The sequence below is a fragment of the Kogia breviceps genome, chromosome 14, assembly GCF_026419965.1.
Source record: "Kogia breviceps isolate mKogBre1 chromosome 14, mKogBre1 haplotype 1, whole genome shotgun sequence".
Taxonomy (NCBI): Eukaryota; Metazoa; Chordata; class Mammalia; order Artiodactyla; family Physeteridae; genus Kogia; species Kogia breviceps.
Genome location: NC_081323.1, coordinates 74,252,167 through 74,391,912, shown reverse-complemented (window position 1 = coordinate 74,391,912; position 139,746 = coordinate 74,252,167). Strand labels below are relative to the sequence as shown.

Genomic DNA, 139,746 nt, shown 5'->3' with positions numbered 1-139,746 from the left:
CAGGCATTCCTGATTCTCATCTCAGTGCTCTGTCTTCCTAGGCTGCTTGCCTTGGAGACTTGATGTTTCTTTGAGGAGAGGACAGGAAACAAGAGGGGATAGGAGGACTAGCAGAGATTCATGGAGGAGGTGGAGGGGAGGGGAGGGGAGGGCAGGCCAGGTTAGGACTCCCTGGGGTGGGAGTCATAGGGGGTCAGGTGCCCTAGGCCTCCAGGCACCCCTTCCCCCTCCCCTGGGCCCCCTGGGTTTGTCATTTGTGGATGTTAATTATTCATGATGCTGGTGCTTTGCCTGGTTTTAATGCACTCTGATGGTGTTCTCTAGCTAATGGGGAAAATCAATAGGTTTTAATTCTCAGTGGCTGTGAAGCTCTGTCTACTGTTTGGGTGGCTGGGTCTGCTCTTGTGCTGGGGATGGGGGTGGAGGATCAGACCCAGTTCCCACAGGAGCCTGAGACTCTGCCTTTCCTTCTCTCAGCCCCACCCCCTTCTGACCCCTGCCTGGGGAGGGAAGATTAGAGTCACCAGGTGGCTCCAAACTTCTCCAAGCATCTCGGGAAAGTCTGAGCACTACACCTCGGCCATTTGACCCCCCCTCCAAGAGGGATGGCCCCCGCACCAGACTTATGGGCCAGAAACACGTCAGCAGGGGCAGCCCCACCGGCTCTGGGGGGCTGGAGTCAGGTCTGCAGCCCTTGGCACTCAGGGTCAGCCCCAGCCATCCTCCTGGGCTCAGGCTCGGCTCACAGACCTGTCTCAGGCATGGGGGGAATCTCACATTCCTGAAGAGACTTAAATGTAAGCTTCTGATAGGATTTCTACGTGCAGTTATACATTCAGGCATGACAATTTCTCTGATGGGATTGAGAACCGAGAACAGTTATGGGACATTAAGAACTCGTCCCGTCTCAGACCACATCCTCCCCTGACCCCTCCATGGGGTATCCCTGAGTCACTGTCCTTTATGAACCCTGTCATTATCTTGTGAACCGAACAACTATCTTGCACTGTATTTGCATGTATGTTAATTAGGCAAGTATAAACATTTAAGATACACCATGGCGTTCATAATGCTGTTTTTGGCACTTCTTAATGTTTCCAGAACACAGTGAGCCTCTGAAAAAGGAAGAGGCCTGAGATGTGTTGACCTTGGAGAGGTCCACCCACCTCCTTACCTGAGAGCCTAGGCCTTTCCTGGCGGACCCTGGACCCACGCCGTCGCTGGCTGGAAACACTCAGGCCATCCGCAGGGGCTGTCTGCCGGGTTCCTAGCCTAGCACCCTGGCCTTCGTGAACCAGGAACCGGGATGTGAACAGTGACTGCCAGGCCTCACCTGTCCTGTCCACCCAGGCCCCAGCGAACACTCCCCCATGCCCCTTATTTTCCGTTTTGGACTCAGGTGTGTAGAAGGCAGGGTTCATCTTTCCCTTCAGTTCATGGCACGTTGTCATTCTTGGTCCACACAGGACCCTTTCTTGTTTTGATTCATTTCTCATTCCCTCTCACCGTCGTGGACGGTAGGCAGGAAAAATCTACTGAGGTTTACTCCAAATACCTACCTCGGGGGATGGTGGAGAGAACTATGTGAACCAGGGCATGTGAAATGCCAGGTACACAGTAACTGGATGGGCTCTCTCGCCCAGGGGCCTCTGAAGCTTGGACAAAGCACCTTCCCCTTTGGCACACCTGAGCATGGCTGGTGCTTTTCAAAGTCCTTCATTGGAGACCTGAATGATAGAACCTAAATTGCTCATAATCTGAGGGGGAAGCAAATACAGACACAAATAGCTCCCATTTCAAAGTCAAATTCAGTAGTCACTGGGTGCACACTCTAGGCCAGGCCCCCCATGCTGGGCAGTGCACGTGGGGGCCCAGACAGGTCCAGAGGGGAAACACTCCCACCAGTGGGGGGTGGTTCCCTGTCCAGTAGGGGATGGGTGAGAGATGGCCTTTCGTTCTCTATTAATTAGGGTGCAGCTAAGCTGCTGTAACAAAGAGGCCTTCAATTACAGTGGCTCAAACAAACCTTCTGACAAATTAAGAGCATATGCCAGGGACTTCCCTGGTGGTCCAGCGGCTAAGACTCCACGCTCCCAATGCAGGGGGCCCAGGTTCGATCCCTGATCAGGGAACTAGATCCCACTTGCCACAACGAAGAGTTCGCATGCTTCAACTAAGACCCAGCACAGCCAGATAAATAAATAAATATTTTTAAAAATAATAATAAGGAAATGCAGAATCTCGGAACCCACCTCAGACCTGCTGAATCAGAACCTGTATTTTAACAAAATCCCAGGTGATTCACGTGCTCCTTGAAGTTTGAGAAACCCTGACTTAAAAAGAGAATGGAAAAAAAAAGAAGAAAAGAAAGAGAATGGCAAACAGACAAAAAAGCTGAAAGAGTTGAATTTCGTTGCCTTTAGAAAGAGACCTGGAGTACAAGAGAGGTGGGGTAGGGGACTGCTAATTTTTGATATAAGCTCTGTAGGGTTTTTTTAAAAATTTATTTCTTATTTTATTTATTTATTTATTTTTTTGTGGTATGCGGGCCTCTCACTGCTGTGGCCTCTCCCGTTGAGGAGTATAGGCTCCGGACGCGCAGGCTCAGCGGCCATGGCTCACGGGCCCAGCTGCTCCGTGGCATGTGGGATCTTCCCTGACTGGGGCACGAACCCGTATCCCCTGCATCGGCAGGCGGACTCTCAACCACTGCGCCACCAGGGGAGCCCTTAAATTTATTTTTAAAATTTTTGGCTGCATTGGGTCTTCGTTGCTGCATGCAGGCTCTCTCCAGTTGTGGCGAGCTGGGGCTACTCTTCATTGCAGTGCGTGGGCTTCTCATTGCAGTGGCTTCTCTTGTTGCGGACCACAGGCTCTAGGCATTCAGGCTTCAGTAGTTGTGGCACACGGGCTCAGTAGTTGTGGCTTGCGGGCTCTAGAGCGCAGGCTCAGTAGTTGTGGCGCACGGGCTTAGCTGCTCTGCGGCATGTGGGATCTTCCCCACCCAGAGCTCAAACCCGTGTCCCCTGCTTTGGCAGGTGGATTCTTAACCACTGTGCCACCAGAGAAGTCCCTAAGCCCTGTAGTTTTATTTGAGTTTTAAACCATGTGGAAGATTTATGTTGTTGAAAAAAAGTAAATCATGTGCGTGATTTAAAATCCCCGAAGGGGGGCTTCCCTGGTGGCGCAGTGGTTAAGAATCCACCTGCTGATGCAGGGGACACGGGTTCGAGCCTTGGTCCGGGAGGATCCCACATGCTGCGGAGCGTGGGCCGTGCGCCACAGCTGCTGAGCCTGCACTCTAGAGCCCGCGAGCCACAACTACCGAAGCCCACACGCTAGAGCCCATGCTCCACAATAAGAGAAGCCAGCGCAATGAGAAGCTTGCGCACGGGAACGAAGAGTAGCCCCCGCTCGCCGCAACTAGAGAAAGCCCACGCGCAGCAATGAAGACCCAACACAGCCATAAATAAATAAATAAATTTTAAAATAAAATAAAATTAAATCCCCAAAATACCAAATGGAATGCAAAGGATTTCTCCCTCTAGGGACCTTCACCTTGTCAACAGTTTCTAGTGTATCCATTCAGAACATTTCTCTGCACATCCAACCTATCTGTTTCTGATTATGTTTTTTTTTTTACAGATAACAGCCCATGCAATGCACTGTTCTGCATCTTGCTATTTTCACTCAACAATAACTTGGAGGTCACGCCAGATAAGTGCATATAGATCTGCTTAATTCGTTTATAGGTTGCTTTTTTTTTTTTTTTTTTTTTTTTTTTTTTTTTTTTTTTTTTTTTTGCGGTACGCAGGCCTCTCACTGTTGTGGCCTCTCCCGCTGCGGAGCGCAGGCTCCGGACACGCAGGCTCAGCGGCCATGGCTCACGGGCCCAGCCGCTCCGTGGCATGTGGGATCTTCCTGGACTGGGGCATGAACCCGTGTCCCCTGCATCGGCAGGTGGACTCTCAACCACTGTGCCACCAGGGAAGCCGTATAGGTTGCTTTTATAGGCTATTACAGGATGCCTAGTATTGTAATTTATTTAACTGCTCCCCTACTGATGGGAAATTAGGTTGTTTCTAGCCTTCTTCTGTTACAGACAATGTTGGAATATAAGCATTTTGTAACTGCAATACAGTGTGGAGTTAAGGGCACATGTCCTAGACATAGAATGCCTGGGAATGGAGACCCGGGCTGCTGCTAAGTCCGGTTATTTCATCTTTATATGCCTCCGTTTCTGTAGCTGTGAAATGGGGATAAAAATAGTACTTACTGGAAATCCCCTGGAGGACCAGTGATTAGGACTCCGAGCTTTCACTGCCAAGGACCCGGGTTGTATCCCTGGTCAGGGAACAAAGATCCCACAAGCTGCACAGCGTATCCAAAAATAAAAAATAAAAGTACTACTTACTTCTGAAGGTGGTTGGGAGGAATCTGGTCCACAGATATTTATTGAGCACTTACTTGTGCCGAGTACTGTTCTAGACACAAAGGATTCAGTAATGAACAAAACAGATAAAAACCCCTGCCTTTGTGGAGCTTATATTCTAGTGGTGGAAGACAGATACTAAACAAGATCAATTAAGAAAATATATGATGATAAGCTCTAGGGAAGTGGAGCAAGGAAGAGGGATGGAGAGGGAGGTTTGCAATTTTAGATAAGGTGGTCGCAGATGGCCTCACTGGTAAAGTGACACTTGAGTGATACAGCTGAAGGAGGTAAGTGATGAGTTATGTTAATACTTGGGAGAAAACCATTCCAGACAAAGGATCACGGATGGGGAGCTCACTGCCTTCCAAGACGGCTACTAGCAATAGGAAGGGCCCCTGTGCCTTCCACCCACCAGCCTTATGTCTACCCTTGGGGACCCATACGAAGGAAGTAGAATCCCTCCCTTCCCTACAGCAACCCTTCCGTCAGATGCCAGCTAGAGAGCGGCTGCCTCGTGGCCCTGTGTTGTGATGGAGCTGCCCAAAGAACTACGGTGGCACCAGCCACAGCTGGAGAAGCCTGGTGGCCTCAGAGATGCGACTGGATTCCCATCCCAGCAGGGTCAGTCCCTGGCACTGGGGGACTCTGCCTTCAGGTCTGCTTCCCCCTTCCGGAGTGGTATGTGGTGGGGAGGAGGAACCAGAGAGTGTGATGCAAGGAATGCTGTCTTTGGGTCAATATACCTGGGTGGGTTCAGCTTTGCAAAGAGAAGTTTCTTGGGCTGGGTGACCTGTGTGCAGATCTCAGCAAGGTGCGTCTTGGACCTGGGACACCAGCCCCTTTGGACCTTGATGATCTCTCCTTCTGAACCCAAGTAAGGTCAGTTCCAGAGTTTCTCCGTAGACATCTTCGGGAAGGCAATCTGATTAGAAGAGGAAGAGGAGCTTGTTTTGAGGCAGCAGTGGAGACCCAGGGTGCTGTTGAACTTAGAATGCTTATTTGGGATGACTTTGTGGGGGGAACTGATGAAGTGGTGGGAGGGTTTAAGCCGCTCCGTCACCCCTAAGCATCACCATTGCCCCAGGGCCAATGTGCATCCTCAGTCCTCCATCCTCGAAGTCTACCTCTAGCTCCCCCTATGGACAGAGACGACCGCAGAGCTCTGACCCAGCAGAAAGGTGGTTTGCACAGCCCCAGCCTCTGCATTACGAGGCCAAGTATAGAAGGGGTAGGTTTGCGCCTAATACCTGGCACCGGGGCATTTCAGATTAGTGAGAAAGAGATGGGCTACTTGATAGTCTTTGAAAAATATATATCTGGATCCTCACTCACTGGATACCTCACTCGTTAAAGCATAGGAAACAACAGATGGATCAGAGATTTCAAAGTTAAAAATAAAACTATAGGGCTTCCCTGGTGGCGCAGTGGTTGAGAGTCCGCCTGCCAAGGCAGGGGACACGGGTTCATGCCCCGGTCTGGGAAGATCCCACATGCCGCGGAGCGGCTGGGCCCGTGAGCCATGGCCGCTGAGCCTGCGCGTCCGGAGCCTGTGCTCCGCGACGGGAGAGGCCACAACAGTGAGAGGCCCGCATACCGCAAAAAAAACAAAAAAAAAACTATAAAAGAATTAGAAGAAAATATGAATAAATTAAAGAAATAATCTCAATGAGAAAGTGTTCTCCCGGTGAAAAACCAAGTTCAGAAATTATAAATCTGACTATAAAAAATTTAAAAGTTTCTACACAGCAAAAACTACTACAAACCAAATAAACACAAATGGCCAACTATTTTTAAAGTGTGTAGTACAAATGGTAGATAAAAGCTAGTGTCCTTAATACAAAATTAGCTCTTTCAAATCAGAAGGAAAAGGACCGTGAACCCAATAGGACAAATAGCAGACACTGTGAACTGGCAGTTCCAAAATAAAGAAATAGAAACAGCCAATAAGTATACGGGGAAGATATTCAACTCCTCTCATCCCTGGAGGGTCTTTGCATTTCCCGTTCATTTGTTTGGAACACTCCTCCCCCAGGGAGCAACATCACTTGCCACAGGTTCCTTCAGGTCTGTGTCACTCAAGTGTCACTGTATAGTCTAAGGGCTATAAATGACCAGGGGCCTGAATTTCACAATATCTAAGGTGGGAAGGCCCCTGGAAGGTCATCTGTGTGAGATAAGGCCAGCAGGGACCAGGCCATGCCAGCAGGTTAAGGGTTTTGAGTTGATCCTAAGAGTAAACAGAGGCTAATCAGGAGGAAAAGACATGATCAGATTTGTGACTTGAAAAGTCCCCTCTGGGGCTTCCCTGGTGGCGCAGTGGTTGAGAGTCCGCCTGCCGATGCAGGGGACACGGGTTCGTGCCCCGGTCCAAAAGGATCCCACGTGCCGCGGAGCGGCTGGGCCTGTGAGCCATGGCCACTGGGCCTGCGCGGCCGGAGCCTGTGCTCCGCGACGGGAGGGGCCACAACAGTGAGAGGCCCGCATACAGCAAAAAAAAAAAAAAGTCCTCTCTGGCTGCTGAGGGCAGGATCGGGGTGGGGAACCCATGCGGAAGATGGTGCAGTGGTCCAGGCTGGTCCAGGCTAAAGGTGACGGTGGCCTGGAGCCAACTGGAGGAAGTGGGAATGGAAGAAGCGGATGAACTAGAAAGATATGTAGAGGGTAAATCTCAGGCCTTGGTGAGGTTGTAGGAAGAGGGGGACTTCTAGGCTCCTGGCTCACGTATCTAGACCGACAGTTTTGTCAGTCACTGAGATAAGGAACGACGAAAGAGAATTGGTCTGGAGCATCGTGAGGGCAAGCTTAGCCTGATGGGTCCCACGGGCGTAGGAAACATCCAGATGCAATCGGGGAGCAGCAAGTCAGACACGCAGAACTGAACGTCCAGGGTTGGTTTGGGCAGATGGTGCTTAAACTCAAGGGAGTACGTGACAACAAGGAGGGTTAGTGTGGAGTGAGAGGAAAAGAGGGGCTAGGACCCCCCCTTGAGGAACCTCAAAATTTAATTGTCACATAGCCGGGGATGAGCCAGGAAAGGGGATGAAGAAAGGAAAGCTGGGTCAGAGAAGTCAGCTTTTTAAGAGGGAGGGAGTGTGAGCAGTGCTGTACGCTGCCGAGGGGCCAAGAGAGATGAAGACTTCGAAAAAGCCCACTGGATTTAACGTTTATGGCAGAGGCAGCCTGAATGCCGGGATTCTCAGCCTGGGCACTGTGGACATTTGGGCTGGATAATTCTGTGTTGTGGGCTGTCCTGTGCCTTGGAGGATGTTTAGCAGCAGCCCGGGCCTTTACCCACTAGATGCTCGTAGCACCCCACTCCCCAGCTGTGGTAACCAAAATTGTTTCCAGATGTTGTCTAATGTCCCCTGGAAGGCAGAGTTGCCCCCAGTTGAGAACCCCTGCCTTGGCAGCGTGATTTGAGTAGGCATGCAAATGGCCACAGTGACATTAAGTAGTTGTTTCTAGAAGATTGCTCGTAGAGAAGAGAAATAGTGCCAGAGAGGGCAACTCTGAAAATGTATAAATAACTATGAAGTGGCAAACTTTTGAATTTTCTTCTCTTTTTTTAAATTAATTTTTATTGGAGTATAGTTGATTTACAATGCTGCATTAGTTTGTTATACGTATACATATATCCACTCTTAGATTCTTTTCTCATGTAGGTCATTACAGAGTATTGAGTAGAGTTCCCAGTTCTATACAGTAGCTTCTTTTTTTTTTTTTTTTTTTTTTTTTTTTTTGCGGTACGCGGGCCTCTCACTGTTGTGGCCTCTCCCCTCTCCCGTTGCGGAGCACAGGCTCCGGACGCGCAGGCGCAGCGGCCATGGCTCACGGGCCCAGCCACTCCGCGGCATGTGGGATCTTCCCGGGCCGGGGCACGAACCGGCGTCCCCTGCATCGGCAGGCGGACTCTCAACCACTGCACCACCAGGGAAGCCCAGGTTCTTATTAGTTATCTATTTTGTATATGTTAGTGTGAAAACTTTTGAATTTTCTTTGCCACTCGTTGATAGGTGAGAAATAGCCTCTCAGTATGGTTTCACTGTATATTTCTCCTATTGTGAGTGAATTTGGCATCTTTTCAAAGGTCTAGGGGAAATTTTTCTAGGGAAAACTGTCTTTTTCATGTTTTTACCCATTTTTCCTATTGGTTCATTGGTCTTTTTCGTGTTGACTTTAAGAATTCTATATATTAGGCAAAGAGTCCTTCATTTGTGATATGAGCTGCAAATATTTTTTCCTAGCTTGTCATTTTTTAAAAAATAAATTTTATTTATTTATGTATATATGTATGTATTGGCTGTGTCGGGTCTTCCTTGCTGCGCGCGGGCTTTCTCTATTTGCGGTGAGTGGAGGCTACTCTTCATTGTGGCGTGCAGGCTTCTCACTGCGGTGGCTTCTTTTGTTGCGGAGCACACGTTCTAGGCGCGCAGTCTTCAGTAGTTGTGGCACGCGGGCTCAGTAGTTGTGGCTCGTGGGCTCTAGAGCACAGGCTCAGTAGTTGTGGCACACAGGCTTTGTTGCTCCACGGCCTGTGGGATCTTCCCAGACCAGGGCTTGCACCCGTGTCTCCTGCATTGGCAGGCGGATTCTTAACCACTGCGCCATCAGGGAAGCCCTGTCATTTTTCTTCTGACTCTTGTGAGGCAAAAGAGACATAGGCCCTTGTGTATATTTCTGATGGGTTGTGCAAATTTGTACAATTCTTGTGAATGGCAATTTGTCATTATCTATCAAAATTACAAATGCCTTGGGTGGGGAAGGGAAGGATTGGGAGTTTGGGATTAGAAGATTATTATATATAGAATGGATAAAAACAAGGACCTACTGTATAGCATAGCGAACTATATTCAATATCCTGTGGTAAACCATAATGGAAAAGAATATGAAAGAGAATATATATATGTATAACCAAATCACTTAGATGTACAGGAGAAATTAACACAACATTGTAAATCAACTATAATTAAATAAAATTTTTAAAAATTACAAATGCTTTTACCTTTGACTCAGCAGTCTCACCTCCAGGAATTTATGCTATAGAGCAACTTGACATGGATGAAAATGTGTGTGTGTGTGTGTGTATGTTGGTTATTGTTTCTGTTGACTTTTTTTCTTACAAGACTGGAAATAGCCCAAGAAGCCATCAATAGGGGACTAATTTGCTGCATAAGAATTTTTGATAAGAAATAGAAAGAATTATCAAGCTTTTAGAAACTAGAGCAGAGAAAGAATAAGATTATATGAAATTTGAAAAGGTAAATAGTATCAATTTTAAGGAATTTAAAGATTGTTGGATTGAAATTATTAGCCATTCATTCAGGTAATAAACATTTAATGAATACTTGCTATAAATTTTTAAAAAGACTGATTCACTGCTATAAAAAAATGAAAGTTTCTATGTGCTGTAGTGGAAAAATCGCTAGGACACTGTTAAGCCAAAAAATAGCAAGAAAAGGAAGAGTATATTTAGAATGCCATCTTTTGTGTAAGACATGGGGGAAATGGGAAATATGAAAATACATTTTATTTACATAAAAAAACACTGAGGGGGAAGAAGTAATAAAAGGTTATCACAAAAGGTTGGGACATAGGGAGGATGGGGAACAGGAATGACAAATATAACTTTATTTTTGTTCTTAGTTTTTCTTTTAAACCGGTAAATTATTTGCTCTTTAAAAAGTTAATGGGGGACTTCCCTGGTGGTCCAGTGGTTAAGAATCTGCCTTCCAATGCAGGGGATGCAGGTTCGATCCCTGGTCGGGGAAATAAGAGCCCACATGCCGCAGGGCAAGTAAGCCTGCACGCTCCACAACTAAGGCCCAATGCAGCCCAATAAATAAATAAATGAATATCTAAAAAAAAATTAATGGGATGGATTCCAGTTGAGAGAAAGTGGTTGAAAATATAGAAGAGAGAGGTTCGCAAGAGGGTAGGATGGTTGGAATTCAAGGCCCAGGTGTAAGTGTTGGGATTTGCCTCAGTTTTGCCATCTGTAAAATGAGCTAACAATGAAAAGCACTTAGCACTGACTTATCAAATGTAACTCTCACTTCTCTGAGGCCTTGAGTAGGCTGGGTGCAGATGCCAGCTTCGGGAAAAGACCTTGTCCATAACTTCTCTAAGTGCATCCTGGGAGGATAGTCAATGGTCAGTGGAGGGCCTGAGCCAGTCCTGAGCCTCACTGCTTGCGAGGGAGGGAGACCGCAAGTGAGGCTGAGGGGCAGGGAGGCTGCAGGCTGGCAGCCATCACTTCACAAGTCCACCCACACCCTTCTCCAGCTCCACAAGCCCACGGCGGGGACAGATTGGCCCTAAATTTAGCTGAAAAGCAGCCCCATAGTGAGCTTGAGAAGCAAAATGCACAACAGCAGCCATCAGCATGTTAAACCCCTTGCTTCACAACAGAAGAAACTGAGGCTCGGAAAGGTCAGGGGGGCTAATTATCCAGAGCTGCACAGCAAGGTGGGCCTGGCCCCTGCTAGCAAGTCCCTGTTCTGGAGTGTTGTCCCCCTCCCCCAATTCATATGTTCAAGTCCTAACCCCAGTACCTTAGAATGTTACTGTGCCCGAGGTGCAGTGATGCTAAATAAATTGAAATGTCAGAGTTTGGAGCAGAGAAAGGTTTATTGCAGGGCCATATAAGAAGAATGGGTGGCTCAGCCTCCAAAACCCGAATTTCCTGAAGGCTTTCAGCAAAGCATTTTTAAAAGCAAGGAAGGGGAGTGGTTAGTTGTTGCAAACTTCTTGGTGTTGGAATCCTTTGTTCTTGCAGCAGTCCACATAGGTCAGGTCACAATGTTCCTATAAACCTCCAATGAGTCAAATGTTATTCTCTGTTCAGCAACTTTTTATCTCTATATGAATGGAAAAGTGTTATACTCTTAAATCAGAGCCTTGAGAATGGGCTACCCTGTATATTTCAGGATACAGGCAACGTTCTTAACTGGAAGCAAAGGCAATAGAACATAAAGGTTAAAGTAAAAGAAACAGATCTAATACAGAGTCAGATTTGTTCTTCCCTATTACAACTGAATTTGGAGATGGTGTCTTTAAAGAGGTAATTAAGGTAAAATGAGGTCATTAGAGTGGGCACTAATCCAATGACTGGTGTCCTTATAAGAAGAGGAGATTAGGACACAGGGACACCCAGAGGGAAGACCATGTAAAAACAGGGAGAAGGTAGCCATTTATAAACCAATGAGAGAAGCCTATCGACAATTTTGGATTTCTAGCCTCCAGAAGTGTAAGAAAATACATTTTGTTGTTTAAGCCACCCAGCCTATGGCACTTTGTTATGGCAGCCCGAGCAGACTAATATAGTTCATTTCCCATTCATGTCAAATAAGTCTGGAGGCAGGCAGTCCAAGATGGTATGGCCATGTCACAGAGATTCAGGCTCCACTTTCTCTCCCACCTTTTATTTTCAAGGTCACCTCTTAGACCAAGATGGCTGCTGGAGTTGCCTTATTCCAGGCAGCATCAAGGAAGAAGGGACAAAGAGTGGGTCCCTCCTTTTTAAGGCAACTTCCTGCAAGTCACATGGAGCAGTTTTGCTTACATCTTATTGGCTATGGCTTAGTCACATGATCAAACCTTGCTGCAAGAGAGTCTGGGAAATGTGCCCAGCTAAAAGCAAGGGTTTATTCCTAAGGAGCAAGGGGAGAATGGATGCTGGGGGAGGCAACCACAGACCGTGGCCTCCGTCCAGGTACTCAAGGTACATGAAGAACTTTCGTTGCGTTTTCCGCAACTTAGCATAATTTCTATCGCAAGCCAGGATGGCACTGCCACCTCACTGTGTGAATGTGTCTAATTCCTGGGTGGCTTTTGAAATGCCCAGCTGTGGTGGGCGATGTCTGTCCTAAAGTCCTCTGTCCATGCAGGTGTACCCAAAACATCAGTCCTCAGCCACTGACCTTTAGCTTGTACAGTCCCCCTCGTTTCTGTCTCTGCAGCTCCTTTGGCCTCTTCTGGACCATCCTCAAGGCTCATGTATCGTTCTGCTGTTCCCATGCCCGCATTTTTTCCATCTGCCCTTGGGCTTCTCAAACCTCTTTCTGGGGTCTTGTTCCTTTCCCCACAAGAAGTTGAGTCCAGGGCCTCACCCTCAGAGACTTCCCAAACTCTCTTTTTTTCATTACCTCTCCTCTGCCTCTCTCTTTTGTCCCATACCTCAGGGGAATATTTCTGATCTGAAGTTGGCAAGCCTCTATGTTTCTCCAATTACGACTTAAGCTATTGGGACACAAAAGCCAGACTCATGGCTTTTTACCCACTCACATTCCTCTCTTGCGGTGACAAGCCCAGGTTTTGGCTTGACAGCAGGAAAGAAAAAAGAAAATATCAGGAAATTGAAAAAAAATAGGTTAATATCCCCAGAATATTGTCCTGCCGTATTTTCAATAAACTTCCCTGTGGTTGACACTATCTGGCATTCCTTACCTCCTTCTCTCTTGCTGTTGCCACTGTACAGCCTGGAAAAGCTAAAGATTTTCTTTCCCAGACTCTCTTGCAGCTTAGGGAAGCTGTATTTCTCAGTTCTGGTCAATAAGATGGGAGCAGAAGACTGCTCAAGGTTTATGGGAAGGCTTTTACTTTATCCAAAAAAAGAGGCCAGGTGTGGCTGCCACCATCTCTTTCCCTCTGCTTCCTACTTAGAATGTGAACACAATGCCTGGAGCTGCAGCAGCCATCTTGCCACCATGAAGGTAAAGCTAAGAGAATCAGAGATGCCACTGACCAGTTGAGCAGTTGAGTTTACACAGCATCACTTATTTACTATTAAGCAAGAAAAATAAATCCTCATTTGTATGTCTTTGTTTCTGGCTGCTGAAACCATTCCTAATGTATATACTATAACTTTATTTAAGTTAGCACAAACGGGTTTCTCTTTATTGTCATGACTGGTGCCCAGACAGTGACAGTGTCTTGGATTCTGGGCCATGTGGATGCAAGAGTATTCCTAACCACCCTCCATCACACTCAGCCCAGACCCAGCCAGCAGTTCTGTCCTGGTGGTCCCCATGCCAGGCTCTATGTTTCAAAGTGAGTCACATAGGTAAGTAAATTTTGCTGAGGGGTGCTGAGTGGAAAAATCTTGGTTCTTCAAGCAGGCTGAAGGATGGAGATAGTCCACCAACTATTGTCAACCTTGGGACCCACCACTCTTCCTTGGCCCCATTTTTGGGCAGCAGAGGCCATTATTCACTGAGTGTTTGAGGAAAATCCAGACTTGTCTACTAGAGGGCTTCTACAGGTGTGTCATGGTACGTTGGACAGGTTTGTGACTGCTCCAGTGGAAGGTGCCAGGCTGAGGTCTTCGTTTATGCAAGGGGAAATCCCTTCACTAGTCCTTTCATTCTGCATCCTTCTTTAACTGAAGTCATCAAGGCCTGAAAATGGACGGTTGACAGAGTACAGATATGGTTGGTGTTTGGAGAATGTGTACTATCCAGAACTTCAAATCTGACTCCATCCAGCTCAAAAGTGATGGCCAAAGCCAATCCAACTTAGAATAAGCCCTAGGACTCTTCCCAGAGCAATTCAAGAAGAAAACCTTTCTTTCCTTTAGAATTATTCCTGAGAGGATGATAGTACGGAGGAACCACGGTCCACCACTAGGGGAGAGCCTGTCCAAGAGCAAAGCAAAACCAAAGAGATAGAGACCAAGGAAATGGTAGGAGCTCCTGGATCAGGCTATGCCTGAAGACCACCCACACAGAAACTTTTAAGAATATATGTGAGGCTTCCCTGGTGGTGCAGTGATTAAGAATCCGCCTGCCAATGCAGGGGACATGGGTTTGAGCCCTGGTCCGGGAAGATCCCACATGCCACAGAGCAACTGAACCCGTGCACCACAACTACTGAGCCTGCGCTCTAGAGCCCGCGAGCCACAACTACTGAGCCCGTGTGCCACAACTACTGAAGCCCGTGCCTAGAGCCCGTGCTCCACAATAAGAGAAGCCCACACACCGCAACAAAGAGTAGTCCCTGCTTGCTGCAACTAGAGAAAGCCCATGTGCAGCAATGAAGACCCAAAACGCAGCCAATAAATAAATTAATTAAAAGAAAAAAAGAATTATAAAAGGATATATGTGAATCAGAATATATCACTGTTTTCTTAAAGCCAATTGGAATTGCTTTCTTTCATACAAAGTAAAAATGTCTTGAGAATTTCAGCTCATGAAGAACAGTGTGGCCGCTAGGCAGCTAGGCTGAGACTTAAGGCCCACATCGTCTGTTGTCAGATCCATTGCAATGCACTGATGACCAGAGCCTGATTCCAAAGTTTCCCTGGGAGAATTTGGGTGCGTATAGCTTGTCTTGATGTTTCAGCTTTGCCTTGTCCCTGAGGATTTCCCAGACCATTGGTTCCAGCCCAAAGTGCATCTCTCTGCTCTCCACATTTGTCTGTGCAGTGCATTTGGCACTAAATTATGTGCCATCTCATCTGTTGTCCTTAGCTGGTCTTTAAATCTTGGCAAACTTGGGCTGCTTTTCAACTTTTCTCTTTTTATGCGAACTCCTCCAGGCCAGGGGCTGGTTCTTATTGATTTCATTTTTCTACACAGCTTAGGGCTCTGCTCACAGATGAAACTTTTGGGTGGCAGCATGGGACAATGGAAGATACACTGGCTTTGAATCCTATAGCTCTGCCACTTACTATCTGGGTGAACTTCAGCAAGTTACTTAACTGTTCTGAGCCTCGTCAGGGTTATTGTGAACACTAAACAGTATAAAATGTCATTCATTTATTTCTTCATTCAATAAATACTTTTTTATAGAATTTATTTATTTATTTATTTTTGGCTGCATTGGGTCTTTGCTGCTGCGCGCGGGCTTTCTCTAGTTGCGGTGAGTGGGGGGCTACTCTTCATTGTGGTGCATGGCTTCTCATTGTGGTGGCTTCTCTTGCCGCAGAGCATGGGCTCTAGGTGTGTGGGCTCAGTAGTTGTGGCTCCCTGGCTCTAGAGCACAGCCTCAGTAGTTGTGGTGCACGGGTTCAGTTGCTCCGCAGCACGTGGGATCTTCCTGGACAAGGGCTCGAACCCGTGTCCCCTGCATTGGCAGGCGGATTCTTAACCACTGCATCATCAGGGAAATCCCAATAAATACTTATTGCGTGCACACTCTGTGTCAGGTATGGGGCTAGAAGCTAAAAATACAATGGAGAGTATATCAGTCAAGATATAATTTGGTTGGTAGTAAGCAATGATGACAAACACTGTTTCTTTGTTCATTCTGGCACACAGCTAGACTACATTTCTTAGTTTCTCTTGCATTTGGGTGGGGCCGTTTGGCTAAGTTCTGGCCAAAGGATTTTGGGGCGGAAGTGATATATGACACTCCCAGGCCTTTCTCCTAAAGCAACTCCAGTGGAATCCTCCACACTCTCTCTTTTTCTTTTTGCCAGCAGATGCAGAAGATCCGATGAAGGACTCCAAGGTCCTAAAGGTGGGTTGAGTCCCAAGATGGAAAAGGTGTGGGACCCCAAATGACTGTGTGGAGCAAAGCCCTCCTGCCAAGCCACTGTGACTGTGACATGAACAAGAAATAACCTTCTGGGCTTCCCTGGTGGCGCAGTGGTTGAGAGTCCGCCTGCCGATGCAGGGGACACAGGTTCGTGCCCCGGTCCAGGAAGATCCCACATGTCACGGAGCGGCTGGGCCCGTGAGCCACGGCCGCTGAGCCTGCGTGTCCGGAGCCTGTGCTCCGCAACGGGAGAGGCCACAACAGTGAGAGACCTACATACCACAAATAAATAAATAAATAAATAAATAAATAAATAAATAAATAAATAAATAAATAAAAAGAAGAAATAACCTTCTACTGTGATAAGCTACTGAGAATTTGGATTGTTTGTTACAGCAGCATAGCCTACCCTGACATCACCTGTGGCCAACTTAAGCAAAAGTGAATTTCTTGGAAGGAAATGGACTGCTCATGGAGTCAACAGGAGGCTTGGACATGGGCAGTTCCAGAGGCCAGGAAGGGGAAATAGTCACATGGAGCAGGCACTGCATCTGGAATCACAGTCTAATCATTTCGATCTCTTTGTCTCAGTATTCAAATTCCTAGGAGGAGGGCTCCATGTGACCTAGTTTTGGTTGTATGCTAAACTAACTTTCTTGGTCACCCAGGATTAAGGGATCACTGAATAATTTCCTTCCTTCATTACACCGAGGCTTTCTTATTCAGTGTCAATCCTCTCACGTCCAACAAGTGTTGACTACATGAGTAATGGGGTTCACACATTCCCCTTTGCTAGAGGAGAGAAAATCTTTGATTTCAATCCCTGCTAATTGTATGTTACTGAGCAAGGGCTCAGGTACCCTCAACAGAGAAAGCCAAATTCTGACAGTGGGTGTTTGCAGCAAAGTAAGGGTTTATTTGCAGGGTGCCAAGGAAGGAGAAGGGGCAGCTCGCGTTCAAAAGACCTGAATTCCCCAATGGATTTCAGGCAAGGGTTTTAAAAACAGTGTTAGTAGAGAGGGTCATAGGATGCTTGATCAGCTTGTGGACCTTCTTCTGATTGGTTGGTAGTAAGGTAACGGTGATGTTTCAGGAATCTCAACGTTCTGGTTCCAATCAGCCTGGAGTCTGCTGTAAAGCAGCATGAAGTCACCATCCTCCATCTGGGTGGGGGTCTTAGTTTCTGCAGAACAACTCAAAGGTAAGCATCAGATTGTTATCTATTTCCCTTTAGGAGGAACTAGAGTCCTGTGGCTCTTGCCCTAATCATCAATTACCCGAACCTGCTCTTTAGAACTCAGGGAAGCCCTTGGAGACTAAAGCCTTTTTTTCTACAAGGAACAAATGGGGGACATGGAGGGACTTTTGGACCTGGGAAGGCCCCTCAGGGTCCTGCTCAGTTTTAATCCCCCCTTTTCTTTGATATTCCTCGACCCTGAGGGGAACAGGGGCGGGACAAGAAAGGGAATAAAGTTTTGGATAGAGAGCTTAATCGTAAACTCAGCAGGAGAACTCAGTTTTGGGGGGGCTTGGTTTCCTATTTAATAAGAGGAAGAAAACGTCAAAAGGGAACTGAGGGGGAGATGGATGTCGGGCAGATTGAAAACAAGTGCTCCCCCAATGAGCACACTCCCTTGTCTCTCAGAGTTCCAGCCTGCAGGAGGCCCAGGCTAATCACATACTCTCACAAGGCAGTACAATGGACTGGCGTGACCTCCATGATGGAGAAGTACAAGCCAACCAGACTTGGGCCAAGTGGTCAGGGAGAGTTTCCCAGAGGAAGCAACATTTGATCTCGGGCTCTAAGAGTGATGGTGCTGCAAGAAAAAATGGAGCGCGAGAGGATGGTCACTTCCCGGGTATCAGGTGAGTCCCTGGGACTGGCTGCCAAGTGAGGGTCCTTGGCTTCACTCAGGAAAGAATTTAAGAGTGAGCCACAGTGAAGTGAAAGCAAGTTTATTTAGAGATACACATTCCGCAGACAGAATGTAGTCCATCTCAGAAGGGACAGCAGCGCTGAAATATGGGGTGGTTAGTTTTTATGGACTGGGTAGTTTCAAAGGCTAATAATTAGTGGGAGGATTATTCCAACTATTTGGGGGAAGGGGCGGAGATTTCCAGGAATTGGGTCACCACCCACTTTTTGGCCTTTTATGGTTAGCCTCAGAACCTTCCTGGCACCCGTGGGTGTGTCATTGAGCATGGTAATGCATTATTATGCGTGTATAATGAGGCTCAAAGTCTACTGGAAGTCAAATCTTCCGCCATCTTGGACCTAGTTGGTTCTAACAAGTTTTTGTCGGATCCTCAACAGCTATGTCATTCTTTTAATGGTTGTGCCCTGCCCTCTTCCCTCCTGTCTCAATGGGGATCTCTTATGTAAAGGAAGAGCTAGTGTCAAAGGAAAGAACATATGTAAAGACCATGAGGTACTATAGTAGATGCAAATTTCTCTCCTTTTTCTCCCAGGTAGGGTTTGAAATCAGGAGGAATGCCCTCCTTGATTTTCCGTCATCTCTAGAAAATAGATAAAGGGAAGTAAAATGAAAATGATTTGCAGGTGATATAGTTTTATATATGGAAAACCCAGGTCTGGGGCTTCCCTGGTGGTGCAGTGGTTAAGAATCGCCTGCCAGTGCAGTGGACGTGGGTTCAAGCCCTGGTCCGGGAAGATCCCACATTCTGCGGAGCAACTAAGCCCCTGCGCCACAACTGCTGTGGCTGCACTCTAGAGCCCATAAGCCACAACTACTGAGCCTGCGTGCCACAACTGCTGAAGCCCACGCACCTAGAGCCCGTGCTCTGCAGCAAAAAGTAGCCCCTGCTCACTGCAACAAGAGAAAGCCCACGCGCAGCAACGAAGACCGACGCAGCCAAAAATAAAAATAAATAAATAAATTTATAAAAAGAAAAATGAAAAATGTATATGAAGGAAACTTTAAAGTGCTGCTGAATGATGCAAAAGAAGACTGAACTCATGGAATGACAGACTTATTCTTGAAAGAAAAGTCAACAGCATAAAGATGTCGCTTCTTCCCAAGATGATCTATATAATATATGCTATTGCAATTTAAAAAAAACTCCATCTGTTCAGAGCTCACTAATTCTTTAAGACTCAGCACAAATGCCATCGTCTCTTCAGGCTTCCCTGAAGCCCCTCAGTCAGAATGTATTGCTCAGTGTTCCTTGACCTTTATTCTGCTTTCAATCTTTTATTAGAATTGGTGGCAGATAGCTGTGACTCTCCCTTGTGGTTTGTTTGGTTTTGGTTTTTTTTTTTTGGCCGCGCCAGGCAGCTTCTGGAACCTTAGTTCCCCGACCAGGGATTAAACCTGGGCCCCCTGCAGTGGAACCATGGAGCCCTAACCACTGGACAGCCAGGGAATTCCCTGTGGCTCTCCCTTAAGAATGAGAACTTGAGGGCAAGGACTCTCTCCCACTTCTCTCCATGTATCAGGTTAGTAGGGTTAAAGGTAACGTTGACCATGAGGCTTGGCAGGCCTGGAGCCACAGACTTTACCAGAGGTCAGGCACGTGCAGGCTTGGTCTGGAGTGCTGGAAGCAGCTTCTCAGGCCCTCTCCTGGTCTCCTTGTCCCTCTGCTGCCTGGGACCTTGGGCTTGCCATCTGATTCTGCTTCGTGCTATCATTCTACTGGGACCTGTTGTTCGTTCCTGCTGTCCTGGAGTCTAAACTTGGCCAGTTCTGGGAACTTTTTTTCATTCTGTGTATCAGGTCCTAGCAACTAGCCTGGCCTCTTTCTGGGGACTAAGTCACCTTAGTCTGTGCCTGCTTTGGGTTTGGAGTCTTCTCTCTCAAACAACGGTTTGGGTTCATACCTCACACTGTACACCAAAATAAACTTTTAAGTAGATCAGAGATTTACCTGTTGTTGTTGAGTGTTCTTTTTTTTTTTTTTTTTTTTTTTTTGGTATGCGGGCCTCTCACTGTTGTGGCCTCTCCCGTTGCGGAGCACAGGCTCCGGACGCGCAGGCCTAGCGGCCATGGCTCACGGGCTTAGTTGCTCCGCGGCATGTGGGATCTTCCCGGACCAGGGCACGAACCCGTGTCTCCTGCATCGGCAGGCGGATTTTCAACCACTGCGCCACCAGGGAAGCCCGAGTGTTCTTTTTAAAGCTATAAAAGTACTTGAAGAAAGCATGGACAGAGGCTTCCCTGGTGGTCCAGTGGCTAAGATTCCATGTTCCCAATGCAGGGGGCGGAGGTTCAATCCCTGGTCAGGGAACTAGATCCCACATGGCGCAGCTAAGAGTTCGCCTGCCACAACTAAAGATCCCGCACGCAGCAACGGAGATCTTGTGTGCCACAACTAAGACCCAGCACAGCCAAACAAACAAATAAATAAATAAATATTTTTTTTAAAAAAAGAAAGCATGGACAAATTCCTTCAAACATTGGCATGGGAGTATCTTTGTGAAGTATGACTCAAAATACAGAAATAGTAAAAGACTGATTAATTCAAGTATAAAAAACAAATTTGAAACTTCTTGGAAAAGTAAAACCATAAGCAAAATCAAAAGACAAATGACAATCTGGGGAAAGTACCTGCAAGTCAGTATCTCAAATAGTTTATCTCCTAATTACATAAAGAACTCCTAGAAGTGTAGGCAAGAGTCCAACAATTCAATACCAAAGAGGGGCAAAGTACATAAATTGACAGTTCACAAAAAAAATTGTGATGGCACCTCTCAGTTTGGCAAAAAAATTCAGAAGTTTGACAATATATCCTGCTGGCCAGTCTGTGTGGAAATAGATACTCTCTGTGTAGCTTAGAGCAGTACACACCTCCTCTGGAGAGTGATTTGGCACAGTCCATCAAGAACACCTTTTGACCCAGCAATTCTACTTCTGTGAATTTATTCTACGGACAGTCTGGCACACTTATGTATGTAGATGCACAAGATTTTTATTATTTAGTTATTTATTTATTTTGGCTGTGTCGAGTCTTAGTTGTGGCACACGGGATCTTTTGTTGCAGTGCGTGCGGGCTCTTGGTTTCGGCTCGCGGGCATCTCTCTAGTTGCGGCGCACGGGCTTAGTTGCCCCGTGGCATGGGGGATCTTAGTTCCGAGACCGGGGATCTAACCCGTGTGCCCTGCGTTGGAAGGCTGATTCTTAACCACTGGACCACCAGGGAAGTCCTCAAGATTATTTTTTACAGTATTGATTTTGTTAGTTCCCAATGCAGGGAACATGAGTTCGAGCCCTGGTCTGGGACGATCCCACATGCTGCAGAGCAACTAAGCACATGTGCCACAACTACTGAGCCTGCACTCTACAGCCCGCGAGCCACAACTGCGGAGCCCGCCTGCCACTACTACGGAAGCCCACGTGCTACAACCACCGAAGCTCACGTGCCTAAAGCTTGTGCTCCGCAACAAGAGAAGCCACCGCTATGAGAAGCCCGTGCACCACAACGAAGAGTAGCCCCTGCTCACCACAACTTAGAGAAAGCCCGCGCGTAGCAACAAAGACCTAATGCAGCCAAAAATAAATCTAAAAAATAAATTTATTTTAAAAAGACTTTTGATTATATTGTAGCTACATCACTTAATTTCTCTTTTTATATCTTCCTTCATTACAGCCCTAGATTTATTTCCTCTTTGTTGTCTGCTTCATAATAAATCTCCCTTTTCTTTTTTAAATTAAAAAAAACCTTTTTTCTTTTTCTGGCCAGAGCACTGCACAGCTTATGGGATCTTAGTTCTCTGACCAGCAATCAAACCCATGCCATCAACAGTGAAAGCCTGGAGTCCTAACCACTGGACCGCCAGGGAATTCCCATCAGGTGTCCTTTTAATTTTCTGCATTTTACATTTTTTCCCATTAGGTCTAATCTGCATATAAAATAGAGGTATTTTGCACTCAATTTGTATTTATTTGTCCACAGACCAGGGCTTATCTTCTCTTTTGTCGGCACTATATTTTTGGAAACATTTATGATCTTTTATTACCCTCACCATTTCTGTTAGCCATTAAAAAAGTAATTATTTATGGATTTCCTAAATTTAGATGTTGTTTGGGAAATAATTTAGGTAAAAATAACTCTTACACACACTGTTCAGAATTGAGGTATTGCAACTTCGCAGATGTTTTTTTATTAATAATACATATGCCTTGCTTCATTCTCCCAAAGTTTGCCAGGTCAACAGAAATCCATTTCAACAACTGGCTAACGGTGAAGGAGGAGGTGGGGGTTGGGCTTGAGATGGAGGGTCTCTGATCTGAAGGTTGCCGGGCACGCTCAGTGAAGCTGTAGGAGGCCTGGGTGTGTCCTGAGTTTGGATGGTCTTGATCTTGCATGATGTGAGCCTCAGGCACTTTCTGTCTTTTTTTTTTTTTTTTTTTTTTTTTTTTTTTTTTTTTTTGTGGTACGCGGGCCTCTCAATGTTGTGGCCTCCTCTCCCGTTGCGGAGCATAGGCTCCCAACGCGTAGGCTCAGCGGCCATGGCTCATGGGCCCAGCCGCTCTGCGGCATGTGGGATCTTCCCAGACCTGGGCACGAACCTGTGTCTCCTGCATTGGCAGGCGGATTCTCAACCACTGCGCCACCAGGGAAGCCCCACTTTCTGTCTTTTAAGGACACAGTCAACAGACAACTAGCCAGGTCTCCTGTCAAGGGATTGCCCAGTGGTTGATTGGGGTTGTGTACAACTGGTTTTTCATAGTCCTACAAGAAAGGAGCTGTGATGGCTCCTTATGGGTTCCCTTAAAGGGCAGACCCTTACTATAGTGTTCTGGTTATGGATTGTTGCAGGTTCTGGGTATGTATTGTTGTCTCCCAAAACCTAATGACTTAAAATGACAACTTATTATCTGTCACAGTTCTGCAGATTGACTGGGCCTAGGTGGGTGGTTCTCATTTGGGGTCTTTCATGCAGTCGTAGTCAGACAGGTGCTGGGCCTGGAGTCTTCCCAAGTCATGACTGGGCTCAACCATCCAAGACGGCCTCTTTCCTCACATGGCTGGTGCCTCCACTGGGCCAGCTGTGAGGGATGAAAGCTGGTCAGGCAACACTCTCTTTCTTCCCACCGTCTTTCCACGTGGCTAGCCAGAATTTCCTCACAGCACGGCATTCTTACATGATTGGACTTCTTACATGGTGGCTGACTTGCCCCAGAGGGAATATTCCATGAAACCTGGGCAAAAGCTATAAGCTTTCTAAGATCTGACTTTGGAAGTCATGCTCCCTTCCACTCCAATTCATTGGTCAGAATTGAATTCCCAGGGCCAGTCCAGGTTCAAGGGCAGGGGACTACATAAGCCTGAGAATACTGACAGATATGATTCTTTGCACACATGGTCATGTGTACCAGTCAGGAAAGGCCAGGTTATGCTGCAGTAACAAACTACCTCAAAATCTCAGTGCCTCAAAACACAAACTTTATTTATTCCTTGTTCTGCTGGTCTGCTGTGGGTCTGGAAGGGGTTCTGCCCCATGTAGTCACTCATTTCATGGTACCACAATTTCAACATGGTGCCTCAGGGGTTACTATGGCAGGGGAGAGCAGAATGGAAGGGAATTGCCCAGGCAAGGAAATGCTCTGGCCAAGAAGTGACATGGGTCACTTCCACTCAGTTGGCATCATCCTACCCAACTGCAAGGAATAGGGTCATGTAATCCTCCCCTGTACTTGGAAGAGAACAGGGGCAGATATTGCTGGACACTAGGGGTCTGTCTCCCATGATGCTGTACCCATGGATGATTCCCGTTGGATATTTCTGGTGGATGTTACAACTAGTTAAGTCTTCAGACAATATTTCTCTAATATCATATTAATGACTGTTTATTAACTGCCCTTTATTCCACAGGAGGAAGACACTTGGTAGGAGACATGTGAGTTTGGTCTTTGGGTTGAGTAGGATTTTGAAAGGAAGAAAACGGGATTAGGAAAGTGTCATTCTAAAAGGTTGAACAACCTCAGCATAGGCTCAGAGACATGAAAGAGGCTGCTGTTTTCCAGGAGCCATGAGGATTCTAGCTAGGTGAGAGAGAGGAGATTGAAAGGAGGACTGGAACTAGGATGGAGATAGTAATAAATAACTAAAATGATTGAAAATCTTTTAATATGCCAGACATAGTTCTAAATACTTCATGGTGCTCTTCTGGGTCTCTTCCCTTTCCCCTTCTCTACCTAACCCTGGGCCCAGGAGGTTGGCCTCTATGAACTGTATCACCAGCCTCCCTTAGTCCCTGGCTTCTAGTTGGATTTATGCAATGGGGAGCCCCAGCAGGAGAGAGAGGGAGGGAAGAGAGTGAGGTCAGTGTATTTATTCCACTGGCTTCCTCCCTGCAGGATCACCTTGGCTTGATGCTTCCTTCAGCTGCTCTCACATGATTCTCCCTTGCCAGATTCTGGCAACCATTCCTCCTCTAGCCCCTTTAGGCCTAGGGTACTAGTAGTCCTGCTGTCACTAGACCTAGGGTATTGCATTATCCTTTGTAGGGTTTCCTTAAACCCCTTTTGAAACACCCTTTTGTCAATTCTTCAAATCTGAGTTAGGGTTTCTTGATAGAACCTGACTGACACAGGTACCTACCCGGCCAGTTAAGTACTGGTATTGTTCCCATTTGATGGATGAGGAAACTGAGGTACAGAGAGTTTAAGTGACTTGTTCAAGGCCACACAGCTAGTAAGAGCAGAGTAAAGACTCAACCCAGAGACTCTGGTTACAGAGTTTCAAAGAACTGTCAAAGGCCTTGAATGACAGGTTAAAGAGAGTGTGTTCCCATCACCTATAGAGGGTGCCAGACACTCACCCTTTTTTCCCTTCTTTCATTAAGTCCATATTGAGTGCTACTGTTAACACCTATGTCTTTTGAGAAACTAACATGTTTCTTCATCTGCAAAATGGGAGAATTCTCCAGGTTCTAACAGCCTGGCAGAATTTGGTGGGGCTCAGAGAGATCTTGGCCATTGAAAGAGCCATTGTGGAGCTTGGGATGGAGCATGTGACCAAGGTCCAGCCAATCAGAGCATCATATTCCCCCTGGTTGCAGTGATTGGTTCAGGAGCGATCCAATAAAAGCCAATGGGATTATATTCCTGGAACATTTGTAGGAGAGGTATATTCTCTTCTCTACCAGGCTTCAACCTGGGAGAAGATAAAGCCTGGGTAGGTAGGGCCCACCATGTGGACCGCCAGAACCAAGGACGCAGAACCAAGAAATGGAGAAAAACTGAGTTCTATGACATCACTTCAGATCCAGAATCCAGCCATGTCTAAAATCAATGCAACCATTTGGATCTCTCCCAGAGACAATATAGTCCCTTTTTTCCATATGATAGTTAGAATTCCAACTCTAGAGTCCCAAGTTTGTCACTTGCAGTGGAAAGAGTCTTGGCACAGTACAAAACAGCTTGGAGTGGGAAGACGAGTTGGGGACACTGCAGCAGTCAGGTGAACTATTTATCCAGCAAGACCCAACTAAAATGTTACAATTTCTGTTTAGCCTCCCAACTACTCCCCCTGCCATAGCTAGAAGGCTTGTACACACCTCTGTTATAGCATCTCTCACACTATACTGTAATTTGGGGTGGCTGTTTCCACCACAGGGCAGTGAACAATTTGCCTGAATCTTATTCATTTTGGAACTCTTAGGTTTTGCAAAAGGTCTGGCAGAAAGTTAATACTAACTCATTGAATGTTGAACAAATAACTGAATGAATGAGACCAAGGCAGTAGCAATAGGAATGGGCAGGAGGAGATGGATGGGGGCCATCCCTGCAGTGCCAACAAAAAGTAATAGCAGCCTTGAATCTTTTTTTGGAATAGACAGGCCTGAGATTAATATTAATAACAGAATGTTATTTAGTTGACTTGGATAAAATCCCTGGAGTAAAATTAATAATAGCTGTGATTTAGTGCATGCCTTATGTGCTAGATGTTTTGTGTACATTAAATTTGATCTTCACTCTAGCCTGGCAATGGAGGTATGATGGACGTGTGGTGACTGCAACAAATCCACTTTATTCTGGGGAATTGAAATCAGCCCAGGGGGAGGATTCTTTAAGTCAATTATAGCAATTCCATCTTCCTCCACATGGCTAGTTCAGGGATGGGCAGGCCTGGGTCAATTAGGACCGGTAGGATAAAGCTTACTGCCATGAGATAGGACATGATAAAAGGTGCTCTCTCTTGCTGCATGTGAACAGGGAATTTTGTGGCCCTGGCTGGCCCTGGCAGCCATCTTGAGGACAAGGCTGATACATGGAGGATCGCAGAGCCAGGAAAATCCTAGAGGAATGGATCCAGGGCTCCCATCACTCCCAGCCTGAAGCTGACTTATTTCTGGTTGTCCAGTCATGGGAGTTGTGCGAGCCAAAGGCATACCTCTTATTGAGGGTGAGTTGACTTTCTGTTATTTCATCCAATTACACGGTGAGAAAATTAAGACTTCTATAGTCCCTTGTTCAATATATCTCAGCTAGCGGTAAGAGCTGGGTTTCCCACTTCAAATCTGTCTCATCCTAAAGCCTTTGCTCATCTCACTAAACTGAGCCAAGAAAGGACAAGTCACTTGGCATCGATCCTGATTCATCTGTTTATCTTCTTTAAAAAAATATATATATTTATTTGGCTGCACCCGTTCTTAGTTGTGGCACTCTCCGGAGTCTTAACCACTGGGCAACCAGGGAAGTGCCTGTTTATCTTCTGAGATGGCTTCTCTTGTACATGCAGTTTATGCTGCCTAGGAGATTCTATGTCCCCTCTCTTTGCCTAGGAAACTACAACATGTCCTACAGGCCACAGCTAAATAAAAGTCACTTCCTAACTGCCTCTCCATCCCAACCCCCAAGATTAGCTTAGATCCCTTGGCTATTAACTCTCAAGTGGTTTGTATTTTACTTTAATGCTCTTATCACAATTGTAAGTGATGACTTATTATTTTTTTAATTAATTAATTAATTTTATTTATTTATTTTTGGCTGTGCTGGGTCTTCCTTGCTGCGTGCGTGCTTTCTCTAGTTGCAGAGAGCGGGGGCTACTCTTCGTTGTGGTGCGTGGGCTTCTCATTGCGGTGGCTTCTCTTGTTGTGGAGCACGCGTTCTAGGCACGTGGGCTTCTGTAGTTGTGGCTCGCGGGCTGTAGAGTGCAGGCTCAGTAGTTGTGGTGCAGGGGCTTCGTTGCTCCGCGGCATGTAGGAACTTCCCGGACCAGGGCTTGAACCCTTGTCCCCTGCATTGGCAGGCGGATTCTTAACCACTGCGTCACCAGGGAAGCCCAACTTATTTTGTAAAACTTTTAAAATAATTTGTTTCTCTATTCCATGAGGGCCCCAGTGTGTCTGTTTTGCTCAGCACTGAATCTTTGGAACAGTGGTTGTCACTTAGTGGGCAACAATATTTGATGAAAGAGTAAAGGAAAGCGGTTGCTTTCTGTAGCCATGAGTTATATCAGCAGTTCTCCACGGGTGATCCTGCAGCATAAGCATCATCTGGGAACTTGTTAGAAATGTAAATGAGCTTCTACTGATTAGAAGCTCTAGGAGTGGGGAACAGCAATCAGTGTTTTCACAGGCCCTCCAGGTGATTCTGGTTCATGCTGGAGTTTGAAAGCCACTATACAGATTTACTATCCAGTCTATGGACACTAGCAGCACCTCTGCTGCCTGGGATTGTTTCTTGTTTCTGTTTCTTAAACTCAGCACTTTCATAAGTAAAGTGGTTGGAGGAAAGGAACAGGAACCCAACACACCTTTGCCCTCTGAGATCCTCTGACGTTGCTGTTCCTTCGACTTTGATCACGCTTCCCGCTACTGACTTTATCCTTCAGGCCTCAGTTTACATTTCCGTCCCTCCCTTCCATTTTCTATCTCGGGACCCTGCGTGTTTGTTGCGTTCATTTCACTCACAGCACTCCTCGTTTCTTACAATTAATTTATTCACTTGCTCTCTACTTGCTGTTTATTTGCCTCCTTGAGGGCAGAGACTACAGTAGTCTTGTTTACTACCCTAGTCCTAGCACCCACATTGGCGCCAGGTCCACGACAGGGTTAAAATGTGTGGGCTGAAAGGATGTAAGTTCCACAAGGGCAGAGGCTGCGTGCCGCCGACTTCTAGACGGGTGCTGGGCACGCAGAAGGCGCTCCATGAAGATATGGGGAATGAATGAGCTCAGGAAACGAAAGAGAAATCGCCACTTTACCAAGGTGGCAGGTCCGGTTTCCTTTACCAACATGGCCGCCGGCCCGCGTGGACTGGCGGAGGGCGCCGGGCGCGGGGCGGGGCAGAATGGGGGCGGGGCCAGAGGGAGCCGTCAGGTGCGGCCCCGCCCCGCGCCCCCCCCGGCCTCCGCCCGCTCGATTCCGGATTGGTCCGGTTCCAGAGCCGCAGCCCGGCGGCCGCGCCGTGGGGCCGCGCCGGGCACTCGCCACTTCCGGCGCGTTGGGGCTGTTGGTTGGGGGTGGCCGCGGCGAGCGGGCAGCTCTAGAGCGGGCGTGCGCAGGGATGCTCCGGGGGGCGGTGGCGGCGGCCGTGTGGGCTGAGGCGGCAAGGATAGCTTGGGCCCTCGGGCCTTTCCCCTGAGCCGGCCGCTCGGGCTGCGCCGCCAAGGCCCCTTCAGCGTCCGCCCCTTTAGCCTCGGGGTCGGGCCCACCGCCACTTCTGAACGCTGGGGCCGGGGAGCCCCTGCCTGGGCCCAGAGCCTCCCATTGGGGGTCGGGCCCGGGCGGGGGGCCCCGAGCCGTTGCTCTCCTCGCCGGCCTCCGAGCCCCATTTCCTGCTTTTTCAGTTTCCTTGCGGAGGGGCGGGTGGGTCTGGATGAATTGTTCCGGGGGTCCCCGATGAGGCGGGCCGGGGGGCCGCGCTCTTTATAGAGGGTCCCCGCGGGGCCCGGGTGGGGAGGCGGTTGTCTTTGCATGGGTGGGGGACTTCCCGAGTCTGCCGGGACCATGACCTGAACTGTGCGAGCGGGACGTGTCCGAAGCCCGAGAGCTAGCTCACCTGAGCAGCCCTCTCCCCCGGCCAGCATGGTAAGTGGGGTCGGAGCCCCTTCTCTCCCGGGTGTCGGGTCTGAGCGGTGGGAGCGGGCCCGGGACTGCTGAGCCATCGCTTCTCCCCGGGGCGGGGAGAGGCGCGTGCCGAGCCCGACAGTGACACATGCGTGCAGGGTTTGCAGCCGGGCTCTGAGCTCCCATCCCCCCCCTCCCCCTCGGGATCGCTCAGAACTGGGAGGGACCTGGACGCGGAGCGGACACAACCCTTGCATCTGGTGTTTGCCTTTCTTGCATTGTAGCAGCTTATCATGATGGTAGCTATCATTTATTTATTGAGGGCTTACTATGTGCCAGGCCTGTGCTAAAGTGATTGACATGTGTTATTTAATTAGCACAGCAGCCCCGTGTTCTGAAGTGGGGACACTGAGGCACAGAGCAACTAATTACCCAGCTCAAGGTCACTCTTAAGTAACAGTGTCAAGATTTGAACCCAGGCAGTCTGATTTCAGAGCTCCTATTTGATAGAACACACTAAACAGAGCTGGAGGAGGTCTTGCTGTAGATTTATATACGGGGCAGCTGAGAGGGTTTGTGGTTTTCAGAGGTCGCTTACCTAGATCATAGGAACTAGGAATCAAAGTCAGGAACTGTCCTATTCTTTTGACACCCGTTCTGCCTTTCTTTCTGCTACATGCTCTGGCCTTTTCCCTGGTAGTGCCTGGAGAACTCTTCATCTTTCTAGATCTAGTTCAGAAACCACTTCTGAAGGTAACATTCCACATTTTCCAGACCCAAAGGCACTGTCAGTACTCCCTTAGGTTTGTGCAGTCACATCTGTTTTTAAGCATTTGTTTTATTGTTATTGTAATAGTCTATTGCAGTAGACTCAGTTCACTCAAAGATGAAATTGTCTGAGCTTTTATCTGCCCCAGCTTTTGGTACATAGTAAGCCCACAGGGGGTGGTTGCCTGCCCTGTGTTTGACCACCTCCAGTTACAGAAGTGTTCTTAAGGTTGCCCATTTTACATCTTCCACACTAGTGGTTTAGTAGAGAAGGGGATGCAGTAACATCTGTAATGTAGCTGTTCAGGCCAGTGGGGTTTTCAGAAGTTTCAAGGGGCCTGTGGGTTATGTGTTAGGTTCTGGGCAGGGAAAGAAGACCTAAGGTGTAGTCCTTGCCTTCGTGGGGCTTACAAGCAGTCAGATAAAATGCACCATTAATGCCATGCAGCACTGTATAATAGATACTGTATGTAGGATAGTGGCAGATCAGTTAAGCTCTCTGAGTCCCAGTTTCCTCAGCTATAAAATGTGGAGACGGGGATTTTCTAATGAATAATCTAAAGGTATGAGGTGTAATATTTAGTGAATGATGAAAGTAGTATTCAGTAATCCTTCATTGATTCTTTCAATGAATTTTTTAAAATGGTGGTAAAATATACATAACATAATATTTACCATTTTAACCATTTTTAAGTGTATAGTTCAGTAGCATTAAGTACATTCACATTGTGTGCGTCCATCCCCAGAACTATTTTCATCTTGTAAAACTGAAACTGTACCCATTAAACAGTAACTCTCATTCCCTTCCCTGTCCCCTAGTGACCACTATTCTACTTTCTGTCTCTATGAATTTAACTACTCTAGGTCCCTCATATAAATGGAATTGTACAGTTTTTGTCTTTTTGTGACTGCCTTATTTCACTTAGCATAATGTCTGCGAGGGTCTTCCGTGTTGTAGCATCTGTCAGGATTTCCTTCCTTTTTAAGACTGAATAATATTCCACTGTGTGTGTAGACCACATTTTGTTTATCCGATCATCTGTTGATGGACACTTGGATTACTTCCACCTTTTGGCTGCTGTGAGTAATGCTGCTGTGAACAGGGGTGTACAAATCTTTTAATGAATTTTAAGTAGCCACTACATTCGAGGCTCTAGCGAATGTCAGGTAAACAAGACAGACACGTACCTCCCCTCGGGTAGCTGACAACGTTGCTTTAGGACCTTTGGACAGAATTTTATTGTTTATCGACTTAAGCTGGCCAAGCACTCTTGTATTCAGGTTTCATTTTAATTGGCAGTCAGGAGAGCATTATGAAAATGACCACCTTTGAGCAATTAATTGTAAAGTATTAGTAGTTGACTTCACGATTACCGTTTACAATTTTTTCTGAGGTGAGTTTTGAGTCAAGTTTTCTGTAACCTACCCCTCACTTATTTTAGCACGCAGTGGGTGACCACAGCAGATGTAAGGTGAATAGGACTCAAATTACATCCGTTTTGCAGTGCTGACACCAGGGGTTTATCTCCTGTAGGTGTCCCAGGTTCAGGGGTGTGGATGGGGCAGGCCTTGTCCCTGAATGCAAGGAAGCCATTGTCTGATTTGTGTCTTCCCGGAGGAGGGTCTTTTGCCTGGGATCACAGTTCTTTATTCCAGGAACTTTTTTCCATTTCTTAATGACTTGACACTTTTACTTTAAAGAGACTTTAAAGAGTTGGCAAGTAAGTTTGGGCCTTTGTAATATCTTCTTTTTAAAACTTCAACTTGCGGGGCTTCCCTGGTGGCGCAGTGGTTGAGAATCCGCCTGCTGATGCAGGGGACACGGGTTCGTGCCCCGGTCCGAGAAGATCCCACATGCCGCGGAGCGGCTGGGCCCGTGAGCCATGGCCGCTGAGCCTGCGCGTCCGGAGCCTGTGCTCCGCAGCGGGAGAGGCCACAACAGTGAGAGGCCCACGTACCGCAAAAAAAAAAAAAAACCTTCAACTCGCTAGTAAGATGAAAATGGTGTAATATGATAGAACTACCATTTATTAAGTATCTACACTAAGCTAGCTGTTTTTCATTTATTTGGTTTTTCTTTCAGTCACTCAGTATCAGTTAAGCACACCAACGCTGCTAGGTTGGTTACGTTATTGCCATTACTACCAGAGGAGGAGATGGACAGACCTGGTGTAGGATACCCGTTTAACAAGTGGTGGAGCTGGCATTTGGGTCCAGGGTGCTCTTCTCCAAAGCCTGTGCTCCTTGAGGTACAGGTGCTTCCTCACGTGGAAGTTGGTTGGGAATGTCATCCAACTATATTTTATTTGGTTCTGAGATAGTGATGAGGTCTGGGGAGCATGGGAGTTTCCTTTAAACTGTCCCTCTAGGAGGAGGGATTTTGACCTGCAAATTTAGAACTAGTTAAAAAAGATTTGTAGTTGCAGTACAGAATTCCTAGAACAGTTAAACTCTTAACTACATTTGATTAAATCATCATTTTGGGTTGAATTCCCATGAGTTCTCAAGTGATGTAACATCTTAGAGGTTCCCACTACTTCTCTGAAAAGTTGTTACTTAATATCAAATGAGCTTTGCTTATTATGGAAATTTTGTGCAAAATTGAACCCTTACTTAAATTAGCTTCTTTTTTTCTTTTTTAGTTGCTTAGAAGATTGCTTTGGTTACAAAGTCTTCTCATTTTTGAACTCTATATTTTTATTATGTTTGGCTGTGCCGCAAGGCATGTGGGCTCTTAATTCCCCACCAGGGATCGAACTTGTGCCCCCTGCAGTGGAAGTGCTGAGTCTTAACCACTGGACTGGCAGGGAAGTCCGCCTTTTCATTTTTCTTTTTAATTAATTTACTTTATTTTTGGCTGTGTTGGGTCTTCGTTGCTGTGCGTGGGCTTTCTCTAGTTGCAGGGGCAACTCTTCTTTGCAGTGCGCAGGCTTCTCATTGCCGCGGCTTCTCTTGTTGGGGAGCACGGACTCTAGGTGCGCGGGCCTCAGTAGTTGTGGCTCGTGGGCTCCAGAGCGCAGGCTCAGTAGTTGTGGCACATGGGCTTAGTTGCTCTGCGATATTTTGGGATCTTCCTGGACCAAGGCTCAAACCCGTGTCCTCTGCATTGGCAGGTGGATTCTTAATCACGGAGCCACCAGGGAAGCCCTACCTTCTTATTTTTTGACTGTCACGTTCCATGAATGGTCCCTGTAATGGAGGGAAAATCAGACCTTAAATTTGGCCACTCAGTTGGTGTGTCTTCCGTTAGTTCAGCAACTGTGTTGGATTGTGCACCGGGGCGGGAGGCGTGAAGAAGCTGTGGTGGTGGAGGGAGGTGGCAGGGAAAGGTTCATCGGTTCTCAGAGGGTCTCTGTGGCAGTCAAGGCATTAGAGGTTGTCTTGGAGACAAGTAAATATCCAGAAATGACTTGAAAAACTTTTGAAAAAATTAGTAGATGACATGGTTCAAATGATAAAATTACCTGCTAAGCAGACCCCCAAAGCACTATTAATGTGGTACAGAGAAATAATTCTGTACAGTAGGCTAGAGCTTTTGAGTACCTCAGTTTATTCATTTGTTTATTGACTTCTCTCATCAAGCTTAAAATCCCAGGTACTGTGGATAGAATATGTTAAAGAGTCTGTATTTATAGGATTTAGCATATGCCAGGCTAATGAGTTTACATATGTTAACTCATTTACTCTTTCAAACAATTCCAGGAGGCAGAGGCTATTGTTATTTCCCATTTTCTTTTTTTCTTTTTTTTTTCTTTATCTTTGGCTGCATTGGGTCTTCATAGCTGCGCTCAGTCTTTCTCTAGTTGCAGCGAGCAGGGGCTACTCTTCCTTGCGGTGCACAGGCTTCTCATTGTGGTGGCTTGTCTTGTTGCAGAGCACGGGCTGTAGGCGCGCAGGCTTCAGTAGTTGTGGCACTCGGGCTCTAGAGCACAGGCTCCGTAGTTGTGGTGCACAGGCTTAGTTGTTCCGTGGAATGTGGGATCTTCCCAGACCAGGGCTCGAACCCGTGCCTCCTGCATTGGCAGGTGGATTCTTAACCACTGTGCCACCAGGGAAGTTCTTATTTCCCATTTTATAGATGAGAACATTCAAGGCCCAGAATGGTTAGGCAGCTTCTCAAGCTCACACTGCAAGCAAGTGGCAGAACTGGCATTCAGAGCCAGGCAGTCTGGCTCAAGAGTCAATGCTCTCAACTGTTACACTTTCACCCCAGGAGGGATAATATTGTCCCTGCCCTCTAGAAGTCAGTTTAGTGAGGAAATGGGACATATATTCTGGTAATTATGAGAGGCTGTGGTAAGGGTGACCATAGTAGAAGAATGCATTGATTTAAAGGTGGCATACCTGAGGACAGGGAACAGGGAAGATTTCCCAGGAGGAATATTTGAGTCTTGAAGGGTTAGGAAGAGTTTGACAGTTGAATGGGGGAAAAAAGGGGCCTTCTAATTGAAAGTTTGCAGATAGTTACAAAGATTAGATATATATCAATAAAGATAATAGAAAATAATAGGTGTCTGGGGTGGAAGTGAAAGAAGGAATTAACATTTGTTGAGTGCTTAGGACTTTGTAGGGCTTTATGTGCATATATACGCACAATACACGAACATGCTATTTTTTCTCATCGTGAATACCTTTATTCCTACTTTCCTGGCCAGCTGCTGCCCCATTTCCTTGTTCCTCTTTGCAGCAAAACTCCAGGAAGGAGTGGTCTTTAATTCCTCACCTTCCATTCTCTCCCAAGCTCACTTGTCAAGGTCCCACCCCGTTGCTGTTGAACACGGGTTAGTTCTCAGTCAGTCTGTCAGTAGCATTGGACATGTTGAATACTCCCCCTTCTGTTAAAGTCTTTCTTCACCTGGCCTCCAGGACACTAAAATGTGCTTTTGGTTTTCCGCCATCTTACTGGATATTTCTTCCTCATTGCACTGATCTTTGAACAGCTGGAGTGCTCTAGGCCTCAGACCTAGTTAGCTTCCAGGCCAGACCTCCCTCCTGAGCCGCAGTTCTCATGTATCCAGCTGCCTACTTGACATGCAAGCTTGTTTGTCAGGCATGTCAAATGTAACCTGTCTAAAACCCAACTCCCGACTTTCCCCTTAATTCTTTTCTACCCACAGTCTTCTCTTTCTCAGTTGGGGGCAGCTCCATCCTTTTAGTTGCTTGTGGCAAAAACTTGGAGTCATCCTTGACCTTTCTTTCTCTCATATCCCACATCTGGTCCGTATCAGGAAGGCTGATTGTTTTCTACCCTCGAAATGTAGCCAGGATTTTATCACTTCTTGTTCCCTCCACTGCTGTCTCTCTAGTTTAGGCCTTCATCATCTCTTGCCTGAATTACTGCAGTTGCCTCCTAACTGTTCTCCTAGCTTCTGGCCTTGTCCCATGATAGACTGTTTTAACACAGTAGTCTCAGTGATCCTTTGAAAAATCTAAGGCAGATCATGTCTTTGTTTTGTTCCCATGGCTCCTCATCTCACTTAGAGCGAGCCCACAGTGGCCCTTGTGCGCCTCCATGGCCTACTGGGCCCTCCATAGTCTGGCCCATGGTTACACTCTGAACCCATCTCCTGCTACTCTCCCCTTGGCTCACTTTGTTCAACTACCCTGGCCTCCTTGCTGTCCTTCAGATGCTCCAGGTGTGTGCCTGCCTCAGGGCTTTGTCCTGGCTGTTGCCTCTGCTTGGACTGCACTTTCCCCTAGATATCTGTATGACCAGCGTGACCTTCTTCAGGCCTTCTCAAGAGTCATCTTCCCGGTGAAGCCAGTCCTTACCACCGTATTTAAAATTGTAATCCCATCTCAGAACTCCCAGTGCTTCACATCCTCCTTTACTTTTTGTGGCATTTACACTTTTAAACATTTTACATGGTTAATGTTATTTATGAAATCTATTTTTTGTTATCTCTTTATGCTAAAATATTAACTCCCTAAAGCTTTGCTCTGTTCACTGATGTATCCTGAGAGTCTAGAACAATTTCTGGCATAGTAGACAGTTACATTGTAGTTAGGAATGCTGTGGAGGTCTTGGGTGTTCAAGACCTTTAGAGAAAGGGAGTAAATAGAACTTGCACAGAGGGGGTATTTCAGAAGAGAAGGGTGTAACTAAATGTGTAGTGTTAAGAAAGGATGTATAACAGACTGGTTTGGCAATGGTGGAGATTTTTGTGAAGAAGTAGTTGGGGAGAAAGCTTATAAAAGCAGTTAAGGGCTGGGTTATGAAGGGCCTCCAGTAGTACTCAAGGGAGTTTGGCTTTGTTTTTTGGCTGATTTTTCCTTAAAGGAACATTAATCCATCTACTGTGTGTAGGTTAGATTGGTGTGGGAAACCAGATAGGACACCATGCCTGTGTGGATGTGATAAAGGCCTGTTCTTGGATTTGGAGTTAGGAGTGGAGAGGAAGACTTGACCAAGAGAATCATCACTTAAAACTGACTGATTCCAGATTCAAGGGATGAAGAAAAGGGAGGATCTCAAGCTGATTTTGGTAGCCTCTAAACTGGTGATTGGGAATAGTAGGAAATTTTAATTAATTGGTGGTTGGATTTGGTAGGAATGGAAGAGATGACAGGTAAAGAAACTGACAGGGAGATGACAGGAGATGGTCCATGTGCCGGTAAAATAAGGGATTTGGCTCTGTCTGTAGGTAGGGAGGCAGATGCTGCTGTGTTGAGATGAAGGTAATTGGCATTGGGCAGGACAAGGATCTTGACAACTTTTAGGTAGTTGGATTGTTGACATATGTGTCCAAGTCAAGGGAGACATGACTGCACTGGCTGGGGTGAAGAGGGAGGGAATTCCTGAATGTGTAGCTGTTACTTTCTGCTTTTTCATCCTCCCTTTTCCTCTCCACCAGTGGTTTGTTGTGCAACCCACTGCAGACTGTTTGTCTTCACTACTCTTCAAGATCACCAGTGACCTGTGTGCTGCCTCCAGTATATACAGTCATCCCTCGGTATCCATGGGGGCTTGGTTCCAGGAACCCCTGCATATACCAAAATCTATGGGTGCTCAAGTTCCTTACATAAGTTGGCGTAGTACAATGAATGCATAAATAGCCTCTTTTCAGTCCTTATGCCATCTTTTGGCTGTTGGCAAACACCAGTCCTTCCCCCGCCGCACCGAAACACTTTTTCTTGGTTCCCTTGGCTTCCATGATATAACTCTTGGTTTAGTCTCCCTTGATCTTCTTTCTTATGGTTTCAGCTATGACCTGTGTACCAATGAGAACTCAACCACCCTCTCCAGTCTTGGATATCCACCAGAGTGTCTGTAGACATCAAATTAAACATGTCTAAACCAAATCCATCATCTTTCCCTTAGGTTAGCGCCTCCTCCCCCATGCCCTAGTTCTCTTAATGGTCTTATTCACTGGACACTCAGGTGATAAACCTGAGTCATCTTTAACGTCCTCTTTGCCATCACTCCTCCACTTGTAGACCTGTTGATGCTGCAGCTAACTTATTTGTGTCCTGACCTCGGCCTTTCCCTCCATTCCCTCCATTTTGGTCAGGCCATTGTCATCTTTTGCTTTCATGGGTGGTGTATTGACAGCTTCCAGGTTCTTCCTTCACCAGACCATCTTCTTTCTGTATTCCTGCCAGAGCTACCTCATGGAACTCAGATGTGATCATGTCGCTTGAACCCAAATTATTTTGAGCAGAGGGTCCCCAGTGTTGTCAGAGACCAAGTTTTTATCGCGGCAGAGTAGTGGAAAGCATATGGGTCCTGGATTTTCACAATTTCTCTTTTACTCCTCTCAGTAAGGAGAAGATGATTTATTAAATGCTTAAAGTGATTAATTCGAAATATCATTTCAAGAGTTCTCAAATTATATCTTGTTCTCTAGCCACAGCAAGCCACTTGTCACTCCCTGAACACCGAGTACGCTTTCGTATGTCTGCCTTTGTTCAGTGCTGTTCCCTCTGCTTGAATGTCCTTTTCTTCTTTTAGAGACCTTACCTACCATGATGAACGTGACCTCTTTGAGGCTTTCCAGCCACTAGTTTAACATTTCTCATCTTTGATTATAGTTAGGTGTTCTCTTTTTTTTGCTTTTATTATTTTGATTTATTTGTTTTTATTATATAAGAATTACAAGGCTACATTCTTGTAGTAAGTGTCAAATAACTCAGAAGTTTGAAGAGCAAAATGTGAACCTCCTCCATCCTTTCCTTGGCTTCCTCTCCTTTCCTCCCCCTCCAAGCCTGGGAGTGGAGAGGATTAGTTCTTTCTCTTTATGAGCCCATATCAGAATGAATCTCAGTCTTCTTTACATTTCCAGTGCCCCGTAAGCATTCAACAGATATTTAGGTAGTTGAAAGGGTCAGGTGTGATGGGAATTCATGGTGGTCTAGTAGTTAGGACGCTGCGTTTGCTGCCAAGGACCTGGGTTCGATCCCTGGTCGGGGAACTAAGATCCCACAAGCTGTGCGATGCGCCCCCCCCCCCGCAAAATAAAAAGAGGTGCAAAAACAAATCCAAGAAGGTCAAGGTAGGCCCTTGAGGTTAGTAAATGATAGTAGCAGCATTTAGAGAGTATAGTAGGCTTGAAATAGAGTATGAATATAGTAAACACCCTGTTTTTCCAAAAGCCATGCAGCCAGCAAGGTCAGATAGCAGCATTTTTGCCCTGGGCAGGTGGAGGTGGGGAGCAGGTAAGCAAGAGGAGTTGTTAGAACAAATGCTGTGCACATGGTACACTTCCTTTGAGGCTCCAAAAACTGATTGCTTCTGGGAGGACTGCTGGGGAACAAGTGGGAGTAGGGGTGGGGTGAGGTGAGAGCTGTGGATGTACCTGAGGAAACCCACAAGGCAGAGAGAAGTGAGGGAGGTGAAAGAGGCTAATGGGAAGGGAAGGAAGCTGGGGCTCAGAGGGAGAAAAAAGGTCTGTGAGTGTTTCATAATTACACTCTGTGTTAGCCGTTGTTTAGGGGCCCTCATGTATACTACAGACAGTACCTCATTTCATCTCTTACAGCCACCCTGCAAGGTAGGTATTACTGTCTGTTCCCATTTTACAGTTGAGGAAGATGAGGACCCCGAGGCTCAGGGAGGGTAATATACGTAGCTTGTTTAAAGTTACATAGCAAGTTGATAGAGATGGGATGCTGACCCAAGATTCTAAACACACAGCCCATGTTTTTTCTGTAGCACTAGGTTTCTTCTTAAGCCTATGCATATTTACATAGGTATATTTACTTCAGATGTAACCCAAGTGAGTATATTGTCCCAGGAAAAACAGTACATCTGTTTTAAAAAAACACACATTTTGAAATATTTATATACTTACAGGAAGTTGCAAAATGAGTGCAAGGATTCCTGTTGTACCCTTCACCCAGATTCCCCCAACGGTGACACCTTACATAGCTGTGTGCAATATCAAAACCAGGAAATTGACATTAGTACATGTCATTTGTTGACTAGACTACAGATCTTACTCAGTTTTCACCATTTTTTGACCTGCATTAATATGTGTGTATGGCTCTATGCAATTTATTCTATGTATTGATTCATGTAACTGCCACCACAGTCAAGGTACAGAGCTGTCCCATCACCGCTGAAGGTCTAACTCATGCTTGAGTATTTTTTTCCTAGTACTCTATTTGTAGCCCTCCACCCTCTCTCTTAGCAACCACTAATCTTTTCTCCCATCCCTACAGTTTTGTCATTTTGAGAGTGGTGTAAATGTAATCTGCAGGCCGTAACCTTTTGACGTTGATTTTTTTTCACTGAGCACAGTGTTCTTGAGGTCTCTCCATCTACTTGAATTTATTAATTAATTTTATTTTATTATTTATTTATTTTAAACATTTATTTTATTTATTTATTTTTGGCTGTGTTGGGTCTTTGTTGCTGCGCACGGGCTTTCTCTAGTTGTGGTGAGTGGGGGCTACTCTTTGTTGAGGTTCGCGGGCTTCTCATTGAGGTGGCTTCTCTTGTTGTGGAGCACGGACTCTAGGTGCACGGGCTTCAGTAGTTGCAGCATGTGGGCTCAGTAGTTGTGGCTTGCAGGCTCTAGAGCACAGGCTCAGTAGTTGTGACACACAGGCTTAGTTGCTCTGTCGCATGTGGCATCTTCCCGGACCAGGGATCAAACCCATGTACCCTGGATTGGCAGGCGGATTCTCAACCACTTCGCCACCAGGGGAGCCCCTCACTTGAATTTAATAGCAGAAAAATAAACAAGTGAAACTGAAAAATAAGTTGTCAGATTTCAAATAATCTTTACCACAATAATTATTAGCTCTTGATAAAACACCATAGGTTAAGGAAAAATATTATGAAAAACATTATGAAGATGGCATCAATTTTTTTTTTTTTGGCCATGCCGCATGGGCATGTGGGATCTTAGTTCCCCGACCAGGGACCGAATCCACATCCCCTGCATTGGAAGCGTGGAGTCTTAACCACTGGACCACCAGGGAAGTCCCAAGATGGCATCACATACTTTAAAAATTTTTAAAAAATTTTATTTAATTTTTAAATTTTATTTATTTTTTTTATACAGCAGGCTCTTATTAGTTATCTATTTTATACATATTAGTGTATATTTTATACATATTAGTGTATATATGTCAATCCCAATCTTCTAGTTCATCCCACCCCCCACCCCCACCCGCCACTTTCCCCCCTTGGTGTCCATACGTTTGTTCTCTACATCTGTGTCTCTATTTCTGCCCTGCAAACCAGTTCATCTGTACCATTTTTCTAGGTTCCACGTATATGTGTTAATATACGATATTTGTTTTTCTGACTTCACTCTGTATGACAGTCTCTAGATCCATCCATGTCTCTACAAATAAGATGGCATTATTTTTAATAAATAAATATATTCCATCTTTTGGTTCTAGGCAGTATCAATGAACTTCATAATAGGAAAAATAAGAAAATTTGTACTCCTTCCCCTTTTCCCTCCTCACTCTTGTTATTTTACTTTGTCAGTGTCTTTAGAGCATTTATAGTCTGTTCTGTAACCATAACTCCCTCAGTATTTAGTACATTTTAAGGGATTCAAATGTCCCCCACTAGTTCTTTTAACTACAGTCTTTCCATACCTGAATTTTTGGATTCATTTCCCTGTTAGCTAGATTTTGTTGTCAGTTTTAAGAAACGGTGCCTTATTTGGTGAATTAAGAATGTCTCTCTCCCTGAAGGATGTCTTGGCCAGGTATAAAATTCTTGGATTGTGGGGGACTTCCCTGGTAGCACAGTGGTTAAGAATCCGCCTGCCAATGCAGGGGACACGGGTTCGAGCCTTGGTCCTGGAAGATCTCATATGCTGTGGAGCAACTTAGCCTGTGCGCCACAATGACTGAGCCTGTGCTCTAGAGCCCACAAGCCACAACTACTGAGCCTGTGTGCTGCAACTACTGAAGCCCGTGCGCCTAGAGCCCATGCTCTGCAACAAGAGAAGCCACCGCAATGAGAAGCCTGCACACCGCAACAAATAGTAGCCCCTGCTCGTTGCAACCAGAGAAGAGCCCATGCACAGCAGTGAGGACCCAACGTGGCCAAAAATAAATAAGTAAATGAATAAATAAATGTATTTATTTAAAAAAAAATTCTTGGATTGTGAGACTTCCCTGGTGGCGCAGCAGATGAGACTCCGTGCTCCCAGTGAGGGGGCCTGGGTTTGATCCCTGGTCAGGGAACTAGATCCCACATGCACACTGTAACTAAGGAGCCCGCCTGCCGCAACTAAGACCTGGTGCAACCAAGTAAATAAATAAAAAGATAAAAGGCCAGGCTTCAGCTCTGGTTGATTCAGTTATTTAAAAAAAAAAAAAAAATTCTTGGATTGCACCCTCAGATCTTGTAAACATTGTTCCACCATCTGGGATTCAGTGTTTTCTTGAACCTTTTAATCTATTTAACATTGATTAGCTGATACATATGTGTGTGTGTGTGTGTGTGTGTATGTGTATATATATACTTTTTTTCCAGTAGAGTTCATGGTTGCTCTGTTCCCTGAATTATGTGTTTTGAAAATGTCTGTCGTCCTTATCCATAAATGATAACTTGGCTGGGTATAATACTAATAGGTCATACATTCTTTTCCTTAGAATTCTGTGGATATTTCTCTATTGTTTTCTTCCACTGAAGTTTGTTGTGTGGAAAAGCCTGGTTAGCCTAATTCATTCTCCCTTTACCTCAGAGAGAACTTGCCTTTTTTGCATGATTGCTAGGAGAACTATGTATTGCTGAAGTTCAGTAACTCAATTAGGATATCTTTAAGTGTGGATCATTCTTTTATCATTTTGCCCTAGAACATGGTATGCCTGCCTTAATGTTTTTACCTAGTTCCCTAATGTTGGATATTTTAGATTTCCAGTGTGTGCTGCATCAGCACTACAATAAACATATCAAATTTCTCTTTGTCCATTTTGTGAGATTGTAGGATAAGTTTCTAGAAGTGGAATTGTGGGGCAAAAACTACATTTAAAAATTCTGGTATTTAGTGCTTTTTCTACAAAAAGATTGTATCAGTTTATATTCTTACTAGTGGGATAGTTCCTGTTTCCCCACCTTCTGGCTGACACCAATAAAACTTTTTAATGTGAAAGATGAAAATGGCACTTCACTTCATAACTAGTTATGAGTGAAGGGGAACATCTTTTGATGTTTTATTTCCATGTGTATTTTTTCCTATGTCACTTGACCATTCCTGACCTCAATACATTTTTCTGTTGGGTCAGCCAACATTTTTTTTTTTAATGTAATTTGGCTGAATAGTTTTAGAATGTTGATAAAATTAGGTTTGGAATAGCTTGCACGTTTGGTTGCCACTAATTTTAGTCAGGTTAAGAACGCTATCATTTCTTGTGTACTAGTATTGTGGACTTGAATAAAAAGATTGTCTTGGTGAGGGGGCTGTAATCTGATAGTTTTCTGAACCATCAGACCTTTTGTCTGATGATCCATGTAATTAAGTTGTCTATTCCTTCCCACTTGGTTTCATATGTATTTGTCATAACATGATGTAAGAACGGGTTTAATCGTAGGAAAGCACTTCTATTGCTAGAAAGTTGCAGTGCTCACTCACCCTGGTGAAGTAATTTTTCTGGTAATCATTTGTTGCTGGTCTTGTTAATTGGGTGCATGAATTTAGAATGTTAAAAGATATATGAAGTTAACTGATTGACTTTGTTATAAAGCAGAAACTAACACACCATTGTAAAACAATTATACTCCAATAAAGATGTTAGGGCTTCCCTGATGGCGCAGTGGTTGAGAATCCGCCTGCCGATGCAGGAGACACGGGTTCGTGCCCTGGTCCGGGAAGATCCCACATGCCGTGGAGCAACTAAGCCCGTGAGCCATGGCCACTAGGCCTGTGCGTCCGGAGCCTGGGCTCCGCAACGGGAGAGGCCACAACAGTGAGAGGCCCGCATACCGCAAAAAAAAAAAAAAAAAAAGATGTTAAAAAAAAAGATACATGAAGTAGCTTCATAGGAGAGTTTACCGATCACGCGTAGGGTTTCTCTGATTTTCTACTGAAATTCCTCTGTAAACCTGAAATTTCTTGAAACTCTTGAATTGTACATTAAACCTGTGTTGTTTAAAAGTCAATATATATTTTTTTCTTTCTTTCTCTTTCCCTCTCTTCTTTTGTTCTTCCCTTCCCTCCTTCCTCAATCTTTACAAGCAAATTAACGATCCAGGCACATCCATTATCTTGAGGAGCACTGTGTAGCCGTCATCACATTTTACCGTGGGGGTGACTGATCCACGTCTCCAGAGCTCTGTGGACAGACATACTTTTATGAGGAGTGTTGAAAAATATCCTGGTGTATCTGTAAAAGAAAGTTCTTATGAAGAGAAAAAACTTTAAGGCTTTTGAAAAGACCTCAAAGAAATATAAGAAAATATTTTGAGAAAATACCCCTTTACACCTCTAGAGGGAACAGATTGAAAGAGAACTTTGAGTAGACTGCTTTAATTGGCATACTCAGTAGACCCTTGGTACGTAACACTTGTGTTTTTGATTATTTGTCAGTAACCTTCAAAGCCTTTGATAAATCATTGGTTATTTTAAAAAAGTATGATTTGCAATGCCTTCAGGTGTCTGGAGCAACTCACTTGGCTGGCACATGAGTGGGCCCGGCTAATCTCCTAGCTCAGTACAGCCTGGGGGTTCTTTACTCTTCAGGGTTATGACTTGGGAGTTATGAAAATCTTCATTACTTTATGAAAGATAATCCCACAAAGAAATTCAACTAATAGAACTGGTGATGCAAATGAAATGATCTGAGGAAGTTAAAGTTCTTAGTTAGCAAAAAGGAGTTATGGACAAATTAGAGAACAATGTTAAAAATTTGGTGTCTTGGATCCACCATACTCTAGGTGTGGAAGGAAAGGAAAACGATTCCTCATACTAGGTGAATGCTGGGCCATTGTAAACGTTGCTGATTATTTAGAGAAAGTTGAAAAGACACTTAACTTGTGGAGTTAGTCTATTCACTGGAATGTGTGTAATTTGTAATTCTTTACTGAAATGGAAAGTCAGGAGCTGGAAGAAACGTTGGTGAATTTGGGGGCTCACTTGCAACAGAGTTTCAAGATAACTGGAAGCTGGCCTACAGCTCTTGAATGTAAGTAAGCATGGAAAAGGGTGACTAGAAGTTATAGAAGTTTATAACTTCTGGAAGAAATGTGCATGTCAGCAAATGACTACAATGCTGGGGAATAAGTACAGAAAAAGAACCTTGTAAGAGGTTCTTTAACTGTACTTAAAGAAAAACAAAAAGCCTGGCCACACTGGGGATGGGAGGGTTGTATCAGGGAAGGCTTCCCAAAGGAGGTGGCAAATGAATTGGGTTTCAAAACAGAAGTAGGAAGTCCCTAGGCATAGAATTTGGGGCATGAGGTGGTGGGGAAGCAGAAGGGCCATTTTGGACAGATGGAGCCACAGGTATACATAGAAGAGTAAAAATATGCAGTGTGTTTAGGTCAGGTCGTGAAGATGAAAGCTTTGAAATATTGAAGAATAAGGAGTTCCGATAGGCAGTGCAGGTGACGTCTGTGAAGGCAACTACTCCTGGAAAGGTTTTTATTTAATTATTGAGGGAAGGAGCCATGTGCTTTATTATTGCCTAGGAAATTATTCCTCTATATTCTGCATTCTCTTTTGAGAGAAAGACAAATTTAATTTTTATTTAAAAAACTTTTATGGCCACATTGCGTGGCATGTGGGATCTTGGTTCCCCAACCAGGGGTTAAATGTGTGTCCCCAGTGGTGGAAGCATGGAGTCTTAACCACTGGACCACCAGGGAAGTCCCTAATTTTTATTTTTATTGAAGTATAGTTGATTTATAATGTTGTGTTAGCTTCAAGCTTACAGCAAAGTGATTCAGATAATATATATAATATATGTGTATATATAGAATATACATATATACATTATATATTCTTCAGATTCTTTTCCATTATAGGTTTTAACGAGATATTGAATATAGCTCCCTGTGTTCTACAGTAGGTCCTTGTTGTTTATCTATTTTATTTTTTAAAACTATTTATGTATTTATTTGGCTGTCTGGTCTTTGTTGAGGCATGTGGGATCTTCATTGTCTCGTGTGGGATCTTTAGTTGTGGCGTGCAAGCTCTTAGTTGTGGCATGCGGGATCTAGTTCCCCAACCAGGGATGGAACCTGGGCCCCCTGCATTGGGAGTGCGGAGTCCTATCCACTGCACCACCAGGGAAGTCCCTACTTATTCAATTTAAACATCTTATTTTGAGTTATTTTAGACTTGCAGAAGAGTTGCAAAAATAGTACAGGGAGTTCCTGTATACTCTTCTCCCATAGGGATTTATTAAAGACAAAAACAAAACAAAACCACAGTAGCCAAGTCTTCCAGTAATTTAGCTCAGTTTCTGCACCTTCTTCCTTCCAGTACTGCTTGGCAGTTAAAGTAGGTACTGATAGATCACAAGGTCCTCTCTGCCATTTTTTTGATTTTTGCTTATTCTGCCTGATTGTAAAAAGTGTTTTGAACTCTGTAGACTACTTGATAATATAAAATAGATAAGAAATTACCCCCATCTGATTCAACCTCTAATAACGTTTTTGTTTCCTTCTAGTCTTTTTTTCTATTTACTTTTTAAATATGGTTGAGGTCACACTGTAAATGTACTTTTTTCTTCTGCCTTTTCCACTTAACATAGTATAAGTAGTTTTCCAAATCATTAAATACTTCATAAATATTTACAGTGGCTCTATAATATCACATTGCATGGATTCTTTGGCAGTTAGATTATTCCATTTTTTGCCATTGTAAATAATATGTGATTAATGTTTTTGCAAAAAGCTTTTTCTGTATTTCAGAAAATTGCCTTAGGCTAGATTCCCAGAAGGGCCCAAGGGGGTATGAAGATTTTTTTTTTTAATAAATCTTTTATTTTAAAATAGTTTTAGATTTAGTATGACATTTTTAAGGTATGTTGTAAGCTATTTTCCAGAAACGTTATACCAATTTATTCTTCCACTAGCTATGGATAAATACTCATCAGCATTGGGTAGTCTTAAGAAAATTGTTGCAAAATTAGTAGATTTAAAAAATAGCTTTTCATTATTCCTTAATATCTTTTTTTTGTAGGAAAAGTTTTTACAAAGTTAGATTTTATTTTTGTTTGTTTATAGGAGACAGATCCCTTATGCTTACTTTAGTTACGCTAACTGTAATATATTAGAAATGGTGCCTTTAACTTTTTTTTCCATAGTCTTAAGTTGATTTTTATTGTTTCTTTAAATACACATAACAGAAAGTTGACCACGTTAAAGTGTACAATTTAGTGACATTAAAGTACATTCACCATGTTATGCAACTACTCCCACTCTCCAGTTCTACAGCGATTCATCACTCCAGAGGAAACCCAGTACCCAGGAGCAGTCACTCCCCATTTCTGCCTCTTCCTAGCACCTGACAACCACAAATCTGCTTTCTGTCTCTATAGGTATGCTTATTCTGGATGTTTCATATAAATGGAATCATATAATACATGGCATCTCAATATCTTTTAAAGCAGAAAAAAAGATGAATTAGATTAAATAAAATTTGAATTGAGTCTATGTATTAATATTAAAGTTTGAAAATTGACAGTCCATCTATGGCAACAGTCTTTTTCTTTTAAAGATTTTTTTTTGATGTGGACCATTTTTATTTTTATTTATTTTATTATTATTATTTTTTGTGCCACTCTGCGGCATGTGGGATCTTCCAGGACAGGGGCACGAACCTGTGTCCCCTGCATCAGCAGGCGGACTCTCAACCACTGCGCCACCAGGGAAGCCCTGATGTGGACCATTTTTAAAGTCTTTATTGAATTTGTTACAATATTGCTTCTATTTTATGTTTTTTGGTGTTTTTTTGTCTTTGTGGGTTTTTTTTGGCCGCGAGGCATGTGGGTTCTTAGCTCCCCCGACCAGGGATCGAACCTGCACTCTGCATTGGAAGGCGAAGTCTTAACCACTGGACCTCCAGGGAAGTCCCCGCAACAGTCTTGAATTCAGCATATTTAGTTGGTCAAGATGTCCCATTCCTAGTTTATGGTTGTTGGTGAACAGAGGGCTACAGGCCTTGGGGGAGGAGGGAACCTAAAATAGGGACAAAGATAGGAAGAATATGGGCTTGGAGAGTGAAAGCCAGTGAAATGACAGCACATTGCATGGCTGGGACTATATAGGAAACTCGTCTAGAAGTTAACCTCTACAGCAGCATGATTTGGAGAACTTCAGATAAGGTGCTTCCCTCTGTGTCATCAAGAAATAACAATAGGGCTTCCCTGGTGGCGCAGTGGTTGCGAGTCCGCCTGCCGATGCAGGGGACGCGCAGGTTCGTGCCCTGGTCCGGGAGGATCCCACGTGCCGCGGAGCGACTGGGCCCGTGGGCCATGGCCGCTGGGCCTGCGTGTTCGGACCCTGTGCTCCGCGACTGGAGAGGCCGCAGCAGTGAGAGGCCCGTGTACCGCAAATTTAAAAAAAATAAAATAAAATAACAACAGTAGCAACAAAATAGCCAGCCTAAAAATGAATGAATATGTTTGTGACAGTACCTAATGTATAATACTTCAGGAAATGTACGAATTTTTGCTTAGGAGTAAGAGTGGTGTTGGGGACAATGAGGACAACGAGAGAGGGTCCGGGGTCTTTTTCATGTTTGACATCTTCATTGGAAGTCCTTGGTAGTGGGGGAAGTTTTTTGTGTTTGTGTGGTTTTTCATTTTTCAGGTAGTTTTTCCAAAGGCCCTCAGAGTTTGATCAGGCACCCACTGAAATGGAATGATTGGTGTAGATGGAGGATTTTATTTATGGAACAAAGTATAGCTTCCATGGTAAATTCTGTGGGCAAGTCAATGTCTTGCTTTCATTAGTCAGTGTGTTATTTCCCCAGAGCGGGATCCCCTTGAGAGTGGGGGTGGGGTCATAGTGAATCAGCAAAGCCAGTGATCAGAACTTGGATTAGAGATACCTCAGTCCCCAAGTAGGCAGTGGCCTAACTAATTTTATTTCAACATTGCTTATGATTAAGCAGTTAAGGATGGATTTTTGCAGCAAGTATTCAGTAAGGAATGCATTCAGTGTTTAGCAATTTTAATACATTCCTAGGTATCTGAAAAATAGTATAACCTCATGTTTAAGAGCATGGGTTTGGGGCCTGGGTTTGAATCCTGGCTCTGCCACTTAACCAAGTATGTGACCTGGGACAAGTTACTTCATCTCTCTGGGCCTCATTTTCCTCATCTGTGCAATGGGATTGTTACAAGGATTAAAGGAGTTGATGTCAGGTCCTTAGGACAGTGCCTGGTATGTACTGACTGAGTGCTAAGTAAATGTTAGTTTTTTAAGTTATTACCATTGAGTAACTACTTTATAGCTTCACTTAGTATAAGAGAAAGAGTTAAAATAATTCCTGTAACAAGTGTTTATTAAGTGCCTGCTGTGTGCTAGATAGACCCTGGGAACAGAGTTGACTAGGAAGTAGTCTCTGCCTGTGCACTCCAGGCTACTGGAGAGACCTACACATTAGCAGGAAATTTCTTTTTTCTCTAGTTTTCTCTGTTTTCTTTTTTAAACAAGTGAACATTGTACAAAATTTAAATGATACAGTAGAGTGTACAGAGAAAAGTCAGCCTCTTTCCCTTCTTCTGTCCCCAGAACCCCATTTTCTTCTCTAGAGGCAACCACCATTACCAGTTTAAAGAAAAGCGTGTATTTTCACATTCCCTACTCTACCTCTACTAATGGGTAGTGTACTGTACATACTGGTACACTGTTTCATGCCTTTAAACAAATTTTAATGTATTGGATGTAGTTCCCCATACCTATGTGTATAGAGTGTTCTCACTGTTTCTCACAGTTGCATAGTATTCCATGATAGGGGTGTAACTTATTTAACCAGTCTTGCTTTGATGGAAAATTAGGTTGTTCCCAATCTTTTGTTTTACAAACAGTGTTGACTTGAAGGTCCTTTCACATAAAGTTTTGGAGGAAAAAAAAAATTGCTATAAGTATACTCGCTGGGTGAAGTTGTCTGTGCATTTAAAATTTGTAGATAACTGCTAAATCGTCTTACATTGTGGTGGCACTGGTTTATGATCTCGCCAGTGTTGTATGAAAAGTGAAAGAGGTCATTTCAGTTCACCGTGTTCAGTGTAATGTTAGGAAGCCCACAAAGAATGGCCGGCCCTGTTGGGGAAACTTCAGAAGGCTTCACAGAGGTGGTGCCATTTTCAAGGAGTCTTAATGCATAGGTAGGAGATTTCTGGGTAGAGAAGTGCATCTTAGGTAGCAGGAATGGCATCTGTGAAGACATGGAGGTGTTATGTGGAGAATCTGGGTCTGGCTGTGGCACAGCGTGGGTGAGGAAACTGGAAGAGGGAGCATGGGGATGGTGACATCCAAGGGGCAGGTCAGGGCCAGGTGATGGGGTGACTTGATCACCCCTGATGGTCACGTGGCGAAGACCCTGGGTGGTGGTGAGAGGCTTGCAGTTGAAAGATACTTAAGGGAGAATTTGCAAACCAGTCTTTTAGCAAGCATTTATTACCTGAAGAAAACTTGCCAGACTTGGTGGAACCTGAATCAAAGCTGGAAGGGCTTTTTTTTTTTTTTTTTTTTTCGAAGGGCTTTAATTGTGAGGAATTTTAATGTGGTACTTTCTTGGAGGTGTCCCAAATGCTAGATGGGCGTTTGGGTTCTCCCCCTTCAGCCCCATTAATTAAGCAGTCTCTGATTGAGTCTATTTTTTGTGTTGAGATTTTATGTAATATTTTTTTCTTAAAAAAAAGACCAAACAGCTTTTGCTGCTGGAATCATGGATCTAATTCCAACCCGTGTTGTCCCAAACACAAACAGAAGCCTGGAAGACGATGGTGCTGTTCTTTTATTCTTTGTTTGCGGCACTGGTTGCTATAAAAATGAAAGTGAAGACGGTGGCATTCTTGGAATTTTTTTGAGCATTTAGTTGACTTATGTGTGATTTTTGTTTATTTGGTTTCTTCCTTTTTTTTAAAGCTTACTGACTCATCAGTGAAATATATAGTGAAAGAGTTCTGCTCATTTATAGTTAAAGGTGCCAAGGGGTTTTTGTGTGTTACATCATTTACTTCTCACAGCTACCTGGTGGGGAGCTGTTGTAAATCCACTTCGCAGGTGAAGAACTGAGGCTCAGAGAGGTTAAGTACTTTGTGCCGGGTCATGCACAGAGTAAGTGGTAAAGTTAGAGGTCAGATACAGACCTGAGGCTGACTCCAGAGTCCACACCCCTCACAGTTACGCTGTGACAATTCATTTTAAGGCACTCCCAGGATAGGGAGTACCCAGCCAGCTGTATGGTAGAAGGGTACGTTCAGGTGGAATGGTGTGGAATTTCTAGTCCTTGGCTTTGGGCTGTTGCCCAGAGTGAAGGAGCAGAGCTGGGAGGTGGGAATCAAAAGCAGCACTTTATCTTTACCTCTGTTCCACTCCTTTCCCCCATGTTCTAGCAGGGTTGGTTGGGAACTGTAGGAAGGGCGGTGACATGCTCCCGTCTCAAGCTAATTATGCTTGTTGTCTGGGGTTTGGAGGCTGATACAAGGCTGCTTCTTGAGTCATCCCTTCATTATCCAGGGATGTGAGCAAGGCCAGGATTCCTGGCAGGATCAGACAGTTGGACAGGAGCTAAGTATCCATTTCCTTTCTCCTGTGCACCTCCCACCTCCACTTCCCCCATTCCTAAAAAAACATCCCCAGAACTGCCATTGTTCTGTCTTTCTAACCCATTGAATCTTCAATGGAGTGGAGGAGGAGAATCATGAATAGTTTCAATATTACGATAGCTTTCCATATTGTAAAAGTTACAGCTTTTTAAAAATCACAGTTGTGATTACCAAGCATACTATTGAAAGTAAAACTTAAGAAAATTGCATCGACTAATACTGCTGTGCAGAACCCAGCACCCAGGACAGTCCCTGGTGGAGAGAGTTGCTGTCACCAGAGCATGTGGTGTCTTCTTTCTTGGTGACTAGTAGTCATCTATGGTGATGGGAGGAGCATTTAGAACTCCCCAGTCAGGAAGAGTCACTTCCTACTGAACGCAGATCTCTGCTTGTGTAGCAGCATCACACTTCCTGTAGAATGTAGCACCGTCAAAGGTCCTTCAGCAGCTGCTCTCGTGGGCATCGTTGTTTACCTTGTGTGGGATACATAAGCACCCTTTGGCAGTCGGCATTGATACTTGGAGAGCCTTAGAGTAATGTGACTGATCATAAATTAAGAATTGCAGCATTAAAGTGGTGCTGGGTGTATTGAGAGGGACAAGCTGATGACAACTGAGGAGACTTTGCCTGTATAAAAGCAAATCCAAACATGAGGGTGGGCTAAGAGAAACTTGTAGTGAGAGGAACTACTATATTAGCTAACATTTACATAGTGCTTTATAATCAACACGCAGTACTCACACCTGATTGCATTTAGTACCAAGGATGCTCCAAGAGCTGGCAGGATTTGCCCAAAGTTACGCAAGCTGTATTCTGGAGCTGGGCCGCCTCTCACTTGCTGTTTTCTCTGCCTGCCAGGCTGTGGCTGAGGACCTCTCAGTGGTAGCATTGGTTCCCATGAAGCCTGTGAGTTCTGTCATTGCTTGTGTAAAGAGCACCTTCTCTGTGTCCCCTCATTCCTGCTTTGGTGCACATTCAGGGGATTGTCGTCTGTACCCCAAGTGGGAGCAGTACTGTAGCACAGTCTTCTGGGCCCTGTCTCCCTCCTCGCATTTCTCCCTTCCCACAGGAGTGATTGCTCTCTTGACGGTTGCGCTGGGGGGAGCCCAGCACCAAGGCCTGTATCTACTAGGCGCAAGGTCACTCACTGCATCAGAACACTGCCCAGCGTTGTGCCTGTGCCCTCTCACTTGCTTCCCCCCAGGAGAAGCTCGTCTTCCTCTGTGTCCCGCCTTCCCCTTGTGGCTAGGCTTGGACGGGCCAGGGCAGTTTAGAACGAGAAAGGGGTTGCAGCTTTACCCGTCCTGAGGAGGACATTAGACTTCGACGTGTACTTGATCTCTTGAGACTGTATATCAATGGATAGAACCAGGGAGGGTGAGAGAAGGGAAGTGATTATGCTCCCCCAGATTCCAACAGTCTGTAATACACTCTGGAGATTTTTGCCAAAATTACAAACATGTTATTTTAACTGTTATTTAAAAGGCCATTCTGGGAGTAATTCAGGAGGAAGGTGGTATGGGTTTACAAGAGACTTGCTCTTAAATGGTGCAGGTGGTAACATCAGTGAAATGAAATTATTTACATTTGAGCTGTAGTGTTAATTGTGATTCATATTTGCAGCATTTTAAAAAAAAATTATTTATTTTTGGCTGTGCTGGGTCTTTGTTGCTGCACGCGGGCTTCCTTTAGTTGCGGTGAGCAGGGGCTATGCTTCCTTGCTGTGTGCGGGCTTCTCATTGTGCTGGCTTCTCGCTGCAGAGCACGGGTTCTAGGAGCATGGGCTTCAGTAGTTGCAGCACGCTGGCTCAGTAGTTGTGGCCCGCAGGCTCTAGAGCGCAGGCTCAGTAGTTGTGGCGCACGGGCTAAGTTGCTCCGCGGCATGTGGGATCTTCCCAGACTGGGGCTTGAACCCGTGTCCCCTGCATTGACAGGCAGATTCTTAACCACTGCACCACCAGGGAAGCCCTGCAGCATGTTTTTATCGTGGTTCATCAACCTTGCACCCATTCATTTCCTGATTTCATCGAATGCAGGGTAATGCCAGCAAATTCATTGTTCCCACAGCCCTTGGAGCAGAACTCCTCTGGGCTTCTTTAAGGGGTAGAGGAGCCGTCCTGGGAAAGGACTCTGGTGGCCCTGCCCAGTGACTTGACCAATTGCTGGCTGACTTTGGGCAAGATCTGAGCTTCCTTTTCCTAATCTGTAAAATGAGGTTGGACTTGCTGTTCTCTGGGGTTTGTTTATTTCTCTCTTAAGATTCTGTGGTCCTCTTTTAGGAATTCTTGGTAGCATGCCTTGTGTTAATGTGCTCACTAAGTATCTTTTGAGTTTAATTGACTAGGCATGCTGAGGTAAACATTCATCCTCCTGGGATATGTACCTGGGAAAGAGAAGCAGATGGGATTGTGAAGAGGGCCTGTTCTTGGCTGTATTACTCATTTATTTTAGGCAGTTTCTTGCAGAATAACTATTTTTATCATTTGCTTTTTTGTCTATCTAATTAAAGCCTTCGGACTAGAATATAAATAAATAAGTGTATAAGTTATATGTATTTTAGCTCTTAGTGGGATGTGGTTCTTGTCCAACCAGCAGATGCAAAATTGTTAATGTCTAGGCTATGTATTATCCTTTTTCAGAAACAGTGTGAGATAATAAATCTGGCATCTGAGAGAGTAAAATAATCCTTTCCTTTTTTTTTTTTTGTGGTACGCGGGCCTCTCACTGTTGTGGCCTCTCCCGTTGCGGAGCACAGGCTCCGGATGCGCAGGCTCAGCGGCCATGGCTCACGGGCCCAGCCGCTCTGCGGCATGTGGGATCTTCCCGGACCGGGGCACGAACCCGTGTCCCCTGCATCGGCAGGCGGATTCTCAACCACTGCGCCACCAGGGAAGCCCCCTTTCCTTCTTATTGTACTCTTTTGTCACATTTTCTTTCCTCTTTGACCAGCTAGCTTGGAGCAGTGAGGAGCAAGGTGGAGGGTACCAATCCAACAGATGAGATTTTAAAAAACTTTTTAGTTGGAAAAATTCCAAATGGACAGAAATCTTGCAAAGAAGGAGTAGTACCAAGAACACTCTTCTACTCTTAGCCCAAACTCACCTATTGTTAACATTTTGCCATGATTGCTTTTATTATTTGCACTTCCTCTCTATATTTATGCACATACATACATATACACACACATAATATTTTCTGAACTGTTTGACAGTAAGTTGCCTACATCATGGTCCATTGCCCCTAGATAGTATATTTCCTAATAGGGATATTCTCTTACATAACCATAGTGCAGTTGTCAACTTTAATTAATTTAACGTTGATTCAGTACTTTTATCTGATCTACCATCTGTATTCCAATTTTGTCAGTTGGCCCAGTATGTCCTTTATAGCATTTTTTCCCCTCCAGTACAGGATCTAGTCTAGAATCAGGAATGACAGTTATTTGTCATGACTCTGTAGTTTTCTTTAGATTTGATGGAAATTTTTGAAACCAGTGCACCTGTTCATTCATAGCTAATTGGTGCCTCTTGTTATTATAGCTTGTGTAGTAGTAGGTGGATTGGTTTTTCCCAGCATAAAACACACTGTCCTCTGTGTACCAGATGTTTCCTCTAACTGGTCCCCATAGGGTCAGAATATTCTGCTTTGGCTTTCTCACTACCATAGTGGGACCCATTGAGCTTTCTGGCCCAGATGCCTGGCAGTCATCCTGGTCCTCAGTAGTAAACGGATCCTTTTGTTCATGGAAGGGATGGAGAATCTGACTGGGCACTTTCTGCAAACCCAAGAAATATTGGGGGCCGGGGGGGCGTGAATGTCTTGTAGTTGATCAACTTTATAGTAGTTTTAGATGAAAGCAGAAAGATGCCTTTTAATGATTAGAGTTATATTTAGATACAGCCACAGTATATGTTTTAATCAAATATTAAGTATCTGCATGATGATATCATACAAAGTTACATCTATAGTTACTCTCAAAGGGCAAATATTGTTCAGATTTAAGCTGTAGGTGAGACATCCAGGAGCCTTTCGAGGCACACGTATAACTTTAGTAATTAGTTCCAGTCGTGTGTTTGTAGAGTTGTGGTGAGTACATCTGCCCCGGCCTTGCTTTCCTGGAACATGGTGTGGCTCTCCATGTCTTTCCTTCAGTAGAAAATATTTTTTTCCTTCCAATTTCTGTATATAACTTTTATTTTTAAATTAAAAAAATATTATTTTTATTTTTGGCTGTGTTGTGTCTTCGTTGCTGCACGCAGGCTTTCTCTAATTGTGGAAAGCGGTGGCTACTCTTTGTTGCGGTGCGCGGGCTTCTCGTTGCGGTGGCTTCTCTTGTGTGGAGCATGGGCTCTAGGAGCGTGGGTTTCAGTAGTTGCAGCACGCTGGCTCAGTAGTTGTGGCTCTCAGGCTCTAGAGCGCAGGTTCAGTAGTTGTGGTGCACAGGCTTAGTTGCTCCGCGGATCTTCCCGGACCAGGGCACGAACCCGTGTCCCCTGCATCGGCAGGCGGATTCTTATTTTTATTTTTATTTTTTTAACATCTTTATTGGAGTATAATTGCTTTACAATGGTGTGTTAGTTTCTGCTGTATAACAAAGTGAATCAGCTATACATATACATATATCCCCATATCTCCTCCCTCTTGCGTCTCCTTCCAACCCTCCCTATCCCAGCCCTCTAGGTGGACCCAAAGCAACGAGCTGACCTCCCTGTGCTATGCGGTTGCTTCCCACAACTATCTGTTTTACATTCGGTAGTGTATATATGTCCATGCCACTCTCTTACTTCGTCCCAGCTTAACCTTCCTGGCAGGCAGACTCTTAACCACTGCGCCACCAGGGAAGCCCGCTATATAACTTTTAGAGTTAATTACTTCACTGTGTATCTGTACCCTTTGTCTCCCCTCTGTCTTTGGTGGAAGCATTCAACACCCCCAGGGTGACTGCACTTCTGAATGTTAGACTTTGAAGATTCAACTGGTTTTACCAATTTGCTTTCAGAGAAATAAAGTGAGATTTCTACTTCATCATGGTGTGTTTAGTTTGTTTTTTAAAAGGACAGTATCTGCAAGTTGAGACACAAAGAGCAGTGATGGCAAAGGTGGGAAGACTTGTTCTGCGTATTCTTCTCCTGCCTGGGGCTTCCTTGGTGCGCTTTTTAGCATTTTGAGCTGACTGCAGGAGGGGATGGATAGATGTCACATTGATTCCCATTGTGTTTTACGTTAAGCTCAGTATTTCCTCTCTACTTATATGCAGGCCTAAAGGCCGAAGAGATTTTTTTTCCTTGTCTGTTTTCTTTGCAGTAGTGAAGGGTATAGAGAAGAATGAGTGTTCTTTTGAGAGTTTAGGCATCCATGGTAATCCTGTTAGCTCCCAGAGTTTATATGAGATTGAATTTCTTTGCTAATGGCGTCTGTTGTAACACACCAGGTATGTTTTGCATACTTTTTATTTTTTAACCTTGGTCAGCAGTTAGTATTGAATCACTTTTCTCAGAAACCTTCTTTATGTATAAGTAAATAGAGTAGTAAAACTGTTCTAGATTTGCCACAGGAGTATTTGACTTGGGACTCTGCTATGCTCGCTGTCATTTTTTTAGGTTTACTATCAAGGAAGCATGAACCTGAATATAGAAGGCTCATGTGATTCACCTCCTTGAAGGATAGACAAAATGTGCCTCCTGGCAAAAGTGGCAAAAAGCTTGATAAAAACCTTTAAAAAGAGAGTTGGGCTTCCATGGTGGCACAGTGGTTGAGAGTCCGCCTGCCGATGCAGGGGACACGGGTTCATGCCCTGGTCCGGGAAGATCCCACATGCCACGGAGCGGCTAAGCCCGTGAGCCTGCACGTCCGGAGCCTGTGCTCCGCAAGGGGAGAGGCCCCAATAGTGAGAGGCCCGCGTACTGAAAAAAGAGAGTCATTTTCTTCCCAGTATCTATTTTATAAAAAGTTTATGTGTTAGAGAGAGGGGTGTTATAGAGGCAATTAGGTAAAACATAACAGATTTAATCAGGATTTGAGAAAACTGTCATCTAGGTGTCTTAACAAGCAAAGCACCATATTACCCATCATCAGTCTCAGTGTTTTTAAGATAAATTATTAGCAGTCTCCTGGTTTTCAAAACGTATTCATTGAGTGCTTGTGAGCAAAGGTCATTATGATCAGAGCTCTTAAAGGGGGAAATTTAAACAGAGTCATAAGTATCTTGAATTCGGAGGGAATTACCATTATTCCTGAGAAAATAAAACTGATACTAACAGTGTACTTGTTCCTTTTACTCTCATGAATTTGGTCTGTAAAATATTTGAGTACCAGTCCATATTGGACGTTACAGGAAATACAAACATATTAGGCTGAATCTCTTTCCAGACAGTTTATGTGCTGGTTAGAGAGGCCTAATATCTATGAATTATTAATAGTTACAGATACGACTTTCAACTCTTACTTTATTCCTGCCATTAGGTTTACTACATGCTTTACATAGATTATTTTATGTAATCCTCAGAACAACTCCATGTGTTAGGTTCTCTTATTATCCCCAGTTTTGCACAAGAGGAGAAAGAGTAATAGGTTAGGTTACATAACTAGGCCAAGGTGCATTCTGATTGGAACCCAAGGAACCTGACACCGGGGCCTGTGCTCTTTCATTGTGCCATTCTGAAATGAGCAGAGAACAGTGCCATGGGCAAAATTCTGTGATACCGATTACAAGAAAAGACAAAAGATGAAAACAAGGAAGGGATCTGCACTGTAAACTTTGTAAGACATTTCATGAAGGTTGAACTATGAATTGCAGACCCAGGAGCAAATGCAGGATGGGAATAGACATTTGTTCTGAGACCATGAGTATTCAGAGTGGAGTGATGGCTTCCTGTGGTGAGTAATGGTGAATCAGGCATGCTTTCCTTCTTTCTTCTTAGTAAACTCTGCATTCTTCAAATCCCAACGTATATTATCATTTCTGTGAAGCTCTCCCTGTCTCCCTCAGCCAGAGTTAGTTCTGTTTAGGCTCCTAAAGCCATTTATACATATGTCATTACTATAGGATGTAGACCATTCCATTCTATGTTTTTATTCATAGGTTCTACCCTTCTCCGCTCCCCCCCCCGCCCCCCATGCCATCTCCAGTTCTTTGAAGTCAAGGACAGTCTTACTTATGCTGGTATCTCAAGGACCTAATGCAGTATCAGTTACTTAGTGAATATTGAGTTTATTTGTTGAGTGGATGGTTGAGTGTCTCAGTTGGCCCAGATTTAAAGCCTCTTTAAAGCTAGGTTTAGACTAATTGGGGCAGAAAATGGATATTTAGGAGTATTTATCTGGTAGTGAAGTACAGATTGGATTGGAGTTGGGAAAGCTGACATCAGGACGACTAGGTAAAAGAAGTTACAGTAATCTAGGCAGGGGGTGATTAGGGCCTGGTAGAAGTGGTATTGAGGGAAAAGTCAAAGAAGATTTCAAATTATGTGGCCCTTGCCCTTCTTGCCAATTTTTCTTATAACTTATTAGGTGATTGTGAGTCTTGGTTGTTTTAGTAGTTCCTTAATAAATGAGTCAGTCGTATAGTATAGTCTCTGAACTGCTGGACCATGAGCAGTGCAATAAAAATGCAGATAAAGTCAAGGCAGGCATAGTTGAAAGCTCCACTTGGCAGATTTTAACTCTTTGGAACACAAAAGATTTTTTAGACATATACATAGGTCTCCAAGAGTGTATATATTCTGAGCCACTTTTAATTCATCATTCTAAGGATTTTAGTTTGCTGTTGAGGTAAGCTCACGGGAAGCATAGACTTATGGGATTATAATACTTTTTGTTGTCAGCCTTGCAGCTTTGAAGACAAATCGGTGATGATTCCTAGGAATCCAGGAGTCTCATGCTCAGACTTCACCTGTAGGCCTCCCAACTGCTCTTAATAATGGTGCTAATAGAGGAAAAACACAATTTCTAAAATCAGAGTCTGCAAATACCAACCTGAATGTTAAAAATAAGTATAACATTAAGTTTCAAAAATTGTGTATATGTACCTACAGAAAAGTGCACAGTCATCCTGGTGTAACTTTCAGATCAAGAAAACAGAATATTACTAGCATCCCAGAATCCCTCCTCCGCAGAGATTAATCACCACTATTCTGATTATAACACCATGGATTTGTTTTGCTTGTTTTTAAAAATTATTATAAGACAAATAATGAAGGATGTGTTTTGGCCTCTTTAATTCAACATTGTGAAATTCATCCATGTTGTTGTATGAAGTAATATTCATTCTTTTTGTTTTTAAAATTTATTTATTTTTGGCTGCGTTGGGTATTCGTTGCTGCGTGCGGGCTTTCTCTAGTTGCGACGAGCGAGGGCTACTCTTTGTGGCGGTGCTCAGGCTTCTCATCGCTGTGGCTTCTCTTGTTGTGGAGCGCGGGCTCTAGGCATACGGGCTTCAGTAATCACGGCACGTGGGCTCAGTGGTTTTGGCTCACGGGCTTAGTTGCTCCGCAGCATGTGGGATCTTCCCAGACCACGACTCGAACCCGTGTCCCCTACATTGGCAGGCGGATTCTTAACCACTGTGCCACCACGGAAGTACCTGTTCATTCATTCTAGTTGTCTTATAATATCTTCCTGATGAATAAACTACAACGTTTTTGTCCATTCCACTGGTGATGTACATTTGGGTTCTTCAGACTTTTTGGATATTATGAATAATGGTGCTGTGAATATCTGTGTACATTTTGTGGGGTATCCAAATTTCTGTTGGATATATTGTCAAGGAGTAGAATTACAGGGTCATAAAGTATGCATATGTTCATTTTCCAGAATGGTTATACCAGTTTATAGTCCCACCAGCAGCAGTGTGTGCATGTCCCAGTTGCTCGGCATACTCACCAATACTTGTTACTGTCTTTTAAATTTTAGCCATTCTGGTAGATTTGTAGCACTGTCTTGTTTTTAATTTACATTTCTGTGATGACTAATGAGGTTTAGTACTTGTTTTATGTATCGGCTTTTTGAATATCCTCTTTTATAACTATTTGCCTATTGAAAAAATTGAGTCATTTATCTTTTCCTTATTGATCTGTAGAAGTTATTTTATACTCTGGTGTGAGTTCTCTGTTATCCATATTGGTGATATCTTTTCCCATTTCATGGCTTTCTTTTACACTCTCTTCATTGTGCCATCTGATGAATATCCTGATTTATCAGTCTTTTCCTTTATGTTTAGTATTTCCAAGAATTTTTTCCCTACCCCGGGGTCATGAGGATGATCTGTATTATCTTCTAGAAGTTTTATTGTTTTACTGCTTACATTTTATGTCTGCCATGTAACTGGAATTTTTTGTGTGTGTGAATGTGCCTCGCTTGGTTTTAAGCTAACCTTGTCTTTTAGTTCTGCAAGATCTGGGTCTTAAATCCCAAGTCCAAGATGGGAAGCAGTCAGGGGTGTCTGAATCCTGAATGTTGTTCATCAGTTAATCAGAGCATTGCTTGAATAGCCTTTGGGAATTGAATTGAAACCTCTCTTTCTACCACACCATGACACTTTTTTTTTTTTTAATGTCTTTGTCCTTTTATAACTTGAAAGTGTAGTCTTTATGGAATATTCAATGTATTGATACTTACTTGCCACTTTTTTTTATAAATTTTTTTTTTTAGTTTTGGTCTTCGTTCCTGTGCGCTGGCTAGCCACTCTAGCCACTCTAGCTGTGGCGAGTGGGGGCTACTCTTTGTTGCGGTGCACGGGCTTCTCGTTGCAGTGGCTTCTCTTGTTGTGGAGCATGGGCTCTAGGCACGCGGGCTTCAGTAGACCACTAATTTCTTAACCTACTGCCGTCTGAATTCTGGTGTCACCACCTGCTTAAAACAGCTAGCAAAGGGTCCAGTGGCCTTCTTGCCAAATGGGGCTAATTCTCCAATATGCTTCAACCATTTGCAGGTCTTGAACATATCCTTTATGTCTCTATAGCTCTGTTCTGATTGTATGACCCTGGCAAAGTCTCAACCTCCTTTTCTTCTCCTCAAGATAGTTTTGTTTTGAAATCCAGTTAGAAAAAAGCCCCACCGGATGTGTTTGGGACAAAGCCCTTAAGCCTGAAGGCATGAATCTTCAGTTTCAAAGTAGGCCTGACCACTTTTGTTGTTTTGCTTTAGTCTGTTTTCATTTGGTATCTGAGACCAAATAAAAATGATAGCAGCCGTAACTGTGAATTAGATAGCCTCTTGGAGTTTACATATCAGCTTTACATGGAGCATTTCATTTGATCCTCCTAACACCCCATGGGGTAGGTATTCCGTTGCAGTTAGCGAAATGATTGAAAATGCAAACAGCACGAGAAAATGAGAAACACCTGGTGATGCCACTGGATTATTAGGTTTTAGAGTTTCCTTTTTCGTATAACCATCATTTACGAAATCAGGTAAGACTATCATCCTGTGATTTTTGTGGATACTTTTGTCTTTCCACTTTCTGTGGGAATGTTAGCTTGGGTTGGAGCTGGGAGGGTGGGGTTGATGGGACTGGGAATGGAGATAGGGTTGGATTCTCTGGGGAGTCAGAGACTTGCTTTCAGCAGCCTTTGATGTATGGCGGGTAATTGTCAAGTTCACAAACTTCTGCCTCAAGAACCCATATGAAATAAACCATGACAGTTGATTGCCTGAATGGGATAAGCTCAGGTTTTTTCCAGGATCTACTCTAAAATGATTCATTTCAAGAATAAGTTGTGGAGAGACTTATTTCCCTGGCGGTCCAGTGATTAAGACTCCACGCTTCCACTGCAGGGGGCCCATGTTCGATCCCTGGTCAGGGAGCTAAGTATCCCACATGTTGCGCGTCACGGCCAAAAAAAAAAAAGAATAAGTTGTGTAGCAGGTGTGACTTGAAGATGTATCTTTAGTGTTCAGGAACCTATTTTAGCTCCAGAAAAACTATCGATTTATTTTGACTAAATAGCTGATTTTGGTTCAAGAAATATGTCTTGGGCTTCCCTGGTGGCGCAGTGCTTGAGAGTCCGCCTGACGATGCAGGAGACACGGATTCGTGCCCCAGTCTGGGAATATCCCACATGCTGCGGAGTGGCTGGGCCCATGAGCCATGGCCGCTGAGCCTGTGCGTCTGGAGCCTGTGCTCTGCAATGGGAGAGGCCACAACAGTGAGAGGCCCGCGTACTGCAAAAAAAAAAAAAAAAAAAAAAGAAAAGAAATATGTCTTGATTTATGTTTATTTCTTTGCCAATAAGTTACTTTAACATAGATTTTCCTTTGATTCTTTTAAATCTTCCCACAAACATTTTTAAAAACAGCAAATTGGTTTTTCAAATGAAATGGTACACCAAGTTGATTCATGAAGCAGACTGAAGCATTCTTTTTTTTTTTTTTTTTTTTTTTTTTTTTTTGGTGGTATACGGGCCTCTCACTGTTGTTGGCCTCTCCCGTTGCGGAGCACAGGCTCTGGATGCACAGCTCTGTGACCATGGCTCACAGGCCCAGCCGCTCCGCAGCATGTGGGATCTTCCCGGACCGGGGCACGAACCCGTGTCCCCTGCATCGGCAGGCGGATTCTCAACCACTGTGCCACCAGGGAAGCCCGAAGCATTCTTTTATTTATACGAATTCATTTTGAAATTTGAATTTATAACACTTAGAAAATCTGTCACTAAGAACAGTGAGGCTGTTTTGATCAACACAAAACCTTGAAACAGGTTAAAGAGGATTGCAGTCTTATTTTTGTTCCACATTCTGGTTATTTCTGCACTAAAAATCTTAACTTGCAATCCAAGGATACTTTTTAGTTGAACTGATATATTGGTTTGAAAAAAGAGCAGAGGGCTAATATTTATCATAAAATTCAGACCAGAAAGTCCCTCATGACTTCCCTGGTGGTGCATTGGTTAAGAATCTCCTGTCAATGCAGGGGACATGGGTTCGAGCCCTGGTCTGGGAAGATCCCACATGCCGTAGAGTAACTAAGCCCGTGCACCACAACTACTGAGCCCACGTGCCACAACTACTGAAGCCCATGCACCTAGAGCCCGTGCTCCACAGCAAGAGAAGCCACCGCAATGAGAAGCCTGTGCATTGCAACGAAGAGTAGCCCCGCTCACCGCAACTAGAGAAAACTGATGCGCAGCAGCGAAGACCCAATGCAGCCAAAATAAAAAAAAATAATAATAATAGCCCCCGCTCGCCGCAACTAGAGAAAGCCTGTGCGCAGCAATGAAGACCCAACACAGCCAAAAATAAAATAAAATTAAATTTTTTAAAAAAAGGAAAAATGTCTCTCAAACTCACAAGTGCTAGAACTATTAAACAATAATTCATCACTCAACATGTCAGAGTTCAGCTGTCATTGCACAGCTGTCACCATGACTGCAGCATGGGAGCGACAACTGTGCCTGGCACTGCTTGAATGTGGCCTTCAATGTGCTGTCTAGTGTGCTAACATGTGCTGGTTGATGTAGGTGGGCTGGTGCAAGCCTGATTCAGCCTCTGTAATTAGTGCCAGTCCTAAGAAGTGCTCATTGATCCACAGAAATGGCCCAAGTTCCTCAGTGTCCTCAAAAGTCCATTACCAAGTGGAGGTCCCTGGTAATATTGCAGTTTGAAACATGATATATTTGAGTGTGGGCTTATTTTATTTATTTATTTTTAATTTTTAAAATAAATTTATTTATTTTCGGCTGCATTGGGTCTTTGTTGCAGCGCACGGGCTTTCTCTAGTTGTGGCCAGCGGAGGGCTACTGTTCGTTGCAGTGCGCGGGCTTCTCATTGCAGTGGCTTCTCTTGTTGCAGCACACGGGCTCTAGGCATGCGGGCTTCAGTAGTTGTGGCACACGGGCTCTAGAGCGCAGGCTCAGAAGTTGTGGCACGTGGGCTTAGTTGCTCTGCGGCATGTGAGATCTTCCCGGACCAGGGCTTGAACCCATGTCCCCTGCATTGGCAGGCGGATTCTTAACCACTGTACCACCAGGGAAATCCCTGTGGGCTTGTTTTAAAATGCAGTTTTAATAGTCAGCTCTCACTCTAGGGGCAGTGGAGAGGATATAGGGAAGGTGGGTGGGAAGAAGGAAATTAGGAGATGATTAAGAAATCAAAACTGCTGTTGGCTCCTGATCATCTCTAGGTAGATTATTGCCAGTGAGGATTCAAAAAGGGCCTGCTAATGCTCACCTTGTTGCAGACTGGTTATGTGAAGGAGTGTTGACTCAAGTTCATTGCTGCACCTGATGTCCCCTCCTTCATTGAGAGAAGAGGAAGTGGGTTTGGGGCTCCGTATGGAAAAGGGAGAGGATGACCCTTAAGGGGTTAGGGTCCCTCTCCTCTTATTCTCCGCCTGAGTGGTTCTGCTGAGAGTCTGGCTCTCTGTGGGTCTGAGGTTGGGAAGGTACTGTCTCATTTTGAGTCCTTGCTCTGCTTGGCTCTTAGCTGCACCTTAATCTGTTGGCTGCTCATGTGAGATTGAGAGTTGAGTGGATGTTTGGCTCTTGAAGTCCCTTCAGAAAACCCCAGGAATACATGCAGCAGTTTGACTACAGTTGCTCTGAATTTAGTATATGGCTAACTATTCAGACATGGGGCAAATAACGTTGACGGATAGTCTTTAAGGCACCCTAACCTTTCTGAATCTCTTCACTCTGCCTATTCTGTCAGGGCCAGGGGCTGTTAATTTGCTTTCAATATGTTTCCAGAATTAAATTTTAAATTATTTGCTCTCTTTTCCTTAGCATAAATAATTGAAAATCAATAGCACGGTAGCATTAATTTATAGAGTATACTAACACTTTGGGTTTTGAGTCAGCTGGGAAATTTCTTGCAGTTTTTCTGGCTTATATCACGTATTTGAAGACTGTTGAACCAGAGGAAGTAAATTACTATGGCTGTTGAGTGTGACCTGGAAGGAACTGAGGAACAGTAGAACTGAAAATACAGCTACTGATTTTTTTTTTTTTTTTCCAAATTTCTTTGTTAGGCATCTGAAGAAGCCTCTCTCAGGGCACTGGAAAGTCTGATGACAGAGTTTTTCCACGACTGTACAACCAATGAAAGAAAACGTGAGATAGGTAAGTGAAATGTTGAGTAGTAAAGAGTCGTTTATAACAAAAAGGCCCCAATGGGGAGGAAGGAGTTGGTAGCCTTGATGTTGGCAGCCTGGTCAGCCTGCATGTTTCCCCTTGAATTCTGGCTCTTTTTGCTCCAGTCCTGCTGGCTGGTGGCTGGTGAGGTCTACAAATCTAGCTGTAAGGGCTGTAGTCGGCAGAGCCCACTATAATCCATAGTGATGGATTTTCTTTCCTTTGGCCATGTGTGGAAACCCCTCCCCCTGCTTTGCTCTTAATTTTAGCAATGTTAAACCTTTATAAGAAGTCTGTGACTTAATTTAAAGAAAAAACTCATGAAAGCATTAAAACAAATATGTTTTTGGTGTGTAGAAGTCTATCCTGAACCTCATCTAGTGCCCAGAGATCCTTTAACGGGTGTAATCTTTGGGGCCTTCTTGCTTTTTCCTTATTGCCACTGTTACCGCTCTCATTCTGTAAGTTTTGTTGAATAAAGGCTTCAAACAACAGAGATGTAGGTGTAATTTCAGGTCTTCTGGGAACCTCAGCACCTTCTACAACCTCTTTTTGAATTTTATACTCACTGACATGCACAATGTTCATTAAAGCATACTGTAAACTAGAAGGTTTATTTAAGTTGTGAGATCTCTGCTTCAGGGACATGTTGCACTGAAGTCCTAGAGTAACCTTTTTCTCTCTCTGAGTCCTCACATAAGCCCTGAACTTGAAGATGGAAAATGTTTTCCTTGATCCAAACCTCGAGGCTTTCCCCTGTGTGTCTGGCTGCTCTATACTGACCTTCATTGCTTTCACTTCCTTGGAGACCTTTTCCTGTGTCTCCAGGTCTCTGCAGAGCCATTTCTCTGTCCCACATGGCTTCTCTAAGTCATGTTAGCCAGCCGAGTGTTATGGCTGACTTCTGCCCTTGGTCCAAAGCTTGATTAGCGTTTGGATTTTCAGGTAGCCAGTAAACCTTTGGCTGCAGCGCATTTTCCCTTGCATCCTTTGAGTATCACATTAGCTCCCGGTGGATGTAGCTTCTTATCTCTTAATTTTAAATGTGGTGGTCTCTTGTGGGCCTGCCCTGTATATGCCTTCTTTTCTTGAGGGACTGTGCTGTGGGGAACCAGAGCGTTTATAAACGGGATACTGACGGAAGCTGAGCCCAGTAGATGATCAGGCATCTGGCTTAGAAGATCCCCTCTGCTTGCTTCCCTAGGTTCTCTCTTATTACTCAGTTGGGCTGACTCACCTCTTACCCCCAGAGTGAGCCTCTTGTTAGTTTTATGCTACCAAAGAACCTCATAGTAAAAGTATCAGTGGTGATTTTTACCAAAGGAGGTGAAGGATCTTTCCCTTTTATCTAATTTCTCCATAGTCCTGTTTTAAGCTTGTAATTGATATGCTTTTGGTTTTTCTCCTAAGTTTTGGATTGCAGAGCTAATGTTGTTCACCTCGGTGTTCATGAATTAAAAGTGGAAGCTTTTTAACTTTTTTTTTTTGTGTGTGGTACATGGGCCTCTCACTGTTGTGGCGTCTCCCGTTGTGGAGCACAGGCTCCGGACGCACAGGCTCAGCGGCCATGGCTCACGGGCCTATCCACTCCGCGGCATGTGGGATCTTCCCGGACCAGGGCACGAACCCATGTCCCCTGCATCGGCAGGCGGACTCTCAACCACTGCGCCACCAGGGAAGCCCTAACATATTTTTATTCTAGTCTGATTTTTAAATAGTTTTAAATAACCAAATGCTACAGAAGTCTAATTTAAATGCCGGCTAAGGGGAATCCGGGGGTTTGGTAGTAGGCGTGTCTTAGTTCTTTTTGTACCTAGTCTCCATAGCTTTATTTGAGTGTGTGGGCTGGAACTACTTCTTGCTTCTTTTTTGATGTCTTAGGATAAACTAAAGTGTTTCCTAGCTAGGTGGGAGAAAGGAGGGAGAACTTTTATTATAGGGGCTCCACCCATCCTCCACCAAAAGTGTGTTATTAGTGCTCTAGAGATAGAGCTGTTAGCAGGGAGCCTCAAGAGACAGTCTGTTCATTTTTAAAAGTGGAGAAGGCTGAAGCATCAAAGAGGAGCAGTGACTTGCTTAGGATCAGACTCAGTGAATTAGTGGCAAAGTCTAGAACAGAGCCTAGAGTTCCTCATTTCCAGCCAGAGATCACTCTCTGGTTGATCTTCACCTCTGGGAGTCATAGAAAATTTTGCTTAATTATAAGAACACACCATCAGCTTCCTTTTATGAGATTTGTAATGAGACTGCCTTGGTGCACTTAGCCTGAGTTGTAGGGCACTGGCAGAGCAGTGACTTTAGGGTTAGAACAGGCTGCGGTGCTTGCTGCTTTTCCAAGGGCTTCCTAGAATCTCTCAGGGTTGTTGCCTTTGTATTTTTACCCACTCTGTGTTACATTTTATGACCAGCGCAGCAGGTCAAGGTGACTAAGGGGCAGCATGTCCAGAAACACGGTGATAGACTTTTAATGCTTGCTGTCTGTCCAGCAGCCTCAGGAGGAAGAAAACCACTTCTAACTGATTTGAGGTGCCCAGGGTGGTTCCTGGCAACTCCATGACTGCCGCTCTTGTTTGCTGACTCCTGGGTGATATTTTAAAATAAAACCAACTCAGATGAAGGGAGTTAGCCATCTTGAATTCTCTTGCATTTTTTCCAATCCTGTATTTATAAGATTAGTCTTAATTTTTTTCTTTTCCTACTTTTCTGGCCATCGTTGTGTGTGTGTGTGTGTGTGTGTGTGTGTGTAAGTGTGTAAGAACAACGTTGAGTGAGTGGTGAGGAGATAATATATAGCTGTACCGCAGAGGAAGTAAGTTACCAGTTGGCCATCATTTGTAACATAAAAATGATACTCTTATATCTGTCCGTCTACACATTAGGTTAAGAATTTCAGCAGTGAAAGTTTCTCTGCCTAAAAAAGTGCCCATAAAAAAAAAAAAAAGGTGTCAAGGGCTTCCTTGGTGGCACAGTGGTTGAGAGCCCACCTGCTGATGCAGGGGATACAGGTTCGTGCCCCGGTCCGGGAGGATCCCACATGCCGTGGAGCAGCTGGGCCTGTGAGCCATGGGCGCTGAGCCTGCGCGTCCGGAGCCTGTGCTCCCCAACGGGAGAAGCCACAACAGTGAGAGGCCCGTGTACCGCAAAAAAAAAAAAAAGGTGTCCATAGCTATCTTATTGTTATTTAGGTGTCAGTGTTCATGGTCACCTCAGAGTCAGAAAAATATTGTATGCTTTGTCCTTTCTATCTTGAAGAATCAGCTGGATTTTGTAGTTGGTTTTGACGTCATTACATTATGTGGAGAGAGGTGTGTTTAAAAAAAATAGTAAGACAGCCAGCCTTATATTAATTTTGTGTATTTTCATAGCCTTCTCTTGTTGCTATTTAACTTTTCCAGAGGAACTTCTTAATAACTTTGCTCAGCAAATAGGAGCCTGGAGATTCTGCCTGTATTTTCTCTCCAGCACTAGGAATGACTATGTAATGATGTACAGTTTAACGGTTTTTGAGGTAAGTTGTCAGATACTTTTATACTATTCTGAAGAATATTATTTAGTCACATTGCCTTGTTATTGGCACTAGAATTTAGTTTTGATGTGTACATGGCTGGGAAGTAGTGGTAACTCAGCTCAAGGGCTTCTTCCCACATACTGCCTTGGTCAAGATGTCAGGTTTTCCAGGGCACCTTTCCATCTTCAGCACCAAAAGGTAAGATAGGTGAGGTCGGGAGGTCATTTGTGGTAACATATAACTTTTCCTTCCACGTTATCATTTAAAAGAGAAAGATGATTAAAGAAAAACAGTTGGGAGGAGGGATGATACCCATTAAAAATCTTCATTTATTTCAACTCTCTTCCAATCATTGCCTTCCTGTGCACACTTTTTTTCAAAAAAACCTAATTATAATCATACTGCGCATTTCATTTTGCATTCTGTTTTATCCCCCCCACTTACCTTTATATTATATTCCTGTAAGTCATTGTGACCATTATTCACCAAGCCGTTCTCCTATTCTTACATTAAAGTTGTTTCTGTCATTATTTTTTGGTGGAGACAATGGTGTTATAGAAAGTTTTTGCACCTACACCTTTTTGTTTCTGTTGAATTATGTAGCTGTTAAATTATGTTCCTAGGAATGGGATTATTGTATCATAAAATTTGAATATTTTATTATTCTCATTGCCAAATTGCTCCAAACCTTTGTTTAAAAAGCAGTTTCTTGTTTGAGGGAGATAACTACTGTTGGATGAAAGCCAGTTTTTCTTGTGTATAGATTGTTAACTTACAAGCTGTATCCTTGTTTTTCAGAATCTGATCAATAAAATGTGGCTTGGGGTCCCATCTCAGGATAAGATGGAAATCCGTAGCTGCCTGCCCAAACTCCTCTTGGCTCACCACAAAACCTTACCTTACTTCATCCGGAACAAGCTCTGCAAAGTGATTGTTGACATTGGCCGTCAAGATTGGCCCATGTTCTACCATGACTTTTTTACTAACATTTTACAGGTAAGGAGATAACCTACGGAAACTTTATCTTGTAAATAATTTGTTTGAAGAAGTGATTATTTTCTTGTCTTGAAGAGGATTTTTAAGATGAGCATTTTGGAACTGCAGTGGTGAGGTCATCGTGGGGTGGGTTATCTCATTCACTTAACCTTGTGTTCCTGAGACATGTTGTACCTTGGTGCAGTGGAGAAGGTGGGGGATGGGAACCCCAATCACTTTGTTAACCTCTTGTGAAATTCTGTCCAGCAAGTATTTGAAAGCCTGTTAGGTACTGTGCCAGGTGTTGGGTGCCAGGATGAGGCCTTCGATAGTTATAGTTTAGTGGGGAGAAAGCAATGGAAATAATAATTACCCAACAATATGTTAATGACTGTAGTGGAGTATTGTGCCAAGTGCAGTGAGGACACGGCATTTAGACTCAAGGAGCTGAGGTGTTTTCAGTGTTGCTGGTGATGAGATGCGAGGTGGTGGCTTGAGTGGTAGAGTGAGAGGCTAGGCTGATGGACAGGGCCAGAGCAGGGAGGCCTTTGCATTTGCAGGGTGTGTCAGTGTTTAACTCATAGTCCTTACTCGAGAACTAATGAAAAGTTTGGAGAAGGGAGACAATGTGGCCACATGTTTATGTTGGAGTGACGACTTTAGCATCATTGTGGAGTCTGGATTGCAGAGGGGTGAGGCCGGAGCGAAGGAGGCCTGGAAGGCTGCTGCTGGAGAAGTCTGAGTGAGCCAAGGGGCCTGAGCCAAGCCGGGGCTTACCTACTGGACAGCAGCGAGGCATGGAGGAGGCTTTGGGCAGGGACTAGGTTATAGGGAGGAGGGAAGGAGGAAGCTAGAATGCCTTCCAAGTTCCTGGCTCAGATGGCAGATTTTCTAGGCCATCTGAGGAAATGGGTTTGGGTAGAAGATGGTGAATTCAGTTTGGCAGAAAATGCATTTAAGATTTGTGTGTTCCTTCTGTGCATGTCTAGTGAGACATTAGGAAATGTGGATCTGGGGTTCAGGATTTGGAAGTCATCAGGGAATAGGTGGGACCTAAAATCCAAGAGGGCGATGCTTTTGTTCATTTGATTCCTGTGATAAAGTTGGAAATGTTTATATTATTGAGGCAGTCTTGGGTATGTAGGAAATGGGTATTGTGTACAGATTATAGAAATAAAATTCTTTGAAAATTGGTTATAGTTTTAGTGATGGCAGGATCTTCCGGAACAATACCATTTTCTAATGTTCTGCTTGCTCTCCCTGCAAACCGTTTGAATGATGCAGCAATTTAAAAAATTCAGTGTCCATATTGCTTCTTTTGGATTGCCTCTCAAGGTGGCACAGAAATTCTTCATTCAATATTATTTTGTTTTGTATGGTGATTCATTTATCTAGAGATTTATTGAATTGATATTGTAAAGGAGATTCATGCATTTATTCCATAAACTATTTGTTGAATACCAGCAATATACTAATAACTAGGTACGTGCGGGGATATAGTAATGAACAAATAGCTGCCTTCATGGAGCTTATAATCCCAAGGGGGAGGCATCAGTAAACAATAAGCAAATTCTTTCAGGTAGGTATAAGTGTTGTGAGAAAACTAAATCTAGGGTGAGGAGGAGGGAATATCAGGGGTGTTAATTTAGATGGAATGATCATGGAAGCCTTTTCTGAGAAGCAGACTTTTGAGCAGAAACTGAGTGGAAGTGATGGAGTGAGCCATGTGGGCTTCTAGGGGAACAGTGTTGTAGGCAGAGGGAATAACAGTGCAAAGAATCCGAGGAATGGCAAGGAGGCGGGGAGCCTGGAGTGGTGGGTTAGGAGGCCAGAGGCTTTGCTGGCTCTCTGACACGCTTGCTTTCACTCCAAGTTGAAAAGCAGTTGTGGTAAGTCTCCATGGCTCTCTAAGAGGGAGCCAGGAAGTCCATGGAGATGGAAAGAACCAGGAAGGTGTGTGTGGGGGGGTCTGAGTGGATTCCATCCTGGGTTGGTCAGTGGTGTGTCTTGTGTGAAGCAGCAGTGGAATGTGAGCTAGACAGAGAGCCAAGTCCTGTCGGCAGCAGTGAGGAGAAGCCATGTTTTCGCCCATTTGGGATCATTTCCTTCGAGGAAAAGCAGACATTTCTTGTCTGCCCATGAAGTATGATTAATGATGATAAATGAGAATTTGGAAGAGCATTTTCACGTGAGGTGCTCATGGAGATTTCAAAAGGGTAGCTGTCTTCCTCTCTTGATCACCGCCTCCCACTTTCCACCCTTCAGAAATGACTCCTTTCACCTCATGCAGCCTTCATGACTTTGAAACACCCCATAGTGGAAGGGGCACTGGACTGGGAGGCAGTGGGTTTGGGGTCTGTGTCCATTTTTGTCACAAATCACCTTGATTTTAGTAACTCCTATGTGGAGTTACTCAGGAAACTCCGTTTCCTTCTATGTACAGTGAGAGGATTGGACTAAGTGATCTTTAAAATTCTTTCCAGTTGTATTATTCCCTGCTTCTTATTCATGCATGAGAACCAGTCAGTGGCATGAAAGCCATGTCAAGAATGATTGGTGCTAAATTTCTGACATTTCTGATAATGATAATAAAATCTTTTCTTTAGGCATTGGTAAACAAGACCAAACTGGTTTTGGAATCAACTTCACAATTATATGATCTGTTGATTAAACCATCTGAAAGGTTTTTTTGGCTTAGTTCCATTATGGTCTGCAGTCTGGGGTGCATAGCCTTTTTTTTTTTTTTTAATTCTGTAACATTTGGCCTGGGGCATCTGTGCAGTTTATGCCATAATTATGATGACCGCCATACCAGGCAAAGAGGAGTTGATTTGGGGCCCCAGAAAGATACCTGCAATTCTGTGTGTTGGTTATAGCCTTTCCAGGCCATTGGAGAAGGAATTGTTGAAGTCAGAACCGACCCCTGTTCTCTCCACCTCCCCCCACCGCCTGCACTAGCACGTACATCACACCTTTCTAGAGTCTGTTCTTCAAAGTCCTGGAATCTGCTGAGCTGGACTTCTGGTCACATTGTGCCCGGGGCCAGATACTTAAGGGGCAAGCATCGAAAAGAAGCATAGAAAGAATTTTGATGTTTCTTCTCTGATTGGCTGGTATGATAAAAATTTTTGAAGCTAACACTAAGGACCTGAACTTGATTTGCAGCCTGAAGGTGCTTATTCTCTATTAAAATAAATTGCAGAGATTACCTATGTCATGAGCTTTAATTATGTATGTGAAGATGGTGAAAGGAAACACTCTTTTAATAAAAAGCTTTCTGGAAACAAAGCTAGTGAGAAGGAAAATTACACATTTTATCAGGCTGTTCTTTCAAGTAAAGAATAACTTTCATTTTCAGCCAGCTTCTTGCCTAACTCTTCCCTTCTCCCAAATGATGAGAGAAAGGAGGACCTTTAAGATATGTTTCCCATACTGTAGGGATTTTTTATTTCTGGAGAGCATAGAAGCATTTCATATGTACAAGAAAGTATTGCCCAGTGGAATATTTGGTAATGAGTCATTCCCAGCTGAGAGAGTAAGAATGAGGTCTTGGGGGAAAATAGAGACAGAAGGGCTGGAAGAGAAAGAAGGAAATGAAAGGGGAGAAGTAATGGAAATCTTATAAAATACAGATTGATAATCCAAAGGTGTCTGAACGAAAAGGGATGCTTATAAAGTTCTGTTCACTTTATCATGTAAAGAAAAATTGTTAGAGGAGGGATTCCTGTTTCTCCCCTACTGCATTATCTGAATTTTAAGTCTGTGTTAGAAATAGCCCGAACTTGTAGCAAATGAAGGGAAAACTTGTGGAGGATGTACTTGAAGTGTTAGCTGATTTAATAGAGAGCATTTTCAACACACTATTGCTTGCTGCTGAGGGCAGTTGAATTTCTCTTTAAGTTCCCAATATTGAGTCCTGCTTTTCAGGGATGTGCTTTTCCTTGGTCTGCAATGGGAAGAGTTGTTTTCAAGGGACAGGAAAGTGCCCTGTGTTTTTTGAAGTGGAGAATATCCTTTCTGTCTGGGTGTAGTTCCTGGTGACCTCCTTTTCCCTAAGGCTTATATTTTATAGATTGAGTAAATAAAAAACTTATTTTTATCAGGGAATAAACTACATTTAAAGTTAATTATGGGGCTTCCCTGGTGGCACAGTGGTTGAGAATCTGCCTGCCAATGCAGAGGATACGGGTTCGAGCCCTGGTCTGGGAAGGTCCCACATGCCGCGGAGCAACTAAGCCCGTGAGCCACAACTACTGAGCCTGCACGACTGGAGCTTGTGCTCTGCAACAAGAGAGGCTGCGACAGTGAGAGGCCCGCGCACCGCAATGAAGAGGGGCCCCTGCTCGCCGCAACTAGAGAAAGTCCTTGCACAGAAACAAAGACCCAGCACAGCCCAAAACAATTAATTAATTAATTAATTTTAAAAAATAAAGTTAATTATGATTAAAGAAAATAGTCAAGATTTTTTAAAAATTTGTTTGCTCTTTCATGGATTGTAGCATATAACCCAATAGGGTTTTAATGGTACCTTAATTACTTTTACCGTTTCTGGAAACTAAAAAATAAATGCTTTGAATATTGTGAAATTGATAAGAAAGGTATAAGTAGTGTTATGCTGTTGAAAGTGTAACTTTTTTTGTCTATTGTTTAAGGAAACTTTCCTATGGCATAGTGGATATTGCAGGTGATAGAAAAAGTACCTTAATTTGCTACGTAGGTATTTGCAAAGTCCTAACCATATCCGTATCATAGTTTAATGACGTGTATGTGTGTTTCTGCTCTGCCACATGTTTAATCTTGAACTTTTATGAAGCATTCAAAGCTTGGAACTGTAAACTTGATTTAACACCTGAATGTTGGAAAGATATCACTAATTGGTTTACACATACCTTAATCACTAATATAGTACCTTGGGCAGAGTAACCAAGGCTCTGTTGGGAGTATGGACATGTATAAAAATTGTCATGTTAGGTGTAAAAGAGCATTGTTTTCTTGTTGTTTTTAAGTTCATGGTGTTATTTAGAATTTTGTCTTTAAAATAAGATGAGAATATATTTTGAATGATTAAAAAGGTACATAAATGTACTAGGTCATTTTTCTAAAGGTTTGATTTATGTAGCCTGTTCATGTAAGATTAAACACACAGAGGTACAGTTGACATTCCGTATCCACAGGATTTGAACCCTCCTGTATGAGGGCTGACCGAACTACACCATTGAATATAAGGGACTTGAGCATCCTTGGATTTTGGTATCCACGGGGGTTCTGGGAACACCCCCTCAACCCCTACGGATACCGAGGGACAACTGTACTTCATAGGTTCACCATTTGTCAGTCTTCTTTGTACCTTAATTAGCCAGGCACTCTGCTCAGAAACTTCCTTTTTCCTGGCAGTTGATCCAGTCCCCTGTGACAACTCCCCTCGGGCTGATCATGTTGAAGACAACTTCAGAAGAGCTGGCTTGTCCCCGTGAGGACCTCAGCGTGGCTCGGAAGGAGGAGTTGCGAAAGCTGCTGCTGGAACAGGTGCAGACAGTGCTTGGGCTACTGACAGGTGAGCAGCTGGGTGGCACCAGAAGGCAGAGGCCTGCCTGCAGATGCCCGGAGTGCAGGCCCTGGCACTCAGAATTTTTGAGCAGTTTCCTTAGCTGTTACTGAGACTGAACGTAAAAACAGAAAGAATGTGGTGTCATATTCCCAGCACCTAGCCCAGTATCTAGCACACGGTAGGATCTCAAAAAATGTTTGTAATTTATTTTCCTTTTAAAGTCTTTCATTATTTGGTCCTCACTATAGCCATGATTAATGTGGTATAGACTGAGTCATAGGAATGTGATTGAAATGCTGATTACTGCATTCTAAGTAAGGTGGGTGGCAGGCACTTTATTAAAGATGATTTGAATTTAAATCAGGAGAAGTTGGAGGAGGAGGAGGAAGATGTGAACATTTTGAATTCTGAGTAGGGAAGTGAGACCAGGTGTGGAGTCGGCACCCTGTGCGCCAGGTTGTAGTTGTATGTAGCGTTTGCTTCGTCATCTCTTCTGTTGGCGTTAGAGCCTCATGACTATGAGTGAAGAGTAAGAATAAACAGAGAGCAAACTGCAGAATGAGACAGGAAGGTAGGAAGAGAACGGAGCCCCTGTGTCTTGAGGGCGACAGAGTGAGGGCTGTGCCCGCTGTGCTGCCGGTGGAGCTGCTCGTTCTGAGGTGCAGGGGCGGTGTCGGGCCAGAGGCTGAGCCGTGCGCTGGAGGGAATGTTGTAGGGACAAGAAGGGTTTCTATCTCCAGCTCTTCTACTCAGGCTGCTTCTTGGATATCTAGGGACTTTAAAAAATCTTTTTTGCATGTGTTACAAAAGTGGTCGTCATGAGGTGGGCACTTAAAATTGGTTATAAGAGTGTTTTGATTAAAAGTAAACTTGTCATTTACCCCCCCATCCTTCCCCAGATCCCTAGGGGAAATCCAAACCTCAGAGCATTTATTCATTCGAAGCATATTTATTAAAATCCACAACTAGATGTTAAATTTCTGGAGTTAGGGACCATGTCTGATATCTCTGTGTCCTACTTTTGTGGACAGTACAATTTTTTGAATTGAGATATAATTCACATATCATAAAATCTACCATTTTAAAGTGTAACAGCTCAGTGGTTTTTAATATATTTAGTCACAAGGTTGTGCTACTATCACATTGTCTAATTCCAGAACATTTTCATCACCCCAACCTCTGGCAACCATTAGTGTATTATCTCTCTCTGGATTTTCCTATTTGGACTTTTCATAAAAATAGTATCATAGAATATGTGACCTTTTGTGTCTAGCTTCTTTTACTTAACATGATATTTTCAATGTTTTCCATGTTATAATATTAAATATTTTGAGAACAAAATATTTTTGTTTTTCTTTTTTGTTTTTGTGAGAACAAAATATTTTTAAAAGCTTTTATGATCATCTTATATGCCAGGTTCTGTAAGGAGATATAAAGAGGAGTAAAACATAGTCCCTGCCCTCTAGTAATGTATACTCTAGTAGGGGAGAAAGACAATGTGTTAAGAGTTATGGTAGAGGTATGTTTTATGTGCAGGCAAAACTGAGCAGGGAAGACTTCCTGGAGGAGGTGACAGCTGAGTGGAATTCTGAGAGATAGACAGATAGCAGTTAGTTAGTCTGGTGAAAGTTCAAGTTGGGTTGGAAGGGGGAGAGCAGTTCAGAGGTTAAGAAGGAGAACACATGAGAAAGGAACAGCTAGTAAATAGTGCAGCGTGATGAAGCCTGTGTGTCGGGTGGGGGTGAGACCGGACTGGGAGAGCAGAGGCCAGATGCCGAGATTGTGCGGATGGTACTGTTGACTGGTGAGGAGCATGAGAATATTAGTGGTAGGTTTGTGGGGGAATATAAATTGAGTTTGGAATATCCAAGTGGTGTTGTCCAGAAAAAGCAGTTAGACGTAGAGACAGATGTTTAAATACTGATTCTTGATCAAATATATCAATACATTGTTTTTCTAAATCTGATTTTTATATGTTAGGTTTTATTTCTCTCTTAAACTCAGTTTCTCCTTTCTTGGTAGGTATCTTGGAGACTGTCTGGGACAAACACAGCGTGACTGCTGCCACCCCACCACCATCCCCGACCTCAGGAGAAAGTGGTATGGTCTGCACCACATATTGTGTTCCTCTTTTTAAATGCAGTAGGGGGTCTCAGCAGGGTAGCAGTTGCTTATCTGTGCCAGACACAGATACACATTCTTCCTTTAAATCTATTTTTGGCCTCTCTACCCTTGTCTTCTTAGTAGCTGACTTTCTTAGTTCCTTGTAAGTACTTGTACTTTCTAATATAATATTTTGAACAACATAGTTTGTTTCTTCCTTGCCCATCAGGAAGGTGGAACCTTCAGCTTATGACTGCTGTCCCTCCTGGCTTATTTTTCCCTTTTTCTCATGTTTCATGGCTTATTGCTCATGCTGAGGTTGGTATGAGCCTGTGGGCGTGATGGGTCTGCTTTGCAGTCATGCAGGGGTCAGGTCATAGGAGGTGGGTGGCAGCCCGAAGGAGGGGACATGGGCATGTGGAGTGCTTTCTTCCTCATGGGCTCAGGGAAAAGTCATCTTGGCCTGGACAGATTGGGAACCAGTGTGCAGTAATCAGCATTGACTTTACAAAAGTTCGGATTTATTTGATAAAGTGTGGGCATATTTACAGTGGCCATTAAATAGTTTACTGGTGGCTAGTTATTGTCCATAGTTATATTAATATCTGTTTCAAAAGTCAGAGTGCAGTTCACCTAAAAATGGCTACTTTCAAGGATGGACGAAAAGAGGAAATTGTGTCTGAGCAGGAACTTCTAGTTTCTAAATGGCTTCTGTTTACATTAAATGATCACAAATGCTTTTCAAGTAGAGTACATCCTGTGAAATGACACATACTACTTCCTCTACTGTAAAGGTTGATGTGGCTAATGAGAAATGTTTCCTCATCTTTCTCCTTTACCTCAAGGAAATAGGCTGTTGAAGTCAGACATCTCTGAGCCCTTGCTGTTTCATGTAGCCTGTTGTTAATATGTGGAAGTTGAAATTCTTGCAGAGTTACTGTAGAATTGAAAATACATCATGAAGTTTTGAGGACTGCTTACAGTTTACTAATTTATTTCAATTCTGTTTATCATACTTGGATTAAAAACTGTTAGAGTCATTTGTCATACTTCTTAGGTTAAAAACTATTACGGAGTTCTAGAGTATATTAAAAGCCTACAGGAAATTGAACTTTATTTGTATTTGGTGGCAAACCTTCATTTTCAAAGGGGACATTTGAGGTGACTTAGCAGATTTATATTTTGCAATATTTGAATGATTAAAGAAAAAATTGCAAAGATGCAGAGATTTGATTTTTGAGTATACACCTTAGAATCTCTTGCAGTTTGGCTGATCTTAAAATTTGTCATCTCAGGAATTCCCTGGTGGTCCAATGGTTAGGACTCCGTGCTCTCACTGCTGAGGGCCGGGGTTCAATCCCTGGTGGGGGAACTAGAATCCCACAAGCCGTGTGGTGTGGCTTAAAAAAAAAAAAAAAAGTCATTTCATTTCAATAGTAGTTTACAAAAATTGGTTCTTTTGATAGTTGAATACTATCTTAGTATCCAGGTTAAGTGAGCAGCAGCAGTTTACTTTAGTAAAACTTGTTTTTCTGATATTGTTTTCCAGTACCAAAAGCTGTGAGTTTTAGTTGGCTTCGTTCAGGTACATGTTTTTTTTTTTTTTTTGCGGTACGCGGGCCTCTCACTGTTGTGGCCTCTCCCGTTGCGGAGCACAGGCTCTGGACACACAGGCTCAGTGGCCATGGCTCATGGGCCCAGCCTCTCCGCAGCATGTGGGATCCTCCCGGACTGGAGCACAAACCCACGTCCCCTGCATCGGCAGGCGGACTCTCACCCACTGCGCCACCAGGGAAGCCAGGTACACATTCTGAGCTAACTCAGTTGATACTTTGATAGACTTATATCCTGGAGGCCAGGTTGGAGAATATTAGATAATACAAATCAAAAATAAATACTTGACTCTTTCATGTGTTGCCTAGGTTTTGTTTTGAGGTTAGGGGAAATAAAATAAGAACTCTGTTGACATTCCATATAAACAAAACCTAAAAACATGATGAGTGCTTTTTGAGAGTTGCCTCTTAGACACTATTAAAATTTTTTTGAAGTCTTGAATTTTAATATTTGAGAAAAAGCAAAATAAATTGAGACTGGTGGGGGGGTGGACTAGGGAGTTTAAAAAACTTTTAAGTTGGTACACTTCCTCTTTTAAAAAAATAATTGCATGTTCACTTGTTAACTCTCTTTATGAGAGTTGTAAGTGAAGTCATCAGATCTTGCTTCACTATATGGGCAATGCTAATGATTTTTTTTTTTTTTTTTTTTTTTTTTTTTTTTTTCTGTGATATGCGGGCCTCTCACTGTTGTGGCCTCTCCCGTTGTGAAGCACAGGCTCCGGACGCGCAGGCTCAGCGGCCATGGCTCACGGGCCCAGCCGCTCCGCGGCATGTGGGATCTTCCCGGACCAGGGCACGAACCTGTGTCTCCTGCATTGGCAGGCGGATTCTCAACCACTGCGCCACCAGGGAAGCCCAATGCTAATGATTTAATCAACATTTATTTTGATGCTTTTGCTCAACTGCCTTTGTGCCCTTAAGACACTAAGTTAAAGTGGTAAAATGTCTAGAAAATTCTTTAGCTCTCTTGACTGTGAGTTCAGTTTTATGGAGGAAATTCTGAGAAACCGTGGGGCCCAGTGAATAAACTCATATAATTCCTAAACATACCCCATCAGCAGTCCCTGCCAGACTCTCACTGCCCTGCCCAGCTGCCCATCAGACTTGGCCCCGTGGGCTTTTGGTCTCTTTTCTCATATGTTTTCTTGTAGTGTCATTTTCTGTCTGATCACTTTCAAAGAATAAAACCCAGGGACTAGTCCCTGTAACAGCTGCTCCAACAGTCTGGTTATAGAAAAAGTTTTGATGGGTGTGTGTAGTTTATTTCTCAGAATAGTTCCCCAAATTATTGCCTCCTCTCCTAAACTCACCTCACTAGACCAGAATCCTGTGAAATTGATGATGGTTTTCCCTCTTATTTACAAAAAGGAAGCTGGGGTTCATGGCAGGTAACTCGCCAGAGGTCACATCACCAGTGAGGGGTGGGACAGTGACGTGAACCCATCATACCCAGTCGAGGCGCACTGTCTTTCTTCTAAGTTTGCTGTCTCAGTCACTCTCACCATTTCTGCCCGCCTCCTCCTTCCCCTGGTTGAGTCCTGGCTCACTGCTTACTTGGTTTACCTTCTCTGACGTTGGATGTCCTCTCTGTAGAAGAGCAACTCTGCTCTGAGGAGTGGGTGAGGGGAGGTGTGGATGTACCGTCTGTAAGCCATGGTGCGGCTTCCTTCTGCTCTCGTGCGGCCTCAGCCCTCTTCCTTAGTTACTCTCCTCTTGTCCTCGCTTCTTTTTGCTTGGAAAATGGGGGGGGGGGAAGTGAACAAAACGAAATTACATAAATACTGTAGTTCTGAGCTAGCTTTGATTGTTCTGTAATAAAAATTAAGGGGCCATATCGTTCTTGCACACATGGTATTTAGTTTTAAATATAGATGTGTATATATACTGGGATGGAAAGTTTTTTAGGGTGAAGATGTCTTAGCCCTAATCGATTGCGACCAGTTTACACCTTCCGTTTTTTTCCCCAAACTCTTTACAAGATGCACATGTTCGTGTACTTGCAGATCTTTTCATCTGTAGAAAAATGGGACTTGGGATCACAACTCTTGTGATCTTGTTTCCTCCTCCCAAGGGTTCCTTAAAAAGAGTTTCTCCCCATTTTACTGGACTGAGGCTACAGTTAGGTCGGAGGTTCTTAGTTGGGGTGATTTAGCCCTGCAGGGGATATTTGGCAATGTGGAGAAATTTTTTGGTTAACATAACTGAAGAAAGAGTACTATTGGCATCTGGTGAGTGGAGGCCAGTGATGCCACTAAATATCCTTCAGTGCACAGAACAATAAAGAATTATCCAACCCCAAATGTGAATAGTGCTGAGGTCGAGAAATTCTTAGTAAATGTAGAACTGAATAGAAAACATGTGGAATTTCAATAAGTAAGAAAAAAAAAAAGCTGATGGGATCTTTGCATGAAAGCCTATTACAAGTGTTCCAACCATGTCTGGGTTACTTCCAAGTTAGTAAATGCCCCAGAGTAGCCTACATACTACTTGGGGCGTGAATGTCTGTTGCCGCCAGGGCCTGGCCCAATTCAGGGACGATGAGGTTGGTCACAGGTTTTTTAAAATCGAGGAACCCTCTTATAAGCCCTCTTTATAATCAAGAGCTTGGTTTTTTGTTTTTGTTTTCGTTTTTTGTGGTACGTGGGCCTCTCACTGCCGTGGCCTCTCCTACCGCAGAGCGCAGGCTCCGGACGCACAGGCTCAGCGGCCATGGCTCATGGGCCCAGCCGCTCCACGGCATGTGGGATCCTCCCGGACCGGGGCACAAACCCGCGTCCGTTGCATCGGCAGGCGAACTCTCAACCACTGCGCCACCAGGGAAGCCCCACGAGCCTGTTAAAGCTCTCTCAGCATAGCTTTGGAAATGCTGCAGCATGAAGCAGGATTTCTGTTCTTTGGAGATTCCTTCACTTGGATTAAAATATAATTTTGGAAAAATTCTTCTATGATTTACTAAAATTCCCTGAAACATTTAAAATTGAGTAAAATAATTTTTATCGAGAAACAACATTAAAAGATACTTGTTTTGAGGGGAAAAAATAGTCAGAGATCATCCTATCCACATAAACAGGTTTTACCTTTACATACTCCCGTTCAGTCTTTGTCCTTGTGCTTATATCTTTCTATAGTTTCTGTCATGGTGTACACATGCTATTTTACATGTGACTTTGGATCTTACGTATTTTTCTATTTTTGAATATTAGCTTTCTGACTGATCATTTTTCTTGGCTGCATAATCTTTCCTGACCTGGCTTCTGGGAAGGAGCATAGGCTTTGGGGCTAGACCTGGGTTTAGTTTCAGCTCTGCCTCTGACTAGCTGAGGAACATGGGGGAAATGCCTCATCTATCTGTGTTTGAGTTATTCTAACTGTCTGTAAGTGCAGATAATCATAATACCTACTTTAGAGCTGGGGGCATTAAATGAGAATATGTATGTAAAGTGCTTGGTGCAGCACCAAGCAAATAATAATAGCACATGAAATGGTAACTGTTTTTTTTTTTTTTTTTAACTTTTATTTATTTATTTATGGCTGTGTTGGGTCCTCGTTGCTGTGTGCGGGCTTTCTCTGGTTGCGGCGCGCGGGCTTCTCATTGCAGTGGCTTCTCTTGTTGTGGAGCACGGGCTCTAGGTGCACGGGCTTCAGTAGTTGTGGCTCTCATGTAGGGTGCAGGCTGAGTCGTTGTGATGCACAGGCTTAGTTGCTCTGCGGCATGTGGGATCTTACCAGACCAGGGCTAGAACCCCTGTCCCCTGCATTGGCAGGTGGAGTCTTAACCACTGCGCCACCAGGGAAGTCCTAGTAACTGTTCTTAACATCAGTGTTACCGTTGATGTGTTGCTCTCCCCACACCCCACCTTAGAATCCCATTCTGGAAAAATTCTTCTGAGCTGAAGAATAGGGCCAACTTTTTTGTTTTGTTTTTGTTTTTAAAGCCAGAATTTATTTCTATTTAAGAATGTTCAAGAGACTTAAAAAAGCCCCAAGGGCCCAACAGTGTCCGGGTTTTAGTATAAGATCATACTGAGGTGGTGTCTGTTGGTTCCTCCATTGCTAAAACCTCAATTTGATCCTGGTTGATAAATGCCCTGATAATTGTAATAGTTGGGTAATGGTGATTTCCTCTAACTGGCATCTTTCATAAATGGCCGTCAGTCCATGAACGATGAAAAAAGCAATACCAGAAACAACCATTGATAGAGAGAAAGTTGTATGACTCAAGTGGAAAGCCACCACAGCAATTCCAAAAATCAAAATTATTAATCCAGTAATAAACAAACTGAAACGTTTGCAAATTGTGCTTGAACATCCTTCTTGCATTATTCTTTGAAACCAGTTCTTCTGATTACCAGCTTGAGTAGCTGAGATCATGATGAGTCTCATCTGGTATCAAATGCAGCTCGTTCAGAACAGAAACCAGCAAACACCTTTCAAGATAGATGCCAGAGGACAACTTTTTAATCTAGTTTTAAAAATGGAAATTAAACTCTTATTAATAAATCACAAAATCCTCATTGTAATGGCTGAAGAGATCGAGGTTAACTACTCTCTTCATATTAATCCAACATTAGTATAAGGCAGCAGTTCTCAATAGGTCTGGGGACCCCTGGAGGTCCCCCCAAACCCTTTCTGGGTCCCAAAGGTCAACGATGTGGTCATAAAAATACTAAGACGTTGTTTGTCATTTTTTTTTTTTTTTTTTTTTTTTTTTTTTTTTTTTTTTGTGGTACGCGGGCCTCTCACTGCTGTGGCCTCTCCCGTTGCGGGGCACAGGCTCCGGACGCGCAGGCTCAGCGGCCATGGCTCACGGGCCCAGCCGCTCCGCGGCATGTGGGATCCTCCCATACCGGGGCACGAACCCGTATCCCCTGCATCGGCAGGCGGACTCTCAACCACTGCGCCACCAGGGAAGCCCGTTGTTTGTCATTTTTATTCTCACTCTCATGAGTATACCAAGTAAAAAAAGCTCATTCAGATTCCACATTGCAATTAACCTTTAAGAAATTAGTACTCATCAGACTTTAGTATTAGAATAGCTGCTGTTATCTGAAAAGGCCACTTCCTTCTCTTTCAGTTGTATATCTGTGTGAAGCTGGGTTCTCTTCATATACTTCAGTAAAACAACGTAGTACAACAGATTGGGTACAGAACCAGATGAGAGAATCTAGCTATCCAGATGAGAGAATCTAGCTATCTTCTTTCAAGGCGCACAATAAAGAGATTTCCAAAAATGTAAAAACAGTGCTGTTCTTCTCGCTAATTTTTTGGAGGGCAAAATACAATATTTTCATTTAAAAATGTTATTTATGGGGTTTCCCTGGTGGCACAATGGTTAAGAGACTGCCTGCCAATGCAGGGGATATGGGTTCGAGCCCTGGTCTGGGAAGATCCCACATGCTGTGGAGCAATCAATCAATCAATCAATCAATATTCACCTCTTAAAAATATTATTTATGCTAACATGTAATGGGCTTATCATTATTAAATGAATTAAATATTTGAAAAATTCTTAGTTTTAATTTCTAATATGACAAATATCAATAGAAATAACCTACATAAACAGAAAGAAGCTTTTTGCTGTCCTCAGTGATTTTTAAGCATGTAAAGGGGTTTTAAGACTAAAACATTTGAGAACTGCTGCTATAAGGTAAAAAACAAAATGTAAAAATTTACCCAGTATTCCACCATACAGAAATAACATCATTCCGGACCTCTCTCTCTACATAAATGCAGTTAAAGGTAGATTAAACTGAATAAAAGGACCAAATGGCATCATATCATATATCATATATTTTTGCTAAAGACTATTCAGTTTTAGTTTTACTTGAATTTAACAGGAAGTATTAAATGGAAGGAATTGCTGACCTTGAGATGCTTTTTCCACAAGGAATATTAGTTTGTAAAAGATACCTCCAAGTATAAGAAAAAAAGATTATGAAAACCATTTTCTTACTACATATTTTAATTTTAGACCATATATTTTGAGACTTCGTGCTTGTGAAAGGTGAGAAAGTTAGTTAGCACAACCTTCTATAATTCCTCCATTTGTTTAGTCTTGGTTCTGTATTTAATTCAGTGCGTGCATTAGTCCCTTTGCCACAGCTTCACCATTCTGTAATACTTCTTTTTTATTTATCTCTTTATTTGCATGGTTTCATTGTTCAGTATCCTCCCTAAGAATTTGTGGGCAGTATATTATTTGAATTTTTGCATGTTTGAAAAAAATGTCACCTTCCTTTATACTCAAAGGGGACCTTTGGGTTAAGTCATTCTTTGCCCCAGAACTTGTAGACACTGCACCACTGTTTTTTGGCTTTCACTGTTACTGTGAAGTCTGAATTCGGGGTTTTCTCTTTTGTATATGTGCTTTTTCTGCCTACATTCCTTCCTTATTCCTGAAGTTTTTGTATTGATTACTCCTTATTTTTTTTCTTGGTGCAGAATAAGCCCTTTCATTTTGTATAGTCACACCTTTATTTCAGGAAAGGCTTCTTGTTATAGTTACGAATGTTTTTCTTCTTTTGTCTTCCCTAAAATCATTTTATAGCCACCCCCACCCCCAGTTTCATTTTGTGTGATTTCCTTTAGTGTTCAGTGCTTCTCAAAAATAAAGCAAGCATAAGAATCACCTGAAGACCTGGTACAAGCACAGCTTCCTGCCCCTGCCCCCCAGGTTCTACTTCAGTGGGTGTGGGTGTTGCCTGATCATTTGTATTTCTGACAAACTTCCAGGTTATGTTGATGATGCAGGTCCACAGACCTCACCTTGACTAGCCCAGTAGTTTCAAACATTTGGTCTTTGGACCTGTTTACTCTTTTTTTTTTTTTTTAAATTGAGGTATAATTGACATATAGCACTGTTAGTGTTAGTTTCAGGTGTACAAAATAGTGATTTATGTATATTTGCAAAATGATCACAGTAAATGTAGATCCAGTACCACACATAGTTACAAATTTTTTTCTTGTGAGAATTTATTTTACACTATTAACAACTTTCAAATATACAATACAGTATTGTAAACTATAGTCACCATATTGTACATTACATCCCCAGGACTTATTTGTCTTACAGCTGGAAGTTTGTACCTTTTTACCACCTTCACCTGTTTCGCCCACCCTGGACCCCTTTACTCTTAAAAAAAAAAAATTATTATTATTATTTTTTGGCTGCATTGGGTCTTTGTTGTTGCACACAGGCTTTCTCTAGTTGTGGGGAGCAGGGGCTCCTCTTGATTGCAGTGTGCGGGCTTCTCATTGTGGTGGCTTTTCTTGCTGTGGAGCATGAGCTCTAGGCTCCCGGGCTTCAGTAGTTGTGGCATGTGGCTCAGTAGCTGTGGCTCGCCGACTCTAGAGTGCAGGCTCAGTAGTTGTGGCACATGGGCTTACTTGCTCTGCATCATGTGGGATCTTCCTGGACCAGGGCTTGAACCCTTGTCTCCTCCATTGGCAGGTGGATTCTTAACCACTGTGCCACCAGGGAATTCCCCAGACCCCTTTACTCTTAAGAATTATTGAGGTCCTCAAAGAGCTTTGTGGGTTTTATCTATTGATATACAAACTGAGAAAATTTGGAAATATTTATTAATTCTTTTAAAAGTAACTGTGATGAACTCAGTGCATATTAACAAGTAATATATCTTAATGAAAAATAACTTTTCCAAAGCAAACAAAAACATTTACTGAGAAGAGCGGCATTACATTTTTGTAAATCTCTTTAATATGTAGCTTAATGATAGATAGCATTTGCTTTTTCTGTGTTGCTTGTAACTTGGCATGTAACCTCTGGAAAGCTCCGTTTTGTACACTTGTGAGATAATAAAAGTGAAGAAGGAAAATAACATTCTTTTAAAAATAGTTTTGAATTTGTGAACCCCGAAAAGCATTCTGGGGGCTCTCAGGGGTCCCTGGACCAAACTTTGAGAACTTCTGCTTTATGCTAATGTGTGGTTTTTTGTTTCTGTTTTTTTTTTTTAAGGAGAATTGCTTAAATTGGTTTATAAGAGATTTGATAGTGTGTACCTTAAAAGTCTTTTGTGTTTCAGGTGACTTACTGAGTAACCTGTTGCAGAGTCCTAGTTCAGCCAAACTGTTGAATCAGCCAATACCCATCCTTGATGTGGAGAGTGAGTATATCTGTTCCCTGGCCTTGGAGTGCCTGGCCCATCTCTTCAGTTGGATTCCTCTGTCTGCCAGCATCACCCCATCCCTCCTTACCACCATCTTCCACTTTGCGCGCTTTGGCTGTGACATCCGGGCCAGAAAGATGGCATCCGTTAACGGCAGCAGCCAGAACTGTGTGTTGGGTCAGGAGCGCGGCCGGCTTGGGGTCCTGGCCATGTCCTGCATCAATGAACTCATGTCCAAGAACTGTGTGCCTATGGAGTTCGAGGAGTATTTACTGCGTATGTTCCAGCAGACTTTCTACCTCCTGCAGAAAATCACCAAGGATAACAATGCCCACACGGTGAAGAGCAGGCTAGAAGAACTTGATGAGAGGTAATGAAAACAGGTGTGATCGGCTGTGCCCTGAGAATGGGCCTTGACTGTTTATCACGTTGCGCTGCATAGTGTCTGTAATCCTCTTTGGTTTCAGAATCTGGGGCTCCTGGTGAGGAACGGAGAGGTAGGTGTGTACCAGTAAGTCCAAGCTTAGCTGGAAGGGCTAGGGTGGTTAAGGGAAATGAGTTGAGTTGGAAAAGTTGTGAATTGTGTGACTTGTGTAGGTTGGTTGTCTTCTTTGCCCGTCCATCTCCTGTCCTCCCTTCCACCCTTGTCCGCCCTCTCCTCACTCTTTGCCTGCAGGTCTGAGGTGGTGCAGGAACTGGGACTGCTGCTCATGCGTAGCCAAGCACAGGAGAGGAGGCCCGTGGAGGTACAGGAGTTACACTTGCCCTTCCTTGCTTGGTGTTGCTTGTTGGTTCTTCCTCTTTGACTTTTCTCAAGTGAACGTCGTGCAGTGTATAGGAATGTTGTCACTATTGTGAGTTTTACACCTATGGCAAGTTTTCATCAAAAGAAAGAGTTGTTAATGGGGCACACACCTGAGTTTCTTGGTTGCCGTCCTCTTGAATGGAGCCGAAAATCACTTAGCCTCTCTTTATTAAGGACTCTTAGCAGATGATTCCACAGTATGCTGAGGCATGGTTTCATTTATTTCCGTTACAGATGATGTCATTTATGTATCTTACAGCTTTCATTCATATGATGCTACTGCTGTGTATAAACAAAAGGGAAAATTGGAAGCTTATATTAAGAACATTATGTTGACTGTTCAGAGACTTTCAAATAGATAAATTGTATTGAATTAGTAAATATTTATAGATTGCCTAGCAGCAAAAGTTGTTAGTATTTTCATCAATTTTCCTTGGCTTGTTTTTGTTGTTAAGCTATACAGGGTTAAGCCATTTCTTTTTCTTTAGAGTAAGCAGCAGGATATAAAGTCAAGTGCCTAAAGTTAAGACAGTTTTAGTGCTTTCTAAATTTAGCAATTTTAATAAGTTTTTCTAAAGTTGAAAAAATTGGTACATGAGATTATTTTGGTTTGGTTCATTGTAAACAAGCTTTGTGTGAAATTTTCTTTGTATAATTGCAAAAGAACTCATAATCTGATATGGTAATATGTTGGTTTTATTTTTCATTATTTAGTAATAGCTTCCTATTTGAATTCAAAAGCATCAGCATTCAGACACACAGCGTATGTGTTTATATCCTTCCTAGCTTTGGTTAAGAAAGGCTGTATTTTCATATGTTTAAAAAAAATCACAACAGTAACCCAACTGCTTGTACCAACCATCAGATATCAGTTGTTCTGACTTTTACTTGTGGTATAATGTTTGTTATGGCTTACATTTGGGTGGTATAAAAATGTCATCATGGATGATCTGTGTTCTGATTTTGTTACATGTAACTTTTGTGCTCTTGGTTTTATATTTTAATCCTATGCTTCCTATTGCCCTGTGAAAGCTGAGAGGTGCCTGGAAGCAGAAAGGTGACATGAACAACACTGTGTGCTTGCTTCCTGGCTCTTGGGTCCCTTACCACTAATTCTAAACAGCTAAGTCCATTCTCAGTTGTTTAGGAGCTGCTTAACCAGGTTTCTTCCTCTCGTCTCCTCTACTGCCTTTTTTTCTAACTTTCTACTGCTCATTAGCACCTGTACCAGAAGGTGGGCAAGGGAAAGAAAATGAGGTGAAATAAAATTGGAGTTTTAGCTACTGAACAGTCTTGCTTGTATTCTTTAAAAAAATTGGGTTGGAGAGTCAAATAAAATTGAGATTGTGTGGTATTTGACCCATGACTTCTTATTCTTTAATGGGTGGTAGGAAATTGAGTGCATCTTCCTAAAGAGCAGCAAACTGGTTGATGTCTTTGAATAACCACATAAAAATGTGTAATAGGCTGAGCGAGGAATGAGGAGTTCCTGCTCTTGAGTATTAGTAATTGAAGGCCTCAGAGAAGTTTTTTTTATACTTTCCTATCTCTAAAAACAGTTGATTAGTGCCTTACTGTTTTTCAGGTATTTGGTCCCATGATCCTTATCAAACAAATTAATTTTTTTTTAAGCTGCAAATAAACTTACCTGTGTGTGGCGGCCACACAGATTGGCCACCCTCAGGGTGCTAGGTCCCAGGAACAATATGGGACGTTTTATTTATGGGCCAGTTTTGGTCTTCTGAGGAGTCGTCTTCTTCCCCTTTATTATCTCATAGATCTTTGCTTTAAAAAAAAAAAAAAAAACACACCTTTTTGCAGTTAGGAGTTTCAGAATTGCTTTTAGCCATCATTCAATATTTGGCTAAGGCCCAGTGTATCTTTTATCTTTTTTAATCTGTCTCTGAAATGTGGTTTATGGAGGTATGCCCATCTCATTTTCTAATCACCTTTTGGTATTTAGGAGCTTAAAATGACAGTTTCTGAAATGTGAGAGTGATGATGTGCTGTGTATTCAATAACAAAAATATCTTATCCTTGCAGCTGTGACCAACACTCTTCTGTGAAATGATTTTTGAATACAAATGAATTGGGAATTCACTGTGATGTGAAAAGAAAGAGCACTGGATTGGGAGTAGATGGTAGTCCCATTCTTCTGTGAGCTGGCTGAATGACCTGGGGCCAGTCACTTTATCTCTCTGGGCTTCATCTCTAAAATGATGCATCATTAAATTGTCCCTGAGTCTTGTCCAGCTCTAACAGTCCTCCTCCCTTAGATTTGAAATCACTTTTAGAATGGATTGGGATGTGCTGTTTAATTAGCACCAGGAGCCAGAGGGTGGGAAAAAACATGAACATTAGGTTGCAAGACTGAATATATCTTACCTGGATGCCATCCCTTTCCTATAGCCTTGTTTTGTTTTTGGGTTTTTATCACATTCGTTTTAATATTTTAGCCTCCTAGCAAAGAAAACCAGCCCTCCAGACTTGCCACATTGAAATGACAGATCATCTGCCCATGGACCTTTTGAGTACCATTTCCTTTCACTTTAATTGGGTCATAACACTGAGTTAGAAAATATGAGGATGCTAGCTTATAAGATGCCTTACGTAGATAGTGTCTGAGGATTAAAGTTGCTTTTCTGCTATGTTTCAGGTGGTAATGGAATGAAGGGTTGCCTGACCTGTAGGTAATTGTTGCAGGCCTTTATATTTTTAACTGAAAATATATTTGTTATAAATCTGTATAGTTTTGTACTGAAAGAAATTTGGATTGAATTTGAGTTCTCTTCTAGGGAGGTGGCCGAGTTTCTCACTGTCACCTTTTGTCTTCTTGTCTTCTTTAGCTACATCGAGAAGTTTACTGACTTTCTGCGGCTCTTTGTGAGTGTTCACCTAAGAAGAATCGAGTCCTACTCCCAGTTCCCTGTGGTGGAGTTTTTGACACTTTTGTTCAAGTACACATTTCATCAGGTAAAGCACTGGAACTGCCCGTGTCTATCCCTTGTCACTCAAAATGTCTACTTTGTTATTTTCAGGAGAAAGAACTTCTTTATTTTATTTGTCAAACATTTATATAGTGCTTAGTATATGAAGATTGACACACTTATCCTTCATAACAACCCTATGAGGTAGGTATTATTATCATCCCCATTTTACAGATAAAGAAACTGAGGCACAAAGATAACTTGCTGAGGGTCATACAGTCAGTAAGCAGTAGAGCCAAGATTTGAACCCATAGAGTCTGCTCTTAATCACTGTTATGTTGAAAAAGCAAAATATAGAAAAAGTCTGAAGTTAGGGCCTTTAGTTCTAGTCTGTAACTGTCACTAAGACTTCCCACAAGGAGATTGTAAATAGTGAAGCTCTCAAGAGTTCAGTTTTGGTAGATCCAGTTGTTTCCCCCATTCAGCAAATGTTTTTTGGGCTCCTGTTGTGTTCCAGGAGCGAGGCATATAACCCTTGTAAACAGAGTCCTTGCCTTCACTGAATTTACATTCTGATGACTCAATATTTTTTGTTTCTGTATATATTTTAGCAGATTTATTGAGATAACATTTACTTACTATGCAATTCACCCATTGTAATTGTACAATTCAATGATGTTCAGTAGATTTAAAGACTTGTGCAGCCATCATCAGAGTCCAGTTTTAAACATTTCTGTCCTGCGCTATCACTTGTGCCCATTTGTGTGTCTTTTTTTTTTTTTTGTGGTACGTGGGCCTCTCACTGCTGTGGCTTCTCCCGCTGCAGAGCACAGGCTCCGGACGCACAGGCCCAGCGGCCATGGCCCACGGGCCCAGCCGCTCCGTGGCATGTGGGATCCTCCCGGACCGGGGCACGAACCCGTGTCCGCTGCATCGGCAGGCAGACTCCCAACCACTGCGCCACCAGGGGAGCCCTGGACAAGTCTCTTAAATTTCCTAGGGAGATAGACTGCAGTGGGCATCTTTAGGGTCTTTCCATATTCATCTTCTATGATTCTTTCACTAGAATCCTACGGGTTAATTTTCCATTGAACCGAGAGTGGTGGTTTTATATATTTATATATGTTTTAATTACATACTGGGAGAAGAGATAGATTGGTCATGAGGCAAAGAGCAAGCTTCTGTCTTCTCCCTCACCAGCGGGTCACTGTCAGCTGAGCTCCCTGTGTTCTGCTGGCCTCCTGTGCGAGGACTTGCATTTCTGGGTGCAGACTCTGGGCTGTGTGGGTTGGTGGCCTCGAGGTGCAGGCAGAAGCTGATTCTGAGCACTGGCCAGAGGGGCAGGAACCTAGAAGGGGCTCTGGGGGAAGCTGCCCTTTGCTGTAGAGGCAGGGAGGGAGAAAGCTGGCAGGACACACTCTAGGCCCAGGAGCTGGTAATAAAAGATTTCTTTAGAATAAGATTTAAGAATAAGAAATTAAATTGCTCTCAAGAGAGAGCTTTAAGTTCTCATCTGTTCATTACCAGCATGCTCTTCCTTTATCGTAGCTTAGTTCTCTGTAAAGTGGGAAAATGTGTCTTTTCTCTTGTTTACAGGGTTATTCTCAATGTACTTTGCCTTTTGTTCCTACAATTCATGGAAATATTAGTCCTGGTCAACATTTTATTTATTTATTTATTTATCTATCTGTCTATCTTTCTTTGGGTCTGTTGGGTCTTTGTTGCTGCGCGCGGGCTTTCTCTAGTTGCGGTGAATGGGGGCTACTCTTCATTGCGGTGCACAGGCTTCTCATTGCAGTGGCTTCTCTTGTTGAGGACCACGGACTCCAGGCACACGGGCTTCAGTAGTTGTGGTGCGCGGGCTTCAGTAGTTGTGGCGCGCGGGCTCTAGAGCACAGGCTTGGTAGTGGTGGCGCATGGGCTTAGTTGCTTTGCGGTATGTGGGATCTTCCTGGACCAGGGCTCGAACCTGTGTCCCCTGCATTGGTAGGCGGATTCTTAACCACTGCGCCGCCAGGGAAGCCCATCAACATATTTTTAAAGAATAATAATAAGACAAAGATGGTGGTAGTATCTTCCTGTAACCATTTCCTCTCTTCTGTTTATTTTCCTGTATTTTTTCTTTCACCTAAGTGTCCTGCCACAGTCCCTCCAGCCACTAGTGCTCACCAGGTGTTTGCCTCCGCCATTGCTGAGCCCCTGAGGTGTCTGTATAAACATGTGGTTTCTGTCTTCCTGCTCCTTCTCTTGCTGTATCATTACCAGTTCCTTCTTGGTCTTGCAGTTTCCATTTTGCCCTTTCTTCTTAAAACATGCCTGAGATAGTATGGCGTAGGGGGAAGGGTCTGGGCCAGGGGAGTCTTAGGATCCACAGTCTAGTTCTGTTTTTGTTCCTTATCTTGTCACCTTGGGCAGATGACTTGACTTCTGGTTTCTTTATCTGTAAAATGGGAAGAAGAAAAACATTTATCCACTTTCCAGGACTGTTGTGAAGATCAAATAGACCTATGCAAATGAAAACAAACCACTTGGAGAGAAGAGTAGTGTCATTTGTTTCTTAAAGGAACTTGCCAGGATCTTTAGTGACTAACCAGCCCTGGAATCTGAAAAGTAAAACATCTGAGTATGGGTACATTTTAAAAATGGGTCCATGAGGGCTCTGCAAAGTTGTATGACTCCAAAAGTGCAGTCAGCTTATTGCCTTTATGACCTTAGCAATCTGTGCCCAGAAAATTGTCAAAGGCTAGACTGTGGGCAGTGCATAAGGCCTCACAGTGGGGCCTGTAGAGATGGATGTGAATGGTAGTGTTTCAGGTCCTACGGAGGGTGTATTTGCCCAACTTTTTTTTTTCCAGCCTTGAGCCACACAGTAAATCCTCAATTCAAACGCATGAGAAAGACATGTATAATTGTAAACTACTTTGACATAGCCATAACACTTGGATTTATATGGTGGCTTTTCTCAAAATCACCTCCACATGCATCTGATCAGTTATATTTTTTGGTGAGGGATCTGGTAGGTGTTTATTTTCAAAGCAAGGAAGGGCAGCTGGGTGACCTCCTTACTGGAAGCACAGCAAGCCAAAGCCAGGACAAGACTACATCTCCTGGCTGCAAGTCAAGTGCCTGTCCACAAGCTACCCATATTATTTCCACACGGCTTATTGTTTTTTCTGCTTATTCTTCTGGTTCATTTCGTGTTCTGAGGATGGCCCTGCCAGTGGTCCTGATTGAGCTGTAGCAGTCCAGTTCCAGAGCTGCCCTGTGGCTTGTGAGTGGGGTCTGCCACATTTTTTAAGTTTACAGTTTTTCTGTCTCAGACTCAGCCTGGGTACACCACCACCGTCATTGGTAGTTATCTCCTGGACAGATTCCATACATGCCCTTGTAAACTTCTGGATTTCTTTGGCTCAGAGATGGAAGGAAACTGACTCAGGAAGATGATGGGGCTTCCCTGGTGGCGCAGTGGTTGAGAGTCTGCCTGCCAATGCAGGGGACACGGGTTTGTGCCCCAGTCCGGGAAGATCCCACATGCCGCGGAGTGTCTGGGCCCGTGAGCTATGGCCGGGGAGCCACAGATGAAACTGAGTATGTGTGAGAAGGACTAGATGCTGGAGAATATAGTGCTTGGATTTTGCATGAAATAGAAACTCAAGGCTCCTGAGAAAGTTGATCAGTGCAGTGGTCCAGGCACTAGGACCCTACAAAGACTTGCTCTTTTCTCCTCACTTTGTCCTTATCGACACCTGGTAAGAGGTTGCTGTTAGCCTGTTTGACACTCTACTTTGCAGATGAGCTAAAGCCTGTAGGTCAGTCTTAACGAGCTCATTTTCAATCTGTTATGTAGGAAGAGTGCAGATGTTACTTTCCTAATGTTCAAATGTGTAAACTTGTCACTTTGGAGCCACTGAAACTTAGTTTTCGTTTTGTAATAGTATGTAGTGGAAAGAGCATTGGCTGGGGGTAAAGGGACCGGTTCCTACCCCTGACCTTGAACATATCTCTGGATCTCAGTTTATTTTTCTCTAAAACAGATTTGAATTGGATGATCTGTAAGAGCTGTCCGCATCAGTCTCAGATTTTAAAACAGGTGTTTGCTCGGCTTATTTTGTAAATTGGTTTGCCCTGCATGGTATAGTATCTCCTTAATGATGTGTTCCATGGTACCCTTGTCTTGTTAGGTTCAACAGGGCCCAATCGTGAAGACCGAATAAAAGACACCAGTTGTGGTTACCAAGAAGCCGAGGGAACCTAGGCTTATGGTTGTAGCATTCTGGTGGATGTAAACACTGGTGGGTGTGTTTCTAAGGAGTAGTTGCATTAAGTAATTTCATTGTCTGGATTTCTTTTGCACCATAGCCTACTCATGAAGGTTACTTCTCTTGTTTGGATATCTGGACGCTGTTTTTGGACTATCTGACAAGTAAAATTAAAAGCCGTCTGGGAGACAAGGAAGCAGTTCTCAACAGGTAAACCGCAGAAACATTTATAACTAGAAATAAACATTTTTGTCAGTTTTTCTTGTGGCCTAAAGAGGCAACCATGCAGTCAGACCTCTTTAGTGAAACTGAGTCATGTAAGCTGTTTAGGTAGTAAAGCCATTGAGCATTTTCTTCTTTCTTCCCCTTAAATATCTCATTTTTTAAAAACACATTTTTCTGATTAAAAAAATAATATGTATTGTTAATTTTTTAGGTATGATAATGCTTTTGTGGTCCCCATCCTCTCCCATGGCCCTTATTTTAGAGATACAAGCTGAAGTATTTATTGGATAAAATGATATGATATCTGGGATTTGCTTTAAAATAATTCCTTGGGGATGGAGGGGGAAGTGGGCTGGCCATGTGTTGATAATTGGTGTTGAACTTAGTTGATAGGAACTTGGGGTTCATTGTAGCCTCACTCCTTTTGTATGTGCTTGAAAATTTCCCAAATAAAGTAATAAATACTTATCAGGAAAAAATATTTATTTTAAAAACTAGCAAAGATAGAAAAATATAAAGAAAAGTTATCTATAATCCTGCAATCCAGAGATAATCATTTTTGTACTTCTAATTTTACTTTAAAAAACAGAAAATGGGGAAGTGTTTTTTTCCCCACGTTTCTCAAGCCCATTTTTTCTTGTTTACAGGCAGAAAGTATGGTTCCTGTACACTGTGGTGGTTATGTATCTAATTATTTGAAGCTAATATATCTAGAACGCTCAGCACATTACAAATGCTCAGTAAATAGTATTAGTGGTTGATGGTGGAGATAGTGAGCACCCCTCCCCCAGAAATGTGCCAAATGGAGGTGGTGAGGAGACCCCCCAACTGGGGAGAGTTGGACTGAACCTCTAAAACCCTTTCCATTGCTGAAGTTTTATGCGTTTTTAAAATTCGAAACAGTATTTGCATTCCAAGTTTAGCATTTGCACTTTCATTCCCAAAACTATTTTTGTGATTGCAAAATAGCTTCCAGCTTGTTATGCTGTCAGGTCACATGTGGTTATGGGTAGTTTATTTGTGTGTTAGAAACCTTCTTACACAACAGTGGATCCTGTTTTTGGTGAATTTGCCAACTGTGAGTAATTGTGTTGTTGATTGAGATTGTTCAAAGAAAAGGCACTTCCGCCAAATTCTCCTTCTTGTATGCTGAGCAGTTACATCCTTTGGTTCTGGGACTGTGCCTGATTTTGCTATATTTAAGTGGTAGATATTCTTTCACATCTCTCAGGCTTGTTGGAAGAATAAACTGAGGACATGATTAATATGAAAATGCTTTTTAAAGCACAGTACAAATGTGCTTTAGGTGTGGAGAATATGGTTCCATTGAGAAAATATATATTTGTGCAGACTGTTGCACCAATAGAAGGAGCAGTGGTGCAGTTTAAATTTCTTTTCTGCTTCATGGCAGCAGTGTTACTTTTGGTCAAGTTATATGGTAATCACATTTCCTCTTGCAAAATGAGCATACTAATACTGATACCTCTTTTGCAGAATGGCTAGGATTCAAGGAAATTGTATATAAAATACATGGCACACTATAGATCACATAGTAGGCACTCAATAAATGGACATGGTAATGACTACACAGTAATAATAAGTAATAGAAGATGTTGCCGTCATTTGACTGAGATGGTGACTGTGGAGTTAAATGACAGGGTCCCTGGATAGCAAAGGCCTTCAGCCCACTTGCAGATGTTGTCTTGCCTGCCTAGGCATCTGTCATCTGTTGTCACAGTTGTCAGTGGTTCTTGCTGACCGCTTTAAACACCAGGAGTGGGATGATTGACATATATACACTATTGATACTGTGTATAAAGTAGATAACTAATGAGAACTTACTGTGTAGCACAGGGAACTCTACTCAGTGCTTTGCGGTGACCTAAATGAGAAGGAAATCCTTAAAAGAGGGGATATATGTATATGTATATACACTCATGTATATGTATACATATATACAGCTGATTCACTTTGCCGAACAGTATAAACTAACACAATATTGTAAAGCAGCTGTACTCCAATTTTAAAAAAAAGCAGTAGGGATTTTTCTCATTGATCATTTGATTATTATCCTAAATAAGGCTTTCTAATTGTTCATGACTTTTTTTTTAAACATACATGTATAACACTTTTATGCCTTTAAAAAACAAAAAAACCCCAAACTTTCCAAGCTTGTCTGTGGTTTATGCTGTTAAATGGTAACCATCATCTGGGGAACTGCTTGTCAGTCAGACACCCTCTAGTGGTCTAAGGTAGTAGACTACAAAGAAGGATGTAGTCTGCTGAGGTGTGCAAAGAAAATAGTTGAACTTTAACTTAACATGTTTTTCCTTACACCTCTTATGCTGTATATTTACACAAGTGTGCAATGAAAAAATTTTATTTATTTGTTCCTAAAATTTATTTATTAAAAATTATTTATTTATTTTTAAAATAAATTTATTTATTTATTTTTGGCTCCGTTGGGTTTTCATTGCTGTGTGCGGGCTTTCTCTAGTTGCGGCGAGCTGGGGCTCCTCTTTGTTGCAGTGTGCGGGCTTCTCATTGTTGCAGAACATGGGCTCTAGGCACGTGGGCTTCAGTAGTTGCGGCTCGCAGGTTCTAGAGTGCAGGCTCAGTAGTTGTGGTGCATGGGCTCAGTTGCTTCCTGGCATGTGGAATCTTCCTGGCCCAGGGCTCCAAGCCTTGTCCCCTGCGTTGGCAGGCAGATTCTTAACCACTGCGCCACCAGGGAAGCCCTGAAAAAATTTTAAATGAAAGTTAAACCACTGCTCTAGGTTATATTAGAGAACCCAATATATTAGAGATACACTGTTTTGCAGAAGCAGCTGATAAAGAGCACTGGCTACAGATAATTACCACATTCATTTTAATGACGAGCATGTAAATGCAATCAAATGTTTTTCAACTGAGAAAATGGATCTGAAAGAAGTTGGGGGGCTTTTGTGGCTTGAGCCAGAATTTCAGGAGCAACTGATCTTGCAGGAGGTAGTCAAGAATGTTTTCTTAGTATCTTAAATGCAAAACGTAGGTGTGGTTGAGTCACAGAGACAGCATCCAGTTCCTGTCCCTTGTGGTTTAAAGGTTTTGCATCATTCATCACAACAAAGTGATAGGCATTGTAGGCTACGAATTTAGAAGCACAAATGTACATGGATTTATTTTTGGTCCTAGGAGCTTGGAAATTGGAGCTCTGCATGTTCCTTGTTCAGTGAGGATGCTCAAGAGTTTCTTGATCAGAACTGGTGGGGACTTAGAGAACTTGAGTCCCAGTGTTAACAGAATAAATGTTCTGTAACATACCCAGCTGAACAAAATTGCTATGGGGTTTACTGTCCAGGTTTGCCATTTTGAATCTGTGGTGTAGGAAGACCTAAATTTCAGTCTCCTTTTCTCCCCTTTGTACTTTGGGAATGGTTGTTCCTACTTTACAAGTTGTTGAGCAAATTCAATGAACCAGTGTGTGTAAAGTACCTTGGCTGACAGTAGGTGTTCAGTAAATAAGTATTGGTTCTCGTCCCTTTTCTCTCTCTCTCACTCCCTTCTCTATATGCTTGTCAATGTGAAGGGAGACACCTGTGTAGAAACTTATTTTTACAGGAAGATGAGGAAACCTGAAGTGAGTTAAGCAACCTGAAGTTATTGAGTCATGTCCTGTGAACCCCTTTGTCATGAAAGTACTGAGTACGCAAGTGCTGGCCATAGACCTGCCAGGGATTCCGGGTGACATTCAGTTGGACTATAAACAAATGTGGGTAAGCGTGAGAAAAATTGCTGCCCTTTTTTTCTGAGTGGGTTTTTCTGCTGAATAGAGAGGAAGTGCCATTGTGACACATGGCATTTTGATACAGTTAATACAAGGTATTAACTAGGGTTGTACCAGGGCTTCAGTAGCTTTCTAGCTCTTGCTACGAGAAATTCATGCTGTTGACTGCCCCAGAGAGCAAGGGAATGGAATCTTAGTTATTTCATTGAGTTGAAAAAGTTATTCAGGACTATGCTCAGTGCTTCATAATTATCTGACTTGTAGTTTTGTTTATTTATTGCCTGTGTGTTTATTCATTTGTTTGTTCTCTTGTTCTTTCATTCATATGTTTACAAACACTATGTAGTCACCTTAACGTGTATAATTTTATTTAACTCTCAGAAGAAGTTGAGGTGCTTTTGGAATCACATTTGTGGCTTGAGCCACCCAGATCTATAGGTTTATTTGCATTGTATATTTAACCATGTAATGCTATAAGTTTCTCTCTGAGCACTGCTTTAGCTTTATCAAATTTTAATATGTTTTATTTTCCTTTCCATTCAGTTTAAAATATTTTGTAATTTCTCTTGAGTTCCTCCTCTTTGTTGTTTAATTTCCAAATATTTTGGAATTTTCCATATGTCTTCTCATTATTGTTTTCTAGTTGATTATGATCTGCAAACACATTTTGGGTGATTTCAATTCTTTTCAATTTGTTAAGGTTTGTTTTATGACCTAGTCTTCTTGGTGATTGTTCATTGTGCACTTAAAAAGAGTGTGCATTCTGCTGTTGTTGGGTGGAGTGTTCTAGATATGTCAGTTAGGTCAGGTTGGTTGATGGTGTTCTACATGTTGTCTTTATCCAGTTTGTTCTATCAGTTACTGAGAGAGAGGTGAATTCTCCCAGGTATAATTGTGGATTTGTCTACGTCTCCTTTCAGTTCTATCAGTTTTTGCTTCATTTATTTTGAGACTCTGTTGTTTCACACAAGTTTAGTTTTCCTTTTCAATGTATCGAGTGTTTTGACTATATCTCTTTATGTGAGTTTTTTAAGTGGTTGCTCTGTTATTAAAATACATATATATTTAACTTTTCAAGTTAACATACTACCACTTCAAGTGTGATATAGGAACCTTGCCACCATATAGATCTTTTTGCCCTCCCTTCTTTGTATTGAGGTTGCTATATATTTTACATCTGTGTACATTGAAAACCCCATCAGACAGTGTTCTGTTTTTGCTTTCATCCAACATTCATATTTTAAAGATCTTAAGAGAAACAATAGAGAAAAAGTCTGTTGTATTTACCAAGAGATTTGTCAGTTCTGTTGCTTTCCCTTCATTCTTGAAGTTCCAGGTTTCTTTTTCATTTTCCTTTACCTTCTATTTTAATCAGCTCGGGCTGCCATAATAAAATACCACTGGCTGGGTGGCTTAAACAACAGAAATTAATTTTGTCATACTTCTGGAGACTGGAAGTCATGGATCAGGCTGCTGGCAGATTCGGTTTCTGGTGAGGGCTCTCCCTCGCTTGCGGATGCTGCCTTCCCTCTGTGACCTCACATGGCCTCTCTTCTGTGCATGAGCGGGGAGTGGGAAGAGTGAGCACTCTCGCTCCTACTTCCTCATGTCTCCTCCTCTTCATCTAAGTGGATTAAGGCCCACCCCACCCTTATGATCTCACTTAACTTTTATAGGCCTTGTCTCCAATACAGTCACACTGAGAGTTAGGGCTTCAACGTATGAATTTATTTATTTCTTACTTATTTATTTAAATAAGTTGGGTCTTCATTGGGTCTTTGCAGCATTGGGTCTTCGTTGCTGCGCGTAGGCTTTCTCTAGTTGCGGTGAGCGGGGGCTACTCTTCTTTGCAGTGCACGGGCTTCTCATTGCGGTGGCTTCTCTTGTTGTGGAGCACGGGCTCTAGGTGCGCAAGCTTCAGTAGTTGCAGCACACAGGCTCAGTAGTTGTGATGCATGGACTTTTAGTTGCTCCACGGCATGTGGGATCTTTCTGGACCAGCAAATGAACCCATGTCCTCTGCACTGGCAGGTGGATTCTTAACCGCTGCGCCACCAGGGAAGTCCCTCAACATATGAATTTTGAGTGGACATAGTTCAGTCCAAAACACCTCCAGCTGAAAGAACCTCATGGAGGATGGTTATAATAGCTGCTTTAAAAATCTTCGATAGGGCTTCCCTGGTGGCGCAGTGGTTGCGAGTCCGCCTGCCGATGCAGGCGACACGGGTTCGTGCCCCGGTCCGGGAAGATCCCACATGCCATGGAGCGGCTGGGCCCTTGAGCCATGGCCGCTGAGCCTGCGCGTCCGGAGCCTGTGCTCCGCAACGAGAGAGGCCACAATGGTGAGAGGCCCGCGTACCAAAAAAAACAAACAAAAAAAATCTTCGGTAACTCAACATCTGTGTCATATGTGACAATCTGTTGATTTTCTTTCCCTTGACAAATGTTCAGTGTCTCCTTTTTTTTGGTGTGTCAGTTAATATTTTGTTGTTTGTTTGGTTTTTTTTGACCGCACCGTGCGGCATGCGGGATCTTAGTTCCCCAACCAGGGATTGAATCCGTGCCCCCTGCATTGGGAGCGTGGAGTCTTAACCACTGGACTGCTAGGGAAGTCCCTGTCAATTAATATTTGGATCCCTTTACCTGTTGTTCTACCAGCCTTAGGCATGGCTTCCATCTCCACAGTCACCTTATGGTCAAAGATGGAAGCTGAATCTATAGACATCACACCTATGATTCAGGCAGCAGGAATAAGAGGGAGAGGTTAGACAAAAGAAGCTTTCCCAGAGGTCCCACCAAATGACTTCTTTCCATATGTCCTTGACCACTGAGATAACACAGATGATAACTGTGGTAAGCAGCTCCACCACTAGGGCTAATGGTACAAAGGAAAGGCGTGTTGGGGTCATTAAAATGTCAAATATCATTGGGACGGCCCCCATGCAGCTAGAGCTCAGACCTCTGAGGAGAGGGTATCACCCAACTGCCACAGGAGCTCAGAGGAGAGGCCCCAGGGAGCTGGGACTTCATCCTTTGAGGAGAAGATGTAACCTGGCTGCTGCTAGCACCTCTGAGAGTTCGTGATGGGGCTGGTTTGGGGAATGTGGAAGCTGGAACCAATTATTACTGCCAGGTGACCATTGTTGGGGTGACACTGGCCAGGACAGCAAGCCCACAGGAAGAATGGGGTCCCTTTGCCCCTCCTTCTGCCTTCCAGTTTTCCTCCAGTGCCCCTGTTGACAGAGCCTAACAGTCAGAGGAGAAATGTGCTTTGTGTAGTCTGAGTCCCAGCATCACAAAATGTGGAGAGTGGACTGGCACTGAGCGCTGAATAACCAGCGTGGCTGGTTTGCCTTGTGAGTAAGAACTTCTCGTAGAAACATTTCAGGACAGGCAAACATTCAGGCTACTTGATTTGTTCTTGAAAATTAGTGGTTTGTTGGCCCTTGTGGTAGCAACTGTCACATAGAACTATGGTGTCTTCTGAGTTAGGTTCTTATCACATGTGGGAAATATCCAAGCCTAGGGCTCCACATGTTTCTTTAAGAAATTATTCTTAGACATAGATCAAAGGGTCATTGTTCCCCTAGGCTTTTTCCATCTCTCCTTTTAGGTTTTAAGTATTCTTACAAATTGACTAGAATTGAAGTTTTCTGGAGTGGGTGAAGCAGGCTCCAAGCCTGTTGGTGGTTTATGTGTAGAGAGAAGAACATGACATGTTGAGTTAGGGAGCTCTGGGTTCAAACCAGCTAGCTTTGTGACCTTGGGCAGTTTATTTAGCTTCTGTTAACTGTAGTTTCCTCATCAGAAAAGTACCAATAATACCACCTACCTGTCACAGTTGTTAAAAGGACTGAATCATTGAATTAATAGATATTTATATATAGTACTTACAATTCTCAGGGCAACCACTGAGGAAAAAAAACTTTAAAAATATATGGTAAAAGAAATGGCAAGAGAATTAAAATAGCACACTAGAAAATATCTATTTAACACAAAAGGAGGCAGTAGTGGGAGGAATTGAGGAAGAAAAGATACAACATAGAGAAAACAAATGGCAGAATGGCAGAAGTAAGTCTTTCCTTATCGGTAATTACATTAAATGTAAAGGATTAACTTCTCCAGTTAAAAAGCAAAGATTGGCAAAATGGATTAAAAAACATGATCCAACTACATGTTGTTCAAGACACTCACTTGAATTTTAGACAAGAATAGGTTTAAAGTAAAAAGATAGAAAAAGATATTCCATGCAAACAGTAACCAAAAGAGAGCAAGGGTAGCTATACTAATATCAGACAAAACAAACTTTAAGGCAAAAATTGCTACCTCAGGCAGAGAAGGACATTATATAATGACAAAAGGTTCAATCCATCAAGAAGGTTCAATCCAGTATGTCTATGCCTGGAACATAGTTAAATAAATAAACACCCCTGCTACTGTTCCACTCTCACATAGCACTTGCAAAACCATAAACTAAGTTTAGTTTAGATTCTTGTTGTGTATGGTGATCCAACACAGACACCATTCCCTTCACAGTACAGGAGACCTTTTTGAAATCCTAGGCTAAAAGCCTCCTTTCATCTGATGTTGAATTTCTCCCTGCCACATAGGTACGAAGACGCCCTAGTTCTCTTGCTCACGGAGGTGTTGAATCGAATCCAGTTCAGATACAACCAGGCCCAGTTGGAGGAGTTGGATGACGAGACACTGGATGACGATGTAAGCAGCACATCCTGATTGACCTTAATCATTGTCATGCCGTGGTATGAATTGAAATGGAGCCTTGGAACCCGTGACCCTTTGCTGTGGAGATTATTTTTAAGCCAGAGTGACCTTATGGTTTGAGTTATGCATTTGAAATTTGTATCCGACTGGTCTCTTTGGGTTCATTAACTGTAAAAAAAAAAAAAAAAAAAAAAGTTTTACAGGCATTTACCTATATGGACTAGAGAGGTAAGTAGAGAAACCATATGTACAGTGAAAAGTGGTTTAGTAAGAACTCTGCATCTACCTCCTGTTTCCCCTGCTTTGCACCCACACTCTGGGCAACAAATAAAAGCTAGCTGGATGCTGGTTGAAATAGTTAAAGAGATACTTAAATGATAAGGCTAGAATGAAAGGATATCTCTTTTGACTATATATATATTATAAATTGATATCTCTTAAAATCAATCTTAAATTTAATGATGCTGGTGTGCCCAGCGTTTGTAAGGAAAATGTCTTTAAGGACACAACTCTGGTGTTCCTTTTTCTTAAGCACCATGCATTTAAAAAATTTCAGGTCACTGGTTTGACTCTCAAAATAACAGCCACTGTGGTGTGGTCAAGACCTTGAGGGAAGCCATATTTGGGTTCAAAATAGCCTTGTACTTGGAATCAGATGGCCTGGCTTTGAATCTCTGCAACCCTGGATGGGAAGGAGGTAGAGGTCTGGTCACTGAATTTCTCTGAGCTTCTTTCCCTCATCTCCCAAAAGGGGAAGGATATATCTGAACTGACCTGTGTTGACAGTTACATGTGAGGGTAGCACACATGGATGTACTGACCACATGCCTGGTGGATAGTAAAGGCCTGGTAAATTATAGCTTCACTTCCCATTACCTGTTTGATATAGGCCAGTGCATCTCATATTTTAGCCTGGATAAGAATCGCTGGGACAGCTTGTTAAATAGACTTTGATTCAGGAGGTCTAGGGTAGGGGCACAGAGCTTGCATTTCTGACAAACCACCAGGGGATGCTGATTCTGCCTGTCTGAGAACCATACTTTGCCTGGCACTGGTGTGGTTGGTTATACTTATACGTGCTTAGTAACGGGCTGTCTCAGAAGGTAATGAACCAATTCCTATAGCTGGGTTGAAGTAAAGGGGACTTGAGCATTTCACAGGTGGCTTTTAAAAAATATCTTATTCCTATGACAATAGGGAGAAAAGTAGGTCATTCTTTGTGGATCATTTGCTTTTTGAGGAAATAGCTTCTTGTGAAATTAATTCATTGGATTAAAAAAATTTTTTAGCTTAGCCTTTTTAAAGTACCAAATAACCTGGTTCCATCATTTGCTATTTCTTCACATATTTATGTCTGAGAGTGGACTTGAGGTTGAGGACAGGTTGGCAGGGAAAACAACGAGACTCTGCCTGTCTGGGAGAGCTGATCCTTCTGTGTTTGCCCCACAGCAGCAGACAGAGTGGCAGCGGTACTTACGCCAGAGCTTGGAGGTAGTGGCCAAAGTGATGGAGCTCCTTCCCACACACGCCTTCTCAACACTGGTAACTCACCACTTGGAGGGGAACAAAGAGCCTAATTATTTCCCTGCATATAGCATGAGTAGTAAGGCTTTTTTGCTCACCAGCATTATAAAGTATATATTTTAAACAGAATAATAATTACCATAACCGACCCATAAATTTAAAAATGTTAGCATTTCCCCCAGATATTTAAAAATCAACTTTTGGAAGCTCTGTTTTTCTTTCCTAAACTCTTGGGTGTAATATGAATTTTACTAATGCTTTCATCAGTAGCTCAGAAGTGGCTAAGCCAAGTGGAAGATATATTTATAAAAATTACATCGTTGAAAAGTTAGCCTTTATAAAGCTCACTCTTGACAAATTATTTGCTGGGTACTCTCTGCCTGTGTTTATGTGCTAGAATCCTTAGTCATAAGGACTGATTTCATTTACTAAGTGGTGTTTGTTATTTGAGGAGATTTCATTAAGTCCATCTCTCCTCTAGAGGCAAGATAATTTATTGGGGTCAGCTTTGCATTGCACAGCCCAGCTAAATCTTGTATTCTCTTATGGAGAGTGCCATTTTATTTTGCCATCTGCCTTTCTTTGGGACCTGTCGTATTAACGTCTTAATTTTATCTTAATGGTGAGTTAGCAGCTTTAGAAAGAAAAGGTAGAGCTCTGGCTGTGAAGGTCCTGTCTGCTAAAGGAGTAAAGCAAACTGACTCCAAATGATTTGGCTGTCTTTTCACTCTGCCATGCACTTTAATAAGGCATAGCTGCTATTTCTTTCAAAGGCAGGGTTTTCCTTGGACTTGAAGGGAGGTGGGCCCTGTCTCAGAGCTCTAGAAGGTGTAGATCATTTGGGGGCTTGATGTCCTCTTTTAAGAACATAATAGTCATAATAATCATACCCAGCATCCAGTGCTTTGTTTCGAAAAGGTATCAAACTGGTATGTTATTTTCTTTCTTATTCCAAATATTAACTGGTAGTTTCAATTGTAGAAATTGTTGGGGGTGGGAGGTGCTGAAGGGTGCCACCTCTTTTTGGCTGCATATAAAGCTTCCCAGAGAAAAGTTTTTTATCCTGTTCCTCCCCACCATAGGTACTTCTTTCATTGTTGAAATGCTGTTACAATTCGCATTTATGGTGGGTTTTTTTTTTGTTTTTTAGTTTTTAAATCTTTGTTTCTTTGTTTTCAGTTTCCAGTTCTTCAGGACAATTTAGAAGTTTATCTGGGGTTACAGCAGTTTATAGTTACTTCAGTGTCAGGTAAACTGGCTTTTATTTTCTAATTTAATGTTCAGAAAAAATTGGACTGATATTTAATTACTGCCTTCTGTGTTGTCAGAACATGCTTTCTCCACTGCCCCCTCCCTACTGCTCCCTCTCTCTCCATTTCTAAACAGGGAAAATTTTTTAAAAAACAAAAAATCATGATTAAAAAGGAGCTTTGGGGGAGGTAAGAGGTGAGGCTGTGACCGCATATTCCAAAGAGGCGTCTCAGTGAGAGAAAGGAAGCTGGTTTGGAGCAAAAAGGTAGGACTTTTGAAAAACTCCAGTGATTAGAATATTTCTCTGTGTCCTTAAACCAGCTAGTACGCTAGAAAAATATGGCCTTGGACTTTCCTGCGACGGGTTCGTTCTTCTCTGGCTTTTAGAATCAGGAGGACATGGGAGCAACTCTGCAGCAGGTGGACTGGTAGAGCTCACCCTGGGGGATTGTTAGCTCTCCTGTGTCAACAGCCCTGACTGTAGCCAGTTGGAAAGATTTTGGCCTGCTGTTGGCAGGTTTCACCAGCTTGGGGTTTAGGGGTAGCATTTTTTGGTTATTTTGTTAATAATAATGATAAAATAATAGCTTCTATTTATAGAACACACATTGCATGCCAAGCACCATGTTATTTGCTTATGTTACTTAATTTTCTCAACTGACCTGTGAGGTGTAAGTACTAATAATAGTTCTCCTGTTTTACAGAAGAGGAAATTAATGTTCAGAGATGTTAGTTTACCCAAGGTCACGTGGCTTGTTGGTGCTAGTACCAAGATGGTATAGTAGGGAATGATAAAAAGTTGAATTAACCAAAATCTGACATTCATTCTGCCAGCTGAAAACACACACACACTCACACACTCTCGTCATTTCTCTCTCTCTCTCTCTCTCTCACATACACACACACACACACGTACGTCATTTCACACTGCTCTTCCTCACAGTTTTCCTTACAGGAGTTACGCCTGGCCCTGGCCGGGCTCCCCTCTCTTGTGTAACTCTTGTTTCAGCCTGGCACAGAGCTGTCCAGGGTGTAGCCCATTGCCTGGATGAGCTTGTTATTTGTGGCAGAGCCTCCCCGGGAGGCTCTTTCTGAGGCTGCCCTTCTTGGTGGCCTGTGACAGCTTGTTTCCATGACTATACTAGCTTCTAAATAATCCACTGGGCCCCAGGAGGTTGATGGGACTTGGCATGCCCCAGCTTTAGGCCCTGATTGTGTAGATAGGGTAAGAACAGCTTATGCAGAACTTGAAAAAGACCACTTTTCAAAGCAAATGCGCCTGTAAAATGCTGTCAGCATTAATGGACATTTGACTGTGTATGAATGCTACAGATGTTTCCAGAATCCATTCTTGGGGAAAATTGTACTGTGGTGATCTCTCCCTCAGGGCCACTATTCAAATTAAAATATACTAAGGACCCTAAAGACATTCTTGATCTTAAAAAAAAAAAAAAAAAAAAAAAGTTGAGCGTGTATTCCTTTCCCCCAAAATTGACCTCTAAAGTCAGTGTTAGTAGCTGACTTTTTTTACATTACATTGAGTCGGTCTTCAGGTGAAAATCTGCAGTGATTCCTAAGTCCTTTTTCTGAGACATAATTGATAATTTAGAGCTTCTTATCTGAGAAGGATAATCTGAATGATTTTTCCCTAAATGAAATATCGTATGCCTGCTCTCATTGCCGCCCATTTACTGGCAATTTCACAGTGCACTTGGCTCTTCCAGGTCATTTCTAAACCTCATCCCTAGCACTGATCATTGGTGCATATACTCCAGTGGCAGAACCTCTCAGGCCAGAGAAATCCTTATTTCCTGTTTTAAAATGAGCTCTCTAATCCATGACAAAGCAAAAGCCAAGTTTCCAATGCAAAGGCTATTAAAAAATGGAAACTCTGAGTACGTTTTGTTCCTTGGTTCCCATGGTCATTTACCCTTCATATAACCTCCATGCTATATTAGTCAGCCTTACTGCCTCTTACCAGAAACTACGTTCTCTTTCCCCTGATGGGTTATGGCCCATTCCTTTCATTTGCACTGACCTTCTCGCGGCCTGAATTCCAGAGCCTGTGAGATGGGAGTCTTACTCTTTACTCTGCTCTGCTGATCCTCCTGCTTACACTTCCTCAGTAACGTCCAAGGCAAAACATGCTGTCCCTGTGGTAGGTACATCAGTCACTGTGCCTCCCTTACCCCTGGGAGTCATCCTTTGCCCTCGCGGTTTGTCTGTTCCTTTTGTGGTTTGAGAAATCCTCAAAGCCCTGTTGTGCCCCTAGTGTTGCATTTGTGTCCTTATGTGGCCCTCAGGTATCCATTTTGTAGGTGATTGGCTTCTGCTACTCTTCACTGAGATCTTCCCTCATTGGGGCAATATTTCTGCTCTAAGCAGCCCTGTTAATTTTTCTGTTTAGCTGTGCAAACTTCCCTGCCTAAGAGATTGCTCCAGCTACAATATATAGATTTTTGGACTTAAATTCTTTGTTCTGCTTAGGTTCGTTTATGACTTTTTTGTTCTCTCAGTGGAATATCTTAAATGCTAATTTTTATACCTTTATCTCCCAGCCTCCCTCCCCCCCTCAAAAAAAAGAAAGACAGACCAAATTATATTTAACATTAAGATGTGTCTTTCCAGGGCAGTGATTTGCCAGTGAGCTGTTCTTTGGATGTGGCTTAGGTACATCTAGACAGCTGCAGGGTGACTTGCTTTCTGTAAGGGACTTCAGCGTGGCCATGATATTTTCTGTCTCTGAAACCTGTACCTAGCAGTGTTCTCCCCTGCAGGCTCCACTTTGCGGATGTTCCATGCTGCTGACTGGAGGAGGGAGGGAACTAAGCCTTAGCCAAATAGAAGAAAATGTGGGTTGATCTGAACAGCTTTTCACAGTGGGAACTCTAGCCTCCCCCTCAGGTTGAGGTGTGGTACCTTGCATGATTTTTTGGTGGTGGTGGTAGTATGTGGTTTCCAGGCTGGGGGGCAGGGGCTGGAGACTGATTTAGGGTACTTAGGTACTTACTGCCTGTATGTTTGTCTGCCTTGCAGACGGAGCAGGGAAGAGCCAACTGCCATTTTGATTAATATGAACCTTGGATGGCACATATGTATTAAGTTGAATTATATGCAATTGCAGTTTTGTTAGGTCAGAAACGGTCAAATGTCAGCAATTTCATATGGTTCAAACTAATAGTTTAAGACACACATAGCAGTTGCGAGCTGTTTTTCATTCTAGGTACTGCTTTTTGTCAGACAAATTAGGGTAGGTTTAGAGGGGAGTAATCAGGATGGCAAGGATTCTCGAGGGAGGGTGACACAGAAAATGGAAGGGGCCCTGGGGTGTATTTCATCCAGGAGGAGGCTGGCAAGTGTGACCCCTCTCTCCATATCTCCCCAAGACTGTCATGTGTCAGCAGGCTTAGGCTTGTTTTTCTCCCCTCAAAGGGCGGGACCAGGGGTAATAAGGAGCAATTATAGGGAGACCCCTGTATTTTTGACCAAGCTGTCCAAAGATGGAAGACTCCCTCAAGAGGCATTGGGCTCTCTAGTATTCAGTTGAGGTGTCCAGGAACAGGCTGGAGGGGCAAGGCTGGGGGAAGGCCATGCTTCAGATGTATGCGTGGATGCAGGGGCCAAAGGGGAAGAGGGGCAGGCCTGCCACCATGACTTTTAAATTGTCTCATGACCATCTACTAGGGAAACATGATTTAGGGTGGTGTTTTGGTTTGGTTTTTTTGTTTTGTTTTGTTTTTGTAGTACGCGGGCCTCTCCCCGCTGTGGCCTCTCCTGTCGTGGAGCACAGGCTCCAGATGCGCAGGCTCAGCGGCCATGGCCCATGGGCCCGGCCGCTCCGCGGCATGTGGGATCCTCCCGGACCGGGGCACGAGCCCGCGTCCCCTGCATCGGCAGGCGGACTCTCAACCACTGCGCCACCAGGGAAGCCCTGGTTTGGTTTTTAAAAGAGAAACACAGAATGTTTTCCTTCATGCTTAAAGTATTTAAGAACCTAGTTCTTAGGTTGTACCTAAGGGGTACCTAGTTCTTGGTATTTAGTACAGTGAATAAGTTGAAACCGACTCGTCAGGGTAGAGCTCGGTGGGAGATGGGGTGGAAGATGAGGATGGGTGCGTGCAGGGAGAGTGAGGGGCCATTGATGCGGATTCGAAACTTGTCCACGTTGCTCTCTGAAAGAAGAGCTGGCCTCATCTCTTTTGAAGCCTGTACTACCACCACATCCCGTTCCAGGATGTTTTTCTTAAGGGTTTATTTCCCACAGAGCCCTAAGGCTTGGTTGCATATAGGTGGAACAACAGGTTTTCGTTTACTCTGGGCTTCGGTTGCATAGCAGTAACCCTGAACATCCTTGACATTCAGAAGGTGTGTAACTGTGGCACTTTTGTTAACTGGGAGAGGAGAGGAGAGAGGCATTTTTCCCTCTCATGTGACCAGGCACGACCAGAACCACTTCTTGGTTCTGTGTGTTCTGTGGGCTCCTCTAGCTGGCGGTGTGGGACGCTCACCCTCGTGCTCTGACTAGAGGAGCCGGCCCACCCTCCTTAGACGCGCACCCAGCGGCCTTGGCAGGGCTGCCTGAGGCTGGGAAGCCCACTCGGTGTTTCTGCACCGAGGCTCTGCTCTCTACGGGGAGTGTTGCAAGTGGACAGGTGATCGAGCAGGTCAGGGCCGGCTTTGTCACTGGCCCTCTCCTCGAGTTGCCCCTTCCTTTTGTTCTTCTGCTCCTTGGGGTGTGACCTACTGTAACAACACCCTGGTCACAGTGTCCCCTTTTCCAGGCTCCTGTCCTTCCTTTGGGGCTGTCACAGGCTCTCTTCCATCCTCAGCACTTGGAAGTCAGTGTAGGAGCTGAGGCATCGAACTTGCTGCTTCACCCCCAGTCTCTTAGGTGTCATCCTTCCTTTTTCTTCTCCATCGGTGTCGCTTATCCATATTCACGTTTACATAGTAAAGTTAATGCTCCCAAGGGCAGTATGAGAAAATTCAGGCCCCCAGGACTCTCTCTCCTGCTCTAGTTAGCTCTCTGTTCTGTATATCAAATTCAGTCGTACATCTGTGGTCACTCATTCTGTACCAGGTGCCGTGCTGGCTGCTCGGCAGAGCCCCTCACCATGAAAGAGTTCACAGTCAGTGAGGAGACAGACTTATAAATCAGTAGTTTATCTCCTTAGGTGCACAGAGTGCCCTGGGGGGATGTAGGAGGGGAAGTGAGTTGCCTCTGTTGGGGGAGCGGGGAGGGAAGGCTTTCTAGGACAGATGATACTTAGGTGAGCCTGCAGGCTATATGAGGGCCGTGAGGTGTGTGTGGCCAGAGGGTGATGTGGGGAATCCAGGCAGAGACCCCAGCTTGTGCAGAGGTGCAGAGACGAGGCACTAGGGGTCATCAGTGGGTCCAGGTGATAGAGTGGGATTGGAGGAGGAGGTGAAGTCACAGAGACCTCAGCTGAAGCTGGGGAAGTTGGGATTTTCCCTTTTGGCCAGAGGGTGCCCCAGAAGGGTTTGGCACCTTGCCTGCTGGGAGCTTTGTGCTTAGATCTGGGTTCTAGGAAGATGCCGTGGAGCGAGTGCCATGGGGGGAGGTTCCTGCCCCCAGCAGAGTAAAATCCTGAAGTGGCAGTGGCAGAAGGTTTGAAAAGTATTTAGGGAGTGGATGGATTGCAGGTGCCCTATGGCAGTGATCTTAACTGTTACTGCCCCTCCCTCCCTCCCTCCTGGATGCAGGAGGAGGACTTGGTCAGATGGAGAGCGCTTTCTCTGGCTTGGCAATAATTAATATATTTTGTAGACCTGTGTGGGGAGAGGGGTCCAAAGGGCCAGGAGGTGGCTGAATTGAGGATGTTGTTGTCCTTCATCTTTGTTTCCTTCTTGCTCAACTTGAAGAAATGTTGAAGGAAAGTTTCAGGCCTTAGAAAATCACTAGCTCTTTGTTATTCATTATTAATTAAAAACGCTGAATAATGTTTTATAGTTTATAGGGTTTTTACACGTTCTAATTCAGCCCTTACTGTAGTGAATTAGATAGTAGTGCTTGTTTCCATTTTAAAGATGAAGAAACTGAGACTTAGAGGGCTCTCTGAGGCACAGAGCTTGCACGTGACAGGGAACCTGTGTCTTCTGAATCCCAAGTCCTGTGCCTTTGGTCCATACGGTGCTAGCTGCGAACCTGGGGTGGAGTGCTGAGTGCACCTGGTTCTTTGAACCCTGTCAGCCCATGGAGACTCCATTCTGTACCAGGGCCATTTGCAGAAAGCCCGCAGAGTCGCATAGGCTTAGCTTAAGAGTCTAGCTCTGCCCTGGAAATACGACTCATGTTAGGCAAGTTACTGGGCCCCCCTGGGTGTGTTTCCTTGTATGTAAAATTGGCGGTGTCATTCCTCACAGGTTCAGGAAGAATCCAGTCATGGATCAGATCGGTCCATGTGAGCACGGCCCAGGCTATCTGTTGTCTCTGTTTCTCCCTCTGGCCTCGGGGTGCATGTGGGTCTGGCTGTAGGTGGAGCCTGCCCCGTCCCTGCTTGGTACTGGGAAGCAGCCTGTGGGTTGCTATGTTTCAAAAATTGGTTTTGCTGAATGTACGTTGCCTGGATGAGCAGTTATCTGTATCGGTAATTAAAGCATGTTCTTCCTGTTGAAAAACCATCTGAAGTGTTGTGTTCCAGGACACAGGTTGAACATCACAGCAGAGAACGACTGCCGGCGGCTGCACTGTTCCCTGCGAGACCTGAGCTCCCTCCTACAGGCTGTGGGCCGCCTAGCCGAGTACTTCATCGGGGACGTGTTCGCCGTGCGCTTCAGCGACGCCCTCACGGTGGTGGAGAGGTGGGTGGGCAGTTACAGCATGGAGCTCAGCTTACCTGCTTGTGTGAGGAACAGCTGTTGCCAGGCAGCTCTGCTCTGGCATCAGGTGAATTGAGGCTCTGCCACATACAGGGGAGTGTGGAGCAGTCACTGACCCTCTCTGAACTTCAGGTCCCTCATCTGTAAAATGGAGTGGACATAGTATCCTGTAGGTTTATTGTGAGAATTACATGAGGTAAGGCACTGAGCACAGGGCCTAGTATATAGCAAACAGTAAAATTAAGCTGATATTTCGTAGAAGATCTTATATTTAAAGACAGGAGTAACCTCAGAAGAAACCAGGTGAGGTCATAAAGAGACATGAAGAAAGCCGATTAATAAGAGGACAAACAAGTAGGCAGTAGGCACTATCCGAGTAGGCAGCCAGATGCCAGAGGTGGGACCTTTTCTGGTCCTTTTAGAATGGGACTGGTTTTTCCAGTTCTCTTAGGGTCCTGAGGATTTGAAGCTGGGCAGCCTCCAAGCCTGACCTGAGGGGTGGATCCCAGCCTTCCCACCACCAAGCTCCTTTTACTACTTCTTCCTCGAGGGTCCTCCACAGGGTTTACGGCTGCATTTGTTGAAGACCATTTCCTACTACCTAGTCTGCCCCCTCCATTCTCATGAACTCATACATTTAAAAAGTCATATGCTTAAAATAAAAGTGACAGGAGGTTTTCAGATCATTTCAAGGTAACCAGTGAGTTGATTCGATCAAAACTGGGTGGGTGTGGGTCCAGCTGAAAGTTGAGAGACACCTGGTGCTTTCATTTACCCAGTAGCTGTATCGTTGGTAACACATGAGGGGTAGCTGGGGCTCAAGCCTAATTACTTGCATGCCAGATTTTTCTTTACCTGTTACTCTTAGCTTAAAAGCAGCGATAACTAAGAATTTTAAATAAATCTTGAAAAGCTAGATTAATATTAATAATAAAAGCGTACAGTAGTAGGAAATTTTCAGAAGTAATTTTGTACATTTTCTTTCATTCTATACTTTGAGGGACAGGTATTATCATTTTATCTGAGTAAACTCTGGCCCAGAGAGCGTGAGTGCCTTACCTCAGGTCACAGAGTTCATGAGTGGGAGCACAGGTACTTTAACCAGTTTCCTGAGCCCAAATACTGTGCTCTTTCCAAACCACAGAACTTCTACTTGAAGTTCTTTTTCCTCTTTTTCCTGCACTAGTCCTGTTTCTGCTGATGGTTAGTAGGAATAGAACATGTCCTTCTGTCTGAAATCTATGTTTAATTTAAACTTAAGCAATATATTATATCCATCAGTCATTTCAACTTCATAGTGAGATGACTGTTCAGAGATCCTTGATTGCTATTTTATAGGTCCTTATATATACATCTTTCTGCACTGCTTAGGTTTTCAGGCTCAGTACATAAAAATACTTTGCTGTTTTGTCTTCATTTAGAATAAAGTGTGAGAGAAGCCTCCTTGTTATGGCTACGTGATCTTAATAGCCCCTGTGATTAGCAGTGTTTTCACTTATAGGTTACATAAAACAAACCTAATATTAAGATTGCTAAACATAGAAATATTAAAAGATATTCATTTTTAATGTAGAACAATGTTAAAGAATGCTGTTGGATGAAGAAACAGAATGTAAAGTCACATGTGGTATGATTTCACTTATATGAGGTGCTTAGAGTAGTCAAAATCATAGCAACAGAAAGTAGAAGGCTGGTTGCCAGGGTGGGAGGGGTATGGAGAGTTATTATTTAATGGGTACTGAGGTGCAGTTTTATAAGATGAGAGCCTAATGGAGATGGATGGTGGGGGTGATAGCACGTTGTGAATATATTTAATACCACTGAACTGTACACTTACTGTATGAATGTAAAAAATATGGGGCAGCTTAAAGAATTTAAATACTGGCTGCGCATTGGCGTCTTACTTATTGATGGTGACTGATTTGATGCCTAGTTATTGCCACCACCACACCCTGCTTCCTAGGACTTCAGATTGAGAACGCTTGGCTCTTTTACCCTTATTTCCTTTGACTGGAAATACGTCTTTCTGACTGCTCCCCAACCCTGAATAACTTGTGGCTCAAGCTTGTGGTTTTGTAACAAAGTCCTCATTTCTCTCCGCCATCAGAGAGGAGCATTTTTCAGAGTATGGTCCACATGCATCAGAGTCCCTGGCTGCTTTTCAAAGACGCACATTTCCAGACCCCTCTCAATGCTACAGAGTCAATCTGTGGGGCAGCACCAGCGAGCTGCATTTGTAATTAGTTCCCCAGTTGATTTTTTTTTTTTTTTTTTTTTTTTTTTTTTTGTGGTACGCGGGCCTCTCACTGTTGTGGCCTCTCCCGCTGCGGAGCACAGGCTCCGGACGCGCAGGCTCAGTGGCCATCGATCATGGGCCCAGCTGCTCCGCGGCATGTGGGATCTTCCCGGACCAGGGCACGAACCTCTGTCCCCTGCATTGGCAGGTGGACTCTCAACCACTACGCCACCAGGGAAGCCCCCCAGTTGATTCTTATGCTCAGTGAAGTTTGAGACCCTCCGCACTGTTGGATTGGGGGAGAGAAACATGCACTGTCTTCCCTGGCGTCCCCCTCAGACTTGCTCCCAGGTTTCCTTACAGAGTAAGCACAGAGAGAACCGAGCCAGGTCTCGAGTTTTTTTGGTTTGTTTGTTTATGTTTACTCAGAAAGGAATGTCTGTCTCTAATGAAATACTCATTTCCCATTTCCCACTAGAGCTGGCTATTAGTTATTGTATTTAATGTTCGTTTGTACTGATATATAGTGAGCCCTTGGGCAACCAGTGGCCTCAGTAACTTGCTTCTCAAAGAATTGTGCTTGAAGTTAAAAATACCTTAATCTGTTTTAGAAACTTTTGTGGCCTCCCTCCTCCCCACCCCATTTCAACTCTTCAGAAAGTTAAAAAATTGTGTAGGAAATACCCATAGATTCTACAGTGAACATTTTGCTGTATTTTCTTTATCATATACCTATCCGCCTGAAACCTTCACTTTTTTTCTAATTTTTTTTTATTGTGGTAAAATACTCATAGCATAAAAATTTCCATCCTAATCATTTTTATTGTATATATTGTTACATTATGTTCTCTGTGTTGCATATTTATATTGTTTTCAGTGTAAGTAATGCTTTAGTTGGTATCTTAGTATGTAAATCTTTATGCACATCTCAGATTATGTCTTTGGGATAAAATTGAAGACCTGGTCTGGATTCTTTTTGATTGAAAAAAAGTCTGTCCTCGAGACCTTGGTACCTAGTCCATTTTGTCTATTTTAGTCCATAAGCTGAATGTTTTTTCTTATATTCTTCTTTGCCAACAGGCTGGTCAAAGTCACTTTGTATGGATCTCAGATAAAATTGTACAACATTGAGACTGCCGTGCCATCAGTATTGAAGCCTGATCTCATTGATGTGTAAGTATAGTTAGATGTTCATGTATTCTCAGAAAGACTTTGTTGTCTGGCCCCAAATGATTTTACAGATAAAAAGGGACTGTAGTGGCTGCCATGAAAAGATGAAAAACTTCCACCTCCAAACCTAGAAAGAGAAAGATTGTTTGATGATATCTCGGGGCCGGGGTGGTTGGAGTGAATGGAATTCATCGGGCAGATGAGAGCTGGCAGCAGAAGGTATATGGAGTAGGCATTTCAGGAGGAAAGAACAGCACAAGCCAAGCCACAGAAGTGTTCCAGAGTCACACAGTTAGGGACATGGTGAGCAGTTGGTGTGGAGGGAGGCAGGGCTGGATAGGCATGTTAGGGCTAAGTGTTTCCCCTTGAATGCCGTGACTCTTACCCTGTAGACCAGTGACTGAAACTGCAGGGTACAGGAGAATTGCTTGGGAAACATATTCCCTCAGAGATTCTGATTGTAGCAGGATGGCATAAGCCTTGGGGATTTGCATATTAAACAAGAACCTCAAGTGATTTTGAAAGCAGGGCATCCAGGGACCACACTTTGAGAAATTTTACAGGCAGTGAAAAGCCATTAGGAAAGTGACATATGGAAGGGATAGAGAAACGGGGACTGGAGATGGGGCCATATCCCAGAGATCACACTGCCCAGAAGGCTTGCTCTAGACTAGAGCAGGAGTTGGCAAGCTATGGCCTGTGCCAAATCCAGTCCACTGCCAGCTTATGTAAATAGTTTTATTGGAACACAGCCATGCCCATTCATTTATGTGTTATCTATGAGCTGCTTTTGCACTACAGTGGCAGAGTTGAATAGTTCTGAACAAGAGTGGATGGCCTATAAAACCTGAAATATTTATACTCTGGTTTTTGCAGAAAAAGTCTCTGACCCCTGTTCTAGAGCATTCTTGAGCTTCAAATTAGATAAATAATAGAGAGTCTTATTTACTGTGGTAGTTAAAAAATTTTTTTTTTAAATATTGCTTTCCTTTTTGAGGATTTAGAGAAAGCTTCTCCCAAGAAAGATGCTAATTTGCTCATAAACACAGCGCCTTGAACACAATTTCAGGAAGTTTTAGAGCCCCTCCCTTCAGCCTTAAGGAGCTCTGTAAGTTTGACAGATTGATGGAAATTCTTAGGAACCCCCACCCCACCCCTCCCCAAAACGCACTTTGATGTCTTCCTCCTTACTTTTGGTACTTACTTTTTCATCAATGGATCCTAAAGATAAAATAAAAAATAACTGCCTTGTCACTATGAATATCAAATTCCCAATATTTATATTTTCTTACTTTAAAGTACTTAGTACCTTCTCTTACCTAACTTATTTTGAAAAAGTTCAAATCTATAGAAAAGGGGAAAATAGAATGAACACCAAGGTAGATTCATCAATGATAAATATTTTGCCACATTTGCTGGGTTTTTTTTAATAAATTTTATTTATTTATTTTTGGCTGCGTTGGGTCTTCATTGCTGCATACAGGCTTTCTCTAGTTGTGGCGAGCTATTCTTCATTGCACTGCCGGGCTTCTCATTGTGGCTTCTCTTGTTGCGGAGCACGATCTTTAGGTGCATTGGCTCAGTAGTTGTGGCATGTGGGCTCTAGAGCACAGGCTCAGTAGCTGTGGCGCACAGGCTTAGTTGCTCTATGGCATGTGGGATCTTCCCAGACCAGGGCTTGAACCCATGTCCCCTGCATTGGCAGGCGGATTCTTAACCTCTCTGCCATCAGGGAAGCCCTGCTGTTTTTCTTTTCTTGTGCTTCTCTCTGTATACACAAGTGCACACACATAACATTTTTTGTGTGTGAACTGTGAAAATAAATTGCAGACAACACATCACGTGTATATCCTTCAGCATGTATCTCCTAGGAACATTCTCCTATGTAACCATAATACCATTATCAACACTGAAAAACTTTCATAGATACAGTAATGTCATCTCCTATTTTTAAGTGTATATATAAATATATATTCCGTATTCACATTTCCCTAATTGTCCCAAGAATGTCCTTTTTACATATATATCTATAGACATACATTTTTTGGATCTGAGTTCTAACTAATGAATCACACATTATGTGTGTCTCCTGTAGCCTAGACCAGTTCCCAAAATTGTGCGTGTTTGGGAGGGGTGGGGTGGAGAGAGAGACTGACTTTCTGGAAATCCAGATCCTAATTTTTTTTTTTTTAAAGAAAATCTTAATCTGGATTTGTCTAGTTGTTTTTCTCTGTATTTGATTGAGGTTAAACATTTTAGCAAGAATATTGCATAGGTGATGACATGTCCTTCTTGCATCGTATCTAGAGGCACTTGAGGTCAGTTTGCCCTGGGATTGTTGATACTGAGTTTGATTTTTAAATAGTGTCTGCCTATAACCTAGCTATATCCACTGAAAGGTCCTAGAAGCAGTGACACTCCAGTAGCAATGCTACCTCTAGTACTCAGGCTCTTGGTTTCTAAAATACATTCTCCATCAAAAGGAACCAGAGTTCCTTGGAGAAATGCTCCAAGTCTGGGGCAGGTTGACCCTGGAGAATCTTGTTGAGTCAGTAAGGAAGGTTGGGAACATATGAAAAGGACATAGGGGCTAGCTTGAAAGGGTTTTTCCTGGTCAGACTTGACAGTGTGATCAAGAAAGAATGAGGATGATAATGAGTTATAACATATTGAATATAAAGCATCCATATGATTTAAAAGAAAGAAAAAGATCAGGGAGGGAAAGCTGTTTTTTACAGAAGAATACAGCTAATGAACAGAAAAAGAAAGAATTCGAAAAACCACTAGTTTGCAACCACCAGTGTAAGAATGATTTAGGCAGGTTCCTCAATGGGTGTTTGTTGGGGAATGGTATATTTATTTAGAGTCTCAAAGTATCACCCCCAGATTACTTACTAATTTTTTCAGAAAAGGGAGAAATAACCCATTTAGGTTTATTAGAAGGTCTGGTGTTTTGTAAGCTCTAAGACAACTGCCTCACTTGTAAAAAGATTGATTATTATATTTGATGAATTGTGAGCTTTTATGATGTATATTTTGTTGTGTGTATGGTACAGTACAAAATTGGCAGAAACCAAACATAGTCTTTGCTACTTCAAGGCTCTAGCCAGGTACCATGTATGGTATGATGGAAGCTTAAACTTGAGAGACTCATATCAAAGCTTATTTATAAAGCTATAATTCCTGATAGTTTTCTACATCCTGATTTGTAGCTATGGATATAAAATTTTTACTAGTTCCCAAGTCAACACATTATCACTTAAGTTCTTTGATTCTGTTTTTATTATTTACCATTCTCTCAGCTGAGCTCATATGTGTCACAGAAAGATTGAATGAGATCTGATAGACATTTACGAACTGCCTTCTGTGTTCCAGGCAATGGTGGCAATATTTAGACGATGGGTTTTAACTTTTAGGTACTACGTGAGCAAGTAAATGGTTTCCACACTTTCACGCGTGTCCTAGAATAGTAAATGTGATGGATGAAATTCTTCCCTCCTGTGGAAACAAGTTTAGTGATGATATATTTTGACCATAACCTTTAAAATCGCGTCTTCTCTCCTTTCGCAGGCATGCTCAGTCCCTGGCTGCTCTGCAGGCTTACTCTCACTGGCTAGCACAGTACTGCAGCGAGGTTCATCGGCAGAATACGCAGCAGTTTGTTACGCTCATTTCCACCACCATGGATGCAGTCACACCCCTGATCAGCACCAAGGTCTTAAAACAGCAAAGGCTGCACCTTTTCTCTAACTCCACGTCTGTCCTGTTCATATACCCGTTTATTATAGCATTAAAATACCACAAAGCATTAGACCCAATTCTTACCGCTGTGATAGAACTATGTGTCATTTTATGTTCCTTTTTAGTTGTAGTCCATATAAATTCAAATATAACTTTTTTCAGTTCTCTAAGTCCCACATGAATACATGCTCATTGTCAAAAAGTAAAATACTGTTCAAATATACAAACTAAAAAATTATGGTACTCTTTAATGCCTACCTTCAAAACATTTTCCTTTCCAAGGGAAGCACTGTCAACAGTTTGTTGTATATCCTTCATACTTTTTCCTGTTTTCACATACTGCATACGTAAAAGTTTGTAGATAGTTGGAGAGATATCTTCAGATATCTTCTTTTGCTTAACAGTATGCCTCGGAGACCTTTACATGTGTCAAGCAAGTTCAGTTTTTCAAATTGACCAATGCTGTTGTGTAGTGGGGGTGTATAATGATTTTTCTGTTGATGGAAATTAGATCCTTGTGTGTACATCCTTGTAGGGTAGATTCTTGGAAGTGTAATTGCTGGGTCGAAGGTTATATCCATGTAAAATTTGATAGATTCTAAGTCGTCCTCAAAGAAGACCGCCAATTTATATTTCTAAAGCATATACTTTTTTTCTTTTCTTTCTTTTTTTGGGGGGTGGGGTAGTTTTAATCATACATGACATCCTGTACCACTATTAACAAAACAATGTATTGTTTTCTGTAAATTTTTGTTGTGTTTGTAATTGTAAATGAGTTATGATATCCTGTGAGGGGTTGTTTCAAAACTTACCTACCCATTGCTGGTATTTTCCATTGCCTTCGCTTGATAAAAAGTCACTCTAATGAATAACTCTGAAATGTGTGTACTCATGAATGTAGCTTTGTCCTTTTAGGTAATTTTCTTAGAATAAGTGGGATTATAGTGTTAAAAGTTAGGGATATTTTGTGGTTTTAGGAAGTTACGTAATTTTTTTTCCCTAAATTATTGTATGTGCCGCTGACTCTTTGGTGTGTTGTTTTCACCACAGTCTTACTAGCATTAGGTCCTGTTATCAAAGAGTCTTCTCTTTTGCTAATTTGAAAGGGATAGAATGGTACGTGAATCAAGGTTTTGATTGGCATGTTGAGGTGAAGGAAGTAGGTGAGCCTGGTGTGATTGATGGAGTGCAGAAAGGGGTGGGGTGGAGAGATCTTGGCTTGATTGGAGCAAGAAGAGTGAGATGAACAATCCCCAGCTGTTTGAATGATATGCCAAGGAGTTTGCCATGTGATTTAAGAGCTGATGGGAGCCATTGTAGATTCTTGAGCTGAGAAGTGACTGAGCTCAAAGATGCCAGTGACTGAGAATGGGAGGAACTGGGGGTGGGGGGTGGCGGGGGCGTGGTCCTGGCTTGAGGGCAGGAGCTATGGATGTGGCAAGGAAGAGGATGCCTTGTTGCTGGGCATCATTATAGGAAAAGTTCTTTGAGCCAGAGCCTAGGTGGTATAATTTGGCATCCAAGAACCATATTTAGCTCGTGGCTGCCTCACCAAGTTCTTCTAATACCAGTCTCACAGGAGATGTCGTGAGCTGACATATCATGTCCTCTTCCCTCTCCAGGTCCAAGACAAATTGCTGCTATCTGCATGCCATTTACTGGTCTCACTGGCCACCACTGTGCGACCCGTCTTTCTGATCAGCATCCCCGCAGTACAGAAAGTATTCAACAGAATCACCGATGCCTCTGCCCAGCGGCTGGTTGATAAGGTGAGGCCTCAGGGCTACCCTGGGGTCCCCAGAGCCATGTGGCTCAGGCTCAGGGAAGCTGAGGAAGAAGAGTCTAGCCTTTCTTTTTGCACTTAGAGCTTACAGGCTGTGCCAACATAGATGGATTTTTTATATGCATGACACCAATGCAGCCTCAGTGCTCTGTGTCATGACCTTCCTAACACAGTCAGTGTGTTGATTCACACATAAAATGTTCCTCCCAAGAGGCGTGGAGATTGTGCTTTGAGAGCTGGCAATTTGGCTGGTGTTGGGAGAGTCCGCTTTGCATTCTTTCTGGTTTAAAACAGTCTGCTTTTGTTGTTAAATGTTTGTTTTCTTAGGGTTGAGACACTCCAGACAAATATATTCTCCTAAAATCCTCCAGGAGGCTCAGGCTAGAAGTTTAAAAACAACAAAATGGGGGTGGGGTCATAGGGGAGTCAAAGGAGTTACTTAAAAGCACCTGGGATGTGAATGTGTTGCTTCTGACTTGACGCCAAGAGCACATTGACTGTAAGAGACTCTTACCAGCACTGTTCTGAGTAGCTTCTCGGAGGGTGTCAGAAGCCGGCAGCTGAGGGACAGGTTGGATTCAGTGTCTGTGACTTCTCTCTCTGTAATGCTTCAAGTACTGAATTAGAGGGGAAGTGCCAGCACTAAGAGTGATTGTTGAGGCTGGCCCTGAGATGGGCTAGACCCAGATTTGGTGTTTTTGCCTCAGTTTCTCTTTTCTCCCTGGATTATCTGAGTTGGACCAAAGTCCCAGGCCCAGGTTATAGAAAGGAGCCTGAGGCCTGAGCTCACTGTGTACAGTAGGTACTGAAGGTTGTGTCAGGCACAGCCCCTCTGCTGCCCACGTTGCTCGTAAACTTCTGACGGACGCCTTGGGGTCTCTTCCAGGCTCAGGTGTTGGTGTGCCGAGCCCTCTCTAATATCCTGCTGCTTCCATGGCCAAACCTCCCAGACAATGAGCAGCAGTGGCCTGTGCGCTCCATCAACCACGCCAGCCTCATCTCTGCGCTCTCCCGGGATTATCACAACCTGAAGCCCAGTGCCGTCGCCCCGCAGAGGAAGATGCCCCTGGATGACAGTAAGTGGCCCCTAGGCAGGGGCAGCCTGGGGAGATAGGTAGGGCAGGCATCATTCTTCCTCTGTGGCAGATGGGATTTGCATCTGGGCTCATGGGTGAATTCATCTGTTCACAGTCACGCAGCTGCTAAGCAGCAGAGTCGGACTCGGGGGTTGAATCCTGCTCACCTGTGGAATTCAGTGAACACATCAGATGAACCTATTTCCCAAATGCAGGTTGCCCCCGTCTCTTATTTAAAATGTCCAAAATAAGGAAAACATCCATTTCAAGGCACTATTTGATGATGCCTTCAGTGGGTAAACATCCTACAGTGATTCTTTTTTTTTTTTTTTTTTTTTTTCTACAGTGATTCTTGATCCATTTCAGATACTTGTATAAGCAATCAAAGCAGTTCACTTATACACACTGGGAAACATGAAACTATCTTTTGAAACTGTTTCTAACCTTTCTCCAAACATATTTAAAAGGCTTTGAAAGAGCTTGGTATCTTCAAGTTTGATTGTTTATATTAAAGGAGGAGGAAAAAAAAGAATCAAGAGAACTCAGTAGTTCAAGTAGAAGGCATCAGCTTTCTCTGAAAAATCTTCCTGAAATAACAAATATTAAAGAAATTTTTTGAAAATACAGTCTGTTTTCACAGAAAGAAAATATTAGAACATTGCTGATGTCAACAAAAATGCTTTGTGAAATGTTCGTCATATGTACTCAACATTTTTTTTTAAAAAGCATTACTTTTATAATTAGAAATATTAACATATGCTAATTGTACAAAAATACTAGAATGGTATACAGATGGAAAAAGAAACTCTTAAATCTCACCATTTTTAGTATTTTAGAAAGTAACCTTTTTAACCGTCTTACTGTTATCAACCTTAGTAATAATATACCGTAATAGCCAATTATTTTACCAGCAAAAGTGAGTTTATTTGGGAATAGCCAGAGGAATTGCAATTCTCAGGATATGAGGACTATGGCAGACCATAGGCAAATCCAAAGAACTAGGAAGGGGAACTTGCTTTTATAGGGTAAAAGCGGGAGTTGCTAGGGGCTGTAATAACCAGAATCCATTGGAGTAACCTGGGAGTCCAAAGTATAAAGACTTCTCACTGGTTAGGCTGCTACAGTCTGTGATTGGCTGGACTGTCTTCAAGTGGGAGAATAATTTTCTTCTCCTGCGGGGTAAGTAGGCAGCACCTTCCTATTTGGAGTAATTGACAATAATACATGGTGGGGCATGATAGCTCCCCCTGCAGACCTGTCCTGACTCCTGGTCTAGCTAAGGTTTAATTCCTCATTGTCTTCCCTTTTCTATTTGTAAGACTATTTTATAGTTATATAGCTGCATAAGAATGGCTGGCTTAATGAGGGCATCCTGTGTGCCAGGCTCTTGCCTTGGCGATCTTACATCCTCATCAAATCTCTGGCTGTGCCAACATCAACCTTCAAAGTCTGGTATTTATCTGATCCTCATTCTAAGTGTTTTACATTCAGTAATTAATCTAATTCTAGTATCAGCTTTATGAGTTAGGTACTGTTAATTATCCTGATTTTATCCATGAGGAAACTAAGGTATGTGAAGATCGAGTAACCTGCCTCTGGGTTCCATACAGCTATTGTGGAATCATGTTTTATAAAGCTTAATGGTCTTTTCTCACTTTATCTTGCATGTACTTATATCAGGTAGCATAAGCTAGGTTATGCTATGTGGTACCAAACCACCCCCAAAGCTTAGGGGCTTAATGCAGGGAAAACATCTATTTTCTTGTTCTTACTGTGTGTCCAGCTTGCGTCAGGGGTTTGGGGAGGTTGTTCTTATTCTAGTCACTTGGGGACCCAGGCTGATGATGGCTCGGTTGTAGTCTGTGCTTACGTTGGGAAAGGAACACGGCGAATTGTGCAGTGGTTCTTAAAGCTCTTGCCTAGAAGTGATACTTGTCATTTCCACTCCCATTTCACTGGACAGAGTGAATGGTTATAGGGCCAGGGCTTAACTTCAGAGGAAGTGGGAAGTGTGATTGCCACCATGTGAGGAACTATTTGCTGAATAGCATAATGATTTCCACAGTAAACATAATGAAAAACATAGTTAAAATTTGTTGATTGTGTACTCTGTTCCCAGCCCAGTGACTGGGCTGGGAACTTTATATTACATTAGTTCCTCTAGCTTTCCCTATAGCCCTTTGAGCTGTGTCTTATTATCCTCATTCTACAAGTGGTGAAATGAAGGCTGGAAAGTTTTTCCTATCTCAACTTTACACTTTGAAAAATTTCCAAACCTACAGAATTGTTAAAAAATTAAGTAAACGAGGGACTTCCTTGGTGGCACAGTGGTTAAGAATCCACCTGCCAATGCAGGGGACAGGGGTTCGAGCCCTGGTCTGGGAAGATCCCACATGCCACAGAGCAACTAAGCCCGTGTGCCACAACTACTGAGCCTGTGCTCTAGACCCTGCGAGCCACAACTACTGAGCTTGCGTGCTGCAACTACTGAAGCCCGCGCGCCTAGAGCCCGTGCTCCGCAACAAGAGAAGCCACCACAATGAGAAGCTCACGCGTTGTAACAAAGAGTAGCTCCCGCTTGCTGCAACTAGAGAAAAAGCCCATGTGCATCAACGAAGACACAAAGCAGCCAAGAAAATACATGGTAGTAAAACAGAATTAAACCCCCATTCCAACTAAAACAACATTGTAAATCAACTATATTTCAATAAAAAAATTTTTTAAAAAGATTAAATGAGAAACTGATATCTTTCACCAGGATTCACCAGTTGTTAATATTTTGCCACATTTGTGTTCTCCCCAACTTCACACATACTTTTTCTTTTTAGCTGAGCCATTTAAAGGAAGTTGGTGACATCACCATTTTATCCCTGAGTACTTAACCTGTATCTTTGAGAACAAGATATTCTCTTATATAACCAGCACACCATTAACACAGCCAACCAAGCTGTGGAACATTGTTACAATAATGTTGTTTAATAATATAGACCACATTTAAATTTTCCCTAGTTGTTATCAAACTGTCCTTTTTTGCTTTTTAAAAAAGGATACCTTCGGGCTTTCCTGATGATGCAGTGGTTGAAAGTCCGCCTGCCAATGCAGGGGACACGGGTTCATGCCCTGGTCCGGGAAGATCCCACATGCCGCGGAGCGGCTGGGCCCGTGAGCCATGGCCGCTGAGCCTGCGCATCTGGAGCCTGTGCTCCTCAACGGGAGAGGCCACAACAGTGAGAGTACCACACACACACACAAGGATACCTTCAAGGATCATGAATTACATTTGATTGTCACATCTCTTTAGTTTCTTAATAAAGAAAAATATTCCTAGTCTTTGTCATGACATTGACATTTTTAAAGCTTCCAGACCTGTTTTCTTGTAGAAAGTCCCGTAATCTTATTCTGTCTGGTTGTTTCCAGCAGTTTTTGGCAGGAATAGCACCCAGGTAGTGACGTGTACTCCCACTGCATCGCTTCTGTTTATTGGCGATGCTCAGTGTGATCACCAACTTCAGGGAGTGTCTGCCAGTCTCTCCACAATAAAGGTATCCCGTACCCCCTACCCCCCACCCCAGGCCTGGCAGTGTACGTTGCTCTGGATCACAGGGAAAGTGGTGGCGTCAGGAGTGTGATTTAGGTCTGACTGGCTCCAGATCCGTTGCTCTTCACCAGATTGCCCCTTTCTTCTGCTGCTTCTTTTTTTTTTTTTTTTTTTTTTTTTTGGCGGTACGCGGGCCTCTCACTGTTGTGGCCTCTCCTGTCGCAGAGCACAGGCCCCGGACGCGCAGGCTCAGCGGCCATGGCTCACGGGCCCCAACGCTCCGCGGCATGTGGGATCCTCCCGGACCGGGGCACGAACCCGTGTCCCCTGCATCGGCAGGCGGACTCTCAACCACTGCGCCACCAGGGAAGCCCTTGCTGCTGCTTTTTTATTAAAAAAATAATAATAATAATTAATTTGTTTGTTTATTTATTTATTTATTTTTGGCTGTGTTGAGTCTTGGTTGCTGTGTGTGGGCTTTCTCTAGTTGTGGCGAGCGGGGGCTACTCTTCATTGTGGCGCGCAGGCTTTTCATTGCAGTGGCTTCTCTTGTTGCGGAGCATGGGCTCTAGGTGTGTGGGCTTCCATAGTTGTGGCACGCGGGCTCAGTAGTTGTGGCTCATGAGCTGTATGGCACAGGCTCAGTAGTTGTGGCACACGGGCTTAGTTGCTCCGTGGCATGTGCGATCTTCCTGGACCAGGGCTTGAACCCCAGTCCCTTGCATTGACAGGTGGATTCTTATCCACTGTGCCACCAGGGGAAGCCCCCCCACCTTTTAAAAAATTATTATTAATTACCCTTTCTTCTTGAAAAGCAGTGTTTTTAATGGCTTTATAACATCCTATCCTGTGGAAGTACCAATTTATGTATTTCCTATTTTTGCATATTTAATCCATTTTCCTATTATTGCATATTTAATTGTGCTTTTAGTTTTCCACTTGCACATTTTTGTGAATAAATCTTGGTTCTTGTTTAAATACACTCACATCAGAGGTCAGATTTTGGTCTCTTGACTCTGTTTGCCTTCCCTGTGCCTTGTGTGTTCTTGGGGAAGTGTCTGCCAGATGCAGTTTTCTGGCTCAGTGAGCATCTGTGTGCTGGTAGTGTTGTGAGTGAATGGCTTCTTCAGGAGCTCAGTTTCTAGCATCCCTGTGACCAGCCTTGAGTGGACCAGGCCTGTTGCAAGCCATTGTCTTCTTTCATGCCCAGTTCTATGAGTGAGGTGTTGTCATCTCTCCATGTTTTCAGATGAGGAAACTGAGATTCAGAATAAGCAGAGTCAGGAGTCCAACCTGGTCCCATGCACCTCTAAAGCCTGGATTCTTTCTGCTGTCCCCTTCCCTGGAATCTGCTGCAGCCCTCACAGAGGTTGGTGGGCTCTGGGGGTCAGGGCCACCCGGAGAGCCCTAGCAGGTAGAGGCTGGCTCTCAGCCCAGCTCTGGTTCCTCCTCTGGAGCTCCACCATGGTCGAGTCTGTCAAGCTCAGGCTGAGTGCTGTGGGGCTTCTTGAGGCAGCCGGTGGGAAGAGAAACCCCACAGGTGCTGGGGAATGGTGACAGCTTCCCTGTGCTGGATCTCCTGATATGTCAGGTGCTTTGCAAGAATCATTCTGAACCTTGTCTCTAATCCTCACAGCAACCCTGCAAAGGTGGGGGCTAGTGGCCAACCCTGGTGTACCGATGAGGATCTTGCCCCCATGTGTAGCTGTGTTGACCACGTGAAATTCACATACAGGCCCCTCTGACCCAGGCCCTTGCTCTGTCCTCTGAGATCCTGCCTGTTTGCTAGCCACTGCCTCTGTTTCCCCTGTGTGCTGTACGGAGTCATCAGTGAGCTCTTACATCAGGGGATTGCTAGAAGTATTTATTGTCAGTAACATGTAATACAATATATATTACAATATAATATAATGCAACATAATAACAATAATTATATATATTTTTTCAGGCCCTCAGGCCCAATAGACCAAGGATTGATCAGGCGGTTGATTCCTTAACACAGCAGCAGTAGCTGTGCATGGCAGGTGGTTGTGTGGATTAACGGGCTGGAGCCATGTCTGGAGTTGAAGGAGGGTGTTTGATCTGCATGTGTCCCTTCTTGCCTGTGGTGATTACCTTGTGACACTTAACATTCTCACTGGTCTATTCACCATCTTACAGTCTTGATTAAGTCCAAGACACCTAACCTGAGGGACATTTCATCTTCTCTCTGGACATGTTTCAGGTGGATAGAGGCAGAATAGAGGCAAAAAACTGAGCAGGCTGTCTGGCAGGCAACTGGAGTCCTGACAGTAAAAAGGGAACAGAAAAAGGAAGAAAAGGATGTAGAAAGAGAGATACAGAGAGAGATTGATAACTCAGTCAGGAGAGACTTCTGTGTGATTGTCCTCTGAATAACTTTGCAGGTTTCTTCCCCTTCCCTGTGTTCCCTCTTACCCTGCTTTATCCTCAGACAAGTCATAACAGGCAACTTAATCTTGGTTTGCAGCCAAAGTGATTATCCACCAGACACTTAGTGTCTTAGAAGATATCGTGGAGAATATCTCTGGGGAATCCACCAAGTCCCGACAGATCTGCTACCAGTCCCTGCAGGAATCCGTTCAGGTCTCCCTGGCCCTCTTTCCAGCTTTTATCCATCAGTCAGGTAGGAGCTGGCCGCAGGCCTCACTGCTGGATGGTGCTGACTAGGACCAGAGTAACTGCTTAGCTCTGCAGGGCAGGCCAAGTCAGTCGGTGGGGTCGGCCTAGATGGTGAAGGTGGAGGGCGGTGATGTCGTGTGTCACTGAGTCACTTGGGAACATGAATGGATGGGAGTAAGAGGGGCATTGCAGCGGGACAGAGAACTTTTCTGATAGTTCCACTTGTTTACTTAGATGGCAAGGTGGATTTTGCTGAGATGCTTCACCTCTGCACACTGTCACTGTCACTCAGAGAGGCTCTCTCTGGGTCTCTGGAGGTACTCGCCTGGCTCTCATGACCACTTACAGTGGTCTTGTCAGTCTTATGAGAGAAATATCCAGGGCTTCTCAGTCAGCAGATGTTCACCGATTGCCCCTGAGTGTGTGCGGTTCAAGCCAGAACGTACTGTACAAGATGATTGTTTAGATCTGGAAGTGGAGCCACACTAAATGTAACCAATATTTTCTGCAGTTAATCTATTTAATAGCCCAGGGCCGTGCAATCTGAGTACACCCTCACTGACCACTTTCAGTCACTTGACCCTGGACCCAACTGCAGATTATCAGCCATAGAGAAGTGGCTGAAGCCCTCAGGGGCTGACCCAGTTCAGTAGTTTGCATCAGCGAGTACAGAAAAACCCACCTGCAGTGAGAATTCTGCGTGGCACTGGGTGCTGGGCAGTGAGGGTGGCTTCGAGATGACCTTCTTTTCCTATCGTGAGCCATCAGGCAGAGTTCTCTGTACCAGAGCTGTTTTCTCAGCACATCCTTAATCATTTCCCACTGTCCGTCATTGGCTGTGCATCGTGTTGGAAATTTCTTCCAGCAGGAAGCCTTAGAGAGAAAAGATAGTGCAGATTGCAGAAGGAAGTGCATCAAGCCAAGGGCTTCTGTTTATCCCTGTGTACGTGCTTCTGATCATTTGCTTTGTCCTTTTATTTAGATGTGACTGATGAGATGCTGAGTTTCTTCCTCACTCTGTTTCGAGGCCTTAGAGTACAGATGGGCGTGCCTTTCACTGAGCAGATCATACAGACTTTCCTCAATATGTTTACCAGGTAACCACAGACCCGCTGTGTCCAAGATTTTCAGACTCCACATGAGAAGTGGTGCGACCTGGCTACAAAGTGTGGGACTTTTTGCTCCTTTCCTTCACTTGCCACAAGTGTTGGTTTTCATACTGCTCCCCAGAGAAACGTTTTCTTGGCTACTTTGTGCTTTCTCTGTCTGCAGAGAACAGTTGGCCGAGAGCATCCTCCACGAAGGCAGTACTGGCTGCCGGGTGGTTGAGAAGTTCCTGAAGATCCTGCAGGTGGTGGTCCAGGAGCCTGGCCAGGTGTTCAAGCCCTTCCTCCCCAGCATCATCTCCCTGTGCATGGAGCAGGTGTATCCCATCATTGCCGAGGTATGAAGGGCTGGGGTGGTCCCCTGTGCTGCCTCCTGCCTGAGATGGGGGAGGGAATGAAATATTGAGGAAAATGTGTTGTGTTTTAAAGCTAATTTGTTAGTTATTTTATTTTTCTTATAAAATAGTTTTTTTTCTGAGAAAGAATGCCATTAGCTTGGTATGGTTTTTAAATATTGGTTGAGTTAATTAGAACTAATGTAGTGTAAGCATAACAGGTTAATTGTCACAAGGTTGGTTGGTAGGTAAGATCAGTGTCCCATGGCAAACAATTTAGAACTTTAGGTGAATATATGGTTTTCTCCAGCAAACATAACAAATGTTGTAGTAATAACACTTCATAACACTTTCCTATTAAGAACTTTCATGATCTCAAGGATACAAAACAAGTTCTTAGAACCATTCAGAGCTTTCATCATTAGAAAGTTCTTTGTCCTTCTTAGAAAACAGCCACTCAGCACGACAAAATTCAGAATAAATATATATTTAACTTAAGTTTTCTGTAATAGTTACGTAAATAAGGGCTAACCTTCCTAACTGCCCAAACTAAGGCTTAAGTAAGTCCGGTTGCTTTGCATCATTAAATACACCTGTGCCCTCTGAGGATCCCTGCCATGGAAGTTGGTGCCCCCTGGTCTTAATTTAACATTAATCAAAGCTGAATTAAATAGATCTGGGCCTTATAATTTTTAATTCTGCTGAGACCGTGGAATAATGTGAACTGTCATGCTCTTCAGTGACTTGGAGATTTTTGGATAAATGTGAAAATTATTGCTGAGCCTGCCTCCCTCACCCTCTCCTCTTGCCAGTGAGAAAGGAGACTGGCTGGGAGAGCACTTAGCGCCACACAGTGCCTCCCCCGAGGTGCTTCCACCCGGAGGCCCTCTAACGCTGCTGGTGGTGGTTTCTCAGTGCTCTTTAAACTCCTTTTCTATAGAGGGCAGAACCTCTTTCAAGCCTTATTTGTCTTTATCCTCAGAGGTTGCATAAGACCAACAGGTTAGCTGGGACAGCTTTTTTTTTTATACTGGCAAAGGAACAGCACCACCAAGAAAATGTGACAGATCAGATCAGCTGCTTGCTCAGCAGGAAATCCATATTCCTAATTGTTTTCCATTTAGTAGCCTTTTTTTCTTAGCTTAAAAAGCTGAGTGTTTCCATCAGAAAAAGGGCCCCTTAGCACCGACCCAGGCATTCTGTGTCTCAACTGTGGCCATGTCTCTGTCGAAGAACTCCTCGTTTGAACTGCTGGCCCACAGGGGGCTTGACAGGACGAGAGTGAGGGTGGAAAGCCAACACGCTGCTGGCTGTTAGGAGGCATCACTCAGATGCCTGGGCCCAGGCTGTGAGTGGCTCCCTGAAGGTTTGAGGGTCTGTGTGTCTCCACAGCGCCCCTCCCCTGATGTGAAGGCTGAGCTGTTTGAGCTCCTTTTCCGGACGCTCCATCACAACTGGAGATACTTCTTCAAGTCCACCATCCTGGCCAGTGTCCAGAGGGGGATTGCTGAGGAGCAGATGGAGAATGAGCCTCAGTTCAGTGCCATCATGCAGGTAATGTGGCAGAGCTGGTGAGGCTGCCTTGTGATCCAGCAACAGACAGGCATCATTCTGGATACCACCTGGGTCCACTAGCCGACTGTCCCTTGCTTTGCTTCTGTGACATATGGTCCCACTGCCTCTAACATGGCCACTGCAGCAGGCGCCACACAGTGGCACTTTGAAGCCTCATGGTCTTGGGTCTGAAGCTCAGCTCTACCTCTTAGTACCTCTTTAGTTAGTTAACTTCTTGGAGCCTCAGTCTCTCCATCTGTGAAGTAGGGATGATAGTGCCTATTTCGTGGGTTTGTTGTGGGGTTAAATGAGAGTGTACACAGCGTTCCTGGCACCCAGGATGCTGGATACGTCTCGGTTCCCTCTGCCTTATAGCAGAGTTGCCCCACGTGTGAGGAGGCTGCCCACGTCAGGACCACCTGGGGCCCTCCTTACCTGCAGCACTGTGTTAGTTGATCTGCATTTTTGAGAGGTAATTCTGTCTTGTACCGTGTTGGGAGAAGCACTGCCCTGTGATTGCCTCCCTTTCTGATCAAGTGCGACTGTTAAACCCTAGAGAGAGAGCTCTGGGGGCTGAGCACACACCACTGTAGGAGACGGGCGGCCTCCCCGTGCCAGGGTGGTCGACTGCTCAGGGACTGCTTTCAGGCTCACTCCTTGTTCTGCAGTCAGTCGTACAACTTTTTTATTCTAAGCCTTGGCTGAAGTAGAGAGTTATTTTTATTTTTTGGTTTTTCAGTGCTAGCTTTTCGTCAGGGGAAACCAGCGGATTCTACGTTTTTCCGTTCACCTTCCTCCCATCGTGCGTGCACACACACGCTCACGCGCTCTCCCTGTGTGAAGAGCGGATGTCGCACCCCTGGTCTTTGCAGTTATTTTCATGCACTTCCATCTCTGACACCCTATCACGGGCCTGGATTTGGAGTATTCAAGTGCCTTCTCTCCTTCCCCTCCTGTCTCCCTCTTCAACTCTGTCCTTGCTTTCAAGACTCTTTTGATGGCTGGTCCTCCACTCAGGGCTGGTAAAAGCCACTTTGGAAAACAGCTTCACAGTTTGGCAGTTTCTTATAAAGTTAAACATGTAATTACTATGTGATCTAACAATCCCACCTCTAAATATTTTACCTAAGATAAATGAAAACATATATTCCCCCAACGTGTACACATATAGCAGCTTTTTTCATAATTGCCAAAAGCTGGAAACAATTCAAATATCCATCAGCCAGTGGCTTGATAAACAGACTGTGGCACCTGCTCCTCAGCAAGTAAAAAGGAACCTGTTCTCATTCACACAACACAGTGGCCTCCCAATACATTCCACCAGGTGCAAGAGTCCGGCTCCAAAGGGCTATATACTGCTGATTCCATTCCATCGTATGACACATGTTCTGGAAAAGGCAAACCTAGGGGAATAGAGAGTGAGCAGTGGTTGCCTAAGGGTAAGGGGAGAGGACTGACCACAAAGGGGGCATGAGGGAACTTTTTGGGAGAAGGAAATGTCCTGTTCTGATCGTTGGGGTGGTTAGATGACTCTGTGTGTTGGTGAGAATTACACAATGGTGAATCTCAAAAGGGAGAATTTCACTCTGTGTTACACTTCAATAAACCCGACTTTAAAAACTAAATAGAACAATTGCGCATCATGGAGATTTTATCACTACAGCAGGGGTTATAAAGACCCCCTTCTCATAGTTTAGGAGCCCAGGGAGAGAATGACGAGGCCATCACCGGCTTATTCTGGGGAGTGTCCTGCCCACCACTGGGTTTGCATTTCATTGGCTTACCCCACTCCTCCTCAGTCACTTTCTGTGGGAGCAGGGCTCTTTGTGTTTGGGGTGGGGGGTGAACTGGAAACTTCCACAGCCCAGAAACTGCAAAGCAGTTTAAAAATTTGCTATTGCTTAACCCCAAGGCAGAAGCAGCCAGTTGTGAAGGAGCCTTCAAGGATTTGTGGTTTATAAGACCTGGGATGCCAAGGAGAGGGTGGCTTACGGGCGAGTGGTTGGCTTGAGGTGGGGAGGGCAGCCTCTGGTATCTGCTAAGATGGCTGAGGTACTTGCCTAGAGGTGTTAGCTGCTTCCTTCAAAGACAGATAGATCCTGTGAAGGTGTGGAGGTTTATTGCAAAAGGTGCATGATGAGACCAAATAAGTGAGGCCCAGTGGGGAGGACTTGGGAGCTCAGACTACACAGGAGCATTCCAAAGATCTGACCAGACAGGCCAGGAGAATGAGGCAGTAGGTGCCCCCGCCCTGCGTCAGCATGGGGAACCGCCGCCAAGTGTCAGTTCTTTGGGCATAGGGAGGTGCCCTAGAAGGGCTGGATCTGAGGGTGTTGAAAGTCTGCTTATAAAATGGTGGTCTTATTTCCTAGGCTTTTGGACAGTCCTTTCTCCAGCCTGACATCCACCTATTTAAACAAAATCTCTTTTACTTGGAGACTCTCAACACCAAGCAGAAGCTGTACCACAAGGTAAGTGCCCCAGCTCTCAGATGAAGGTTTCTTCATCAGAGGTGTCGTGGGCCCAGGCCGAGGCCAGCCTCCTCAGGTCAGTGGCTGCGGAGCACGACAGGAAGTAGGCAGGGAGCCCGCCTGGCCTTCGCTCACCCTGCTCTCTCTCTGTCTGCAGAAGATCTTCCGGACCACCATGCTCTTTCAGTTTGTGAACGTGCTGCTCCAGGTCCTGGTTCACAAGTCCCACGACCTCCTGCAGGAGGAGATTGGCATCGCCATTTACAACATGGCCTCTGTGGACTTCGATGGCTTTTTCGCGGCCTTCCTCCCAGAGTTCCTGACCAGCTGTGACGGTGTGGATGCCAACCAGAAAAATGTGCTGGGGCGGAATTTCAAGATGGATCGGGTGAGGAGAGAGAGGCCAGGCTAAAGGGAGGGCAGGCGTGGGCTCTCAAGCCTGGCACCTGTTCCGAGAGGAGGGGGCAGGCTGCCTCGCACGTGCTTTGTGCCCCCGGCGGCTCCACTGTAGCTTGTGCGGCTCCTGGATGACTCGGTGCCATGGCTGGATTGAGGGGAACACACTGTCCCCCACTGGTGGCCTCTGCAGCACGTATATTCTTCATCTCAGCTACTGGGCCCGGTTCTGGCCCCAGCCATCCGCCTGATTTGTCTCAGCTTCTTTGCACCCTGTTGAGCCCACCTCTGACTGGGGCCCGGCTCTTGTTTCCTCTGGGTCATGAGCCAGTACAGCGTGGACTTGCAGACAGGCCGTGAAGATTGGTGCTTGGGAGCCCAAGCACCAGGGGTTAGCGGTGGGGCCCTGGGCTCTTCCAGATGCCAGGCTCAGCGGGGCTGACCTGCTGCCAGGCCCTGGGAGGAGCCTCACAGCTCCTCCTCACATGCTCTTGCCTCCCACTGTCCACCCAGAGACGGTCAGGTGGGCTGTGCCGCCTGGGCAGCCCCTTGAGTGGGAACTGGGGTGGTGAGGTCTGTGGATGCACGTGAAGCCATCGTTGCTAGTGTATCCGGGTCCGTGGTACCCAGTCTCTCCTGTCCTGGGGCCTCCTTGCTGTCCTTCTCCTTCCAGTTTCAGCTGCTAAGTCTTGGCTGCTCGCCCGCCAAGAGGCTCTTCCTGGAACTTTTCCTATCGAATAAGTAATTTTCATCTTTCAGCCACTCACACTTGATGCAGTGACACCTTCTCTTTCTCCCACATCCTCTTGGTGGTGTTGATCCGACCGCCGTGCGAGAATAGCCTGTCCACGTTCCACTTCAGCGTCCAGGGTTGCATGTTGCTCTTACTGGAGCAAACTCTTCGTCTTCCTTGTTTGTCTTGTCTGTGATACGTGTCAGGGTAGTTCTTTCTTAGACTCAGCTCCTGTTTTCCCTTGTCTTGGAAACTTTCTCTCCCTGGCATTGATCTTGTTTTCTCCTGAGTTCGTTAAGTTCACTTCAACCAGTTGGGTATTTTGTCATCCTTATCCTGGAGGCCAAATCCTAATACTTAATGGTCAGTTTCTAATGATGCTCAGTCAACTTCTTGATTTAAAGCAGTGGTTTTCAAAGCTCTTGATAGGTATGCATCAGAGCACCTGGGGTGCTTATTAAAAATGCAGAAATATACTGCCGTGTTCTGTTCAAGACATTCGAATTTGGGGCGCCACTGATTTTAAAAATATCCCTTGGTTTGTTTTCTTGAGGATGAAATAAGTAAAGGAATCAGCGCCTTCATTCGTTCATTCATCCATCCACTGTGTATTTGAAGCTGGCTTCTTCTCCAGCCCTGTGCCAGGTGTCCAGGAGCTCTGCCTCCCTGCCTTTAAGGAGTCCTGCTGGGAAGATGGGCAACAGCGCCCTCTGTGGACCACACTGAGCCAAGCACCTTATTTGCCTCGGCTTTTTTTAGCCTTCCAACAGCCTTCTGAAGTGTAGGTCCTGTTGTTCAACCTCACTTCACAGAGGAACCCAGGCTCAGAAAGGGCAGCAGTTGGTTGGCAGTTACAGAACTTGGGATTGGTAGAGCCAGGAAACGGGATCTGGAGCTGGGGGTTCTGGCTTCAGAGCCTGCCCTCACTGTCCACAGGCAGGGTGAGCCAAGGGCCTCAGAGAGCTTGGGGCAGAGGCACTGACCTAGCCCACTGGAGCCAGGAAATAGGACATATCCGAGTGGCCTTTTTGGAAGAGGCAGGCTTTGAGCTACAGTTTGAAGAGGAGGAGCGGTTAGCCAGGTGGCCTTGGGGTTGTGGACAGGCACCGTTGGTGTTACTTTGCCTGTGGACCTGCAATCCAGCCTTCAGTAATCCCAATCCAAAGATGAAGAAGCAGACCTCAGGTGATCCTGTAGTGGTCCATGGTTGAATTTGGGCTTCCTGCTGTGAGGGGCCTTCTCTGTTTGTATTCTGTGGCCTAGCAGGTTAGGTGTCATGAGACATATGGGCCACTGTGACTCTTGATTGGCAGGGCCTGCCTGGAGCCCTGGGTGGAGAAGGGTTCTGCAGATGTGGCTCGGCCAGCCGTGGTGGAGGGGAGCCATATCAGTGCTCGGGAGCGACTCCAGTCTGGATCCCCTCCCTTCCTGACTGTGTACCCCGGGGCAGGTTTCTTAATCTGTCTGCGCTTCACTTTCTTCATCCTTCAAATGATGGTACTAACAACCTGCACCGCAGGCTGGCAGTGAGGCTTAAACAACTTCTGTCTCTGAATTGCTTGGGACAGGACCTGACACGCGGTGGGCACTAGGGCAGTATCAGCTGTTGTTCTTTTTCTCCCAGCGTGCCTTTGCTGACACTGGGGCAAGAATGAAGTTTCGCGTTTTGTCAAACGTTCTCAGAGCTCCGGACACCCTGTGGGACAGGAGTGGCTGGTGGGGTGGGGGTGATTTGGGGTGTTGGGTGGGGCTGGGCTGCAGCTGTGCCCCTGCCTTCCAGGACCTGCCCTCGTTCACCCAGAGTGTGCACAGGCTGGTCAACGACCTGCGTTACTACAGACTCTGCAATGACAGCCTGCCTCCCGGCACCGTGAAGCTCTAGGCGCGGCTGCTCACTGCCCAAGGGACATGGACTCCTGCCGCCGCCACCTGCACCGCCTCCTCCTGCTGCCATGGGTGTCTTCCAGATGGGCCTCGGCCGCTCCTTGGCTTCTCACGCCCGGAGCGGCGTCGCCTGCCCTCACCCGCCTCCACGCTCCTCTCCTGCCACCCACCTGGCGGAACTGGCTCCGGGGTGTCCTGGGGTTTGGAGCAGGCAGGGATCATGCGGCCAGGTACCGGGGAGGCAACGGGAAACCCTGTGGGGTGGTCCGTGCAGATCATGCGTGTATCAGTCACGAGGCAGAAATGTCAAGGACAGCTGTGACAGTGCCACCTTCTCACCATTCCACCTCCCCACCCCTCCCGGCCCAGCCGGCTAAGGAGAGGCATGATGTTGGAACTACTTTGGCACTTCTGTCAAGCCTCTCCCTCCCTCCCCCTCAATTGCCTTGAAGTCTCTGCTGTTTGTCAGAGATTTGCAGACCCATGGGGGGTTTTTTTGTTGTTCTTGTTTTCTCATCATTCCATTGTGATACTAAGAAACTAAGAAGCTTAATGAAAAAATAAAATGCTTATGTTGTTGTTATATAAATGCTGGTTAGGGAGCTTCTTTTCCACTCAAAACTTCCTCAAGGGCCAGCATCCAGGTGAAGGGGAGCATCCTGGCAGGGAGCAGGGCAGCAAGGGGTGAGGCCTGTGTCGGTGCCCTGGGGGAGCCCCTCCGAGGAGGACTAACTTACATCCCGTCCTCTTCTCAACAACATCTTTAACAGTGAGAAGACGCAGGGTCCCTGTTTCTCAAGTTCAGGGACGGTGGGGGACTTGGTCTGACAGTTACCCTAGTGGTGGAGGTGGGCCTGGAGTCTAGGTGGTGTCCACACCCCTGCTTCTCAAAACGTGGGCTCCCGCTCCTCCCCCTCCCAGAGAGGGAGGACCCCCTCAATGGACCAAAGTCTCACCTGAGGACAACAGGGAGGTGAAGGTCTCTTAATGGATTGTCTAATGGGGGTTGGAGAGGGGAGGGGAGGGTGTAGCCGTGTGAGGGGCAAGGAGTGGGTGGGACTCGGGGCTCGCTGTTGTGTCAGAGAGGTGAGGCCTTGACCAGCTGTTCATGTGCAGGAATGGCACTTGTCCTTGAAGTTTCTAGGATAACGGATCGGCAGCTCCTCCTGCTTTAGGTGTGATAGGGAGTGGACAGACAGGACTGGGGTTGCTTCTAATGAGGATCACCACGCCTGGCAGGAAGAGGTTTGCTCACCTGAAAGTGAGGGTAGGGGTGTTATGTGAAGGCTCATTGACAGAACTGGGGAGGGAGTTGGGGGCTGATGGCTTCTACTTCCGAGGCCTTTCTTTATAAGAATAACTTTGGTGGGAGTGGGGATGTGGGCTGGATTTGAGCTACGTGTGCGTGCGCGCATGCACACATACGTGCACACGTGGACACAGCCCCTTGCTCTGTGTCAGTCATAGCCTCCCAGCTGCAGCTAGCCCCAGTTCAGAGTTCACAGAGGAGGGAATTGAAACTTCAGTCGCTCTTCTACAGAAGGGAATTAGCATCCAGTTATTCCTGGGCTATAAACACCACCTTACCTGCCTGCTAGGCAAGGCTGGGAGCGCTGCCTGTGCCCGAGGTGATGAAAGGGCTTTTTGAATGCCTAACGGCCGAGGAGGTGAGGGAATGGGTTTGGTCGCCTGTGAGCCCCACCCTTGGATGGAACACAAGGCAGGACTTGGGGTGGTAGAGGGAAGGCCTTGAGGAGTAAGGTGGGCTGGGATGGAGGATTTTTATTCTAAGACTGATGGCCGCGGCCCCAGCTGCGTGGATTGTAGTGAGCTCCCAGTCCTTGGAGGTGGACAAGAAGAGGCTGGGTGACCTGCAGGAAGGGTTCCTCCCCTGGGAGGGAGATCAGGCAGGTCTTGATCCGATTTCTGTTGACTGCAATTGCCCCACATAGGGCCTGGCACAGAGCAGGCCT

General features: G+C 44.1%; 1 protein-coding gene across 2 annotated transcripts; it reads left to right on the top strand.

Moving 5' to 3' along the window:
* The first annotated feature begins 28,233 nt into the window (after positions 1-28,233).
* XPO6 (exportin 6) lies at positions 28,234-138,362 on the top strand. Of its 2 annotated transcripts, none has more exons than XM_059038164.2 (24): positions 28,234-28,907; positions 64,810-64,900; positions 68,308-68,420; positions 69,219-69,416; positions 74,790-74,949; positions 76,966-77,043; positions 86,705-87,158; positions 90,440-90,566; positions 94,880-94,989; positions 103,381-103,489; positions 104,948-105,037; positions 106,199-106,268; positions 112,933-113,092; positions 116,427-116,519; positions 120,087-120,231; positions 121,880-122,026; positions 122,927-123,116; positions 129,143-129,298; positions 130,277-130,391; positions 130,567-130,738; positions 132,128-132,289; positions 134,662-134,760; positions 134,918-135,148; positions 137,670-138,362. In XM_059038164.2, exons 1-24 carry the CDS (start codon positions 28,905-28,907, stop codon positions 137,769-137,771), a joined length of 3,375 nt encoding a protein of 1,124 aa, XP_058894147.1. In that variant the 5' UTR covers positions 28,234-28,904; the 3' UTR covers positions 137,772-138,362. The 2 variants fall into 2 exon arrangements, with proteins under 2 accessions (XP_058894147.1, XP_058894146.1); XM_059038163.2 differs by having other exon boundaries at positions 104,945-105,037.
* The last annotated feature ends 1,384 nt before the right edge of the window (positions 138,363-139,746 follow it).

Coding starts and splice junctions, on each gene's coding strand:
- XPO6 (XM_059038163.2), top strand. Junction 103,490..104,944: donor ACGAGACACTGGATGACGAT/GTAAGCAGCACA, acceptor TTTGCCCCACAG/CAGCAGACAGAGTGGCAGCG. Junction 113,093..116,426: donor GCCCTCACGGTGGTGGAGAG/GTGGGTGGGCAG, acceptor CTTTGCCAACAG/GCTGGTCAAAGTCACTTTGT.